The following is a 144,179-nucleotide window of genomic DNA, read 5'->3' on the forward strand; positions in this document are numbered from 1 at the left end:
GGGAGGAGGGGGTCATTCTTCCACTGTATAGAGCACTTGTAAGGCCCCATCTAGAATATGTCGTACAGTTTTGGTCTCCATCACTCAAACAGGACATTATTGTATTCGAAAGAGTACAGAGAAGGGCAACTAAGCTGGTAAAGGTATGGAAAATCTTAGCTATTAGGAAAGACTGGCCAAATTGGGGATGTTCACACTGGAGAAGAGGCGCTTAAGGCATGATAACTATGTATAACTATATAAGGGATTCATATAATAATCTCTCTAATGCTTTATTTACCAGTAGGTCTTTCCAGCTCACACAAGGTCACCCATTCCGATTAGAAGAAGGAGGTTTCGCCTAAATACTCAGAAAGGGGTTTTTACAGTGAGAGCTGTGAAGATGTGGAATTCTCTCCCTGAATCAGTTGTACAGGCTGATACATTAGATAGCTTTAAGAAGGGGTTGGATTGCTTTTTAGCAAATGAAGGAATACAGGGTTATGGGAGATAGCTCATAGTACAAGTTCATCCAGGGACTAGTCAGATTTAGGAAGGAATTTTTTCCCCATCTGAGGCAAATTGGAGAGACTTCAGATGGGTTTTTTGCCTTCCTCTGGATCAACTGGCAGTTAGGCAGATAAAAAAAAAAGACTAAAAGGTTGAACTTGATGGACGTGTGTCTTTTTTCAACCTTACTTACTAAAATTTAATATGTTACTTTTGACGGTAATTGGTTACACCAGGATCTTTTAGGGGCTTCATGGAAAAGGGGGTGAATACATATATGCACATGCCAATTTTCAGTTTTTTACTTTTTAATTCTTTATATATATATATATATATATATATATATATATATATATATATATAATTTTCTCATTTCACTTCACCAACTTAGACTATTTTGTGCAGATCCATCACATAAAATAAACAATAAGATTAAGAAACATATAAACTACAGGTTAGAATGAAATAGGTAAAAAGCCAAGGGGATGAACACTTTTGCAAGGTAGTGTATATACAAATTTTATGAAATAATATAACCAGAAGATATTGTGGATGCTTGGTTTATTAATAATATATTATTACTGAAAAATACAGAGCCTGATGATGATGATGCAACACTAACTATCATGTTTTAATAAGAGCAGTGTGTTATTTTTCATGTAGCACTAGCATTTCTGCTGTGAAGCCATGGCAATGGTGTGTGTTTTTTGTGTCTACAGGTTCTTCATTTGGGCCATTAGTTCATCAAGGCTTTGCTCGGAGTCTTCAACTGTAAAGCCACTTGTAGGTTTCTGCAAGCAGATTTATGACAAGATTAATCATTGTTAGTAGGTTTACTAAAGCTCTGTGGCAAAGGCTCATTTCTGTCTGTAAATAAATGTCATGCACAATTCCAATTCTGTCCATTCTTCAAGAAATCATAAACAGTTATACTCTCTCCTTTTAACACTGACCTGTGGGTTTACCCAAAGAAGGATAACTGTATAGATAGATTACAAGTTTTATGTATGAGGCTAACAGGGGCTTTAAACTGCATAACACTGTATACACTGTGTCCCATAATACTGTATACAGAAATGCTTATTAACATACCGTTATTGGGATTGTATATGCAACCTTTATTCCCTCTGGAAGGTCAGGAACTGGCCCAGATGCAGCCTTTAATTCTTCTTCTGAGACCTCTGAAACAAGCTCGATACCTGGGAATGGGGTGGGGAAAAAACCCCATTATGTAATCACTTTAACAGATCTGCTGTTCATTTTACACAAAACTGCAACTTACTGACTGCAGTTATAAACGAGATTTATTTTAACATTTGTATTTAGCTGCATTGTGATAAGAATCTGAATTATTAACTAATCATCACTGTATGCCAAGTTTTATATTCTATGTTTACTGTATACTGCAAGGCAGCCCCTATGCTTGGGTAATAGACAGCAGCATAGGGCAAATGTTGTCAGCAGAAAATACAGGTATGGGATCGGTTATACAGAAGTTCTGAATTTCAAGAAGATCATCTCTTATAAACTTAATTTTCATAATATAATTCAAAATTTTAAAACATATTTCCTTTTTCTGTAATAAAAAAACCTTACCCTGTACTTGATCCCAACTAAGCTATAATTCATATTTACTGGAGGCAAAACAACCCTATTGGGTTTATTTAAATTTTCATAGATTTTTTAGTAGCCTTAAAGGACACCTGTTGCCAAAAAATATTATCCCCAACTAATAGAGCCTGCATTCCACTTGGGGGTAACTAGTTTTTTTCTTAAAAATTGCCCCCTGCCAGCGCTAGGACACTCGCACCAGGAGGGAGTTGTCGGTGTGAGCGGCCATATCGATGTGTTCACATGTGCATAACGCGCTTCTGATGTCATGTGCATGTGTAAGCATGTTGCGGCATTCATTCATCATGTGCATGCGTGCCCCAAAAATTTTTGCCAACAGGTGCCCCTTTAAGAATCATGGACCCTTTATCCAGAAACCTCCATGTCCTGAGCATTCTGGATAACAGGTCCCATACCTGTACTGTTTTTCAGAAAGAAACAAAAAGCATCATGATCACTTATAACAGACCTGCTACTCTTCTATGTAATGACTGCTCTCATAAATGGGATTCTTACTATTTGCATACTTAAACATTTGTACCATGCTAAATATATATATATATATATATATATATATATATATATATATATATATATATATATATATATATATATATATATATATATATATATATATATATATATATATATATACTAATTTGGTATATAAATGTCAGTAGATGGACTTAAAGGGGATGTAAAGACAAAAAATAAAATCATTTTTTTCCAATTCCCTACCTATAAAGAAACCTATTTTAAAAAATCTGTAGCCTTTTTTTTTTTTTATAAAAAAACGGATTGTTTGCTGATCGGATTCCCCTTCCCTTACTCGCTCGGACTGCTGCAGACACAATTGTCGGTTGCAGGAAAACGAACAGCGCTTCCAGAGTTTTGCATAGCTGGGAAGGAAGCTGCAGGGGTTATTTTGATCTGAGGTTAGCAGAGGTTGGCAGAAGTTAGCCAGGTTAAACAAATAAAACATTGCTGAACAATGCTTCCCTGCCATTCGAAAGTGAAATAATTTCCCTACAGAGTAACTGGCGATCATCTAGAGAACCGTGTCTGCAGCAGTTAGAGCGAGTAAGGGAAGAGGAATCTGAACAGCAAACAATAATGTTTTTATAAAATCACTATAGATTTTTTAATGAAAGTTACTGTAGTCCATGACAGTCTGTTAAATTCTCTAACACTGCCATGTCAAATTTCCTTACCCCAGTCATTATCCTCATGCACAACTTCTTCTTCTTCTACCACCACAGTTTCTTGCTTAGGTTTTGCTGCTTCTTTTAACTAGGGAATAATAGTTTAATATAGTATTAGTTTAAGGTAAAATATTTTACAAGAAGAAGCTGCTCTTCCAAAAACACCTGAGATCGATAATTATTATTCTAAATAATGATTTCTACACTGAGAGGTTCCAGTTAGTAAGTACAGTAGGTACCAAAAAAAAAAAACACTTTGTGTGAAGGTGCATCTATTCAAAGGGAGTGCAATCAGTTCATTTTTAATTTTATTTCATTGTAAGGGATCTTTTATCTGGAATATTAACAAAGATAAAGGTCAGCTTCCATAAAGTCCATTGTAGAAAATAATTCTTTTTTTACAAGAATGTCCTTTTTCTCTGTAATAATAACTTGTACTAGACAGTAACTAAACTGCATAAATGGTGGCAAAATAATCCTGTTGGGTTTATCTAATGTTTTTAGCAGACTTTGTGATCCAAATTATGGAAAGACCCTCTATCCAGAAAAACCAGATCCCTAGCATTCTGGATAAATACCTGTAATTAATTTATATCATTTTGCAGAGATCTGTTTTCATCTTGGCATGAGTCTATTTCTGTTGATCAGTGTAAAAAAACAACAAAATGTAATCAGTTGTGATTCTCTGTTCTACTGCAATAAAATATAAAAATATGAAAACATCCAAGGAGGGTAAACATTTTTTAGAGGCAATGTAACATTCTTTCTGGCTGTTGAGAATCACTGACACAAGGAGATAAACATACAGAGAACTCAAAAGGTAAATATCCTTATTGCAAGATTGTTGATGTGGCTTAGCTGAATAAATATATTTTGTATAGGTAACTGTTTCACCTTGAATTCTTCCTGCTGTTTCCTACAGTACTTGTCGTCACACTGCGGGTTGGGTTTCATTGCCATAGTTGGAAAAAAATCCTGCATTGCATTGTATCCCAGGTAAAAACTAACAGTGCCAAAATTCAAGAGATATCTGAAATAAATCATCAAATGAGTCAATGGCTGTCCTAATGAGGACTGACTTGAAGGGGCATTATAGTTGCCAGTATCACTTTAAAGGTGGAACTTTCACAAAAATGAAAGTTTAATATAAGTTTCAGCACACTGAAATAGGAAGTTTTCTAAATACAATCAGTTAAAAATTCTGTACCGTTTCTGAAATAATCAAGTTTATCTTCACTGTCCCTCTCACAGCATCTGTTTCTCTTCATTCTGTCTTCATACAGGAGTTGGGTGTTAGATATTCATTGACAGTTAGATCCAATATATCCTATTGGGGGCTCTAGAAGATGTATTAAAGCTCGCTATTAAAATCATCAGAAATCCTGTCTCTCTACATGCAGAATTTGTGCAAAAGGCAGTTTTGTGTTAGATTTTGTTTGTACTGGAATCAGTTTTCTTCATCTGCTAGGATGCAGAGCCAACAACCTGTCTCTCAATGTAGACAAAACAAAGGAGATGGTTGTTGACTTTAGGAAGACTAGGAGTGACCACCTGCCACTGTACATCGACGGCTCTAATGTGGAGATCCTCAAAAGTACCAAATTCCTTGGTGTCCACCTGGCGGAGAACCTCACCTGGTCCCACAACACCAGCTTCTTAGCCAAGAAAGCCCAACAGCGCCTCTACTTCCTGCGCAAGCTGAGGAAATTCCTGCACTGTCATGGAGCACAAGACCCTACAGAGGATACTGAAGACAGCAGAGAAGATCATAGGTGTCTCTCTTCCATCCATCACGGACATTTACACCACTCGCTGCATCCGTAAAGCCACCAGCATTGTGGCTGATCCAGCACACCCCTCACACTCACTGTTCACACTCCTGCCATCTGGAAAAAGGTATAAAGCATTAAGGAGTGTGCACTGTCTTTTCCTGTCCCTGCACTATGCTGTCCTGTCTTGCAGGAGTTGCATATTTTTGCACTTGCACTTTTTGTCTGTTGTCGGGTACATCTATGTTGTGTGTAGCACCATGGTCCTAGAGGAACGTTGTTTTGTTTCACTGTGTACTGTACAAAAGTATATGGATGAAATGACAATAAACTCAATCTTGACTCTTGAAAGGAAGCCCCTATAAGATATATTGGATCTAACTGTCAATGAATATCTGACAACCAGCTGCTGCATGAAGACAGAATGAAGAGAAACTGAGACAGGGACAGTGAAGATAAACTTGATTATTTCAGAAACAATGCAGAATATTTAATTGATGGTATTTAGAAAGTTTCTTATTTCAGTATGATGAAGCTTATATTAAATTTCCATTTTTGTGATAGTTCCCCTTTAACACAGAACAGTGTTAGTCACTTACTTAAGAACATTCTGTACCAGTATCCCAGCTACAACTCCCATGGTAGTAGGTAAACTGGCTGCACAGACTCCCTCCCGTTTTAGAGTTTTTTCATCAATGTTTGCTGCAACTACTAGAGGAGGGGCACACTGCAATGAGAAAAGAAAAAGACAACCAAGAAAGCTATTAAAGTCAAGATCCTTGTAATTAGAAGCAACTACAGCAACCTGCTAATTATCCTACTTCAAAACTAAATGTACAGATCCATATGGTCCCATACAGTTTACCCCTGAAAGGAAGTGGTGGAAGAGAGTCAAAGGTGCTGTGGAGATCTGAGCAAATACTTACTTTAGCAGTCAGGCAATTCAAATTTATAAACAATTTTTTTTTTCTAATGGAAGAGCTTTTAAACGGGGCATATCATCAAAAATTTAAATTTAGTTCCCAATCAAATATAAAACTTTGTCTGAGCTGGCTGGCTGCCTGAATTCTAGGGAGCAGAAAAGCATTATCCATCTGATTGTTACAAATCTAGAAGCCCGCAGATGGAATACATGAAAAAAAAAACTGTTGTGCAAAGAGTGCAAAATTAAAGTATATTGGCAAAGTCTTTGGGGAAAATAAATTTCAATGTTTGAGGATGTCACTTTTAACATTGTGGCAAATAAATCTAAGTGTTATCTGATTTCTTTTTTTTTTTTGGGGTGCATGGTAATTTTGTATCCCTTTTATATTTACTTAAAGATATACTAAAAAACTATTAATTATTTTAAGGCCTAATAAATATACAGCTGACTTGTCCCATAGGGAAACACATTTTACAATTATAATGCACTAGTTTTCTTTCAATACATTTTTAATACATTTTGTTTATTATGCAAAGAGAAAATGCCCTTTAATTACCCTAAAAATAAATAAAAACAACCCTGTAACTTAAACAACCTACTGCAAAACAGGCAGTTTCCCCAGGTTTAATGAGCTGAATGTGCCCTGATACAGCATTTTCACTGACTCCAGACTCCATCCAGACTTGGCCAAGTTCATTACAGGCCTTTAAAAGACAAAAAAATACATAAAATACAAAAAATACATATTCAAAGATCCTTTAATAGAAATAATTGTTTTTTATGTTGTATACACATAAAGAGTTTAAAAATAATTCAGGTTACTAATAAGGGATAAAATATTATCAATTTGGAGGGTAACATTAAATGTTTCCTAAATTAATTTTAGATGACATTTTACAATAAATAGTAGGAAATTCTCACAGTGTTAATTGCCATTCGGGCTTCAAAATTGTCCACACAGCTTAGCACCAGGTCAACGGGCGAACCTTCTTTGAGACCACCTTTGCTATAGAAAAAATACATTAATAGTTTTTAATTTGTGCACGAGAGCAACTGATGTCTTATCAATGCTAATATGTAAATTTACTTATGAAAATAAATTCATAAATGGTGCTGAAACACATGTGCCTAATGTGAAAAGCTTTTTAAGATAACCTAAGGTACATAACATATCTATAAAAAATAAATATTGCTACAATCCTTTTGGGAGATGTCTTCTCCCAATAATCCACCTCATGTTGTCTTTGCCAGCAAACAGGTTAAGACTGATATTTGACTTCAGGAATACACACGTTTTGTAGTTCTGCTCTGACCATCAGCCTTTGTGCTCAGAAATCCAGTCAGCTAGCGAATTACTGTATTTGGGATTTCTGTATAGCTTAATTTATGGGTTCATATTTTTTTAATACAAGCCCCCACTGAAGCTGAACCTCTGGTGATTGCCCATCCTTTGGTAAATGCTCAACACATAGTATTTGATCTTCATGCTAAATCTTGCCATATACAAGAAAAGCAAACAGGCATTCTTTCCAAATCTTAATTAACGAGTTTTGGGGCATATGCTATCTTTATAGTAAGAACTGTGCACAGGTCCACTTCAGAATACTGAATATAAATTAGAAACATGCACAGCTTCTTATTTAAAACCTTAGTGCATTTTAACCAAAGCAAAAATTCATATTAATACATTCAACACACCACAGTGCAGTGTCTTTCCCCCCCCGGTCTGCTTACCTTGTGTCCCTCCTGGCGCGTTTCGCGTTATTGGGTGCTTCATCAGAGGTCAATCAGAAGCGCCCAATAGTGCGAAGGCCGAGGGCTGGGTATAGTAGATATCGCAGTACAGCTTATAACACATTAAACATTGTCCTGCCCAGAGGCTGTGTCAAATTCTTCTATCCATGGACCCCAGATGCTCTCAAATATGTCTGGGCATCCTCTACCCAGGTATGTTAACTTGTATAGGGGAAGAGCTTAATTTACTAGCGATTTCCATCGTTTTAAGGAGGGGGCTCTAGGCTGCTTATGCCAAATTATTTAAATTAGCCTAAAAGCCCAAACTGTGCATACAGTCTATAATTGCATATGTGGTGATCTATCTGGATACCTTGCTAATCAAGTGTCCATGCAATGTACAGAAAAGCAGAGGGCACCCACAAAAAATATGCATACTTCTTATTCCATGTTTATTGAGATTAAATCTCTGTGAACATGTAATAAGCAGCACACATGCTTTCGGTGTGGAGTATAAAAATATGAATTTCTGATGATATTCCTGTACCTGCTACACACATCTGTGGTTTGCCGAACCTACAGAAGGCTAAACAAGGCCACCAACTCCCGTATAACGTCTTTAAAAATATTCAGCTAAGAACTAACATACAAAAAAAAAAATCACAGTTAAAATTTTAGTGTAAGATAAAATATTGTCCTCATAAGTACATCTCAGTTCAAGAAATAGGTCCCTGCTGATGTCCAAGATCGGTTCCCTGCAAAGCACAAGGATGGGGCACCATATTTTCAGCTAGAGAGATGTCACTAGAAAGTTACTGGCTAATGGATTCAGAAAGGAGAGAGATCCCTGGGGATATTTGTGCTCCTGGACCTAAAGTAGCTATTACTGCCATTGAAAATGACAAATGGAATCTCCCTAACAATTATTGGAATCTCTTTTTCTAACAAAACATTTTTACCTTAGTGTATAAAAGAGCTACAACATATTTTTTTTTTATCATTACCTTATTCTATCCATGAAATGTTGAAAGTTATCTAGAGTAGTTATATTGTAGTTGTGCACTTCAAACTGGACATCTGGGTTGATATTTCTATTGGAGATAGTGAGAGAGAGTAAGAAAAATAAACAATAATAACAATGCTAAAATATTGGAAGCACTTAAGCAGTTAAGGAGGAACTAATTCTAACAAGGGCACTCGCACACATGGAGATTAGTTGTCTGAGATACATCTCCTCTACTGCGGGATACCAATTTCATAGAACTGCTTTCCTACAGGCAATATTGGAAAACATCGGTGGGAAAACATGTGTTGCTTTGTTTTTCCTCTTGACTTTCTTTTCCCTTTTGTTAGAACGTTCTCATTTCAAAACTGCCAACAGAATACAACAACAGGGCTTATACTGAGTAAAACAAGATGAGTCAGTCTTTATTTAAAATTTGCTTTATTGTAAAATGATTGTAGGGCAAAGAAATCTCTGTACAATATTCCATTATAATTGTTTACAATGGGTAAAATATATTTAGAGAAGAAATATGAATTTGGATTTTTATTATTATTATTTGGATAAAATGGAGTCTATGGGAGACGGCCATTCCGTAATTCAGAGCTTTCTGGATAATGGGTTTCCGGATAATGGATCCCATACCTGTACTACATATAAACAAGCAGATATCTACTGAAATAGTTGCACACAGGCAGTAGGAATGCACCAGTAGGAATGCACCAAATTCCAGATTTGGTTTGGGATTCAGCCAAGATTTGGCCTTTTTCAGCGGGATTCCGACAAATCCGAGTGCCTGGCCAAACCGAATCTTAAAAACTACCTGACTTTAAAAAAAAGAAAAAATTTAGCAGCATGGTAGTGCACGGCTTCTCTTTTCCTATTCCTTGCCATAATTTGAATATGAAAATTAGAATTTGGATCAGGTTCAATACTTAGCCGAATCCCAAAAGAGTGGATTCGGTGCATCCCTACAGAATAGTCATTCTATGTACACACAAACATTAAAATAAATACGTGAATCTGTCAGTTACCGGAGTGTGTGCTCTGCAGCCTCTACTTTGCTCAGACCAGCTTGGTGAGGTTGGAAGAAAAGTCTGTTCATGTTTGCCAGCTCCACTTTGTCATAATCAAACAGAAGCAGCTACAAAGCAAGCAGCCTTCAATATAATACTGTAATATAACAAATACAATACACAAACCTTTCATAAGCAAAATCATATGCTAATCTTAGCTTTTAAAAATACAGAGAGCCTTTACAGGTTTTATGTTGTAAAGTGGTTTTGAGAGATTAAACGCTTAAAATTGAGTCTACTTTGCACCCGTAATATACTTATGCATACCATAATGAAGTTTAATATAAATAAATGGATTTTACCAGATATTTACCAGATCAAAACCAACAATTCAACTTAGCTTGGTTTTGTGCTCTATGAAGGCAATCTTCCACCAGGCAAATTAATTCAAAGTGAAGAGTTTATTGTGTCCACAGCCTTACCCGTTTAGTGATAAACACTTAATCATAGAGCCTATGATTAAGTGTTTATCACGAAACGCGCAAGGCTGTGGACACAATAAACACTTCACTTTGAATGTATTTGCCTGGTGGAAGATTGCCTTCATTGAGTGCCTGCTCCAAAGTTTTTTTGGGTTTGTCCACTCCCTGTGCTGAGGGCTCAGGGTAATGCACCTGGGCATCTTCCCTTGTGTGGTGAGTTATCAATTTCTACTTGCAGAGACTAAACTACAGATTTATTATTGGTTTTGTGCTCTGACCAACATGCCAGATTGCACTGGGAGATCCCTTCCAGTAAAAAAAGAAAACCTAAAAACATAGTGTTTCGTCAAGACATTTTTCTTTAGAAATCTATAAAAGAAACTATTTTAACCAACCTGCTATATTGTGGCCTATAACTTCTAACATAAAAATAGCCATTGAGAAAAATCCATATTACCTTACCAATGCCACATCTCGTCAGCATTTCAGCAGTTACACTGCCAACACCACCAACACCCACAACAGCCACTGTAAATGTGCGAATTTTCTGTATCAGAAAAATAAATAAATTAAAAACACTGAAAATAAAGACGAAGAGGTAAAAGAGGGATCACCCAAGAGGGTAACAGCTTCATGCTTAGAGGTACTTTACCCAAGGCTAAATAAGCTTCTGTTGGCAACCCAGCAAACTTGACTTTCCACCTTTACTCACAAATGTACATGCTTAAGAATATGTAACGATAATGGGGGTCACTTATTCAGACATACTGGTCATTTATAAACACTGGGCAAATTAGCATCTAGGCAGTAACCCATAGCAACCAGTGATTGGCTTTTTTGAGCCAGCTGCAGGGTGAGGTCTGAAAGCAATCATCTGATTGGTTGCCATGGGATACTGCCCAGATGCAAATTTGCCCAGTGTTTATAAATGACCAGTATGTCTGAATACTGCTGGCAGATAAACTATACTACACTATGGGGAGATCCTGGCTGACGTCATAATGCTGGATTTTTGTTAACCGTCAACCCGTGCTGGAGATTTAGTGTGAGCAATACTATACAGTTCCAAAACTGGAAAATACTGTGCCCACAGCAAATCTTCAGCACCTGCCCTCCCTCTTTTGGGGATAAGACTGGTATAGTATGTATATTTAAAATGCATGCCAGTCCACTCCTCTATATGCATGGGGCCCCCTTGTAGACATTAGGTCTGCTTCTCACCTGATTCTGTTAAGTGCCTGTTACAACTCTCTATTTATTCCTATCACTTATTAGCTATGCTGCAAATATACAGCAAGACTGTCTGGCACAATATATTCACAATAAAATCAAACATATAAACATAGCAAATGTAGATTACTTACTTCATAATTTTCAACTATTCCCATTCTTTTCAAAGCCATCAAACGACTGAAAAGAAAAATCAGATACATTTTCAATATTAGAGCTAATATAGTATTGTCTTTTTTCTGTCCGGGTTGTTCCTATTCTAAACAGTCTAACAACAAATTTCAGTGTACCGAAAATGCAAATAGTGGTCAAACACCCTATTTTTATTTTTTATAGGCATGGGTCCCCAACCTTTTTTTACCTGTGAGGCCACATTTAACTGTAAAACTATTTGGGTAGCAACGCATTCAGGAAAAATGTTTCTGGTGATTCCAAATAAGGGCTGTGATTGGCTGTTTGGTAGCCTAGAGGAGGCTCTTGGCAGAACATCCGGTTTTTATGCAACTAAAACTTTACGTCAAGCCAAAAATTAAAAACGAAGCACCTGCTTTGAGGTCACTGGGTGCAACATCCAAGAAGTTGGTGGGTAATATGTTGCTTACGAGCCACTGTTGGGGATCACAGTTTTTTAGTCATTTCTAAATTGTATCCAAGACACTATCTATCTATCTATCTATCTATCTATCTATCTATCTTACTACTCATATTCCAATCACGTATTCAAATCAATGCATGGTTGCTAGGGTAATTGCTAGAGCTGCTGAATAAAAAGCTAAAAGTCAAAAAACACATAATAAAAAATGAAAACCAATTGCAAATTGACTCAGAATATCACTCTCTATATTGTACAAAAATACAATTAAGGTGAGCAACCCCTTTAAATGAAGAAGTGATTTAACACAGTGGGAAACATGACCCTGTCACAACTTTTTTTAAACCTGTTGCTGGCATCATTATCAAACCCAGCATGTATCTAATATATTTATTACATTTATATATTTTAAATGCCATGATTTAGCTACATTGTACTCTGGTGGTATCTAAATAAATAAACAGCCTCCTAAATAAACATAGGATTATGCCACTGTCTGCAAACTTCTAGCACCAAACCCTACTGGATAAATTTCTTTTTTTTTTTTTTCTACAATTTTTATCAACATTGTTGATTAGGGATTTTTGTAATAAGATTTTTTTGTTTACCTGTGAAAGATGTGCAACTAAAGGTACAGCATGGCTAAAAATATCTGAAACACCCTAATCAAGAAGTAACAGGAATCCTGATATCCTGAATCCTGATAGGAAAACAGCTGTCAGGGCCATGGAGAGAGATGGCCTTCCACAATGCTTTATGTTTCTATGTGTTGTGGAATATCCCACACTAGCTCTCCTAACCTCTGTTACTGTGCAGGGCCCAGTGTCCCCCGCATGGAGAAAGACTTGTTTTTGTTTGTAAATGTTCATGGGTTCGACCCCAGCCTGTGGAGCTGTCACTCGCGTGGATGCAATTACCTGTATGGATTGGAGTCCACCACCTCCGCACTCATCTTCTCGATCTTAGTCCTGTGGCCCTCATGTTGTCCGTTCCGCACCCTGTCTAGTTCCTCCTCCAGCTCACGGACACGGCTCCGCAGCTCTTCTATTAGCCCCTCCATTTATTATTAGCCTTTGGGCAGGACAGTAACTAAGCCCCTTCTGCCCGCACCGGCCCGAACTTCCTAGGCTTGAGTGGCAGCTAGTGCGTGGGATATGGGAGTGGGACTAGGCTTTTACTTTCTTCTGCTCAGTGGGTAATACTGACACCGGCAGCCTCTTCCCTTCACCAACCTAGAGACACGTCTGTACTAGGCAAGAAGAGGGAGGGACTCAGAACTACCGTATCTGCCCACAGTTACCCACGAACATGACGCATCCCCAGCTACTTCCTGTCGCACCAGCAAGACCAAGGTAGCGGCTAGTTACTATCCTAGGAAAGGACCTGACGTCACGGTCATGTGATCCTACCATGTGACCGCTCCACTGCAGCTTACCTATTCGTGAGCGGCAAATTCAAACATGGGAAAGTGGTAATGGGTTCTGGTGGCGGCTGCGGACTCTTGCCAGGACCTGCAACTAAATTCCCAGGGTTGCCAACTTGTATTGTAGGTTTAGTACAGGTTGCAACCTCTACCTGAGGTTTTGGGGCAGTTTATTGTGTCGCTGGATGTTTGTAGGGATTGAAGGGATCACTGCCTCTGAATTTCTGTGGGGAGAGGGGGGATCACAGTGAATTAATGTCAGCTAGACTGTATTCAGTATTTAAACACCCAAATACAGCTACAATATTGTTGGAGCTGGGGTTTTTTTACCATTACTCATGCACAATTAGGGTGCAACAATGACAAGATAAAGATGAAAGACAAGACATACTGACACAGCTATAATAATATATTCATTAACCATAAACAGCTTTGCTTATATTCATTAACCATAAACAGCTTTGCTTTTCTGCCATGCACTGAAAGTCTCCCTTAATGGAGAATAATGTAATGGACAACTTGGGAACAATAAATTGTATAGAAACTGTTGTAGAAAATAACAAGAAAGTCTGGAGAGTCTTTGCAAGTGTGTAGTTTTATTATCGCACTACATGTTTTTCGGACCCATCTGGTCCTTCCTCTGGTGCATGTTATAAACAGTGTAAGAAAAAAACAGCTTTTAAGCACTCCATTACCCATAAGCCCCACGTGTATCTACAGCTCCATCTTGTGGCCAGTAGATAGCAATGCAACAGCATATTTTTAACATTTGAATACTATGTTTCCATCTATTCATTTGTAACACCAATAGCACTTCCAGTAGTTTAACGATACAGTTACAATTATGTTTGAAAAAGCGTTTAAATAGCAATAAATTATATCCTCACCATAGTTATTTAGTTATATTGTCCATTGTGTCAGTGCCCTCTTGTTCGAGACAACTGCAAAAAATACATATACAGATTTTCAGTTAGAAATTTAAAGATTTAAAGAAAAGCCATTTGTCTCTACAGCATTTTCAACAATTTCACAAAAAACATTTAAGACTCCAAGCTTCATTAATCCCGAAAGGTTCAATACAGTTTAGTCTTTCCATCCATCTGGCCTCACATTGTAGCAGTATTTTCTTTCTATACCCTCCTCTTAGAGGGCGATCAATTTGTTCAAGTACCATCCACCTAAGGCTTGCCGCATTATGTTTTGCTTCAAAAAAATGTTTCCCAACAGGTGTTTGAGTTTTCTTTTCTGTTGGATTATATGAACTGATGGACCTTTTGTGCTCACCTATCCGTATTTTTATATTTCGTGAGGTTTGTCCCACGTAAACCATACCGCAGGGGCATTTTAATGCATATACAACCCAATCAGTGTTACAAGTGGAATATTGTTTTATAGAAATTTTGTTACCATTATGTGGGTGGGTGATATAGTCCCCTTTTATTATGGAGTTGCAGCAACTGCAATTAAGGCAAGGGAAAGTACCATTTTTTGGGGTGCTCAGGAACCTTGTGTTCTGTTTTTTTACACAAATGTCTTACACTGTTTATAACATGCACCAGAGGAAGGACCAGATGGGTCAGAAACATGTAGTGCGATAATAAAACTACACACTTGCAAAGACTCCCCAGACTTTCTTGTTATTTTATGTTACTGAGGTGGAGATGGCTACTCCATTGGTCTGTGGAAGAGTCTGAATTACTAAACCAATTGGCGGATCACTGAGGAATAATTTCCAGTTTTTATAGAAACTGTTGCCTTGGTGTTTCATGAGCTGACAGAAAATGTGGAGCGCCCAGTCAAGTAATAGAACATGGGATAACGGTCATGAGAGGGACTTCTATTTAAGGAGAGGATCATTGCCCCTAAACCTTTTTAAAGGACCAGTAACACCAAGTTAGCTTAACACTTAATTCCCCCAAACTTCTATATAAGTCAGGCTTACTCTACCCTTTGGTTTTCTTTTTAAATCTTGAGCTTCAATCTGACTTCCAAAGTGCTTCATAACAGAATCTGAAAAGGTGACGGCCGCTTGAATTCCTCTGTGTGCTGAACCAGAAGTTCTTTTTTTTTTAAGCATCTGCAGTTCAAATGTCTGTTTCTTTTCCTTCAGACAGCTTTGGGGGTAATATTGTGAGCATATATATTAAAGGAACAGTTCAGTGTAAAATTAAAACACTGGGTAAATAGATAGACTATGCAAAATAAAAAAATGTTTTCAATATAGTTAGCCAAAAATGTAATGTAAAAAGGCTGGAGAGATTGGATGTTGAACAGAATAGAACAGAACCCAACCTCCTGCTTTTCAGCTCTCCAACTCTGAGTTAAGGTGGCCAAACACGGCCAGATTAAAGCTGCTGAAATGGGTCCTTTAGACTGATTCGGCAGTTTATCTGCCCGTGTGTGGGGACTCCCAACGGGTCCCCCCAATCGATATCAGGCCAAAAACTGGGCAGATATAGATCGAGCAAGTTCGATTTTTTTTCTTTGATCCAGGTTCTCATCGGCTAGTTGATGCGGTCCTGTGACCCGTCGGCGCCCATTCACAGCATTGTAATTTGCTTGTTCGGCCCCAGGGCCAAATGTTCGGATTAACCTGATATTGCCCAGCTATTAGTGGGCATATCGGGTTAAGATTCGCTCGTTTGGCGACCTTTAATAGTGTATGACCACCTTTAGTCAGAGACTCTCTCTGGACATGAGTAACTAAGTGCTTCAGAGAGTGCTTCAGAACAGACCCCTGCAGCTTTCACTGTGAGCAGGAACATAAGTTAAGGGCACAGCCTGCCGCTAGACATGTAAAGTCAAATGTGGTAATAACTAAGCTGGTATGCAAGAATATGATAGAAAAAATGTTATTTCAGATACTGGAGCATACAACTACCAGCATCCTCCCTGAAAATGGTTTTCTGATGGCAGCCCTGACCCCCAATCAAATAACACATGTGGGTGTCAAAGTGCCTAAAATCTCCCCATATGCCATCTCTAATGGAAGTGAGACCATAAAAACTTATAGTTCTAAAGCAATTGGTTTACTTGTTGCATTAGACAATTTTTTCTGCCTCTGCGTAAAACGATCATTTGCCAACTGTCATTTTCCAACGGTCGCACTCATCCTAGCAACAGTCAGTGGCCTCAGCACTAGAGTGGGTGGCAGTTCAGAGAGGTTTTAGTAGAAAGACAAGTAGCACAAATCAGAAGAATAAATGTCTGCCCTTAGGTTTCCTGGCATTATGGGTGCAGGGGCACTGATCAGAACACAGCTGGTTATGGGAAGCAGGCAAATTAGGTACATGCAGGGGGGAAGGGAAACCAATAGGAATATGGAGATGACCCCTGTATTAATATAACCAAGGATTCATAGAGCATGATGGGATCTGTAGTGCTGTTACATGCCCACCCTGATCATGACATTATAAGCAATACAAATGCTACCTACCTCTTATGGTCAACCCTTATAGTGCATCATGGGAGATGATGAAGGCCCTTTCCACATGCCAGTGATAAAAGCCTACATCCTGATTGCACAACATTTTTGTTAGCTAAATAGCACACACTACAGCAGTCAGGCTCCCTCACTTCCAATTACAGCCTAATAGTGAGTTAGTGCATTATGGGATCTGTAGTTTATGGATTGGCATACTATTTTTAATCACAGTGTAGAAGGATAAAGAGCTGACTGCCATTTAGGGCATTTGGGGCTCTAGAAGTGTCAGGGTCCACAGCCCCCCATTATGCTCCTGCTCACAATCTCTTATTATTTCTCCCCAAAAAGTTAAATTTTCCGAATGATTTGCGAGAGAACGATTTGAGAGAGAAAGCGATTATGAGATAGACAGGAAAAGAAGAAGAGAGAGAAGCAAAGAGAAGACAAAGAAGAAAGAAGACCTTGCTTGACCCCCTGCCAGAGATTAATAATATCTTCTCATTTGGGATCCTCTGGACAAAGGTACTGGTCCTGTATTTCCCCCTCTATAATATGCGCTTGCAACAGTATGCTTTTCTATTCCAGGGCACCCCTAACATGGGACCCCCTTGGAAAATTTCCAGGGTGGGGCAAATTATGTATTATGTAATTTAAGGCAGGTGGGCAGCCAATCGGAGCATTTGAATAGTTCCAGTTCAACACGTTCAGTAGAAGCACAAACAAAAGGGGCATAATATCATGGCAGATAAATCATATTAAAAATATAAAGAAAAGAATACCCCGTGGGTAACAACTTAATCAATAACCAGCATACAGGAAGCTCTTAGGATTAAATAAGTCAATTCAATAAATTCAATAAATAAATTAAAGTGCAATTAGTGCCTCCAAATAAATTAATCAATTGTACAGCTATTTAATTTTAGATTAATTAGTAAAATTCTATAAAGTGCCAATTAGTGCATGATATTCGAAGTAATTTAATCAATTATCATTCCCAAAAAAAAAAATTCAAGGTTAGCCTAAAACCAACAGGGCTAAAATAGAAATGATAAAATTCCTTTAGGGTGCAATTAATTGTGTAAAGAATTAAATTAAGTAAAATTATTAGAACCAAAAAAATTATATTGAATTAATCACTAATTTGTATATAATAATTGCTGGAGATTAAATTAATTACGAGATCTCGTTAAGTTAAAAAATGACCAAATTAGGATTAGAAACTAAAACCAAATACTGCGGTCAAATAGAAAAGAAAGAAGATATAATGAAACATAAGATGGTGGAGCTGTCCCAAAACTAACTACCTATTGTTTTCTAAGACTGGGACACCACAAAGTAAAAGTCAGGACAGGGTAACCGAGACTGTGGCCTTTGTATATTAACTTTCCCTGATCTTGTAGAGACTGGGTTAACCCTAATAAACCACAAATCACCGGCCCCTTAGAAAGGAAGGAAGATGGTTAAGATAAAAGAGAACCGCAGCAATAAGGAATCAGATCCAACCCCAAAAAAGTACCAGGAAAAAAATATATAAATATATAATAAAATCACAAGGATTAGGATTTTATTATATATTTATATATTTTTTTCCTGGTACTTTTTTGGGGTTGGATCTGATTCCTTATTGCTGCGGTTCTCTTTTATCTTAACCATCTTCCTTCCTTTCTAAGGGGCCGGTGATTTGTGGTTTATTAGGGTTAACCCAGTCTCTACAAGATCAGGGAAAGTTAATATACAAAGGCCACAGTCTCGGTTACCCTGTCCTGACTTTTACTTTGTGGTGTCCCAGTCTTAGAAAACAATAGGTAGTTAGTTTTGGGACAGCTCCACCATCTTATGTTTCATTATATCTTCTTTCTTTTCTATTTGACCGCAGTATTTGGTTTTAGTTTCTAATCCTAATTTGGTCATTTTTTAACTTAACGAGATCTCGTAATTAATTTAATCTCCAGCAATTATTATATACAAATTAGTGATTAATTCAATATAATTTTTTTGGTTCTAATAATTTTACTTAATTTAATTCTTTACACAATTAATTGCACCCTAAAGGAATTTTATCATTTCTATTTTAGCCCTGTTGGTTTTAGGCTAACCTTGAATTTTTTTTTTTTGGGAATGATAATTGATTAAATTACTTCGAATATCATGCACTAATTGGCACTTTATAGAATTTTACTAATTAATCTAAAATTAAATAGCTGTACAATTGATTAATTTATTTGGAGGCACTAATTGCACTTTAATTTATTTATTGAATTTATTGAATTGACTTATTTAATCCTAAGAGCTTCCTGTATGCTGGTTATTGATTAAGTTGTTACCCACGGGGTATTCTTTTCTTTATATTTTTAAGTACATTTGATTTTCGGACAGTTGTCGGTCCTCGTGTGGAACATTTGAGGTCTCTTTTATTTAGGGAGTGAAGAGTTGTTTCTCTTTTATTTTCAAGATAAATCATATTAGTAAATGTGCTTGTTCCTATGTGCTGTCCCTATACATATGGCACCACTCCACATTATTTCTATCCTTCCTAAATCTCTATTTTATATTGCAGGGGTGTCGGAGATGGGCTTGTGTTCAAGCAACTACCGCCTTTACATAAAAGGCTATCGCCAGGGAATACTAACCCAATTATTAACATTGTGTATCTTTCATGTAAATGTCATTAAATAGAAATATAACAGGGTTTAGTTTAGTGTTTGCCCTGAGCAATACATTTCCCATATTTAGAGTTAGAACTTACTAGTGAGAGTTGCCATGTTATTAATATGATCTGTAGAGATCATATTTACATAGTATACATAGTTACATAGTTAAATCAAGTTCAACCTCTCCAAATGAAAACCCATCATCCATACACACACCCCTCCATACTTTCACATAAATTATATATACCCATATCTATACTAACTATAGAGTTTAGTATCACCATAGCCTTTGATATTATGTCTGTCTAAAACATCATCCAAGCCACTCTTAAAGGCATTAACTGAATCAGCCATCACATCACCCAGCAGTGCATTCCACAACCTCACTGTCCTGACTGTGAAGAACAATTTACGTTGCTTCAAATGAAAGTTCTTTTCTTCTAGTCAAAAGGGGTGGCCTCTAGTACAGTGATCCACTTTATGGGTAAAAAGGTCCCCTGCTATTTGTCTATAATGTCCTCTAATGTACTTGTAAAGTGTAATCATGTCCCCTCACAAGCGCCTTTTTTTTCCAGAGAAAACAACCCCAACCTTGACAGTCTACCCTCATAATTTAAGTCTTCCATCCCTCTAACCAATTTAGTTGCACGTCTCTGCACTCTCTCCAGCTCATTTATATCCCTCTTAATGACTGGAGTCCAAAACTGCACTGCATACTCCAGATGAGGCCTCACCAGGGACCTATAAAGAGGCATAATTATGTTTTCATCCCTTGAGTTATGAATACAACCCTGGGATGAATACCATCTGGGCCCGAACCTTTGTTAATCTTAACATGTTCTAGTCTCTTTTGAATTTCCTCATGTGTGAACCATGCATCATTATTTGTATTACTAAAATTGGGACTATTAAGAAGGAAACCTTCATTAACTGGTTCCTCATTTATGTAGACAGATGAAAAATACGAGTTCAGAATCTGTGAATTTATTTTGTTTTCATCAACCAGCTGACCACCCTCTGATACGAAAGGTCCCGCCCCTTCCTGCTTCATTTTTTACTATTAACATATTTAAAAAATAATTTTGGATTATTTTAAAAAAATATCCTTTTCCATATCAATTTTAGCTTGCCTTATAGCTTCTTTGCATGAGTTATTGGCCTCCTTGTACCTTATAAATGATTCGGCTGTCCCAGCTAACTTGAAAGCCTTAAAAGCATGTATTTTCTTACCCACCTCAACACCAACACTTCTATTGAACCAGAAAGCTTTTGCTTTGCAATGACGATCAATGTAACAGCTCCCCTAGTGGTAATAACTACTGGGGATTAAACACAAACTGCTGGAAACCTTAATGTCTTCTTGTTTCTTACATTTCTCTAGGGCTCACAGTGGATCTACAGGAAGGAGGAGAGGATCTGTAAGATCACTGATTTGGAGAGCATGAGGAAGGACATCATTGGTGAAATAAAATGGACAAGCTATGATTATTGTATAGCTAGAGACAGCCTGGAATTAACGAGGTGGTGGAAAATCAGATTTATGGCTGAGGTCCTGCAGGACAAGATGCATGCCAAAGCCTAACTAAAATCCCTCTACAAACAACTAGAGAAGATAAACTGGGCAATATTCAGGAAGTACATGGAAACATATCCAGGTACAGTATCTAATGAATATATTTGTTGTATTATTACTATTTTGTAGGGTTAGGGCTGATGTATTTAAAGCCATTGCAATGCTGTGATTTTGTGAAAAACAACCACAAAAAGAACATAGAAATCCTGCGCAGCTGAAACCTATTGAGATGCCATAGAAACTAATAGGAAGTGTATCTTCATCATTTTGGCAAGGAATTGGGATCAAATGGCTTGAAAATGCAGAGAAACCTGTAATTTGCAACTTGTCCCATAATCACAGAGTGAAATGGTACATTCGCATTTAGTAATGTTAATTTACATAACTGCCATATATCTGATAAAAATCCCCCAAAATGTTATAGAATTTCTACAGAGATATCACTTGCTTAGGTAAAACCCTTGGGTACAAGTTTAATGTTATTTTGTTTGGTTTTGCAGAGAGCCCACCAGCCACCAGCACCATCGCAGTTTACACGTACCACGTATTGATGCACCTCTGTGTAGGTGATCTTCATGACACAGAGGTGAGTGAGCCATTCTCAATTCCACCAGCGTTGCCTCCACTCCAATACACCATGATTCCACCAGTGGTGCTCCCCCCTTACACCTAAAATATGGTTCCATAGACAGGAGCACCCTTAGGCCACTTGGTAGACCCTGCATTCCTTTTCAATCCATCCCTCAAACTGCAGAAGCTGGGTCTGCAGGCTGCCTGGGGTCCAATGGAATGATGAGGAATGCAGGGTTCACTTTGTAGCTTAATGGTGCTCATGTATATGCAGCCATATTCCCATCTATTTTAGTTCCCTCCACTGCAATTACAACCGCAGTGTCCCTTTCCCCAATTATTTCTACTGTAATTCCACCAGCAGTGCCACTCTTACACCTAAAATATGGTTCCATAGACAGCAGCACCATCAAGCCACTCGGTAGACCCTGCATTCCTTTTCACCCCATCCCTCAGACTGCAGAAGCCGGGGCTGCATGCTGCCTGGGGTCCAATGGGATGGAGAGGAATGCAGTGTTCACCTAGCATCTTAAACGCGCTCCCATGTATAGGTAGCCATATTCCCCTCTGTTTCAATTCCCTCCACCGTAATTTCACCAGCGCTGCCCCTCTTACACCTAAAATATGGGCACCCTTAAGCCACTCGGTAGACCCTGCATTCCTGTCCACTCCATCCCTCAGACTGCAGAAGCTGGGTCTACAGGCTGGCTGGTTCCAATAGAATGGAATGTAGTGTTCACTTTGTAGCTTAAAGGCGCTCATGTGTATGCTGCCATATTCCCGTCTGTTTCCCTCACCCTGCTTCCCTTGATTTAATTTGGCGCATTGATCCTGGGAGCAAATCCGATCGCCGTTAAGGGGTCGGGAAGAAATTTTTCCCTCTAGTAAGCAGATTGTCCCAAGCTTGCCAGAGGTTTTTTGCCTTCCTCTGGATCGAATAGCGCAGTTTATCTAATTATTATCAATAAAACTGTTACTTACACAGATTTAACATCAAGTTGCTTTGTGTGTGTCTTTATTCTGAGGGGTAACATATAGATGGGGTGGGTGGAGTGAGCATGTAACAAATAAGAAACACTAAAAAGTTAAAGAAGAATGAAAGTGAAATCTACTCATGTTCTTGTTTTATAAGAAACCCAATCAGTGGAAACCAAGTGAGCTTCAAATCAGGAAGTAGTTTTCTGTTCTGTTAAACATGCAGTCACTCCAGTCTTTATACATTACATTTTTGGCTAACTAACCATATTAGAAACATGTTTTTTTGCACAGCCTATCTATTTACCCAGTTTCTATTTTTATACTGAACAATTCCTTTAAGCTCAGCATAGCAGAGGAATTCAAGCTGCCGTTACCTTTCTGCTATGGAGCACTTTGGAAGTCAGATTCAAGCTCAAGATTTAGAAAAAAAATTTAGAGTAAACCTGACCTAGTACCTGACCTAGTACCTGACCTAGCTATTTGAGGATGAATTAAGAGTTAAAAAAAAGTTGGTGTTACTGCTCCTTTAAAGATAAGTTCTGTCATCCCAGTGTCTTTACTATAGAGACTTGACAGGGCTGGTAAACACTTGTAGGCTGCAGCTATATTTATATGCAAAATGTATTTCAATAAGTGGGGAGAAGTTATTGTGGAAAGGTTACTACACAGGACAGGATATGGTTAAAACTTAGCTGCACAAGGGAGATGAAAGCAAATTATAGACTAAGAAAACTGAAGGGAAAGGATAAAGTGAATGTATGTGTGCACTTTGTGGAGAACGTGAGATAACATGATATTTTTTTCCCTCCTATATAATGGAACACCAAAGGTTTTGTTGAGAAAAATGTTTGTCAATTCATTCTTATGGGTACAACTTGCAAGTGCTAGCTAATGCAATAATGTATTTACAGGCACAAGCAATTTCTACAGAAATGAGTTGGGTGGGGTTGGCAATTTGAGTGGTTTGGTGTATGTTCACAGCACTGAAAACACTCAAGCGGCAAAATGCTGGGTCCATAAAGAGGGTACACATCAATGACTGTTCCATTAAAAGAGGCTATTATGTGTATAGGATATATTTCATTCTTTAGGCTAATCAAAAGGCTGAAGAATTTGTTGCAATTTCCCATTGACTTAAATTGGAAGCTTGTGGTCTAGGGCACTACCAGAGGTGTTCTTCACACTGCTTACCTAAGAGAGCTGCAAAAATTGGAAAGTGGCTCATCTTTTAGGCCAAACTGCTTGGCAACTTGCTGCATTAGAAACTGATTGGTGGTCAAATTCTTCCCATTCCAACTGAGTTTGAGGGCATTGGAGCTGTAGTATGAAGGGATGTTACAGAGGGTTTACTCAGTCATGAGCAATTAGTCCATGAAAACTATTCTCAGGAAAGAAGGATACTACCTCCAGGTGACGGTCCTCCAAGCTCTGAAATACGTGGAATGCAGAAACGGAGTTTCAGTAAAGTCTCTGACCCTCTCCCCACTCAAGACATAAGCCTTCATGCACATGATTGACACGTTTCCCAGAAAGCACCAGCTGCCCTGTACAAGTGGAGTGTGTGGAGCTCAGGTGGCACCAAGGAAAAGGCTGGTCAAGATAAGACATTTGGCGCTTCACAAGGAAACATGGGCCTTTACTGCATTAGGGCTGCTGTGTATCTGAACTGGTAACATCACCCCTAGCACAAGAAACATTATTTCTATTCCAACACTTTTTCATCCATAATACATAATTTAAAACCTGCTTACCAGGTGCAAGCTTTAAAATGTATCAGTACTGAGATTAACTGGCCACTGCACAGATTACACTTCAAATTCAGATTGTAAAATCCTGCATAGTTCACACCTCTAATCCCCCCTGCACTATTCACACCTGTAACCCCTCTATTATTCACACCCCTAAAGCCCTTTACTGTTCACATCTCAGACTGAAAGTGCCCACAATGTTCACACCTAATGCAAACTGCTGGAGGGGCACCAGCATTGTGTCACTGTATGTAGCACAGTATGAACTGCCAGCGCTGGATTTATAATGCAGGTGCCCCTTGTCCTACTGCCGATCATCATCCCCTCCCCTTCCTTTGTGTACATGTGGAAATTTTCAGCATCGGGTCTGGAGTACTGGTGATTGGTGTACATGGCATTTTAAAAACTATTGTATCTCCTGCAAATTCCCAGTTCTTCCAAACCAATGCGGGCGTGGTTGGGCGGCATGCCGCCCCTCTAATATTCTGCCGCCCTAGGCCCAGGCCTTTCTGTCCTTTCCACAGATCCGGGCCTGTGAACTGCTCATGTTAGAGTGATAGGTTTCTCTGTCTCCAGCTGTAGTCTGCCTTCCCTATGCTCCCTGTATGTGCCATACTCTGCCTTCCCTATGCCTCCTGTGTGTGCAATTCTCTGCTTTCCCTATGCTCCCTGTGTGTGCCATACACTGCCTGCCCTATGCTCCCTGTATGTGCCATACTCTGCCTGCCCTATGCTCCTTGTGTGTGCCCTTCCATATGCTCCCTGTGTGTGCCATACTCTGCCTGCTCTATGCCTCCTGTGTGTGCCATACTCTGCCTGCCCTATGCATGTCGGAGCTGTGTGTCATACTCTTCTTTTAATGTTCCCACCATAAAACCCAACTACAACTGCCACAGATATGGAGAAATGTTTTGTGCAACAAAGTATGCCCTTGTATTTCAAAGTCTTGTAAGTCTAGTGATTGTGAATCCCACTTGGGGTTGTTTGCCTTAAAGGGGTTGTTCACCTTTAAGTTAACTTTTAGTATATTATAGAATATCTTATTCTAAGCAACTTTTCAACTGGCCTTTATTTTTTATAGTTTTTGAATTATTTGCCTTCTTCTTCTGACCCTTTACAGCTTTCAAATTTGGTCACTGACCCCACGTAAAAACAAATGCTCTGCAAGACTACACATTTATACTTATTGCCACTTTTTATTACTCATCTTTCTATTCAGTTCTCACCTATGCATATTCCAGTCTCTTCTCTCCAGAACCTAGGGTTTTCCTGATAATTGATCTTTCTGTAATTTGGATATTCATACCTTAAGTCTACTAGAAAATCATGTAAACATTGAATAAAGACACAAAGACATTGAAGTGAAACTGATACTTGTAACTCTCAATCCCAACCACACACTTCAAAGAAAAGCAGTTCAGTGTAATACATGTACAAAGTATCTACCCGCTCCCACCCTTCCATTTGTGCCCAACCTGTGCAAAAACCTGCCTATATACGTGGGGACAGGGTGGAAGCTACGCTAACCACCGTCCACCTACGCCTCCCAACGCGTTTCACCGATGAAGAAGCCGAGTTAGTCGGTGAAACGCTTTGGGAGGCATAGGTGGATGGTGGTTAGCGTAGCTTCCACCCTGTCCCCACGTAGATAGGTAGGTTTTTGCACACGTTGGGCACAAATGGAAAGGTGGGAGCGGGTAGCTATGCACTAAGGCCTCTCCAGAATTCAACTCCTGGAAAGGTGCTATTTATTTTGACTTTGATTTTGGCACCACCGTTCCACCAAATGCAGTTTTTAATCGATTAAGGAGTATTTATTTTTTAAGGACACGTGTCCAGCACTGCTACAGCAGTGAGTGTATTTTCATCAGCGCTCCTCTTTTAAGTATACTTTATTAAAAGTTAAATCTTAACAGTTAGATACTTTGTACATGTACTGTATTACACTGAACTGGTTTGCTTTGAAGTGTGTGGTTGGGATTGAGAGTTACAAGTATCAGTTTCACTTCAATGTCTTTGTGTCTTTAGTTATGTTTATACAAACTTGCAGTGTATATACATGTTTCGAACCAGCAAATAGCTCCCATCTGTAACATTACAAACATTGAATAAACCCAATAGGCTGGTTTTGCTTCAAATAAGGATTCATTTGGATCAAGTACAAGGTACTTTTTATTATTACAGAGAAAAAGGAAATTATATTTAAAAATGTGGATTATTTGGATAAAATAGAGATAGTCATTCCGAAATTTGGAACTTTCAGAATAATGGGTTCCCGGGTAACGGACCCAATACCTGTACAAGTTTCTGCTATAGGTTGTTTCCCATTACCCAGTATATTTACATCCAATTAGTAGTTAGCCAATGACAGCCCAGCAGTCACACAAGCAAAGACTGGCCTTAGTCCCCTACCAAGTCAGCCCAGCTGCTGATCCCCCAGTATCTGTCTATATTGCACTTGAGTACTTGTAATGTACTTGTAAAGAAGAATTATATCCCCTCGCAAGTGTCTTTCCTCCCCAAGATAAAACCACCACCATAACAGTCTGCCCTCATAATTTAAATCTTCCACCAGTTTAATTACACATCTTTGCATTTTCTACAATTATTTATATCCCCCCTAAAGGGGTGGTTTATCTTTAACTTAACTTTTGGTGTGTTATGAAATGGCTGATTCTAAGCAACTTCTCAATGGGGTTTCATTGTTTTTTTTAACTTATTTGCCTTCTCACAGATTTCAAATATGGGTGACTGACCCCATCTAAAATCAAATGCTCTGTAAGGCTACAAATGTATTGTTATTGCTAGTTTTTATTACGGGTATGGGATCCGTTATCTGGAAACCTATCATCTAGAAAGCTCCAAATTACGAAAAGGCCATCTCCCATAGACTCCATTTTATCCAAATAATCCAAATTTTTAAAATGATTTCCTTTTTCTCTGTAATAATAAAACAGTACCTTGTACTTGACCCAAACTAAGATATAATTAATCCTTATTGGAAACAAGACAGCCTATTGGGTTTATTTAATGTTTACATGATTTTCTAGTAGCCTTAAGGTTTAAAGACCCAAATTGCGGAAAGATCGGTTATCCAGAAAACCCCGGCCCGAGCATTCTGGATAACAGTTCCCATACCTATAGTTTCCTACTGTTAGCATTATTATGGTATATTGATTTACTCATTTTCTTACATTTCGTTTTGTTTAGATTACAACCATTTCTTTTAGCCAACACTGAACTGACTGCAACATCTTACACTGATAACAATTCTTATGTTAACACACTTTTAATCAAAAGGATTGTAACTTAATATGTTGCATAACCAATAAAAATACTGAAAAATATAGTAGCGAGAATAACCCCTTGCTAGCCCATTAGTTGGCATCAGAGATCAGAGAAAATCTTGTAATAAGCCAGCAGAGAAAGTGCCTTCAAGCAAACCTTACGATATATTTTAAATTTCCATTATGCAGAGTGAAATGTATTCAGGTGTGGGATCCATTATCGGGAAACCCATTATCCAGAAAGCACTGACTTACAGCATGGGCATCTCCCATAGACTCCATTTTATTTAAATAATGCAAATTTTAAAAAATAATTTGCTTTTCCTCTGTAGTAATAAAACAGTACCTTGTACTTGATCCAAACTAAGATATAATTAATCCTTATTGGAAGCAAAACCAGCCTATTGGCTTTATTTATTTTTGTTTACATGATTTTCTATTAGACTTAAAGGCATACTGTCATTTTTCAAAATGAATCCGTTAATAGTGCTGCTCCAGCAGAATTCTGCACTGAAATCCATTTCTCAAAAGAGCAAACATTTTTTTATATTCAATTTTGAAATCTGACATGGGGCTAGACATTGTCAATTTCCTAGCTGCCCCAAGTCATGTGACTTGTGCTCTGATAAACTTCAATCACTCTTTACTGCTGTACTGCAAGTTGGAGTGATATCACCCCCCTCCCTTTCCCCCCAGCAGCCAAACAAAAGAACAATGGGAAGGTAACCAGATAGCAGCTCCCTAACACAAGATAACAGCTGCCTGGTAGATCTAAGAGCAACACTCAATAGTAAAAACCAATGTCTCACTGAGACACATTCAGTTACATTGAGAAGGAAAAACAGCAGCCTGCCAGAAAGCATTTCTCTCCTAAAGTGCAGGCACAAGTCACATGACCAGGGGCAGCTGGGAAATTGACAAAATGTCTAGCCCCATGTCAGATTTCAAAATTGAATATAAAAATATCTGTTTGCTCTTTTGAGAAATGGATTTCAGTGCAGAATTCTTCTGGAGTAGCACTATTAGCTGATGCGTTTTGGAAAAAAAACATGTTTTCCGATGACAGGATCCCTTTAAGATATGCAGATCCAAATTACGGAAAGATGTATTATCCAGAAAACCCCAGGTCTTGAGCATTTTGCACAACAGTTCTCATACCTGTTCTGGTTAATAGGTCCCAAGCATTCTGGATAACAGGTCCCATACCCATACTAGATCACAGGTGGATAACAGGTCCATACCTGTACTAGATAACAGGTCCCATACCTGTACATCATTTGGATCTTAATACCTACTAGAAAACCATGTAAACATTAAATAAATCCAACACTGGTCACCAGTACTGAACAGGTACTGAGGCCCAATTTGGTCACATATGTAACTCTCCATTATCATGGCTACTTGTAATATAATCTCTTGGAACATCGGGGCTAAACTCCAAATTTAAGAGAAGCCTTATGCATAATTACATTAAGAAACACGCACCATCTATCCTTTTATTGCAAAAAACGCACCTAACAGGACAAAAGGTCCTTTCTCTGAAACGTCCATGGGTAGGTTGGTCATACCACTCCATGTTCTCCAGTAATTCCTGGGGAGTAACCATATTAGTAAAAAAAAGTACCATATTCTCGCTGACCCAAATAATTACGGATCATTAGGGCCGATACATTATTCTCTATTGTCCCCTTTATAACAAACCTATAATAATAGTTAATATATATTCCGCCACCCTTCTCTGGAACAGTATTAGATCTTGTTAATAACAAACTAGCAACTTTGGCACCAGCCCCAGTATGTATACTAGGAGACTTTAACTACACAATGGACCCCCAAATTGACCGTCTTAATGCACAAGGTACAACTCCCACTAAATTGGCTCAATGGGCAGAAGCACTTCAACTGGTAGACACTTGGAGATGGAAACACCCAGGGCTGAGAGAATACTCCTGCCATTCTACCACACACCAATCTTTCTCAAGGATTGACTTAGCATTAGTATCCACAGATATCCTCCCATACATTGACAAAGTGCAATTTCTGCCACGCATACTTTCTGATCATTCCCCACTTTTACGCTCCCTAAGATGGTCGACTTCAACGACCTAGAGATTGTGGAGACTCAGTCCTCTCACGACCTAGTACAGACAGCCAATAATGAAGGCTACTCTAATTATTGGGCCCTAAATGCAAGCTCAGCCTCCCAGGCTATTCTCTTGGACACCTCTAAGGCGGTTATGTGGGGTACGCCAACAGGAGAATTAACACAAGCCCGCTGACAAGCCAGAGAAACCATAGAACAGGCAGAGGCGGAAGCCTACCAAGCTGAAACTGACCACACCACTAACCCTACACCAGAGACGTACTCAATTCTACTAGAGCGTTAGAACGACATAATAACCTGTTGACAAAAAAGTCCTTCTCTACCAATCACAGAGATACTTTGAGCAGGGCAACTATTAGCATACTTTGCAAAGACACAATGCCCTAATACAGCAGTACCGACCATAAAGTCGGCAGGGGGTGACACAGTTAAGGACCCCAAGCTCATAGTAGAGGAATTTGCAAACTATTACCAAGCGCTGTACAAATCCACAGAGTCCCACTCCAGCAGCACCCACCTCCCCTTCCTAGTCAGCATCTCAATCCCAACCCTACATCCCTATGACAAGGACAACCTAAATCGACCTATTACAATAGAAGACGTAAAAGAAGCCATTGCCTCACTCCTGGCAAATAAAACACCGGGCATAGACGGTCTTCCCTCCAACTGATACAAAGCCCTCACAGAACAGATGGCTCCCCAACTGCTGGCTACCCTTCAAGCTTCCTTTGACCTTGGCTCCCTGCCCCCCTTCATTTAGTGAAGCACTTATAGTTGTGGTCCCAAAATCCGGTAAAGACCCTGACCAGTGCAGTTCATATCGGCCAATCTCCCTTATAAACACTGATGCCAAAATATTGGCCATGAGACTCCAACGCTATATAATAGACCTGATCCATCCTGATCAATTAGGATTTATGCCAGGTAGAGCCACTAATATTAACATTAGGAGATTATATATGTGGGGACAAGAGCGGTAGCCTCCCTAGACTCAGCAAAGGCCTTTGACTCAATAGAATGGTCCTACCTCTGGGAGACACTTCACAGATTTAATCTGGGTGACCAATTCATTAAATGGATACAGATGTTATATCACAGTCCAACTGCACGGGTCAGGGTCAACGGCATAATATCAGATCCATTCCAACTGGCAAGAGGTACGCAACAGGGATTCCCGCTATCCCAATTTCTCTTTGCCCTAGTCATAGAGCCTCTAGCCATAGCCATATGCGAATCTGAACAAAATGTAGGCCTCACAATTGGCCCACTTACTGAAAAAATCTCCCTGTACGCAGATGATCTTTTGATCTACTTGGCAGACACCCAGAACTCACCAGTAACACTACTTAGAGTAGTGGAGCAATTCGGAGTTTTCTCTGGCCTCAAAATAAACTGGGATAAATCCATCCTCTTCTCCATAGATAACCAGGACCGCCCTAACGATCTCCCCCCCAATGCTCCCCTTAAGTGGGTCCAGAAATTTAAATACCTTGGCCTCCACATACAGGCAAATCTATCAAACTACGTACAAGAGAACCTTGATCCTATAATCTCAAAACTTGAATTTGATCTACTGGTTTTGGCTAATCTCCCCCTATCTTTGTGAGGGAGAATAAACCTGATCAAGATGATCTACTTACCAAACTTTCTATACCACCTCCATAATGCCCCTATCTACATTCCAAAATCAGTATTCAATATAATCAACCAATTGATACTTCCCTTTATATGGAACCGCAAAGTACCGAGAATTGCCTGGGAGAAACTGAAAGCAGAGAGGGAGGATGGTGGACTCGCTTTACCCAACTTCTAGTTGTACTACGTAGCGGTCCAAGTGTATTACCTGCACTGGTGGTACCATCTGGACCCATATAACCCCAATATGGCGCTACAGGCAAATATAATAGGGTCACTGGAAGGACTTACAAATCTAGCCCATCTGAAAATTTCGGACGCAGGCAGTCTGCCATCCACCACCTTCACACCTCATAGAGCCTGGACCCAAGTGTTGAAAATATTTAAGAAAGGACCTATTTGTTTTAACCCCCTATTACCATTATGGGGCAACTCCAACCTACCTCACTTCCGAAACCTGGAGGACTTCCTCTATTGGCCAAGGCTGGGCATTAAATACCTGGGTGATCTCTTGCAAAACCATAACTTCCCTTCACATACTAAGCTTCAAGCCAAATGTGCCTCTCAGAACCTCCCACTATATGGATATTTTCAAATTCGGCACACTTTTAAGGTCCAGTTTGGTACACTTTCTCCAGTCCTTGCCACAATGACAATTGAGGAGACCCTCATAGCTGAACAACCGGTAAAGTTAGTGTCTAGGCTCTACAGAAACCTTTTAGCCAGTGTCCCCCCTCCATTCCATACAGCTGGAAAAACAAACATTTCAGAGCTGACCCAGGATGACTGGGATGAGGCAACAGAAACTATGTATAACAGTTTAATAGCAATAAGGGATAGACTGATACAATACAAGATGTTCCACCAACTCTACACCACCCCACTTAAACTAAAGGCAATGGGTAAGAAGGACAACGATACCTGCCCCAGATTTGGGACTCCAGAAGCCAACTTTATACACATGATCTGGACTTGCCCAGTAATAAACGCCTACTGGTCGCAAGTAATGGTTTTGTTAGCAAACACCCTGGAGTTCCCAAATATACTCTCCCCTCTGGGTGTAATGGAGCACCTTGTACCCACTGTCTGTGCAAGATTAAGGTTTAGAGCGTTATTATTCTATGCTAAAAAATGTGTGATTATGCACTGGATGGGACCCACCCCTCCCACAAAGGACTCCTGGATAAACCTAGTTGATTCAACTCTACCCAAAATAAAGCTTACCCATGAAGTGAGAGGCACAGCAGGAAATGGGCCCGGGGCGTGCAACCAAGAAATTATCATGCAACCGGATAATACATCTGTGTTACATTGTACTCGAAATGACTTCCAAGGTTAATTCAACCTCAATTTATGATGCAACCTTTGAAAGCAAATAATCCAGGACCAGTGACACATATTTTAACTGTAAACATGTTTATTGATATATTAATATTATTTTTTTCTTTTTTGTAATGTTTATTAAAGCAAATAAAACATAACCTTTAAAAAAAAAAAAAAAAAACATTAAATGAATCCAATAGGCTGGTATTGTTCCAATAAGGATTGATTATATCTTAGTTTGGATCAAATAAAAGATACTGTTTTATTATTACAGAGAAAAGGGAATCCATTAAAATCTGGATTATTTGAGTCTATGGGAAACGGCCTTTCCGTAATTTGAATCTTTCTGGAGAATAGGTTTCCCATAACTGTACCATAATTATAGCAACTTACAATTCAATGGAGCATGTACATCTTACTATTATCTGTAACTTGATATTATATCTGCAGAAGCAGAAACTCACGAATACCCAGGTATAACCCAAAAGACCACACCTAAACCTACACAAAGTAGAGACCGCGTTACTGTACAACACCAGGCATATGTAGCAAATACATTCCGTTTCACTGTATGGGGATGTCTTTGCTTCATTCGTATTAAAGCATAAGCTTATAGGAACATCAGACATTTCTACCGCAGTTTTCATGGGTTCCAGGTCACCTTGTGCAACAGCAAATTATAGCCACTTTAAATCAGGATGTACAGGTATGGGATCCGTTATCCAGAAACCCATTATTCAGAAAGCTATGAATTACAGAAAGTCTCCCACAGACTCCATTTTATCCAAATTACCCAAAAACTATTTCCTTTTTCTCTGTAATAATAAAACAGTACAGGTATTGGATCCATTATCCGAAAACCCATTATCCAGAAAGCTCCAAATAACAGAGAGGCCATCTACCATAGACTCCATTTTATCCAAATAATCCACATTTTAAAAAGGGAGTTTCTTTTTTTTGTCTGTAATAATAAAACAGTAGCTTGTACTTATCTCAACTAAGATACAATTAATCCTTATTGGAAGCAAAGCCAGTCTATTGAGTTTATTTAATGTTTACATGATTTCCTTCTAGACCTAAGGTATGAAGATCCAAATTAAGAAAAGATCCGTTATCCGGAAAACATCAGGTCTCGACCATTCTGGATAACAGGTCCCATACCTGTACCTTGCACTTGATCCAAACTAAGATATAATTAATCCTTACTGGAAGCAACACCAGCCTACTGGGTTTATTTAATGTTTACGTGATTTTCTAATAGACTTAAGGTACGAAGACCCAAATTAGGGAAAGATCCCTTATCCGGAATACCCCAGGTCCCGACCATTCTGGATAACAGGTCCCATACCTGTACCTTGCACTTAATCCAAACTAAGATATAATTAATTCTTATTGAAATCAAAACCAGCCTACTCAGTTTGTTTAACGTTTACATGATTTTCTAGCAGACTTAAGGTACAATGACCCAAATTGGGAAAGATCCCTTATCCGGAAAACCCCAGGTCCTGAGCATTCTGGATAACAGGTCCCATACCTATACTTTCCCTTTAGAACGCCAACACAATGAATTGTGAAACACTAAATATTGTATGTAGGGGGAACCACTTGCACTGCGGGTATAGTTTTGAAAAAAAATATGCATAGGGCCCGCAGGAATACAGAGGGTTGTACCGGGTATTCTACTTGGGAGCAGCAAGGATACCAGACACACGATGGCTAGTGAAGCGGGGATAACCCCTGCGTGTTTATTGCGTCAAATGTAACGTTTCGGGGGCGTGCCCCTTCGTCAGACATGCAGAACAATTCACACAGTGTGCTTTATAGCGTAAGTAATTAGCATAATTGTGTCCATACAAAATAATTAAACAAAAACATTATCTCAAACATTTTAGAAGAGGAAAAATTTTTTTTAAAAAACATGCGCCGACCGCTCCAACCAACACCGGGCTGTTACTTCAATAGAGAGGTGGGGAAAGAGGATCATTGTGTATTCTACTTGGGAGGCCATATTCATGGTTACAAGGGACAGCTGCTAGTGCCAGTCTGATAAGAGACTCATCAGAAAACTCATATGAAACAGAATATCTATGTTTTACCTTAAGCACAAAGCAGCACTCAGGTGCGGGATTTGTGGTCGTCTTTCAGGCATGAAACTGGCCTATAAAATATGTATTATTTCCTAAATCTATAAACTGGTCACAATAATGTGCTTTAAGGGGCAAATTTATCAAGGGTCGAATTTCGAAGTGTAAAATACTTCGAAATTCGACCATCGAATTAAAATAATTCGAATATCGGTCTTTTTCACCGAATTTGGCCATCAACCGATCAAAGTAAAATCATTCAATCGTAAGATTAAATCGTTCGAATCTTACGATTTGAACAATTTCATCGATCGATCGAAGGATTTTACTTCGACCTCTAAAAATGTTGTAGAAGGTCCCCCGCACTTTGGCAGGTTAAATTTGGCGAAATATTGAAGTCTACATTTTTTTAAAGAGATAGTACTTTTTAGTAGACTGCTAAACCCTGGTATCTAGGAGCAGTCCTATGATGTATGTCAATGGCTCTGTTAGGGAAGGTCCTTAGACAGGATAGAAATTACCTAGAATTACCCTAGTTTCTATCCCTTTACTGGACCTGTCAGGTATTTGCCTAATACAAATGGTTCCTGTACTGTTAGAGAAGGTCCTTAGACAGGATAGGAATTAGCTTGTTCTTATATGAACTGACTCGTTTCTATCCCTTTACTGGACCTGTCAGGTAATTGCCTAATACAGATGGTCCTTGTACTGTTAGAGAAGGTCCTTAGACAGGATAGGAATTAGCTTGTTCTTATATGAACTGACCAGTTTCTATCCCTTTACTGGACCTGTCAGGTATTTGCCTAATACAGATGGTTTCTGTACTGTTAGAGAAGGTCCTTAGACAGGATAGGAATTAGCTTTGTTCTTATATGAATTGACTAGTTCCTATCCCTTTACTGGACCTGTCAGGTAATTTCCCATTACAGATGGTTCCTGTACTGTTAGAGAAGGTCCTTAGACAGGATAGGAATTAGCTTGTTCTTCTATGAACTGTCTAGTTTCCAGTGGCATAACTACCGGTGGTGCAGGGGTGCAATTGCACCAGGGACCACTCCTCCTCGGGGCCCGCCAGAGATCGCGCTGCAGTGCTGTAGTCCCGCCAAAAATTGCGGTGGTAAGTAATCCGCGCATCTAGAGGGATGGGGGAGGGGCCCGGGTGCACATCCTGCGCCCTGGCCCGGAAGACTCTAGTTCCGTTACTGCTAGTTCCTATCCCTTTACTGGACCTGTCAGGTTTTTGCCTAATACAGATGGTCCCTGTAATTTTAGAGAAGGTCCTTAGACAAGATGGGAATTAGCTTGTTCACATATGAGCTGACTAGTTTCTATCCCTTTACTGGACCTAGTGTCAGGTAATTGTCTAATACAGATGGTCCTTGTACTGTTAGAGAAGGTTCTTAGATAGGATAGGAATTAGTTTATTCTTATATGAACTGACTAGTTTCTATCCCTTTACTGGACCTGTCAGGTATTTACCCAATACAGATGGTTCCTGTACTGTTAGAGAAGGTCCTTAGACAGTATAGGAATTAGCTTGTTCTTATATGAACTGACTAGTTTCCATCTCTTTACTGGACCTGTCAGGTATTTGCCTAATACAGATGATCCTTGTACTGTTAGAGAAGGTCCTTAGACAGTATAGGTATTAGCTTGTTCTTATATGAACTGACTAGTTTCCATCTCTTTACTGGACCTGTCAGGTATTTGCCTAATACAGATGGTTCCTGTACTGTTAGAGAAGGTCCTTAGACAGGATAGGAATTAGCTTATTCTGATATAAACTGTCTAGTTTCCAGTGGCATAACTACCGGGGGAGCAAAGGGTGCAATTGCACCAGGGTCTGCTCCCCTCGGGGCCCGCGCTGCATTGCGGTAGTCCCGCCAAAAATCACGGTAGTAAGTAATCTGCGCATCTAGAGGGGTGGGGGAGGGGCCCGGGTACACATCCTGCGCCCTGGCCTGGAAAACTCTAGTTACGTTATTGCTAGTTCCTATCCCTTTACTGGACCTGTCAGGTTTTTTCCTAATACAGATGGTCCCTGTACTGTTAGAGAAGGTCCTTAGACAGGATGGGAATTAGCTTGTTCACATATGAGCTGACTAGTTTCTATCCCTTTACTGGACCTGTCAGGTATTTGCCTAATACAGATGGTCCCTGTACTGTTATAGAAGGTCCATAGACAGGATGGGAATTAGCTTGTATGAACTGACTAGTTTCTATCCCTTTACTGGACCTCATATGAAATAACAGTAAAACAGTCTAACACAGATGATGGATTTCACACATCTTATATATGAATAACTAAGTACTATCTCTAAAAATGGCAGAAATATGTCCTTTAATGAGTTGCAAACAGTTTTCTATCTATTTAACATACCATACGGTTAATATATTGTGAGGGCCTTTATAAGGATGAGAAATAGCTATCTCTATTAGAACAGACTAGAGTCATCTATTTCCTATCCACTAGAGGGACGGTCCTTTCCAGGGATAGGAACTAGTTGCTACCCCAAGCCCAATCAGAGCGGTATACTGTTGTTAGACTATAACTCTCGTCATCCGTTGAACATCGGATGAGACGTTGTAATACACCAACCATGGTGGTATAAAACAGCCTATGATTTGCTACTTATTGACCTCTGTTCTGGATGCAAATTAATAACGACTTACAATTGCATTTGCTATGTTGAGGCACTTGCTCATATGAAAAATGGCGGCGCCAACAAACTCCCCCTGAAGCGCTACTGTCAATTGGTTGCTAAGCTACCTTACCGTCGTGGACCGATTTTTTTTGTCTCACTAAAATCTGGACAATCTGTGTAGTGTAGTGCTTGCCACCTTTGCTGATGGCTGAACCCAAACATGGTGGGGGGGGGGGCAGGGCAGATAGCATTGGGGATGGGGCATTGATGTAGGAACAGGCATGATGACATCAGAGGTGGGCACAATGATGTTGGTGAGTTATGACACGTGGGCAAGGCTATTGCAACCTTTTTTGGCCAGGGGACCAGTGTAGAGCCAAATTTGGTTGGTAAGGGTTGGCATCTAATTCTGGTGCACTGCATTAATTGGTCGCTAGGCTCGGTAGCCCAGTTCAAGACTGGCCATGGCTAGGGTTGCCATCTGGCCGGTATTTTACTGGCCTGGCCAGTAAAAATGATGGTTGATTTGAATGTTATTAATAGGGAAAAAAAAGATAAATATATAGGAAGTCTTTTTTTCCAGAAAAGGTGGCAACCCTAGTCACGGCCTTGCGTTATGGGACCCCTGTCTTAGATGCAACTGGCTGGATTTCTATCCAGTTTTCGCAATGTTTTAAAGTGTTGGTGCCCAGCTCAAAACCACACAGGTGGCAACCCTATCTCTAGCTATATTCTGGGGTTGCCACCCGGCCGGTATTTTACCATCCTAGCCGGTAAAACACCTGCCAAGGCCAGGGCCGGTATTACAAATTTACCGGCAATGTAGTTGCTGGTAATTTAAAGCCCTTGGCCCGCCCCCAATTCTCTCAGAACTTAACTTTTTTCAGTCTTCTAGACATTGCGCAATGTTGCTCTGCCCCCTTTTGCGGCACGATGCACAAAGTTCATGGTTATAATGGTTATTTAAAAATACAACCTGAGCAATAGTGTGTACATCATGTACACAGGATAGGGCCAGACGCAGTTGGAACGTTTGATCCAACGTAGGGGAAAGCAAGTAAGACGCTCATGTGTAAGAGTGGGATGCAGTGAGAGATTTCGGATACTGGCACTTGATAGATTGGGGAGCAGACTGGGAAGTCTGCTGTATAGTAGACCCCCCTCCACCCCCTGGAAACTAGTGGCGGCTGGCAGCCCCAATTAGCCATGGTGGGGGAGTGGGTTGGAGTTGCCTTCAGAGGCACTGTGCATGCTGCCCCCCCAAAAATGTTTTCGGGGGGGGGGGGGGTGGTGGCGCTTTCTAGTCATTCCACTATTACATATAGAATTTGTTTTTCAGGCCTAGCTGAGTTGTTTTAATGAGCACTGATGGATGTGTGTTACGCAAGGTTTCCTAAATCCATAAAAAAAACCAGGGTCCCAGCCTCAGCTCATGGTTCCACCCATAACAGATGTGGATGTCACCAGGTCTTATAGTGAGAGGACCAAGGGGGAGTTTTGGGCAGACAAGAGAACCAAATGTGAACTCGAGTGAATAGGGGAACAAGGAACGTGGTTGAAGGACAGGCCGAGTCAATACCAGGCAGAGCAGTACAGAATCAGGAGTCAAGTACGTAGTCGGGCCATAGGCTGGCTCAGAACCAACAGTATCGCAGTACAGAACAGGATCCAAAGTGAGTGGTCAATATACAGGCAAAAGTACAAGGAATAGTCAGGAACAGACAAGACTATTGAGAATAGACCTACGTTGGGCAATAAGTGGACTGTCAAGGCCCCTTTAAATATGCAATTTCACGCTGCACTCGACGTGCCAGCAGCGGGATTCGCGCATCAAAAACTGGAGGATGTGACAGCTACTGCAGGTGTCCCCAAAGGGAGCATGATGGGCTCCCCAGCCGCACTACTGGACCACCAGGTACCCTTACAGTGTGCTTTTGTGCCACTTAAAGCTCTTGCACTTCCTGTGTCCAGTGGATGAGATGGTATCCCTGTATGGTGATAACCTATTGATCTTCCCTACTGTGAGTGGACCCACGACCTACCCCATTCCTACCACTTGCATCAGGAGAAAATTGTAAAAACTCGTTATTATGTTATATGGTGATTTGATCTTGACCTCTATAATTCCAATTCCCATTATAGACCCTGCTGGTAGCATTATTGAAGACTCCTGCCATACAGAGATCTCGTACATGCCGATTGTACTGACACCCCAGCTGTGCATATCTGGTATGTTGATGATCTAGTCACCACCATCCATGCTAGACACAGATATGAAACTGCTCTATGCAAGGAAACTGCAAATACCTGGATGCACAGGAACCCCAAAATGCTCTGAAAAGCTTTGGAGTGTATTGTGGCCGACATGATTGGAGAAAGTGGTGCACAAGACCATTTTATGCTATAGGGACACCAGCCCAAAGACTCAGGGAAATAGGTCCTCAAGGATATACAACCTTTTATAACTACATGTAAGTGTGAAACCTAAGAATCTCTTGAATTACTCAATAAAATGGAATAATATATACATCGATAGATATTACATGCTATCCATTACTCCTTTTTTGATTTTGTTTGTAATGAAAATACTACAGGTATAGGATCCCTTATCTGGAAACCAGATATCCAGAAAGCTCCGAATTACGGAATGGCTATCTCCCATAGACTCCATTTTATCCAAATTTTTAAAAATGATTTCCTTTTTCTCTGTAATAATAAAACAGTAGCTTGTACTTGATCCTAACTAAGATATAATCAATCCTGGAAGCAAAACCAGCCTATTGGGTTTATTTAATGTTTAAATGACTTTCTAGTAGACTTAAGGCATGAAGACCCAAAGTACAGAAAGATCCATTATCCGGAAAACCCGAGCATTCTGGATAACAGGTCCCATACCTGTATTAAATTTACTGATGTGTATTCCACTGAGAACTCAAGAGTGTTATTCGACTCAGAAATTAGAAGTATGCTTTCAGATTTTAAAAAACAGCTCCAGTTAAATGAATAAACAGATAACCATTTAGTTTCCACTCTATATCTGCAAACTTAACAGATATTGCTATTCTAATGTAATTTTAGTCACATTGATGCTTTTTTAGGTTTGGCATTTTAACAGCTGTCTGTTTGAACCAGGCAACAGTTTGGAAGTTGAATGAATAAGAAAAAAGCCTTTACAGAAAGATAAGCAATACAAAAAAATAAGAATACTAATAAAATGTAAGCCTCTCCATCAAACGCTACAGTTGTGTTCAGAATAATAGCAGTGTGTTTAAAAAAAGTGAATACAGCTGAAAATCCTTATAATAGCTTTTATTTCCATACACACAAATGCATTGGGAACACTCAATATCAAATAAAAACCATGAAGAAAATGTATCAAATGTGTGTTATTCCTTTACAGAAAGTGAAGAAAGGGGAATATTAAAAATAGCAGTGTCTGCATTATTTTTTTTACAAACTAAGATATTCACTGTATAAACTGAAAAATGTTTCAGGATTTTGCTTTCCTTTGAATCACTGAACTAATATTTAGTTGTACAACTACTGTTTCTGAGAATTGCTGCACATCTGTGTTGCATGAAATCAACTTCTGGCACCTATTACATCCTACAATTCTTCTGCATTTCTTGGTTTCAGCATTTTTGATGTCACCCCACAAGCTTTCTATTGGATAAAGGTCCAGGGTTTGGGCAGAACTCTCCATAACGACAATCTTGTTGGTCGTTTACTGGTGTGTTTGGGATCATTGTCTTGTGTTGTCTTGTTGAAACACCCATGGCAAAGGCATTTGCTCTTTGGCATAAGGCAACATGACCTCTTCAAGTATTTTGATGTGTTGAAACTGATCCATGATCCCTGGTATGTGATAAATAGGCCCAACTCCATAGAATTGTGAAGGAAAAGTTATGCAGGCCATGGTTGGCCCCCCTTAGTGGAGTCAACAGTTTCAAAGTGCCCATGGGGTCCTTCTAGAAACTGTTTGAAGTTTATGTGTAGCATCTGCTGAATCGGTTCTTATCAGTATCCTGTATTGAGCGCACGGTTACTCCTTTATTTTCCCAAACAAGTTAATTGGACACGGAGACATACTCATTTTTACTCCCTTTACATAGCTTTGCCATGACGGCTCTTAGCAGAGGGCATATAAGGTCTGGTAAATCCTTTGTTCTGCATTCTGTCTCATTTGAGTACAGGATCCACGTAGCTTGTGTACGTTTATTATATAAATAATAAACTTGGTTAACCCTTTCACCTCAAGTGATTTCTGGTCTTTGGATTTTTCCCCAACAGTATCAGAAACATCCCCATATCATGATGCTTGCACACCATGCTTCACAGTGTACTATGGCTTGAATTCAATTTAGGGGGTCGACTGACAAACAGTCTGTGGCCCCTAGACCGACAAAGTACAATCTTGCTTTCATCTGTTCACAAAATGTTGTGCCATTTAGACCAGTCAATGTGTTCTTTGGCAAATTGTAACTTCTTCAGCATGTCTTTTTTTTTTCTCCCAACAATGGGACTTTGCGGAGGCTTCACACAGGCGTCTTCTAATTGTAACGATACTCACAGGTAACTTTAGACCAGTGATCCCCAACCAGTAGCTCGCGAGCAACATGTTGCTCTCCAACCCCTTGGATGTTGCTCCCAGTGTCCTCAAAGCAGAAGCTTATTTTTGAATTCCAGGCTTGGAAGCAAGTTTTAATTGCATAATTACCAAGTATAGTACCAAGTAGAGCCTCTTGTAGGCTGCCAGTCCACATAGGGGCAACCAAAGAGCCAATCACCGCCCTTATTTGGCACCCCAAGGGACTATTTTATGCTTGTGTTGCTCTCCAACTCTTTTTACATTTGAATGTGGCTCCCCCCCTCACAGGTTGGGGACCCCTGCTTTAGACTTTCTTTGATCTTCCTGGAGCTGATTATTGTCTTTGCCATTTAGGCTATTCTTCTATTCATTCGAATTCATTCATTTTCTTCCACATCTTTCAGGTTTTTGTTGCCATTTTAAAGCATTTGAGATCATTTAGCAGAGCAGCCTATCATTTTCTTCACTTCTATGTTTTATTATATGTTTTCCCCTCTCCAATCAACGTTTTAATCAAAGTACACTGTTCTTCTGAACAATGTCTGGAAGACTCATTTTACTCAGATTTTCAGAGAGAAATGCACTATAACCAGCATGCACAACTTTAATGCCTTCCTTCCTTAAATAAGGGCCATAATTGACACCTGTTTTTTTTCACAGAATTAATGACATCACTAATTGAACCCCACACTGCTATTATTTGTAACAAGCCTCAATTAATAATTCAATTACACAGATTAAGCAGCATACATGTCATGACTGTTGGGTCTGTTTACTTTCTATTACTCTACTACACCTACTAGTAAATTATTTGCCATGTAGAAATATACTGAACACAACTGTACACACACACACTTTTATCCGCTTTTCCTACTTTGCTAATTCAGGCCAACTAACTATTACAGTATATATATTTAGAATATGTACAGGGCTCGTTAGGCTCCTGTTTAGGGATCAGCTATTACTTTGGGGTGCTCAGACAGATCATAGGTAATATTGGGATTCATAAGGGTTTGACTTTCTGTCATTCACCCCAATTTAGCATTTACAAAGACCATTGTGCAAGATCTTTTCAAAAGGACAGTTGCCCCAGAACAAAAATTGCCTACTGCATTATTTCCCATCCACAAAACTCTATGCTACAAGTCGAAGCTATCGGATCTCCATACTGTTTAAGGTTCTGGTGATTGCCGCTGGTGCAGTGTTCCCATTTCCACTGGCATATAGCAGTAAGTACAGAGGTATGGGTCCAAACACATGCTAAGCAAGCAGCACCCATATGTAGAGCAAAACAATAACTGCCCCCAAAAAATGTACAATCCATAAATGTTTTGCTAAAAACAGATGCCATAAAACTGGCATCAGGATTTACATACTGTATTATGTATAAGTTAAAAAAACAGACCTTCATTTTCCAGACCCTGCAATGCTACAAATGTGCCCACATTTCTGACAGTTCAAATCAACACTGAAACATAAATATTAATAGAAAGAATTTATTTGTGATTGTTGCTCAGACACGAACAGTTGAGTTCAATTTTGACAATAATTTTTCTGTTTAAATATAGGTTCTTTCTGAATTTTGCGTCTTAGTTGTAAGTGGCAAAAGCGATATACTGTACAATTGCTGATCAAAAACCTCTTTCTTCTTACCAGTGATATATTTGTATTTAAAATGACTTCTGATTTTTCCTTAAGTCTAAGCATGGAACAGCTTATCTGTTTTACAGATGTAACTGAGAGTTCAAAGATATATGAAAATACACATGCACTTTACAAACAAACAATTTACAACACACAAGTTTCTACAAAGGAAACTAGGAGCAGCTGCCATCTTTATACAGGAAACAGGAAATAGTACTTTGTAAACAGATTCAACGAAGAAAATAAAAACACAGAGGTTTATGAGTTATGGCTTGTTTCAATGCAAAAAGGAGTAAATGCTATACCTCTACTGTCGTTTTACATTATAGGTGTAGAATGTAAAATGACTGCAGTCACTATATACAATTTTTTCCATTTACATGATCTGAGCTTACTAAATGCACCTTTATACTGAATAAGCCATGCCAATGTATTGTACTATAAATCTAAAACAAACTTAAATTGGGCAGGCATTAGTATGTATCTCTTGAAGCTTTACCATGAAGTCATGATACTCTGTGCTGTACCTGATGCACAAAGACACAGTGAAAGTTGAATGTAGCAGTAACTGCAGACCATAAATAAGCTTTACATCCACTTTGCCTGTTCTGTGCATCATGAAAATGCTAAGGATATATAGAACTTTTTCTCTTGACAGATCAATCGCAGTGTTCACATTTTTTTGTTTCTTTGAGGAAAAGATTTTCAATGCGCAGTTTTTCTGCTTCCTAGGAGAAAACAAAGCATATTTTATTTATAGCAGTATATAAAACAGACATAAAATCAGTAGCATTATACCATTTCTAAGATAATTATATTGTACAGCAGTGCTGTCCGGCTGTTTTCATAAAGTGGACCAATAATCCAAAGAGATCAGTGGAGCACTCACCAGTCTGGGGACCATAAAAAATCTTTTAAAGGAGAACCAAACCCTTGCTAATAAAAACCCCTACCCTACATAGACCCCCTCCCTGCTTCCCCCAGCATAGGTTATACCTTTGGTAAATGCCCCTAACTCTTTACTTCAGATTCAGGTTATTGGAGTTCACAGGCGCCATCTTCTTCTCTTCAGTACTCTTCGGGTCTTCTTCCGGCGCTTTGCTAATTTCCGTGACTTTTGGCACATGCGTAGTTGTTGCGAAACAGAAGATTGCTCCAACTGTGCATGCACCGTTACACTGAGCTCTTCCCGAAGATTACCAAAGAGGAGAAGATAGCCCAGTGAACTCCGATGCCCTGAATCTGCACCGAGGGGTAAGTAAAAAGTTAGGGGCATTTACCCAGGCTAGCAGCTAGGATGGGGGGGGGGGCAGGGAGGGGTCTATATAGAGTAGGGGTTTTTATTAGCAAGGGCTTGGTTCTTTTAAAGGGCCACATCTGGTCCACAGGCCTTCAGTTGGACAGCTTTTGTTTTGCAAAATCTAGACCTGCAGATAATTTGCCTGGCAAAACCATATTTGCCACAAAAAGAGTAAATTTTTGTATATACTGTATAATTTGTGCTATTGCATTTCCCCTCCCTCCTAGCATACTGTATATCTAAATCACAGATATAAGCAAACATCATATAATCTATAATGCAGCCATAGTTGTTCACCACAGATTTCACCTTTACTGAGCCTCAGCCTAGACACCTGTAGGTGTACAGCAGGACTAAATCAAACTTCTGTTTCATGCTTTTCATTCAGATATTTATTACATTAAGGTTACATAAGAAAAAGTTGTTTGTTAAAGTGATACTGTTATGGGAAAACATGTTTTATTTTTCAAAACGCATCAGTTCATAGTACTGCTGCAGCAGGATTCTGCACTGAAATCCATTTTTTAAAAGCGCTGCCCCCAGTCATGTGACTTGTGCTCTGATAAACTTTAGTCACCCTTTACTGCTGTACTGCAAGATGCAAGATATCACCCCCTCCCTCCCCCCCCCAGCAGCCTAACAACAGAACAATGGGAAGGTAACCAGATAGCAGCTCCCTAACACAAGATAACAGCTCCCTGGAAGATCTAAGAACAGCACGCAATAGTAAAAGCCAAGTCCCACTGAGACTGATACAGTTACATTAAGAAGAAATAACAGCCTGCCAGAAAGTAGTTCCATCCTAAAGTGCAGGCACAAGTCACATGACTGTGGCAGCTGGGAAACTGACAATATGTCTAGCCCCATGTCAGATTTCAAAATTGAATATAAAAAAAATCTGTTTGCTCTATTGAGAAATGGATTTCAGTTCAGAATTCTGCTGGAACAGCACTATTAACAGATGCGTTTTGGAAAAAACATGTTTTCCCATGACAGTATCCCTTTAAATATAACAATATAAATCATAAATCAATATTTAAGTAAAATTTTCTTTGGAACTAAATGCTAACAATGCTTTTATGGACGTAGATCACTAAAAGTAGACTTTGCATTAGCAAAGTATGGACGCTCCTGTTCTAGAGGAATAAAGTGCATACTTTATTGTAACTTGTATTTAGGCTGTTGTATTTAGATTTGAACAGTCAACTACAAGTTAGAAAAACAAAAGCAAAGCAACATCTCCGATGATCTTTGTCGCCAATGTTAATAAATAGACTAGTCAGAATGAGTTGGAATAGAAATGGCATGTATGCAGAGTGGGCTACTAGCGGAAGTAATGTATGTACCAAGATGGGTGCCTACATTAGTTAATGTTTTGCTTTATCGTCTGCATCTTAGCTTGGGGCTACATTTGCAGCCTCTGTTGTGCATTCAAGACTATGAATGCCCTCTAAATATGATAGAGGAACAACTTGAAGTGGGCCTTCCTGTATTGTCTGCATTTTCTGAATAAGGCCATGCTTTTTTTGCAGTTATATATATATAATCATACCTCCAGAAGTTTGTTATTCTCTTTCTTCAGTTTTACAAGGTACTGGATTTTCTGATTTGGATTCTGGTGACCAAGAATTTTGCCATTTTCTTCAGCAAGGAACGAGACTTGCTTTCTCAACATATCAAGCTCCTACAAAAAGATGACAATATATATATATCTATATATACACATACATATATATATATATATATATACATATACACACACACACATGTACTTTGCATCTTATTTGCTACCTGTGAAAGCTTTTCTGTCTCCTCATATTTCCCTTCTAAGACGGATCTGATCTGTTCTTTCTCGGTGAAGGCCTTAGCTTCTAAGGATCTCGTTCTCTCCATTTCATTGTTTAGCTCATTAAGTGAATGGTCTTTAGCACAAAGAAGGTTCCGGGTCTCTTCCAACCTGTTGGAAAATCTTAGTTACTGTGGATAATTAATGTTATCGTTGTCAATCATTTGAAACCTAAACATGCCCAAAAGCAGGAGGCATTTTGGGCAATCTGATCAATAGTCCTCCCAGTATTATGCAGTTTAACCACATTGAATTGTCCATAACAAATCCACCCACAGAAGTGTAGTCCTGCCTTGTTCCTGGTTGGCTGGTGACAGCATACTAAGGTTGAATCCAGTTTTGTGGATTTTAACAATGACATTACTATGTGACCAACTTAAACAGTAACTATACATTTATTATCTATTTTTCCCTTGCATTCAGTTTGCAGTTTATATATTGCCGCTGTCTCATAACACAGTCCAAGTTTTGCCATCACTAGTTTTTTTCTCTGTATATATTTAGTGACCATAGGCAAGAGCATATGCTGGAGTGATTCATTCCAAAGGAATTTGTTTACATATAACCAAAACTAGTCTTATTCAACAAGAAGAGTAACTCGTTTTATGAGGCACAACTTAAAGCTCTAGCATCTGCCTCCCCAATAACTAAATAAAAAGAAAACTGTTGAATAATATACAAGTACAAGAATCTCTATGCTCCATGCACCCTGGCCAGTTTACTCACATTTAATGTACATTGTTAGCTAGGTCTGAACTAGGGGAAAGCAGAAGAGAAATGTGCCTACAGCCCAACTGTAGTGGGTACTGTGCATTTACCTCTTCTGTCACTTACCCCTACATCAGGCCCTTGTTCCCCCACTGCTCACTGGTCTGGCCGTTCTCCCTGTGAGGAGGCTGCCATTGCTTTTTAGCTCAGGGCATTCCTTTAATTTCTCATTGGCTGTCATATATACACATTATACAACTCCTTTAACTTAGAGGAACAGTAACACCAATATTGTATTATATTAAAAATCCATTCTAAACACTATACACAGAAAATTAAATATTAGAAGTTTCTTTTAATGTAATAATATTGCCATTCATGTATAGGGCACACAAAAAAAAAAAAAAAAAAAAAAAAGGCGACGTGGTGGTTGCTTGATTTCCTGTTTTAACCATTAGTGTGTTTCTTGCATTCTCTATCTCGTTCAGATTTAGCTTGTGAGTGATTAATGATTTTGTATTGGGATGGGTGATGGAGGTCTTCTCTTCTCCTATTTTTGTCCATGATTCTTGGTAAACAGAGCGCACTGATTAGGGAGGGGTGGAGCTGCCCTGCTAGGATGTCACCAGAGTTGGAATAGATCTGTAGACTGAGCACTATGGTAATGATATTTATCAAAAATCCACATTAAATTAATTTTTTTTGCATGCTGTATATACCAATAAAAGTGTTTAAATTCTTAATTTAAAATGTTTGTTTTACTATTCCTTTAAGTTGCAGTACATGAAACACTGACATTTCATATCCTCATCTCACATACCTTTCCCTCTCATTCCTGGGACCCCTTGCTCTAAACCTTGGCCCCACTCCCACTTGATTTTACCATGAGTAGACTTTTACCTCTTCCCTTATGCCCTTCTCAGCAGAATGATACATCCCTTAAGGTTGTATCAGGAAGAATGTAAGGGGATATAAACACAGCTGAAACATATTATCAAGGTTAAGATCCCCTTCATCCTGTGCACCTCACTACATATCACTTGTGTCTTCATACCCTCTAGCAGACTTGTCCATTTCAATCAGAGCCACCATATGTTAAAGGAGTTGTTCACCTTTAAATGAACTTTTAATATGATTTAGAGAATGCTATTCTGTGAGAATTTGTAATTGGACTTCATTTTTTTTTTTTTTTTTTTATAATTTTCTTTTTTGACTCTAGTAGTTTTTTGGCTACTAGAGTCAGTGACCCCCATTTGAGAGCTCAAAAAAGCCAGAAAAGGATGGCAAACAAAAGAATGAAGACCACATGAAAAGATGCTAAGAAGTGGCCATTCTAGAACATAATAAATTTTAGCTTTTAACTTCATCCACTCCCACTAAGCTACTCGCTCTCCTGCTGCTCCTTGCATTTCATACATACATTTTGCTTTAGAGGATCCTCCCTCTATATTTTCTACACTAAACAAGGCCCTACTACATAGATGCAGTTATTTATATTAACATCCTCCATTTTTTAAGCAATCTGCTTAGCTTACAGTTCTCCTATACATGTCAGCTATTGGTCACACCTTTTCTGTAAGTGACAGAACATGTAATAGGCAAGTTAGGAAGTCGGTCTGTGGATCATACTTTCAAATACATTGTGTTAATTGCAAGACTTACTCTGCTTGTAATTTCAGAATGTGCTCTGTTGCTTTACCCTGTAAAAAGTTAGAAGTTTATCAAGTTAAAATCAGTAACATCAATAGTGTCAGCTCTAAAAACTGTAAAATACTAAACAGTTGTATGGCTGGTCATGTGCCAATTGTAGAGGACTTTCTGCTGCTATCTAACAACAACAAAATAAACCTATTTCTGTGGGTTTACAATATGGACTTTCAGCACTAATTAGCCCAAAAATAAATAGATTTTTGTCTTATACAAGTTGCTTGTGCCACACAGTCCTAAAACAAGAATAGAATGGCAAAATATACAGTAATTATGCATACTACAATGCAAAATGCGAAGTATAATAAACACATGCAATAATCATCTCAGTCAGCTAAAAACAAAAGCCAAACATTTTAAAGCCTCTATAGCATAATTTGCAACATATTGCTACATTTGAGCTAGTATATGCACAAATTCTACAAAAACTTGACAGGGAAGAGAGGCAGAATATAGCCAATATTAAAGGCAGAATATAGCCAAGTTTAGTGCTTTGAAGGGGATTATTCACTGTAAAAAGGTATAGGCAATGGCATAGATACAGATATGCAAACTGAACTTACGGTACTTTGGAAGACAAAGGAAAACAATACTGGTACTGCTCACTCACTTTATATCAATCTGTTTATGACATATCATACTCCTTAATCCTTTTCCTGCCAACAACATAGCTGCTACATGCACCGCCAGGCAAACATTCTAACTGCCAAGAGTGCGATAGCTACATTTTTGCACAGAGGTTTCTCTCTGCGCTAGTGATTCTTGCCACTGGAGCAGAGAGTTCAAAAACAAAGATAGCCAAGGCTGGCAGTCATGTTGACCCTGTAACATGATTGTTGCAGGACCAACCTCTAACCAACAGACATGAATGGATGGTGTGCCTGCTGTTTAGCCTGCTCCTTCCTCCTCCCAATGCCACCACTCACTTCCTGCTGCCGGGACTCTGTGATATCAAGATCCTCCATCACTGCCAGCAGCCCTGGCATGACTATTACATCATACACTGCCAGATGAGCTATATTATACAGTTGTGTTCAGAAAATATATAAAGAAGTGCAGAAAATGATAGGCTGGTCAGATAAAATGATCTCAAGGACTTTAAAATGGCAACCAAAACCTGAAATATGTAAAAGAAAACAACCATTCGAAGGGATAGAAGAATAGCCAAAATGGCAAAGACTCAGCCAATGATCAGCTCCAGATAGATCAAAGAAGATCTACAATTTGCCAAAGAACACATTGACTGAACTAAAGAGAAATGGCACAACATGTGGCAAGGTTGTTCTTTCTGCGTCTAGGGGCTGTAGACCGTTTGTCAGACGACCCCAAACACTGAAATGGAAGCATTGAAATCATTATGTTCAATATATACTAAGATAAACTAATGCACACCAGGCATCAAACTGTTCAACAGATCCCTGGTATTAATATTTAGGATGCTATATCTTAGTACCTAATGACATGTGGGAGATAAGCTACAAAGTAGAAGCTTTAAGATGATTTTCAGAAAATTCATGAAAACCAATACCATTTAGGAAAGCTTTGCGATTCAGTACTTTGAAAAAGAAAAACCTAGTTTCCCATTTTGTATTTGAAAAATCTGTACTTTCCAAAATCATGTGGCTTTCTGGGTGAAACTGTTTTTTGTGGCTTTATCCCCTTCTTATGAGCTAAATGGTCCCGTCTGGAGACTAGCTGGTGTGGGATTTGTGCTGAGGGCTTATTTAAGGCTTGAAACAACAGCAGTGAGTGAATATTAGGCCATATTTCACTGACTGTGCTTTTGTTCCAATATGGATGGCTTATAAAATGAGTCTTACAAGCACTGTATACCTCAGGGTCCAGAACATTAATTTGTATGGGGTCACATGATTTCTGATGGTGGTCCAGTCTAGTAGTGTAACTGCTTACTGTGTCAATTGTATTTCCTTTTCCAACCTTTATGCAAATGAACACCAACTTATCTCCTTTCCAAATGGACAGTATGAATATAGACAGAAGCCTCATTTTCATTTCTCAGCTTGGCCACCCAGGTATATAAGTCACCATAGATATGACAAATACATTAATAAAGAAATAATGAAAATTAACACTGCCCTTTCAAAAGTAAAATATTAAAGTCTACTAACATACAGTACATAGAAAAGGGATTGTTATCAGAATGATAAAAAAACAAAAACAAAACAAATTCATATTATAATAATTTCACACCTTTTCCATTCTTTCTGAAACTTCCTTTTCAATTTCCCTCTTTAAATCTTGCATGTCTGAAGGTTTCTGCTCATTGCTATGGTAAACGACAGGGATATGGTTAACAAATAGATACAAGTGATAAAAGATTACATAAGATATTTGCGATACCATTATTTTTGTTAATTGTAGGCTGTTATTGTACAGACAGTTATAACTAAGTGAATATATCTGTTGAGACAGCTAAACTATTTTTTTTTCTGGAAGGAAACAAGTACTTGTATTCTAAACCAATTTGAGGGAATGGTTTGCAAAATCCATAAATATTTAATTATTTTGCAGAACTGAAGATACCTTGAGCTTTACTTTTAGCTATAAATATTACATGCGGTATTCACTGCTTTGCTTTACTACAGGTTTTCTCTGTATTACATTAAAGACAAAAGAAAAAAAGAATTTTGTAAGCATACATAATATATATGTTTACTTATAACCACTGCTTATGGGACATAAACTATTTTTGTACTAGCTTTTTTATTTGAACTCTTCAGGTGACAGGAATGGGGAATGTGTTCACCCTCCCACATCTATTTATTCCACATGTCCTGTTTCCCACTTAATTCAATTTCCTGTTTCTCACTTAATTAGTCCTTATTGGAAGCAAACCATATTGGGTGTATTTAATGTGTAAAATATATTTAGTAAGTTTGAAGATACAAATTACAGAAAGATCTATCATCTGGAAACACAAGGTCCTGAGTATTCTGAATAACAGGTATCATATTTGTAATAAAAAGGACTAGCGATTTACCCGTCTTTCATGCCCTTTTTACAGTTTTCCAATTGGCTTTTCAGCTCTTTGCATATGCCCTGTAAATTCTGTATCTCTAGGTGCATATTCTCCGTTTCACACAACTGCATCTGAAAGATTTAAATGTAAGTTGGTTAGGAAAAAAAAATTCTACATCATCATTTCACTCATTCTTCTTTCTTATTAAATCTTTACAAAATCTCTACCAGTTTATTTTGGTAGTATAGCATGTAGAATTTAATTTGGACAAAAAAAATTGTATAAAATATTAATAAGAGCACAGAATAATGATGCAGCATACAAGACTCACCTCTGAACAAGTCTTAGAACTAAGCTAAGTCAGTTTGTCCTGTAACCCTATTATAAGAGCCTGACAGCAGTTGTTCAATAGCATGACTGCAATGGGATGTCCCCCTCCCTCAAGTCCAACTGTAGTGGAACATTTCAGGCATGAGAGGGAAAGGACCCCAGTGAAAAATGACAACATTGGGTCTATTAATTACATTGCATGGAAATTCTTATTATTGAAACACTTTATCAGTGGCCCAGCAGTACGGAAAATAGCTGAACGCTAACAAACCACTTTCAATAGCAATTCCTTTTACATATAACTCTAAAAATATTCAAATGTGTAATTACAACTGGGCAGGTTGTAATTACTGGACAAGGCGCTTATTGGAAATATTGAATAGTTGTAGTGAAACAATTGGATGTTGTGGTAACACTGCTGTTCATAGTAAACCCAAACAAACAAGTTGTAGTAGATTTACTGAACAGAAAAGTGCATGCTTTTAATATGCAAAATTACAACAATAATTTAAACATAAGCATACTAGCCAGCTTGTTTGACTTCTGTACCTTAAGCTTTATGATTTCTTCATTCTTTAAAGTTCTTTCTTCATTAAGTTCAGATATAAGAACTGCTAAGTTAGTGTTTCTGTTCTGGAGATTTGCAAATTCAGATTCATATGGATTTCCCACTGGTGTTCTGGGGGTCTGTAAAACAGGAATCATGTACCAGAAGATTTCTGCATGGTCTTAAATTAAACTGCAAAAAAATAAAAATTCTAAAATGATCTAAATTGTATTTTCGTGTTTCAATATATCAATATAAATAACACTAAGAGGCAGATGTATCAAGGGTCGAATATCGAGGGTTAATTAACCCTCGATATTCGACTGCCAAATTAAAATCCTTCGAATATCGAAGTCGAAGGATTTTGCGCAATTTGTTCAATCGAAGGAATAATTGTTCGATCGAACGATTAAATCCTTCGAATCAAACGATTTGAAGGATTTTAATCCATCGATCAAAGGATTATCCTTCGATCAGGAAAACCTTGGAAAGCCTATGGGGACCTTCCCCATAGGCTAACATTGGCCTCAGTAGGTTTTAGGTGGCGAACTAGGGGGAACTAGAAAATCGTTTTTTTTCCCCTCTATTCCTTCACTCGAGCTTAGTGAATGGGCCCCCAGGTATTGTACTTTGTCATCCACAGCAAACATATATTTATAGACATTTCAATCAGACTGATCAAAATAGTCAAAATTGGTGGTAAAGCATGCAGTAGCCATGGACACCCCCAGGAACATGTCTAGTGTCGATAGCTAGTGCACCAGTCAGAGTAAGGTAATTTAATTACAGCACCAACATTACCATGCCATGGAATGCCCATGGAATCCCTATGGTGCTCATTATATGCAGTCAGTAAGTTGCAAACACAATTTATTAGTGACTGCAAATAACAGGATTTTTTTACTTACCGTTAAATCTGTTTCTCTGTAGTCGATAAGGGGGACACAGGGAACGATGGGGTTAAGCTCCATCCTCCGGAGGCAGGACACTTGAATTATTTAAATTGAATGGGCGTGCCAGAGCAGGCTTAACCCCTCCCACTGAACACAGTCTTCAGTTTGTTCCAAAGCCGCTAACGGGAACTATATACATAACAAAAAACTGGCAGAACAGATAACCAGGGGAGAATTCAGTTTTGACAAAAGTCATGGTCGACGGCTCGCCGACGGGCGGGAAGCCCTGTGTCCCCCTTATCGACTACAGAGAAACAGATTTAACGGTAAGTAAAAAAATCCTGTTTTCTCTGCCGTCTCAAGGGGGACACAGGGAACGATGGGGACTTAACAAAGCAGTCCCAACACAACAGGGTGGGGCCGAGCCTAGACCAATAATGTAGAATTACTTAATCACTGAGTGTAACACCTGCCGTCCGAGAGAAGCCTCGGCGGAAGAAAAGGTATCAACATGATAAAATTTAGCAAAGGTGTGCGTGGAAGACCAAGTAGCCGCCTTGCAAATCTGCTCTAGGGAGGCAGAGTTTCGCCACGCCCAGGAGGCCCCCACCGCTCTAGTGGAGTGGGCCCGGATACCGTCTGGTGGACTCTTCCCCTTTACTCGATAGGCATGTTTGATTGTCTCTTTAATCCAGCGAGAGATGGTCATCTTAGATGCTGCCTGACCTTTGCGTGGGCCAGAAGGAAGAATGAACAATGACTGGGACTTCCTGAAGGGCTTGGACCGTTCAATGTACCAACGGAGGGCTCTGACCACATCAAGGCTGTGTAACCGACGTTCCTTGCTGTTCTTAGGTGCTGGACATAGGGACGGGACTACTATTTCTTGATTGACGTGGAAAGATGAGACGACCTTGGGCAGAAAGGTCGGGACAGTTCGAAGCACGGCTTTATCTTTGTCAAAGATCAGAAAAGGTGGATTGCAGGAGAGAGCGCCGAGCTCCGAAACTCTTCGAGTGGAGGTAATAGCCATAAGGAACACCACCTTCCAGGTGACCCACGTATCGGAGATCGAGCTCATCGGTTCAAAGGGGGGATCAAGAAGAGCCTCCAAGACTAAGTTGAGATCCCACCCCGCTACGGGTGGTTGGAATGGAGGAGCAATGTGAGCAACACCTTGAAGAAATGTACGTATGGCATCTTCGTTGGCCAACCTATGCTGAAACAACACCGACAGGGCAGATACTTGGACCTTGAGGGAGCTAGTCTTCAGACCCATCTGTAATTCTTGTTGAAGGAAAGACAGGACTCTAGGAATGTTGAGGTGAGTGAAGGGGAGTTCAGCAGCCCTGCACCATGTAGAGTAGGCATTCCACACCCTATAGTAAGACTTGGAAGATGAAGCTTTACGTGCCTTGAGCATGGTAGGAATGACGTCCTCTGTTACACCCCTGCTCCGCCAGATGGATGCCTCAACAGCCACCCCGTCAATGCGAAGAGACCTGGATTGTGATGCACTATTGGGCCTTGCTGTAGAAGGTCTGGTCGGAATTCCAGCCGAATGGGAGGCGCTATTGACATTTCTTGGAGGTCGGAAAACCATGTCCTCCGTGGCCAAAATGGGGCCACAACTATCACTACTGCCTGGGACATCTTTATCTTCTTTAGAACTCGTGGCAGCATAGGCAGAGGAGGGAAGACATATGCTAGCTTGAAGTCCCAGAGCTGAGTCATGGCATCCACCCCCGCGGCTAGAGGATCTCGGTAGCGAGCGAAGAACCTTGGCACTTTTCGATTGAGTCTGGACGCCATTAGATCTATACTTGGACGTCCCCAACTCCTGACAAGTAGGTCGAAGGCCTCCGGGTGCAATTCCCATTCCCCGGAATGCAGCTGGTTCCGGCTGAGAAAATCCGCCTTCGTGTTGGTCACGCCTGGAATGTGTATCGCCGACAACTTCACTGCATTGCTTTCCGCCAATGCAGAACTTGGCTGGCCTCCGTCAGTGCCAACTGACTCCGAGTTCCGCCTTGGCGGTTTATGTATGCCACTGTGGTGACATTGTCGCTCTGTATGCGAACAGATTGCCCTTGAAGTTGACTCGTCCACTGATGAAGTGCTAATTTTACTGCCCTCAATTCGAGGATGTTGATTGGGAGGCAGGCTTCTTGCTGGGACCAAAGTCCCTGTGCTGACTAATTGTCCCAATTCGCCCCCCAGCCCTGAAGGCTGGCATCTGTGGCTATCACCTTCCAATCCGGGGTTGCCCAGGACTGGCCCGTGGCAAGATTCTCGTGGACCAGCCACCAGCGGAGCGCCTCTCGAGTGGTCTGTGTCAACCGAAGTGGTCGTGATAATGCTCCCCCCTTCCAGGTGGAAAGAATGTTGGCTTGCAGGGGACGCAAATGAATCTGTGCAAATGGAACCGCCTCTATGACGGAAACCATCGTTCCCAGAACCTGCATCGCCTTGCGAACTGTAGTGGTTCGGTTGGATAAGAGGGATTGTACTTGACTCTTTACTTTGTTCTGTTTGTCTGTTGGTAGACTGACAATCTGCATCTCTGTGTTGAAGTCTAGTCCCAAGAAGGTCATTTGGCGACTTGGGTAGGGGTTGGATTTCTTCCAATTGATGGTCCACCCGAAATCCTGGAGCAGGAGGACTGCCTTGTTGAGATCCATCTCCGCCTTCTGCGGCGATGCGGCTGTCAGAAGAAGATCGTCTAGGTAAGGTGTCACCGATAATCCCTGGAGTCGTAGGGTCGCTGCAGTGACCGACATAAGCTTGGTGAACACCCTGGGAGCTGACGACAGGCCAAAGGGAAGAGCTACAAATTGGTAATGTCTGTTCTTGAACGCAAAGCGAAGATAGCGGTGGTGAGGAGGCCAAATTGGGAAATGCAAATAGGCGTCCTTGATGTCCAGAGACATCATTAGTTGATTCTGTTCCATTCCCCGTATTACTGACCGAAGTGTCTCCATTTTGAACCGTACATGTCGAATGAATTTGTTGAGACCTTTGAGATCTAACACAGGTCTGACGGTGCCATCCTTCTTCGGAACTGTGAAAAGGTTTGAGTAAAAACCGGAGAATCTCTCCGGCGGAGGAACGGGTACAATGACTCCTGTTTGCGCCATCTTCTCTATGCATTGCAAGAAGGTTCTTGACTTGGCAGGATTCGACGGGACCCTGGACATAAAAAAGGTTCTGGGTGGAACAGATGTTAAATCGAGATGGTATCCCTCCGAAACAATTTCGTTCACCCAAGCATCTGATGAGTGAGAGATCCAGACCTCCCGGAATCGTAGAAGCTTGCCCCCGATTTTTTCTAACGATTCCGGAGGGGGTGCCCCGTCATGATGACGCAGGCTTGTCAACTGATGGCTTGTTGTAGGCCTTGTTGTTGTTCTTCCATGATGGACGACCTTTCTCGTTACCTTTGGAACGGAAGTTGGAGCGTTGAGGGGGGCTATGCCGCCGAGAGAAACGTCCGGTTTGGCCACGAAAAAATTTCCCTCGTCTATGAGTTGTGGACGTGGGCCCTCTGGCTTGGGGGAGAAAGGTACTTTTACCTCCAGTAGCTTGGGAGATAATTTTTTCGAGTTCCTCCCCAAACAGTCGTTGCCCCATGAATGGTAGTGAAGTTAAGGCTTTCTTAGAACTTATATCGGCCGACCAGCTTTTGAGCCATAATGTTCTGCGAGCTGCTATGGATAGTGCCGAGGTGCGCGCGGTGAGTTGCGCGGCATCTAAGGTGGCGTCGCATAAGTAGCTTGATGCCTCTGCAATAGTCTGGGCGAAAGGTAAAAGTTCATCCCGAGGAACACCTTCCTGAATGTCTCTGACAAGGGACTCCGACCATGCCAGGATGGCCCTGGACACCCAGGCTGACGCTAGACAAGGCCTTAGTGTAGATCCAGCTGAGGAAAAAATGGCTCTCAGAAAACCCTCCGACCTTCTGTCTGAAGGATCCTTAAACGCTGCTGCGTCAGTGACAGGCAGTGTGGTGGATTTGGAAAGTCTGGACACTGGTGCATCCACAGTCGGGGGATTAGACCACTTGTCGACCAATTCTTTAGGAAAAGGATAAGACTTGGTGAACTTCTTGGTAGCCTGGAATTTACGTTCAGGGGCATTCCATTCGTTTTGGATAATACTAGTTAGCTGTTCATGGTCAGGGAAACAGGTCGACAACTTGTGTTGTCTTTTGAAAAGTGAAGACGTTTCACCGTGTTTCTTAGGCTTTTGAGATAAGTTAAGTACCTCGAGTACTCCCTTGATAATGTTATCTATGTCGTGTGGGGAATCCTTATCCCTGCCTTCTTCCCTGTCATCTTCCTCAAACTCAGAAGACTCATCTGAAGAGGGAAGTGCACCTTCTGAAGACAATTGCTCCTCGGCTGAATCATCAGAATGGGATTGAGGATTAACTGCTTTAGTTTCCTCGCAGCGTTTTCACTTGGCACCTTTCTTAGGTTGAAGGTGTGCTAGGGCCTTCCCTAATGTATCAGCAATAGCTGGTAAACCCTGCAATGATGCCAGGGATTGGGAAAGCTGGACCGCCCACAGAGGAGGTGGTGGGTCAGCAGAGGGACCAGGTGCCGGGTCTGGAGACAAGTCTGGTGATAAGTCTTCAGCCTGTGGTTCTGAGGGACCCCCAGAAGCAGCAGCTGCCCCCTGCCCCCTAGTGCAGGATAAGCAAAGAGGCTCCTTATGGCTCCCAGGCAACTTAACTTGGCACTTGGTGCAGGCCAGGTATCTCACCTGTGTTGTGGAGGGAGCCCTTCCCCCCGCCCTTGTGAATGGCCCCCCTGTCCTACCTTCTGCCATTATAGTGTCAGTGAGAGGGGTTGAGTCGTGTTCAGTCTCGCCTGCAGTGTGAGAAGCGAACGGCGCGAAGTCTAAAATGGCCGCCGGAACGCATGCGTTTCTGCGCATGCGCGAAAGCGCGAGGGAGACTGCCGCGCCAAAAAGAAATGGCCGCTGGAACGCAGATGCGTTCCACACGGAGCGAACCGCTGCGAGCGACGGAATTAGCCGCTCTCCCCCAAACTGACAATGGCGCTGTAAGTAGCAACAGTCCAAGGACCCTCCCAGGTCACAGAGCTGCAGCAGGCAAGACAGGAGGGCATTACTATAGCCAAGGACAGGCAGGCAGCGGGCCCAGGCGGGGGGAGGGGGGGGCTGGGGTTGGTAAGGGCAAGTGGCAGCAATAGGGTGCCCCCCAAGGCCAGAACCCATAAGTAAATGAGCCACTTACCCCTCACACCGGCCAGACCGTCTGCAATGAAGAAAACAGAGCAGGAAATCGTCTGGGTGGTCGGTTATAGCCTGTGGGCTAGGGAAGTGACCCCGGTGGGTTAAGTCCTCGTAGGGGGTTAACCAATGTAAAGCAGGGAACCCTGATTACGGTATCACCCCGGGTGTCAGCCAAAAGACTGACCGAAGAATTCCATGTCTGAATGTCCTTCCTCCCGGTAGCAGGACACTTAAAAAACTGAAGACTGTGTTCAGTGGGAGGGGTTAAGCCTGCTCTGGCACGCCCATTCAATTTAAATAATTCAAGTGTCCTGCCTCCGAAGGATGGAGCTTAACCCCATCGTTCCCTGTGTCCCCCTTGAGACGGCAGAGAAAAGTATTTATCGTAGACAAAAATCAAGTATATATTTAGAGCATATTTTGGCTCGTATTAACGAAGTGACGGAGATTGTGAAGAGGACCCAAAGAATAACAAAGGGCCGAGGGATGGCGCCCATGAGCTCCGCTGAACTTATTCTAGGCGATTAAAGAATTAGGGACACTTATAGGTGTTATCACCTATGTGGGAGGGGGAGCAGGGAGGGGGGACTGTGAAGGGTTCTGGGTAGGGTTTTTTATTAGTGCGGGTTGAGTTCTCCTTTAAGTTTAGGGCTGCTGTTGTATCAAAAGCCTGTTATTAGCAGTATAAAGCTGCAAATATCCATTTTGACTTCATATTTTAACAGTTGTAACTAAGCAACTGACACATATTGATTTTTTGCAACTACCTGTGCAAGGACTACTGGAGAATTGCTGTGTGAGGGCTTTATTTTCTCTTGCTCAGTCTTTGTGATTTCAAGGTCTGTCATTAGTTTAACCTGAAAGATAAAATGATTATGAAGTCAATTCAAGCAAGAAAAAAGTTGTGGCTGATTGGGCCACTACAGATTTATTTTTTATTTGTCTAATGGAGACTCATTAAAGCATAAGAAAAACTAAAACCACTAGGGATGCAAATACTAGGCACCCCCCAAGGACTATAAAAACTTACCTGATACTTGCACTAATGCTCCTGTTAGCACAGAGATCTGCTTCTTATGGCTGTACCCAAGGCTAGCACATATGCGGTAGAGTGAAAAAGATAGCTTTTTGCTTAAAGTTTGGCTTTTCACTCTACTGCGCATGTGCACCTGCCAAGAAGATGGAAGTAGAAAGACAACTGTTCTCCATGGTGCTTGCATAGAAGTACTGTACCCAAAGCCAGGTAACGTTTTGATGCAGCTAACATTTAGTACCCACCAGTAATGAAAATGTTCCTTTTCCTTTTAGAGGAGTATTTATAATTATGTTCCTCTAGCTTTATATTATCTAGCTTCTATGAAGTGGACTTCATAGTCAACTGACTCTACTTGCAGGTGTAAACTTTGCTTAGTACCACCCTCTCAGAATCAGTAGATACAAACACATATATACAGCATGACAATACCCTTCTCACATATATACAGTATGACAATACCCTTCTCCTGTAATGCTCTAAGTTTGGCATAGGCTGACATGTTCCTGGAATCATACACACAATAGGATGAACACATTAAGTTGGTTCATAGCTTGTATAGAGACTATAAAAACATAAATATAAGCAAAACAAGAAGCAAAATTAAATGTTTGACTATACAGGGCTTAAAGGAATTGTTATATAAAAATGAAAACTAGGTAAATAAATAGGCTGTGCAAAATAATTGTTTTTAAATTAAGTTAGTTAGCCAAAAATGTAACGTAAAAAAGGCTGGAGTGACTGGATGTCTAACAGAACAGAACACTACTTCCTGCTTTTCAGCTCTCTAACTCAATTAATCAGTGACTTGAAGGGGGGCCACATGGGACATAACTGTTCAATGAGTTTGTAATTGATCCTCAGCATTCAGCTCAGATTTAAAAGCAACCGTTATGACCCATGTGGCCCCTTTCAAGCTCAAGCGAGCTGAAAAGCAGGAAGTAGTTTTCTGTTATGTTAGTCACTCTAGCCTTTATACATAAAATTTTTGGCTAACTAACCTTATTAATAATTTTTTTTTATTTTGCACACATGGGTCATATCTGTTGCTTTTGAATCTGAGCTGCATGCTAAGGATCAATTGCAAACTCACTGAACAGTTATGCTCCATGTGGTCCCCCTTCAGAGAGCTGAAAAGCAGGAAGTAGTGTTCTGTTGTTAGACATCCAGTCACTCCAGCCTTTATACATTACATTTTTGGCTAACCAACTCTTTTAGATTTTTTTTTTTTATTTTACCCAGTTTTTATTTTCACGCTGAACTGTTCCATTAAATAACACACAATATGGAAGACTATTTGTGCCGCTTGATTATTTGTGTCATTGATGCTGTTTAGTTGCTTAAAAGCATATAATGCTAATCAGTCCAGATATACAGCTATAGTAATTCTACAAGTTTGCACAATAGGAATGCATCAGATCACAACTGCGCTAATGTCAATAATTTAATTGAGGGCTTAATTACATATATTTTAAGCATAATGTAAAGCTGTCATAATATTGCTGTACCGGACTGCAGGTATATTTGCCTTTTGGCACAAAAGTTACGGCCTGCTAACATGCCCATACAGTGTAATTCAATTTATTCTTCTTTGCCTTTACAAGCCAAACACAAACAAACACAAGGCATGTTTTAACCGGTTAACTCACAGTCTCAAAGTATGGAGATCCCTAGCAAGACTATAACTTTTGTTCCCTAAAGGTTGCTGTGCCAAGAGTAGTTTTACTAGGACTTCTTAAAATGATTGGTATTCGTATGATATGCTTTACTGCTGTTTTCTGATAATATTACCTTGTTGGTTAGTTCTGAGATTAGCTGTTCTTTTTCAACTAATTCTTTTTCGCAAGCATGCAGCATGGTTTCCTGCTTGTTAAAAGCTTCTGTTAGTTTCCCCAGCTCTTCAGTTGCATGAGCCAAATCATCACATAAAAGTTCTTTCTAATATCGGGAAAAAAAAACATTTAAAAAAAAATAAAAATACAATATCCACATACTTAAATGTTGCTGTAATTAGAATATTTTATTAGATAAACGTCTCTTTCACTATATTAGTCTTTGTCATTCAGTCAAAAATCAAATCTCCCAGCCATCAGAATTGCTCAAATGAATATTATCTCAGTCCTGGACAAAAGATCACCAACATAAAAAAGGGCATGTTGATGGAACTGAACTACAGAACTATATCAAGTACTCTTTTGGAGCAACTATAATAGCACAGACAAGTCTGTAGATTTAATTTTGTTTTAGAGCAAATTATTTAAAAGCCGCATATGTCTTGTAACACACTCAAAAATATTAATTATGCACACATTTATATTTGATATATATATATATATATATATATATATATATATATATATATATATATATATATATATATATATATATATATATATATATATATATATATATATATATATATATATATAATAACTGTTTACAGCTTGTCCTACCTCAATGTTATCAGCAGACTGCTTTCTTTCCAGGCTCTCTCTTAGCTCCTCAATTTGCTTCTCTTGCTCTTCATTAACAGTTTTACACTCCTCTTTGGCCAACAAAACAATACTGTATTTGCTCTGGAATAAATATAATGAATAAAGCATGTGGAAGCATAATAAAACATTATTATGCAAAGAACTTAAATAATACAAGAATCATATTTTTGCATATAATAAAACAAATGTGGGACTCATTTGCAGGACTGACCCAAAATAAAATTGATATTAAAAAAAATGTGAATTACCCCCAAGAAATATTTAAACTCTCTGTTCATCGTTGTGTTAGATTGGAGGGGGGGGGGGGCATGTTTTCTTTTACTTTTCCTAGAAGGACAGTAGGATGTGGATGGCAGCTCCTTGTCAGACCTGCCTAATTATGGATTGACTGGCACCCTAATGTTGAAAATAAGAGTGTCGTCAGTTGTCCTTAAGAGTCTAGGGAAGAGTATAGGGAAAGGAGTTACATTTAACCAGGCTAAGAGGAAACGTTACATACATGCCCCTTCTATTCTTAGAGTTGTGTAATAAAAAGATTAATAGTGTGTTACACTATATGTCACCTTTTAAAGGCATTTTAGTTGTTAATTACTTTGCTATCAAAGTATCAGATATGATACCAACATCATGTTTTTATATATTCTACACATGAAACAATGGCAAGCAATTAAATATTGTTTCCCTCATAATATTAAAATTTGCTGTACCAGGTATTCTTGGCAATACATACATTAATATCTTCAAGTTCCCTTGTCAGCAAATCTATAGACTCCGTCTTGTGAATAATAGTTGTTCTGTGCACTTGAATCTGGTTCATAAGATCAACGACAACCTCCTGCAATTAAACACAAGTTTATTAAAAATATTTACAAACTAACTTAAATACTACCTACAGTTATGTTCAGAATTATAGCAGTCGGACATCACTAACATGATCAATCACTGTTTTTGGTACAAATTATATTTCTACACGGCAAATAATTTAATAGTAGTAGTGTAGTAGAGTAATAGAAAACCAACAGACATGACATGCATGCTGCTGATTCTGTGTAATTGAATCATTAATAATAATAGCTTGTTCCAAATAATAGCAGTGTGGAATTTAATTAGCGAGTTCATTCATTCTGTGAAAAAAAACAGGTGTCAATTACGGCCCGTATTTAATGAAGGAAGGCAGCTAATGTCGTGCATGCTGGTTATAGTGCATTTCTCTCTGAAAAACAGTTCAGAAGAACAGCATACTTTGATTAAAAAGTTGATTGGAGAGGAGAAACATATAAAGAAGTGCAGAAAATGATAGGCTGATCAGCTAAAATGATCTCAACTGCTTTAAAATGGTAACCAAAACCTGAAAGATGAGGAAGAAAATTGTAAACTACCATTCGAATGGATAGAAGAAGAGCCAAAATGGTACAGACTCAGCCAATGTTCAGCTCCAGGAGGATCAAAGAAGGTCTAAAGTTACCTGTGAGTACTGTTACAATTAGAAAACGCCTATGTGAAGCCATATTATGGGCAAGAAGCCCCTGCAAAGTCCCATTGTTGAAAAAAAAAAAAAAATATATATATATAAAAAAAGGGTGTGCTGTAGAGGTTACAATTTGCCAAAGAAAACAATGACTGGCCTTTTTTGGCTCTAGGGGCCACAGACAGTTTGTAGACGACCCCTCAAGGATTTTGAACTTTATTTTTTAAACACACTGCTATTTTTCTGAACAAAACTGTACATGTAGTTAGTATTTTTAACACCAGTCTACTTACAATAACATCTGCAGCTTTTATTTACAGACTTTGTGCCATTGACAACACAATAGTCTACAGTACTTAAAGTTTTCAAATAAATATGGTGGCTGCCCTCCCTGTATAAAAAGGGGGTCCCATAGTTGAACTAATCACTCACCTTGTCAGCTGTGTTTTTCTTTTCTAAGTCTGCTATCATTTCTTTAGAAGACGTCAAGCTGTGCTCCAGTCTTTGAAGCTCTGTAACCTGAAGATTGTATGGTGACAACAAAATTGAAAAAACAAAAACAGCTAAAATGTTAGGTTTAGGTGTTCATACACTATGTATGAAAGTCAACAATTATTCAGATATACACAAGAGTATAAGGTGCCACATACAGCAGATCTGTGCGATATATTGCTCGAAAATAAAAAAAACAAATGCATTACCTGATGCTCACACTTTGTAACCAGCTCTGAGCACTGCTTTCTAAGATGCATATTTTCATCGACAACTTGCAACAGCTCTCTAGATGTACAAAATCAACAACACATTTTAGCACCATAATATAATAAAAATGTTGTATTTGGATTTTAGCAAGAACTCGGTATATGTTACTTCTTTTGTTGTGAATGAAAAGACATGATTAGCAATGTATTACTTAGTCTTGCTTTCTTTGTCTTCCTCCAGCTGTGATGTTAGCTTTTGTCGCCTTTCTTTTTCTGTTTCTAGCAGCTCCAATAGATTCTAATACAAAAAAAAAAAAAAAACAATTTATAGCCTTCAAAGCTTTTTGAAAATATTTTGTTTTACTTTAATACTTTACTGAGGGCACAGGTGCTGTTGGACATGTAGCTAAATGTGGGTGAAGGAAGAGGATTCACACCAAATAAACAATGCAACTTGCAAATAAATATGCAAATTGTAGGTAAGGACTCCAGTGCCCATAAGACCTGCACAGATCTCTAGCACAGTACATTTATCTACCTTATATTAGTAGGGGAGAGCAAATACAGTTTAATTTCCTAATATGCTTTTTGTCTCTGATAAAGGTTTCACTAATGACTGCTTTTAAGTATCAGCTTCAATGTAGTCACTGCCTGCCTGACTTTCCATTTTCTTTCATTTCTGGCAATATAGTTTGGGTATACAGTAACAACTTTGAATATTTTGCCAGTTATTGTCCTCGGTTTGTGTTGCTGCTGTTGTAAGCCTAGAGACTATTCTTAGAAGACGTGATGAATTTTCAATGTCTTGCTCCTCTCTAAATCACTTGGCTGGAGGAAGTTCAGATTTTGTATAAATGTAAGCAGGTTTAGGGTGTATAGCAAAAATAGTAGGGATTGCGTTTGGTTTGAGCTGTATTTTAGAACCATTAGAAACGTAGCAGTCTCAAGTAAAATGCCTTGAACATAGTCTGCAATTTGATGTTTTCTTCCCTTCCAAAATTTTTAAAGCCATTGCATCCAAGTCATTGCAAAACTGTCCAGTTTGAGTGAAGCCAATTTTTGATGGTATGTATATTTTTAGGGAATGGATGCAACATAAGATCAGGGAATACAGATTTCTGTCCTATTTTGTAATTACATCCCTTATCTATACAGCTTGGCATCGTTAAATTACCCTGAAGTGACAAATATACACGGATGGTTATAGTTGGTGCAAACACAAAGATAAATAAGAGTATAGAATTGTAGTGGTTTAAAGTGGAATTAATCCCCAAGAAAAATATAGCTGCATTGAGTTAACTATATTAAGATTTGGTTAGTGTGTAACTGCCCATGACCAAGCTCATTAATCCCAGGCTGCTGTTGATAGACTTTTACGTTCATTGTAAAGCATATAGCAAAAAATTGGACTCAGCAGCGAAGAAGATTGGCAGCAACCAGAGACACAGATCTTCATTACTAAAGAGCTGTTGGTGCTTTGTGCTAGTAAGGGCTCATACACATAAGCATTTTGCCCTGCTTTCTCCTCTCGTAGATTTGATCTGCATGGACTTCACCGGAACAGCACAAAGCACAGTCTAGTCTACCACATTGTACTAAAATAGGCGCGTTTAAGTGCCGTAGTGAATCATGTTGCACTTGCATGCTCCTGTGTAAGTATACCAGGATAAGGAAGAGTAGGCTGTGCTTAGTCCTGCACCCCCTCCAGTGAAATCCATGCAGATGAAATCCAGCACAGGATAAAGCAGGACTAAACACACACGTAAGGGGCCTTAAAGGGGTTGTTCACCATTGCGTTAAACTGTAGTATGACGCAGATAATGATATTCCAAGACAATTTGCAATTGGTTTTCATTTGTTATTATTTGTGGTTTTTTAGTTATTTAGCTTTTAATTCAGCAGCTCTGCAGTTTGCAATTTCAACAGTCTGGTTGCTAGTCCACATTACCCTGGCAAAAATGCTTTGAATGAAAGACTGGAATATGTATAGGAAAGGGTCTGAATAGAAAAACTGAGCAATACAAAGTAGCAATAAAAATAAATTTGTAGCCTTACAGGTATTTTAGGAGATGCCAGTGGTCCCCATTGCAAAGTTGAAAAGTTAGAAGAAGGCAAAATTAAAAAACTATGATACAATGAAGGCCAATTAAAAAGCTGCTTCAGTAGCCATTCAATAACATATTAAAAGTTAACTGAAAGGTGAACTACCCCTTTCAGTAGGCTATAATATGAAGTGCTGAATTTTTAGTCAATTGTTGGCTATACTTTAGTTCTCCTTGAAAATCTATTTTGTAAATGTGTGTGAGATGCTTTGTATGTCACAGAATATAATGTTCTTAGCTATTTGGCTTGTGGTTTTCTTCTTGAAACCAAGAGACAGGCTGTGAAAAATGTAAAAACTGTAAGACAGTCACTGAATTCAAAGTTATTATGTTCACAGTGTCTCTACAGATTATAATGCATGTAATAACATGTAACTTCATGCAAATGTATCAAATTTATACCCAAGGACTGATTAAGATTATAATGTAATATTGAAATAACTTTAGTATGGGAAAATGGAAAGGAAAATAAAATGAAAGAATATTTTGATATGATAGTTGATAGAGAAGGAAATATAAAACAAATTATACTTTTATACATCTATTGAAGAGCTGCTGGGTCACTGATGTTGTTTACTTTTAGAGGCACATTTCATTGGCACGGAAAAATAACTAGACTGGGCATGTTGGACATTAAAGGGATACTGTCATGGGAATAAAAATTTTTTTCAGAATGAATCAGTTAATAGTGTTGTTCCAGCAGAATTCTGTGCTGAAATCCATTTCTCAAAAGAGCAAACAGATTTTTTTATATTTAATCTTAAAATCTGACATGGGGCTAGACATTTTGTCAATTTCCCAGCTGCCCCAAGTCATGTGACGTGTGCCTGCACTTCAGGAGAGAAATGCTTTCTGGCAGACTGCTGTGTTTCCATCTCAATGTAACTAAATGTGTCTCAGTGGGACATGGGTTTTTACTATTAAGTGCTGTTCTTAGATCTACCAGACAGCTGTTATCTTGTGTTAGGGAGCTGCTATCTGGTTACCTTCCCATTGTTCTTTTGTTTGGCTGCTGGGGGGAAAAAGGGAGGGGGGTGATATCACTCTAACTTGCAGTACAGCAGTAGAGAGTGATTGAAGTTTATCAGAGCACAGGTCACATGACTTGGGGCAGCTGGGAAATTGACAATATGTCTAGCCCCATGTCAGATTTCAAAACTTAATATAAAAAAATCTGTTTGCTCTTTTGAGAAATGGATTTCAGTGCAGAATTATGCTGGAGCAGCACTATTAACTGATTCATTTTGAAAAAAAATTTTTTCCCATGACAGTATCCCTTTAACCAAGAAGCTTAGTGCGCATGTGCTGGTGTCCCAGACACAACGGGGGGGAAGGAAAGTGAACTCTACATAAACGGAGGTACGGGGTATTTGGAGACAGAGTTTAGGAAAGTGTTTTGAACTCAGCGACATCGGTCATATACAGAATTTTGCTATAGCTTGTTTATTAAAAAAAACTTGTGTCATGCATTTACTTGTCCTTTAAAGTTATTTGTAAAAACAATTGCTATTGATAGCTGCATTAGCTTAACTCCTGGTTGTTACTTTTTAAACAATGTTGCAGAAAAAAAAAGGTATGTTAATCAGCTGGTTTGTCTTACATTGTTTCAACATTCTGAGCTACCAGGACATAAAACAGAAAAGGACAAACACTGCTTTCAATAGCAGTACATATAACTAACAAAGATACAGATATCTGTGCATAACTAATTGTATGTAGCTTTTTTTTTTTGCCTGATCTTGTACTCATCTTTTTGGAATGGTTTACTCATTATTCACATAAAAATTTTAGGGAATGGCAAATACTCACACTAAGTTCAGCTCTCAGGGTTTCATTTTCATGTTTACTGTCAGAGAGCTCCTGTTTTAGTTGATCGGTTTCAAATTTCATAACTTCCTCCAGATTATCGAAGGCATCCTGAAGCGAACGCTTCTCTTCTAGTAGGGTTTCATGCTCTAATCTTTACAAAAGGATGAAGTCATAAAATATTTTTAGATTTAATAATTCGGAAATATAAAACTTATAAAACATACAATTACAGAAATATATCGTAGGTAGCATTAAATGAAAACAACGAAAGATGAAAACTACAAAATGTAATTTTGTTTGTAAAAAAAACATTTACCAAGTATAAATAGTGTACAATTATCAAAACGTCGAATAAGCAAGTCTAAACTATACATTTATAAGCGGTCTGTACATCAGTAGGGCAGGTTAATGTAATACCTGAAATTATCCAGTTGCAGTTGGACAGCCATGTGTCTTGCAGATAACTGGCTCAGTTCCTTCTCTTGTTTTTCTCGGAATAAGCTGTATTCTCCCTTCACAGCGCTCAACTCCCTGTCTGCAGACTGAAGCACCACTCTCAAGTCATGTACCTCACTCTTAAGAACTTAATATAGACAAAACGAAGGTTAATGAGAAAATTAAGTTAAAGTAGGAAAGCATTTTTTTAGTATTAATTAAAAAGCAAGCTCTCTAACAAATAATATCTACATAATAAATTAGCTGTACAGTATGCAAGTTTTCTAAATTGGCAAAAATAACTTTCCAAGACATATACATCTGAAAAGTTTATTAATAGGGTGCAGTGTATGCTATGATGAAGCTCTAGTTCATCTATTTTTAAACATACAGCTATGCCATAGTATAGTCACAGAGTTTCCTTGTATACAATATTTGAATTTTTTCTGTATTCTTCTAGACTAGACACTTGGATCAACCTTTTAAGCTAACTTCATGGTGGGTAATAAGTTTCTCAGGGAGGGATAAAAATAACATGATTAATAATAAATCTACCAGAATCACTTATAAGAATACCAAGCAATGCATTGAATAACTGTACTTTTTCCACTGTGTGTCCTTTGCACCTTAGATCCCTAAACTAAGGGAAATAGTTAGATGCAAACTAATTGAAAGCAAGTTACGTAGCCTTGAAAGTCAACACTAAGGGTCATATTTATTATGTTGTTTAAAACAAAATCACTGGGGGAAAAAAACTGTGTAAAAAGCTGTGTAAAACGATTAGAAAATGTATCACGGTTTGTGAAATTTTACAACATGCGAACACCAGATTTGATGCAGTTATTTTACATTGCTTCCGGTGAAAGTCACTCTAAAGCCGTGCTAAAAAACATATGCCGTTTTTTACACGGCAAAGCCTGGCAATGTGTGGTGTATTACCCCGCTGTTTTTTTAAAAGGAATGCCCCTAAAAGGATACAATTATCACCTAGAATTAACATTTGGAATATTGGTATTCATCTCAATTTTTGGCATGAGACAAATTATTTATAGGCAGAAAAAAGGTGAATGACGGGATTAACAGGAGATTCTCAGCACGGTTTATTTTTTTTACCATCTTCCTGGTTTTTGTTGTCTTGCTGTTGCTTTTCAAGAGACTTAATCTGTGCAATAAAGGCTTGTTGTTCTTTATTCCAGTTGGATCGTTCAGAATTAAACAGCTGCCAAGAAAGTATAGGACAATTATAAAGCAATCATAAAGCAATCGGTATGCCTCTCTGGATCTATAGCAAAACCAACCATTTGTACATAGATCTTAACACCTGTCACCTGTCACCCAGACACAAAAATCTGTATAATAAAAGTCCTTTTCAAATTAAACATAAAATCCAATTTCTATTTTTTATTAAAGCATTCATAGCTGTTGTAAGCTCATTTAAAAGTCTCACGTGTCAATCAAATATTGTCTGCCACTCCTCTAGTTCATTTTACTTGACTAATGTGATAAAATAGGATTTTAAATAATTTTTTTGGGTGACAGGTCCCCTTTAAATGCATGTTAAAAACTTCTGATAAAAAAAATAATTCAGGAGCTTCGATCTCACCTCTTGAATTTGCGTAGAGCACAGTTCAAGCTTATTAACCTGCTGTTCAAGCTTTATATTTTTACTCTCCTCCTCATCAAGTTTAACCTGAAGAGCTGTTACTTGTTCCTAGGGGAGAAAAAAAAACACAAAACATAATTAGATAATCAGACAATCCTTATATGCAAAGCCTGGTAAGCAATGCTAAATGGGCTACATCACACAATTACTCTCATTCTAACACTACTCCCTTCTACCACAAAGTCCCATATCAATGTACTCATACTGTTGTTAAGGTCAAAAAGTTCTAGCTAACCACGTAAAGTCTTATTTATTAACAAAATCGTGATTTCATTTTAATTTTAATCTACCCACAGGGTTTTATTTTAAAACCACTGCAAACAATGAAATGAAAAATATAAAAGTATCCTGCATGGTTTAGAATAAGTGATTTATATTAGTTACTTGTGTGCTTTGCTTTTACTATTCTGGTTTAGTATATCATGTACATTGTAAATTATTGTTTATGGAGAATATAGGGGTAGACATTTAGAAAGTAAGACAATATAGAACACATGATGGAACAATCCCTGTCACTGCACTTCATATACATATCATATTGGTACAATGGCAAATTAAAATTATTGTGCACAAGTACCTGATATCACAGTGCTAATGAAATAACTGTGCATGTCTATGCAGTTACCTTAGTAACTCTACAGAAACATACGTCTCATAAAGGGCTGAAGCTAGAACCGGACAGCAATATCCTTATTGGGTTTTATTAAACTCACCTGCACAATTCTTAGCTCTTCAGCAATAGCTTCATAAGCTTGTTCACTCATCTCTGGAGGTATGGGTTCATTGATGATGTCATCCATAACATCTCCGGATTTGGGTGTATCTGTCAGGCCATTCGATATGCCATCTAGACTGAGACGGGGCACTAGTCTAGATCTCAAATTGTATGCTTTTGTTGGAGTGGTCATATTCTGTTTGGGCAAACATTAGATATTGTGATTTCAGTATGCTCCCAAATATGCTCTATGAGGCAGATTTAATAAAGTTTAATATGTATATTAGAATCATGGATTATTTTAAGAATGGATCCAACTAGCCAATTTATTCCATAACCATCAATATTTGGCACTGTATGAACCTTCGGGATTTATAATGCCAAAACAGGCAAAATAATGGGTGGTCTGGGATGCTGAACTTCATAGAAGACTCTGGGCCTATCCACCTGCCCGTTAATTCAGAAAACATTGATTAAAACATGATATAGTTTCCTTGTCCTAATGGTAGTCATTGCAGAGCAATTTGTATATTAAACAGCATAAATTACTTTTAGAATAGAGGATGCTTATAGGCTGTAGAGTGTATACAGTTACGTTCACCGTCTATAGACACCGGTATTGACTGGTATGAAAAGTAATGAAATGCAAACGTAAGAACCCAAATACCCACCTTATCCATCACAAACCCAAAAACTTTTGTAGATTTACTCCCTTAACCAAAACTGAAAAAACTCAAGGTTTGTGGTACACTGTCATGGTCTGTCTAGAAGACACTGAAGGTGTGCAAGTACCTGAAACCATTGTGGACATCCCGTTAAGGGCTAATCCCTAAAAGATTGATTGTGGTGCCCTTTGACCTTAGCATGAAGGGGATCGGCTGGCTCTTGTCTGAAGGGACTAGAAGACTTCCTCTGGTTTTTCAAAGAAGTGAGCCTGGCCTCCACCTTGTAATCAAGGAAATAATTGTGCACGCACTCCTGCAGCCAAGGCGGTTGAAGTAAAACTTAAAGCTTTAATCGTTCATGTTAAAAGGTGAACGTCCTATAGGACCTTAGGACGTTCACCTTTTAACATGAAGGAATAAAGCTTTAAGTTTTACCTCAACCGCCTTGGCTGCAGGAGCGCGTGCACAATTATTTCCTTGATTACAGATTGCCTAAGCTATGGGTTCGGGGCACAGCACCCGGGCCATCCTGTCAACTGGGTGAGTGCAAGCTCTGCTGACTTATACACAATATAATCACTAAAGTCTATTTGGTTGTTCACTCAAGTGTCGGACCTGGGGTTTGTACACCCAGGTCAACCTTCCTACTCGGTGAGCCATTACCCAGTAGTTATTTTCCGTCACTATTAGCTTTAAGCACAACTATAGTTTGTTGCTTTAGATAATTAGATGAGATTAAATTAGTAAGATTGGAGCCAGCCGTTTTCTTTTCTTATGTGGCCTCCACCTTGCACTTTTTGCGGGAAAGGCATATTAAATTGTTGCAACTTCTTTCTTCCTTCCTTGAATTTAGAGCTTAGTTTGTGCACTTCCATGGAAAAGCCTGGGTATTGTGCCAGGAACGCTCATACTGGAGCGGTGGGGTCCTGGAGTGTGTGCAGAGGAGAGAGGTCTGGCTGAGGCAGTGCCATCTTGGGCTGTGGTGGACAGACCTGCAACACTCTGTGGCTCATTTTTTTCACCCATTTGTGATCCCGTGATAGGAAAGAGGAGGTGAATTGGTGCTGTGGAGGAGCAGTATTGAGGACTGCAGCCTTCAGGGACAGGGTATTTGCAGGTTTAATTATGGCATGGGTACGGAGCAGGGCTAAGGTGTGTGTCTCACTCAGCTCATGGTCAGGCCCTCCTGTAATATACTTTTTGAATAAATATTTTAGATTTAATCCTTTAATACTTAAAATTACATATCAAATGTAAAAAGAAAAGTGAAAACAATATATATTTAGTTGATCTAATTAGTGCTCAAATAATTTATATTAAATATAGATTTTCTGCTTGCACAGGCATATACGTGTATTGCTTGCTACTCATATGCCCATTTAATTTATGGTCCCATGAACATCACCAGAACTATTCCTGGAGTGCATTTTCTCTTATTTCCTTATGTAATCTCCTCTACTGTTTTTATACCTTAGTACCTAGACTTTCAGAAAAGCCTGTCCTTTTTGCAACATTCCTTGCTTTGCGGTCTGTATCTCACTCGCTCTAACTCATTCTGACAAAGTGTGTACAGAATTCCCCATGTTCATGTTTGTCACATTCTTTTTAAACTCGCAAATTTACTAGAAACATTTCATAATGTGTCAGTGTAATGTATGAAAATTAAAGCTATCTCCTTAGACGAAAGTGAGACTAGTGGACCACATTTAAATCAGTGACATGAGTAAAATTTATAGTTGTACAGTCCTTGGTCTAGAAGCAGTCTCAATCTGCTTACGCTACTGGAATTCCAGTGAGAACTGACTGCATGGTTTTACAACAATACAGCCTGGGAAGATAAAGGGATGCAACTAAAATAGCCATTTCCCCTTTTTAAATAAATAGTGCATACACTGTTACATAGTGAAGTTAAATAATATTATTTGAAATTATGAATTGCAATGCCATTGCAATACTTTAAAGTGGACCTGTCACCCAGACATTAAAAGCTATCTACCGTATATACTCGAGTATAAGCCGACCCGAGTATAAGCCGAGGTACCTAATTTTACCTACGAAAACTGGGAAAACTTATGGACTCTAGTATAAGCCTAGACACAACTATAGCCCTGTCTCCCAGCAGCGCACATTCTGCCAAAGCGACCCCCCCAGCGATCAACCGGACTTCTTTGCAAAGTTGATGGTGACAGAGAATTGCCAAACGGATTACTGTGTGCATTGTCCCACTGTCCCACTACCATGTGCAGAGGGCGCTGTGTGATATTGCCATCACTGTTAATCATTCGTATAACCAACAGAGGGCGCTGTGTGATATTGCAGTCACTGTTATTCTTTAATATAACCAACAGAGGGCGCTGTGTGATATTGCAGTCACTGTTAATCTTTCATATAACCAGGAGAGGGCGCTGTGATATTGCAGTCACTGTTATTCTTTCATACAACCAACAGATGGCGCTGTGTGATATTGCAGTCACTGTTATTCTTTCATACAACCAACAGATGGCGCTGTTTGATATTGCAGTCACTGTTATTCTTTCATACAACCAACAGAGGGCGCTGTGTGATATTGCAGTCACTGTTATTCTTTCATACAACCAACAGATGGCGCTGTGTGATATTGCAGTCACTGTTATTCTTTCATACAACCAACAGATGGCGCTGTGTGATATTGCAGTCACTGTTATTCTTTCATATAACCAACAGAGGGTGCACTGTTATACTTTCATATAACCAACAGAGGGCATTGTGGGATATTGCAGTCTCTCCCCAAGTGTACTGTTGATATAGGAATGATTGAAAGTGACTGCAGTCTCAGCTACTCCGGTTGGATACCGCTGACCCGAGTATAAGCCGAGGTAGACTTTTTCAGCACATTTTGGATGCTGAAAAACTCGGCTTATACACGGGTATACGGTAATAAAAGTCCTTTTCAAGTTTAAACAATTAAACCCAGATTCTTATTTTTTTTTTTTTATTAAAACATCTATACACGTTATAAACATGTTTAAAAACTCAGTTGTCAATCATGTATTGCCTGCCCCTTATCTATGCCTTAAGGTGGCCATACAAGGAGAGATCCACTCGTTTGGCAATAACGCCAAACGAGCGAATCTCTCCCCGATATGCCCACCTTGAGGTGGGCAATATCGGACTGATCCGATCGTGGGCCCTAGGGCCCAACGATCGGATCCTAACGATGGCTAACGGGCCATCGTGGGACCGCATCAACGAACAGATGCGGCCGCGATCCAACAGAATTTTTAGTCCCGTCCGATCGACATCTGGCCGATATCGATCGGGGAAGCCCGTCGGAGGGCCCCATACACTCGGTCTGTCGGCAGCTTTTATCGGCCCGTGTATAGCCACCTTTAGGCAAAGACACGGGGCAGACAATTACTTTACCATTCAGCACTTCCTAGATGTCACTGAGCTCCCCCACCCTCCTCACCATCTAATTGAGCAGCCAATACATGGGCTCGGTCATTAGGTCCCATAATCAAGATTTTGGCATGAATAAAATCTTGCCTCAATAACTGTGACCATAAAATAGCACCTGCCATTTTTTCTGTGATTGTGATTTCCAAGATTAAAAAAAAAACAAGATTTAAACAATTTTTATATTGGTTTAATTTGCTTGACTAGCATTTGGAATTATTTCTTAAAAGGCACCTGTTGCCAAAATATACTATCCCCAACCAAAGGTGCAGGCATCAGAAGCGCGTTATGCACGTGCACTCTGAGCTCCTCCCGGTGTGAGTATCCTAGCGCTGGCAGGGGGCAATATAAAAAAAAAAAAAACTTTTGGTTGGGGATAATATATTTTGGCAACAGGTGCCCATTATCGTGACAGGTCCTCTTTAATAGCCTATTGCCGATCTATTATTTACTATATATTGCCTTTTTCAGACAATTTACTTTGAGGATAATGTCTCACTGACTCTGGATATATCGTCCAATTGTTTTTATGTTAGGCCATGCTTAAAATCAAGTAAGCTACAAATTAATCATACCATTTCTAGAACAACATATATATTAAAGAATAGGTACAAGCTCCAATGAGGTTTCTTCCTATTGATGAATAAAATGAGCGATATTCTGAAATGGGGCACTTTTCAGACTTCAGAAAGTCAACAAAGGGTGGGTTATTTTGTGTATAGGTCTAAATAGGCCTTAACTTCTTTAAAGACCTCACTATCTGAAATTAAACATTCAGTTTAAAAGACCAGTTAGGTTAAACAGTTGAACATAATCTTTTTCCTCTGTGTTAACGGTATTGACAAATGTTTTTACTATACTTAATTGGAAGTACCTTTATTGTTTCAGCATGCATTCGATTCAGCTGTGAGACCTCATGCCTCTTGTTTTCTTTGATAGCATCTAGAATATTTTCAAGATGCTGATTGGACTTCATGAGGGACTGAAGCTCTGATTCTTGTTCAACCTGTTTTTTTCTAACGAAATTTACATGTTAAGGATAAAATACTTTGCATGCAAAGGATGGCTTGCAATACTACTAAATCAGGATATTTTACTTTATTTGAATACAAATAATTAAAGAATTTTCACTTTATCTACAAACTGTCAGTACTATACAGTAGTATTTTGATACATCCGCTGCTTTGTTTTTCCGATGTCACCCGAAGTTATCTTGCAAGGAAACTTCGGTTGACTTTGTGACAAGTAGGTTTCACCACCAGCGCATTAAATTATTGGTGGTTGAGAAGCATTTTCAGGAGATTTGTTGGCCACAGTTGCAGTAATTTATCACAGTCCACAAATTTCCCCAAACGCCATTACCTTTAAAGGAATTGTTCATTATATAAATAAAAATTGGGTAAATAGATAGGCTGTGCAAAATTAAAAATGTTTCCAATACAGCTTGTTACCCAAAAATGTAATCTGGAGGCTGGAATGACTGAATGTCTAACATAATATCCAGAACACTACTTCCTGCTTGGTTGGTAACCAGGCAGTAACCAATCAGTGACTTAAGGGGGGCGCATGGGTCATAACTGTTGCTTTTGAATCTGACCTGCATGTGGAGGATCAATTCCAAACTCACTGAACAGTTAAGTCCCATGTGCCCCCCCCCCCCTTAAAGTCACTAACTAACAGAGTTAGAGAGCTGAAAAGCAAGAAGTTGTGTTCTGTTAGATATCCAGTCACTCCAGCCTTTATTGTGTCACACAGGGATAATGGGGTATAGAATCTATCAGTAGAAGGCAGGACACTAGAAGAACAGTGTGACAAGAGGCCCCTTTCCATCCTGCTATAAACCGTTAGCTGTACATGGAAGTCAGTTTTGATTAACAACGAAAAAGATATGCAACATAACTGTCTAACAATAACTAAACAGGATAAGTTACCAAAGCTGTCCTCCAGACCCTAGGGAGGAAGCAACAAAGCCAGGCTGTTAAAGTACTGCAGCCTGTAGCACCTTCCTGCTGAAGTGTGCGTCCAATGTCGCAAATACTTCAAACTTGAAAAATTGTGTGAAGAAATGTAGGGAGGACCAAGTAGTTGCCCTACAAACTTGCCCTTGGTCATGTAAGCGCAATTGCCTCTACTATCCATCTGGAAATCGGGGTTTTGGCGGTTGCCAAACCCTTCTAGCTGCCAGAGTAGAGAACAGAATTTCATAATTCTTTGGAGCGGTATAGGCAGAATGAGTGCTCTAACTGGATCCAGGAAATGAAGGGAGACTTCCCAGAGTGTCCTTGGTTGGGGACAGAAGGATGGAAGCGTGATATCCTGGTTAATGTGAAAGTCTGCATTCACCTTAGGTACGAATGAAGGTGGGGTGTAAAACACTATGTGGTCTGAGCAGAAGACGAGGAAGGATGGCTGACAGGACAAGGCTCCTAGTTCAGAAACTCTGCATGCGGAAGCGATCTTGAGTAGGAATGCTAAAGGAAAAGGTATGGATGCCCATGGTTCGAAGGGAGAACTCTGGTGCTAAGAGCACCAAGCTCAATGAAAAAATGCCCCAATTAGCTGCAACCCCAGATCCATGAGAACAGCTCTGTGAAGACCAGGAAGCGGTCTACTGATTGTGACAAGGAGACTGATTTTCTTTGGCAAGCCTGAAATGCACCCACGCATGTGTGTCTGACCTGGATACAGAAGACAACCAGGAGACTAGCATTTGGCTGGCAAGTGGATTGGATGTTGGATCGCACCCTCAGTTATCAAGCTGTGTTTAGATGGCAAGCAGGAAGAAGCTGTATGGCGCCTGAGAGAGTAACACAGGAGCCAACTGACTGAATGCATCGATGGAGTGAAGTCCCATATGAAGATCGCACAAGATTGGGGAACGAATGGTAAAAATATTTCAAGACGCTGCACTGCTCAGATCTGCGCAAAGAGGAGCTGGGAGGCAGCAGAAGAACAAAAGTGGGCACGGCCAGAGGTGGAGTAAACTCCAGAAAGAGTTCACTGAAGATACTCATGGTGGGGGAGAAGCTATTGTGTGTCGCTAGTCCCTTGCTTTTATGAAAGCAGTTGGCTAGTGCTTGACAGTGTGAAGGTTTTTAGATAATACCCTCGTATTTGTAGTTGGCCTGCTCCCAGGGAGCCTTATCAGCCCCAGCACAGAAATCCGATGTAGGGGGAGCCTAACCGAGGTACTCCTGTAATGGAACCGTCAAGGACAGCCCCTGGTGCCATATAGGGTTGCCACCCAGCTGGTAAAACACCTACTAGGGCCGGTATTACAAATTTACCGGCAATGTTGCCTGTAATTTGTATTACTCTTAAGAAAAAGCCCTTGGCCCGCCGCCAATTCGCTCAGTACTTACCGTCTTTTTCAGGTTTCTGTCCATCGTACGTGTTGCTCCGCCCCCTTTTGCATCACTGAGCGCGATTTCGCCCCTTTTGCGTCATGGTCCGCCCCTTTTTGTTCCCGCCCCCCACTCCACCAGCGGGTAAAATTTTTTAGTAAAGGTGGCAACCCAAGTGCCATAAGGCCGTAGAATTCCAGCATGAGTGGATGCAGGTCTTGTCTCCTTAATGGCTATTAGTATAACGGACTTACTCCTATAGCTAACTGGGAGGGGGTATAGCAGGAGGGGTACAGGATTCTTGTCACTCTGTTCTTCTAGTGTCCTGCCTCCTACTGATAGATGCTATACCCAATTGTCCCACAGACGAATGCCAGAGTAATATAAAAATTCTTTAAAGGGTTGGTTCACCTTTAAGTTAACTTTTAGTGGGTTATAGAACAACCAACTTAATCAACTTTCCAATTGTTCTTCGTTATTTATTTTTTTTATAGTTTTTGAAATATTTGCCTTCTTCTGACTCTTTCCAGCTTTCAAATAGGGGTCACTGACCCCACCTAAAAACAAATGCTGTCTAAGGCTACAGATTTATTGTTATTGCTACTTTTCATTACTCATCTTTCTATTCAGGCCTCTCCTATTCATATTCCAGTCTCCCATTTAAATCAGTGCATGGTTGTCAAGTTAACTTGGATCCTAGCAACAAAATTGCAAACTGGAGAGTTACTGAAAAATAAGCCAAATAACTCGAAAACTACAAACCATAAAAAAATTAAAACCAATTGCAAATTGTCTCAGAATATCACTCTCTGCGTCATACTAAAAGCTCAAAGGTGAACAACCCCTTTAAGTGAATTAGGTGAGCATCAGTATATATTTTGAAATTCATCCACATTTATACTAACTTGGTCAGTTCTTTGAACTCTTCATACTCTTGCTTTGATGTTGCCAGTTCACTCTCAAGTTGTAGCATTCGTTCTCTCATTCTTGCTGCTGACATCAAGGAGCTGTTGTCCAGCTGTATAGGAGTGGAGTGCATTGGTGCAACTAAAGAAATAAAGCATATTCAAGTGTATCTAGTTGCAGACAGAACTATTTAAATTAACATTTTAAAGGAATATTCATCAAAATAAAAAAAAGCATATGCAAGTGTATCTAGTTGCAGACAGAACTATTTAAATTAACATTTTAAAGGAATATTCATCAAAATAAAAAAAATCTTATTATGCCTGAAACCTACTGGCTATTTTTAACAGAGTTATGGAAATAATCTGACTTGCTTTAATTAGACAGTAACAGTTATTGGCACGTGTTAAAAGAATTAGTCACAGGACTATAATTGCAATGAAAAATGTCTTATTCCCATAGTTTGGGTAATTTTGCTGTGGGGCCCAGTAACCTCTAGTAATGCCCCTGAATAGTTGAACATTTGAACTTAATATTTGGCTTGCTACATTTGCAAATGTTATTTTTTTTAGACTAAAAGATAAACTAAGATGAGAAGAATGTTAAGCAAAAGTTTCTTGACAACTTGGTCCAAAATGGGCTGTTTCACGTGACTAAAGAGTATATTACATCAAACAGCAAGTACAGAGCTTAAGAGAGTTGTTTTAGTCAAAACTACTGAAAAACACCTACCCAGTCAAAATAAAGGGTGCAAACTAACAGATCACAGGATTTGCTGGGACAAATATTAAATGAATGGTTACCTTGCCTATCTTTTTCAGATACGGATGCCTCCAAGAAAGCTTTTTCAAGTTCTGCCATCATTTGTGCACTGACTTCTTGTGCACGTTTGACAGACTGAAGGGAGCCAATGCGCTTATTCTCTTCTCTTAAACTGTGATTCTCCAGTGCATACTTAGCAACACGTGGATGGTGTTCAACCTACCAGAAAACATACGTTGAAAGAAAGATAGAAAGAAACAAAAATACACTGGCAATTAATTACCTCCCATGCACTACTTTTAACTAATGCACCTAAACTTCCAGATAGCAAGAGTATATAAATATTATGCGGTTTCATTTAGGAAAAACAAAAAATAAAAGATGAACAAAAACCCTATTAACATTTTCAAATAAATCTCAAATACATTAATTTTATAGAGTGAGACTATCATTAGAATGAACAACATTTTATGGATCACAAGATAACAAATCACTAAGGGAAATGGCACATGGGAATCTAAGTGACAAGAACACACTTCCACAATAAAGCAGTTAATGCTAGAAGCATATCAGTAACAGTGTGTAATCATGCTTCCCGCCACATTATAGTGTGATTATGCGCTTGTACTGACATGATTGTGAAATTACAATGGTTTACTAATATATTACTAATAAAACGCCACGTGCACCATTTCCCTAAGGGAATACACACAGTTTTAAACATTCTAGTACCTGCTCCTTTAAAGTTCTTATTTCCTCCTTAAGTTCTGCTATAAAGTTATCTTGTTCATTGTTGGATAATGAAATCTGTCCTTCTCTATGAGCCTTCTCAAGACGAACAATGTGGTCCTCCCTGAATTTAACAATCATTTTATTGGACTGGATGAACTTTTCTTTCTTATTGCAGAGATCTTCCAACTGAATTACTTTCTGTAGCAGAGCCTGTGTTATACAGAACAACAAAATCATAACTGTGCATAAACTACGTGAATCAAGACTTGCATTCATATATACACATGTTCTCTCCCTGCCTGGCAAGAAAGTTTATACATAGTCTTTAGCATGATTGTATGTGAATAATGTACAATATTGCTGTATAGAAAAATACACACAAGCAATACAAGCATTGTAATAGAATTAAAGAGCACCTACTGAATAATGGTTCCCCAATGGAGACGTGGGCTAATACTCTGGTTGGGGGAAACAATACTAATTGATTTTAAAAATGGCCCTCCACTAGGCTTAGCGTCCCAGTTTGCAGATTATGTGCAAGTGTGTGGCAAATCATGGTCCCTACACCAGGAGCACCCTCCCGGTGCAGATGACAGTGCTGGAGGGGGTATTGTTTCCTCTCACTGGGGTGTAGAACATCTTCAGTGGGGGAAACAATTTTTTTCACCTATAGGTGCCCTTTAATTTCCATGTGAGGAATAAAGTAGGAATGCTCTCCGCACCCCCTCTAGAGAGAAAATGTTTCTAGGTGTAATTGAAATCTAATGTAATGATTCCAAAAAACAAGTTAAAGTTAACAGCAGCTCTTTAGCAATGAAGATCTGTGCCCCAGTAAATTCCCATCGCAGTTTCTGTTGATTCACTAGCTTTAATTTTGAGACTAGAATCCCATTACTAACCAAGGAAAAATAAAACATGTGGAAAGCCTTGTTTAACAATTTTTATTATCTCACTTCTATTTTACTCTATCTTGATGAATTCTAGCTAATCACACAGGTCTCTGGGACTTCATGTATTACCAGAAAGCCTTAGGCTTATATTTGTGCATCCTATGCCTCATTTATTACATAATACATGCTTATAAGTATATACAAACATCAGAATAAATTTACGTTACATGTTCACATTAGAATGCTAATATTACACTGTCCTCTGTTTATTCTATTTTGTTACAACATTTTTTATTCATTTAGATTTTATTAATTTATGTTAAAAGTAAGAAAAGCAAAATCATTTGCAAGTCACTGATCGTACCTTTTTTTCACTATCCGATCTTTCAAGAAGCATCATGGCTTCAATAAAAGTATTCATATAATCCATGTTATCGCCAACAGATGGAGCTAGATATTTAAAAAGACGGTAAGACATAACATTAGACGTTGAACATTAGACTGCATGTGGGCCAGACCAGATCATTAATGACCTACATGCTAACAAAGCTAAATAATAGTGATATATTTATAAAGATGGTATAATACTGTATACAAAAAAAAAAAAAAAAAAGAGTAACGTAGCAACAATATCTTCAGTAATCTCTATGTCCGATGTATAAACAGATCTCTTGTACAGCACTGCAGAAGATGTTGGTGCCTTAAAAACATGCTACCAATAATACAAATATTATCATTAAAAACAGTAAGGCCTGTTGTTTTAGTTACAAGGAGCCCTTAAATCCCTGTTTGCATAGCAAACCTCTATATAGAAAGATTCCCTGGCATTCATTTTCCAGTACAATTACAATACTTTTCAGTGGTTGCAAATATATTTTGGACCCATATGGACACAGAATCAAACAATTCATTACATCTTCAGGTAACTATAGTTAATGTTCTATTTTAGTAACAGTAAACAAGTTGTAGCAGTGTAAAAAAAAGTATAAGTGCAGTTTGAGTAATTACATTAGAAGTAAACTGTCAATTTATAGAAATGACATTTAGAGCTATAACAAATTATTTATATAGTGACAGCTGGAAGCCATCATTATCATGCCATGCACAACATGGCTGGTGAAGGAAGTTAAGCAGGCAACAATATCTTTTTGAATTTTACTCTCACCTCTGGCAACAGATATATCCCCTGGCATCTGTCCGGAAAGGAGCTGAGAAAGCTGTTCCTTCAGCTTCTTCACCTCTGCTTGCAGCTGACTCACATTCCCCTGAGTGTCTTCATTAACAACAGCCTAAAGGTGTGGAAAGCACCAAAAATGAAATCTAAAACATATGTTGATACTGCAATGGGTGAATTTTGTTTGTTACTACAAATAATACAGTAATCACCACTGTATTATTTTAAATAAGAAACCCCAAAATGTGGCCTTAATTTCTAAAAATACATTATAAAATGTAACATCTTATAGACTGCAATATGCAGTACATGAAGAAAATTGGATTTTTTGATACTCACCGTTAAATCCATTTCTCTGTAGTCGAAAGGGGGACACAGGGACCGATGGGGTTAAGCTCCATCCTCCAGGAGGCAGGACACTTGATAATTAATTAAGGGGCGTGGCCTACTTGGCTTAACCCCGCACACTGTGCTCAACAATCAGTTTGTTCCAAATTTAACTATATGTGTAACTGAACATTATAACCGATTAATAACTATGACAGAATGAAAGCCAGGGACTATCCTGGACACGACCATCTGGTCACCGGCTCGTCCGAGGGCGGGAAGCCCTGTGTCCCCCTTTCGACTACAGAGAAATGGATTTAATGGTGAGTATCAAAAAATCCAATTTTCTCTGTCGTCTTAGGGGGACACAGGGACCGATGGGGACTTAACAAAGCAGTCCCAGAACAGCAGGGTGGGACGAGCCAATGAACGTAATTAATGTAGAACAGACTGCAACACCTTGCGACCGAAAGCGGCCTCAGCTGAAGATGTTGTGTCGAGTCTGTAGAATTTAGTAAAAGTATGAGCGGAGGACCAGGTAGCCGCTCTGCAGATCTGATCCAAGGAAGCGGCATTGCGCCATGCCGATGAGGCTCCCATTGCTCTTGTGGAATGAGCTTTGACACCCTGTGGTGGTGTCCTTCCTTTAGACAGGTAAGCTTGTCTGATGGTTAGTTTGATCCACCTGGCAATGGTTGTCTTGGAAGCTGGAAGACCCTTACGAGGACCAACTGGAAGAACAAATAGTGTTTGAGATTTCCTAAAGGGCTTTGACCGTTCAAGGTACCACCGAAGTGCTCTGACAACGTCTAGATTGTGGAGACGTCGTTCTTTGTCATTCTTGGGATCTGGACACAATGATGGGACTATAATTTCCTGATTAATGTGGAAGGATGATACTACCTTGGGTAGAAATGAAGGAACTGTTCGTAAAACTGCCTTGTCCTTGTGGAAGACCAGAAATGACGGATCACAGGATAGAGCACTCAGTTCAGACACCCTTCTGGTAGACGAAATTGCCACTAAAAACACAGTCTTGTACGTGATCCAGGTATCAGAAATTGAATGCATCGGTTCAAACGGTGGATCAAGCAAGGCCTCTAGCACCAGATTGAGATCCCAACCTGCAACAGGCGGATGAAATGGAGGACTTACATGTATCACTCCTTGCAAAAAGGTCCGTATGGTATCATCTGTTGCTAGCCGGTGTTGGAACAGAATAGACAATGCCGATATCTGTACTTTCAGTGAACTGAGTTTGAGGCCTAGTTGTAGGCCTCGCTGTAGAAAGGAAAGTATCCTAGGAATGTTGAGTTCCAGAAAAGTAAGTCCGAGTTCTTCACACCAAGTGAAATAGGAAAACCACACCCTGTGATAGGACTTGGAAGAAGTCGGTTTCCGTGCTCTTAGCATAGTTGATATAACTTCTTCAGTTATCCCCTTTCTACGCCAGATGGATGCCTCAACAGCCATCCCGTCAAAGCGAACAGTCCGGGATTGTGGTGTGTTACTGGGCCCTGGCTGAGCAGGTCTGGTCTGCACTGAAGCCGGATCGGTTGGTCTATCGACAGTTCTTGTAGATCGGAGAACCATGTTCTTCGAGGCCAATAGGGAGCTATCACGATTACGGTGACATCGGATTGTCTGATCTTCTTGAGGACTCGAGGTAGCATCGGAAGCGGAGGGAAGATGTACGCCAGGTTGAATGACCAGGGTTGAGTCATGGCGTCTACCCCTGCCGCTAGTGAGTCTCGGGATCGAGCAAAGAATGTGTGAACCTTTCGATTTGTTCTGGAGGCCATCAGATCTATTTGCGGTTGGCCCCAGAGATTCACTAGCATCATGAAGGCTTCCGGATGAAGTTCCCACTCGCCCGGTTGTACCTGATTGCGGCTGAGGAAATCTGCTTTTGTGTTGGACACACCTGGAATGTGAATGGCCGACAATCGGACTTGGTTGGTCTCGGCCCATCCCAATATCAATTGTGCTTCCTTCAGTGCTGCTTTGCTGCGTGTTCCTCCCTGACGATTTATGTACGCCACTGTGGTGACGTTGTCGCTTTGTATGCGAACTGGTCTTTGGTGAAGACGGTGAGACCAATGTAGTAGTGCTTGCTTTACGGCCCTCAACTCTAGGATGTTGATGGGTAGTTTGGATTCCTCGAGAGACCATTGACCTTGTGCGGATAGGTTGTTCCATGTGGCCCCCCAGCCTTTTAGGCTGGCGTCTGTGGAGATGACATTCCAATTTGGAGTCGCCCAGGATTGGCCGTTGGTCAAATTGTCCGTGATCAACCACCACTGGAGACTCTCCCTTGTTGCCTGAGAGAGACGTATTACTCGAGACAAGAGACCTCCTTTCCAAGCTGAGAGTATGTTCTCTTGTAAGGCTCGTAGGTGAATCTGTGCAAACGGTACCGCCTCGATGGTCGACACCATCAGTCCCAGTACTTTCATCGCCATGTGGACTGTCGGCCTCTGGTGTGAGAGCAGTGATTGTACTTGATCTCTGATCTTGTATTGTTTCTCTAGTGGAAGACATACTATTTGTGTCATTGTGTTGAATTCCAGGCCTAGGAATATCATCTGGAAGCTGGGCTGTAAATTGGACTTTGACCAATTGATGGTCCAGCCGAAGCTCTGCAAAATTCGAATTGCCTTGATTAGATCCTCCTTGGCCTTCTCTTCTGATCTGGCTTTCAGAAGAAGGTCGTCCAGGTATGGTGTCACCGATATTCCTTGTAGTCGTAAGGTTGCTGCCGATACCGCCATGAGTTTGGTGAACACCCTGGGCGCTGAGGACAGTCCAAACGGAAGTGCCGCAAACTGAAAGTGTTGGTTCGCAAAGGCGAATCTTAGATATCTCTGGCGAGGAGCCCAAATCGGAACATGGAGGTATGCATCCTGGATGTCTAACGACATCATGAGCTGTCCGTGCTCCATTCCTCGTATCACTGAACGAAGTGTTTCCATCTTGAAGCGAATGGACCGAATAAACTTGTTCAACTGTTTGAGATCTAAGACCGGCCTGAAGGACCCGTCCTTCTTCGGTACTATAAACAGATTGGAGTAAAACCCCAAGAATCTCTCCTGCTGTGGCACTGGTATAATTACCCCAGTGTTTTCCAGCTTGGTAATTCACTGTAGAAAGGCTTGAGCCTTCTTGGGATGAGATGGTACTCTGGACATAAGGAATTTCCTGGGGGGTAATTTTGTGAAGTCGAGGTGATAGCCTTCTGTGACTATTTCGTTGACCCATGCATCTGAAGAGTGATGGATCCACACCTCCCGGAATCGTAGTAGTTTGCCCCCTATTTGTTCTAGCGATTCCGGAAGAAATGCCCCGTCATGCTGAGGCAGACTTGTCTCCTGTGGGTTTGTTGAAGGTTTTGTTGGCCTTCCATGGAGGACGGCCCTTATCATTGGTTTTGCTCCGAAAGTGTGAACGTTGCGGTGGACTGCTTTTACGTGAGTAACGTCCGCTTTGGCCACGAAAAAATTTTCCACGTCTAGCTGTTCCTGTGGATTTATTCTTCGCCTGAGGGAGAAAGGTGCTTTTCCCTCCTGTTGCTTGTGAAATTATTTTCTCAAGTTCCTCTCCAAACAACCGTTGGCCCTTGAATGGCAGCGAAGTTAGTGATTTCTTGGAACTCAAGTCAGCTGACCAGTTTTTAAGCCATAATGTTCTGCGTGCCGCTATGGACAGGGCTGAAGTTCTAGCAGTGATCTGTGAGGTATCAAGGGTAGTGTCACTGAGATAGGCTGCTGCTTCTGCAATAGTTTGAGCAGAAGACACTAGGTCAGTTCTGGGTACTCCTTCTTGGATGTCCTTGACCAGTGATTCCGCCCATGCTTGAATAGCTCTGGACACCCAGGCTGATGCTAAGCTGGGCCTCAGGGTTGAACCAGAAGACGAGTAGATTGCTCTTAAGAACCCTTCCAGCCGTCTGTCTGATGGATCTTTAAAGGCAGCCGCGTCAGTAACTGGCAGAGTGGTGGATTTTGACAGTCTGGATACTGTAGCATCCACTACTGGTGGATTTGTCCACTTCTCCACTAGTTCTTTGGAAAAGGGATAGGTTTTTGAGAACTTTCTTGTAGCTTGAAACTTTCGTTCTGGATTGTTCCATTCATCTTGTATCATATCCATCAACTGTTCGTGTGATGGAAATACTATTGTGGATTTATGTTGTCTCTTGAATAATCTAGATGTTTCAGTTTGTTTTGGTGCTTGTGAAATATTGAGAATTTCGATCACCCCTTTAATGATTTTATCCACATCATGTTGGGAATCACGGTCTCTGTCACCTTCTTGATTCTCCTCTTCCTCCCCCGAGGACACATCTGAGGGTAGAATTTCGCCTTCTGACTGGGAAGAAAGCTGTTCTACAGACGACTCGTCTGGGGATGCATCCGCTAGGGTATTGCCTTTGGAATCATCAGAACGTTTGCGTTTGGTGCTTGGTCTATGACTGAACTTAGCCAAAGCCTTTCCTAAATTATCTGCAATGGCTGGAAGCCCTTGTAGAGATGCTAGGGATTGTGAAAGCTGAACTGCCCAGAGAGGGGCCGCCATATCTTGCGCCCGGCTGGGCCCTGGCTGGTGTGGGGGAGTTCCTGACTCAGTGTTCTCTTCTTGTGCCCCAGTTGGAACAAGGTTGTCCCCTGAAGCTGCTGAATTAGCTTGTCCCATTGAACAAGGTCTGCACAGCGGTTCACTCTGACCCCCCGCAATTTTTGTCTGACATTTTGTACAAGTAAAATAGGTTACCTGTGCTGTGGTGGGTGCTCTCCCCCCCCGCCCTGGTAAATAGACCCACTGGCCTACCTTCTGCCATGGAATCACCTGAGAGGTGAGACAGTGTGCAGGGCTGAAACAAGTAGTAGCTACTGTAACAGCAGATATCTGTGCTTCAGCAGATATAACAACAGGCCAATATGGTTCCGTTTCCACTTCCCTGCACTTGCTAGCACTCTGGAGTGTATGTGTGCGCTCCTGGTAGCGTGTTCCGCAGCGTTAGTGGAACCAAAATGGCCGCTGGAACGCATTTGCGTTCCACTGCGGACCGGATCCAAAATAGCGCTGAGCGCCAAAACGCCGCGATGCCAGACAGCCTCAGCCCTCCTCCTAACATGCGCCATACACGGAGCCTCTGTTGGAACTCCTCCAGCAAGGTATGCTGCTTAGCTTGCCTATGGGGAACAACTAGAGGATAGAGAGATATATATATATCCTCCCCTAGTGAATCAGGCAAGTGAAGCTGTTAGAAGGGCAGCTGCTAGGTGCGGATAAGGACTGGGAAGGAGGGAGGGGGGGGGGGGTGAGAGACCCCTGTGATAAACGGAGCAACAATAGCATAATGGCCATTGTAGAAACCATTCACCTACTGTACATTCACTGCGGCCAGACCCTCTGTCGACCCAATGGACGCAGGCACTGTCTGGGTGGTCGTTATAGCTATTACGCTAGGAAGTGACCCCGGTGAAATTATCCATGATGGGGGTTAACCTTGAGGATGCAGGCAGCCCTGCTCCAGGTTTCACCCCGGGTGTCAGCGAATCTGACCGTAGAATATTTCCCACTCTAGGGAAGTCCATCCTCCTGGTAGCAGGACACTTGAAAAACTGATTGTTGAGCACAGTGTGCGGGGTTAAGCCAAGTAGGCCACGCCCCTTAATTAATTATCCTGCCTCCTGGAGGATGGAGCTTAACCCCATCGGTCCCTGTGTCCCCCTAAGACGACAGAGAAAATACAACCTTTAAAGAAGATATAGATACATATCCTCTGTTAATGTTACCTAGTCAGTAATCCATGAGTACAAATGCATGCACAAAGCTTTCTGCTTACAATTATATATAAGAAAGGTAGCATATATTATGTGCCTTAGCTATGGCATCCTGCATTGTTTTTCAGATTAAGCTACAGATACAAAAAGTTTAATTACAGCTACCCAGACTAGATCATTCTTATGCATAGTTTTAATTGCACAGCATAATATTACCTTGTTTTTAATTAACTTTGCCCGTTGTGCAAACTGCAAAGTAGATAAAGTTTCCCCAAAGCACTTCGATCCAGGATGAACATTTGCAATGATGAAGGTTTTTGCATTGCCTCCAAGAGAATCCTGTTAAAAATTATTTGTGTAAATACAGAGCATAATCTTCAGGTTTAATTCCTTTGATATCTGTTGAAATCTAGATATTATGTTGAATATTGCTTGTAAAATTCATGTTTTCCATTGCAAGGTTATGGCTGGGTAATTCCAGCAGTGTAGGAAAAAAATTGCAATACATTTGTTGGAAGTTTAAATAAATGTAAACATATCTCTTTTCTCTCTGTTTAGCTCAGCACTTTAAAGCTACAACAGGTTGTTGCTGAAGCCAATCATTTGTATCTAGGCTACGGGTACTGCAGAAGTAAGAGAACATAATGAGGGATGACGTACAGTAAGGGAAAGAGCTTCAATAATTTTTTACCGCAAAAACTGTAAAACGAAATAAAGATAGGTTAGAAATTGCATTTGTATTATGGGTTTGTTGACATCTATCTATATCAAGGCTTTGACAAGCATTCCGAATACAGAAATTCTCAAGTACAGTGAGCTACCTGTGCCTTTAACCCAAGGCTCTGGGTTTATTACAAATGATATCAACATTAGCATATGTTATCAAAATAAAAATGGCACTTAAGGTTTTCCTGCAGACGCATATAGATGCAGGAAAATTCAAGGTTTTCCTGCACACGCATCTAGATGCAGGAAAATAAACACATTTGCAACTAATCTCAATAAGTCACACATTGTCATGACAAAAAATTGCAAAGTGCATTTTTCTACTCATTCATTCCCAAAAAATCCAGAGAAATTGCAACTAGCATAAAACTGATTGAATCTCGAAGATACAGAATCAAGTCAGGTTGCGTAATTTTACTTTTGTTTTTTAAATAAAAAACAAAAGCTAATTTGTTGCAATTGTTAAATATTTTCTTACCACTTCTTGGAAGTCTCACCATCAAACTGTGGAGAACTACATAGACATTTTTCACTATAATCAATGGCAAATGCTTATTTTGCATGCAGATAACTCACCCCATGCTTCATTTAAAGTAGTGCCAGGATAATATGGCCGTTCTAAACGAAACAGTGAACTCTCTCCAAACCTATTGTTTATACATGGACAAACTTCTTTCTAACATGGGGTCATATTTACTAAGATATGAATTTTCTCTTTGTCCAAAGCCTCAAAGGTTCCCATTAATATTTTTAATATATTTTTATGGTAACACTGCACATTTACTGAAAAATGTACTTACGCCAATGCAAATGTAATGTCCCAAAATGTTGCTGGCATAAATTCTCTGCGTAAATATGCTAGTGCATTTTTTTTTTTATACTAGTGCAATAATAGGGAAATTCATTACAGAAAGTATCCCTTAAAAAGATGATGTACAGTATGTGGGATATTAAAACAAAATTGGCTATATCCTCATAATGGTAGTTTGGCAGCATGAACCTGGCAAAACAACAATTTTTCAACAATTTTTTTCTTTTAACGCTCCTGATAAATTGTCACAATGGAGGAATTTCACCTGCCAAAAATATGTGAAGGTTTGCAAGTGGTGAGCACAACTTTCCCTTGTTTGTTATAGTTCTACAGGAGCAGTGACCAGCTCCATGTTGTAGCTCCCACCCTCTCAAACTATAGTCAGGTGATCCCACTGGTGTCTAATAAAAGGGCAGCCAAGTTTGGGAGTTTTACTATGAAAGCAGCTTGTAAGTTGCAGGTAAAACGTATTCGTCCCTTTTATAAAATGTATAATGAAACTATAGAATTCTTAATGAATCAGATGAAAATTGAGCATAGGACTGGCCAGATATGGGATGACTTTGATGTAGTTGGCCAGCTTAAATATATTGCAATATATGGACAATCAATCCCTTTTTTGTTTAAAGGGTAAGGCATTTTTCAGTAGCAGTATGCACAAAATGTCTCCGTCTTAAATATATTGATAATGGGTTGAGTGCAGAGGACTCTTGTAATTGTCTATATGTATTTTGTGGTCACAGCCTCATTGCACCCCCGCCTAATGGTTTTAAAAAATAGTGGTGAGCACAACTTTCCCTTTTTTTATAAATATATATACCGTATATACTCGAGTATAAGCCGACCCGAGTATAAGCCGAGGTACCTAATTTTACCTACGAAAACTGGGAAAACTTATTGATTCTAGTATAAGCCTAGACACAACTACAGCCCTGTCTCCCAGCAGCGCACATTCTGCCAAAGTGACCCCCCCAGCGATCAACCGGACTTCTTTGCAAAGTTGATGGTGACAGAGAATTGCCAAACGGATTACTGTGTGCATTGTCCCACTGTCCCACTACCATGTGCAGAGGGTGCTGTTTGATATTGCCATCACTGTTAATCTTTCATATAACCAACAGAGGGCGCTGTGTGATATTGCAGTCACTGTTATTCTTTCATATAACCAACAGAGGGCGCTGTGTGATATTGCAGTCACTGTTAATCTTTAATATAACCAACAGGGGGCACTGTGTGATATTGCAGTCACTGTTATTCTTCCATATAACCAACAGATGGCGCTGTGTCATATTGCAGTCACTGTTGTTCTTTCATATAACCAACAGATGGCGCTGTGTAATATTGCAGTCACTGTTATTCTTTCATATAACCAACAGAGGGCGCACTGTTATTCTTTCATATAACCAACAGAGGGTGCTGTGTGATATTGCAGTCACTGTTATTCTTTCATATAACCAACAGATGGCGCTGTGTGATATTGCACGCACTGTTATTCTTTCATATAACCAACAGAGGGCATTGTGGGATATTGCAGTCTCTCCCCAAGTGTACTGTTGGTATAGGAATGATTAAAAGTGACTGAAATCTCAGCTACTCGGGTCGGGTACCGCTGACCGAGTATAAGCCGAGGTAGAGTTTTTCAGCATATTTTGGATGCTGAAAAAGTCGGCTTATACTTGAGAAATTTGAACACTTGAAAATCTGGTGTGCTGGTCCATTTTAAGGATATATATATATAGATATATATATATATATATATATATATATATATATATATATATATATATTTATTCCCCAAAGTCTTTACATTAAATTCTAACTATTTTAAACCATCAGCCAAACAAAAAATGATAACCTTGTATGAACGCTGTAGTCTAGAATATTGGGACATGAATCTCTCCAGTCACCTATTAAATGTACGAGGATGCTTCCAATTCCCATTCATCACAAAAGGTGACAAACAGCCCATGTGCCATCACTGTGGCTCATGTTAATCAGTCCTTTTTGTTAATCTTCTTCATACAATTGATAAAAACCCTGCATGTGCCAGTTTTTACCTTATACGTTTACATCACTTGGCACTCAGGTCACAGACTTGGTTTGTGGAGTGCACCCATATGTTTTTGCTTACAAACACATGAACATATACAGTATATAGGTTAATGTGTGTGTATGCACGCTCCCTGCATTCAGCTTCAATTCGGTGCAAGTCACATGGTGGCCACCATCTGTTTACTTCAATGTGAAATTAACAGACAGCACTGACAATGAGAAATCTCTCATTTAAAATGCCTTTATTTGAATATGGGCCCTGACCCAGACACTCAGCAACGTTTCAGATCGCCAACGGTCCTTTATCAAGATTCGGTTTGTGTAGTGCACCTATATAACTGCATGTGTTTTTTGTTTTTGCTTACAAACACATGAACATATATGTAGGCAAATGTGTCTGTATGTTTTTGTGTTTTCTTATAAACACACATACATTTATAGGTGAATGCATACAGCATATAATATACACTTTGTATAAAAGAAAAAAAAAATTAGGATTTTACCCGCAATAGAAATGTAAGTTTGGAGTCTCTGTAGCAAATGTGCCTCTGCCTGCCATTTGCCACATCCACCAAGGCTGTTATAACCTGACCCAGGCAACTTAGTGAACGGTTTATGCTTCCAGCTTCCTATAGGTGAAAAAAGAATTTTACATTTAAAGATGTTGATTTCTAGTACGTTAGCTTCATAGAACTTCTTTTGCACCATATTTAACTTTTGCAACTTAATTTACCAAAAAAATGTATTTAAAACTTGGTCAAAGTGCTGTTACATTACAGGTATTGGATCACACAACCAGAAACAGGTATGGGATCCGCTATCAGGAAACCCGTTATCCAGAAAGCTCTGAATGATGGAAAGGTAGTTTCCCAAAGACTCAAATTATAATCAAATAATCCAATTTTTTTAAATTATTTCTTTTTTCTCTGTAATAATAAAACTTTACCTTGTAATTGATCCAAACTAAGATATAATTAATCCTTATTGGAAGCAAAACCAAAATATTGGGTTTATTTAATGTATACATGATTATCTACTAGACAAGTTATGAAGATCCAAATTACGGAAAGACCTGGTTATCCGGGAAACCTCCAGGTCCTGAGCATTCTGCACATTCTGCACAACAGGTCACATAACTGTAGCCTGAAAGCCATATCAATTAAAACCCATTTAAGTAAACAATCTTATTTTTTATTATTAATACCATTTTTTATGCAAAAATATGACAGTACCTTGTACTTGAGTCTAACTAAACTGCATAACCCCATATTGGTGGCCAAACAATCCTATTGGGTTACTTAAATCTTTAAATGGATGGTGATTTACAGAATAAACCCTATCTGGCAAATCCCACATCACAAGCTTTCCAGACAATGAATCCCAATACATGTACAGGTATATGATCCCTTATCCGGAAACCTGATATCCAGAAAGCTCTGAATTACGGAATGGCTGTCTCCCATAGACTCCATTTTATCCAAATAATCCAAATTTTTAAAAATGATTTCCTTTTTCTCTGTAATAAAACAGTTGCTTGTACTTGATCCCAACTAAGATATAATTAATCCTTATTGGAAGCAAAATCAGCCTATTGGGTTTTTTTAATGTTTAAATGAATTTCTAGTAGACTTAAGGCATGAAGACCCAAATTACGGTAAGATCAGTTATCCGGGAAAACCCCAGGTCCCGAGCACCCTGGATAACAGGCCCCATAGCTGTATAAGAAAAATATTAAGGGGATAAAGCATGAGACAAATTAGTTTATCTTTGTACTGTAGGGGGTCTGGCCAGTCAAGCAGATTCGGGGAGACTAGTCACCCCAGCGACAAATCTCCTCTTTTTTGGGGCGACAATTTCCCCGAACTGCCTTCCCCCTGCCCTCCGCCGGCAAAAATGAAAATCAACTGGGGGAATGCACATGCGGCGCTTCGTTTTCCGAAATCACCTCGCTAGGAAACTTTGGGCGACTTCGGAAAACTAAGCGCTGTGTGAGCATTCCCTAACGATTTTCATTTTAGCCGGCGGAGGGCAGGGGCAAAGGCAGTTCGGGGAGATTGTCACCCCAAAGAAGAGATTTGTCGCTGGGGCGACTAATCTTCCTGAATCTGCTTGTGTGGCCTGACCCTAAAAGTGAATGCACTGTCTATCAGTAGTTCCCAATCAAACTCCACTGACCTTTAGCCTGACTCCTTCAGTCTGAGTGTCCTTTTGTCTTTCTGACCCTGCTAAATCTACCAGGTTGAGCTGTGAGGATCTGATGTTAACTATATCATTGGTCTTTTCCATGGATTCAATGGTGACAGTGAAAACAGCATGAGATCTGGAGGATTCTCTGTTCATTGAAGTAGAAGCCACACGCCTGTTCCGCCAACCCATTGACAGAACCTATTATAACAAAATGTAGTTATTTAAGGTTCGTTAATGTAGACAAGCATGCAATTGTTATGAAATGATAATTTTGCTTCCTGATCAATCATAGCCACCTCTTAATTGGGGGGACCCTTTTGAACAATCTTTTTATATTTGTATACATATTATGGGGGGTGGGGAAGGGTTTGTGTTGGACCCAACAGACATTAAAGGGATACCGTCATGGGAAAAAACATTTTTTTCAAAGTAAATAAGTTAATAGTGCTGCTCCAGCAGAATTCTGCACTGAAATCCATTTCTCAAAAGAGCAAACAGATTTTTTTATATTCAATTTTGAAATCTGACATGGGGCTAGACATATTGTCAATTTCCCAGCTGCCCCAAGTCATGTGACTTGTGCCTGCACTTTAGGAGAGAAATGCTTTCTGGCAGGCTGCTGTTTTTCCTTCTCAATGTAACTGAATATGTCTCAGTGGGACATGGGTTTTTACTATTAAGTGCTGTTCTTAGATCTACCAGGCAGCTGTTATCTTGTGTTAGGGAGCTGCTGTCTGGTTACCTTCCCATTGTTCTTTTGTTTGGCTGCTGGAGGGGGGAAAAGGGAAGGGGTGATATCACTCCAACTTGCAGTACAGCAGTAAAGAGTGATTGAAGTTTATCAGAGCACAAGTCACATGACTTGGGACAGCTGGGAAATTGACAAAATGTCTAGCCCCATGTCAGATTTCAAAATTGAATATAAAAAAATCTGTTTGCTCTTTTGAGAAATGGATTTCAGTGTGGAATTCTGCTGGAGCAGCACTATTAAGTGATTCATTTTGAAAAAACAATTTTTTCCCATGACAGTATCCCTTTAAAAGCAGACATTTTCCGATTGATCTCCACAACATGCTCCTATTGTTACACTAGTACAATGTAATTTTTAAGTAGTCTTAAAGATTTAATAAGATTTTTTAAATTTGTTTTGCTTAGGCATCTCATTGACACATTATTAATGAAATGTTAAAAGTTTCATAACTCAGCTTGTGGGACATTTGGCACTTTATGATATGTTTAGATTATCAAAGGGGATGTTCACCTTTTAGTTTGCTGTAGAGTGGCATTTTTGGACAATTTGAAACTGGTCTTCAATTTTTATTGTTTGTGGGTTTAAAATTATTTGCATTTTGTTCAGCAGCTCTCCAGTTTGAAATTTCAGTATTGCAAATAATTTAAAATGTCTAAAAAAAAAAAAGATCAACTGAAAACTTGCTTTAAATGAGCCATTCGATAACATAGTAAAACTTAACCTGAAGATGAACACCCCTTTAATATATAGAATCTGTATACTGAATAAATTGCTTTGCATTTTACCATTTCATTTTTGCCCTACTATAACATTAGAGGGTCAGGTTTCTATATCTTTATTGTGGGTATTTCAGGTTTGACTGGGATGGTATATTGGTTTTGATAAAGGCTGGGTCATCCAACCAAAACATTGATGTTTTGCATAATACACTACTGATATCAAATCCATAGAGTGTGGATCTCGGAATGGTTTTTAAGCAGTGAACACTGCACCCTAACAAGCAACAAAGTGTTGGAAATAATGTACCCCTGATTTTGTTATAAGCAAGACAAGGGTCCAGTTTAACTTAGCAAAATGGCAGCAGTGTGAATGGGAGACAGGAAATGAAGAGGAGATTGCCGTAAATAAAAAAATAAGCAATAAAAATTATCAATAACAAACTTTTTGCTGCTGTGATATCCCACTTGAAAGCTGGAATGAGGCAGGTTTTTTTTATAGTTCTTTTTTTAATTATGACCAAGCCAAAGTTGCCATGAAAAGGAAAAGCTATAACAGACTAACAATTAAATTAAAGGTGAAATAACCTTTAAAAGCAAACTGGTATCCCAGTTTCCAAGATTTGCCTTGTGCTTGATAGTGTTAATCTTGTGTGTCTGCTCTGCTCATGAAGCCAACCTTGTCTAGCTCCTGCAAATAGTTCTTAAGCCAGCACTTCATTCTGAGATAGCCAGTTTGGAACTTGGGAGTAAGTGTTCTGAGGACAGTACTAGTCAGCCTCTTTCTGTGAGTTTGTATGGCCTACCATGTGACTGAATGGTTGCTCCTAGATGTTTCCGCTTCACTTAACATTCACTGGAACTTTAAAATACAGAAATTTGACAAAGTGGCTTGTTGGGAAGGTGGTATTATATGATGAAGGTACCCTATTTCCTATCCATTCCTGCTGTTTTGATAAATGCAGCAGCTCAAGTTAACCTCATTTGCAACAAATGAACTTATAATGTGAGGAATGCAAATAAGAGTTGATCTTTGTGTACTGTATTGGAGTCTCTTTCTTCCTGGTTTTGCAGTAAATGGAAAAAAAATACCAACACAATGATTCGAGGTGGATTCAGACTACTTTAATGGATTGATTACTCCATTTTTGGAGGAAATTTTACATTTGCTCCTGCATTCTTGGGGCACATGAAAGAAGGAAATCACCCAATGATTATATATTGATGATTTAAAGTGATACTGACACTAAAAAACTACTTTAAATATACATTGAGGGGCCCATTCACTTAGCTCGAGTGAAGGGACTTCGACCATGACTTCGACTCGAACTAAAAATCGTTTGACTATTCGATAGTCTCTTTAAAAAAAAACTTCGACCCCCTAGTTCGCCACCTAAAACCTACCGAAGTCAATGTTAGCCTATGGGAAAGGTCCCCATAGGCTTTGCTAGCTTTTTCAGGTCGAACAAAAATCGTTCGATAGATGGATTTTTCGTGATCGAACGAATTCCGGTGAATCCTTCGACTTTGATATTCGAAGGATTTCAATTCAGCAGTCGAATATCGAGGGCTAATCAACCCTCGATATTCAACCATAAGTAAATTTGCCCCTCAAAGTTACCTGTAGGTCATGTTGTTTTTTGATGAGAGGTTTGTTTTTGTAAGTAATTGTTAGTTGAAATTCCTTAACCTGACTGTTTTGCCAACCTGACTGTCCCATCTCAGCCTGTCAGTTAAAGTTTCTAATGCTAATGGACGCCTGCTGCACAAATATGGCAGCCACCTCATAGGTGATCACAGGGAGTCAGATAGGTAATGTAAAAGCATCTGGCAAATGTATCGGGTAATGTAAAAGCATCAGGCAAAATTATAAGCATGCAAAGTCAATTTTAAGGTACCGGTAGATGTAAAAAAAAGGTTCATTTTCTGGTATCCGCATCTCTTCATGCAGAGTTCTCAAACCAGCGTTAAGAACTAGCCACCAAACATAGCATGCTAAAAGACCTATGATGGAATACACAATTAGGGCGTTTATAATGGGCAACATCACCAAGAATGTCTCAAATGTTAACCAGTGAGATCTTAGCTTTTGTTTTCTAACTTGTAGGTGACCATTCAAATCTAATTGCTGATTGGTTACGTTTGTCTTTAATGTTAATAAATATGACCCTTAATGTGTATTAATTCCTGTAAATAAAATTACATTGTTAACTTTTATACAATTACCTGATATGCTTCAGCAGCAGAAGTTACCACCTGTTCAACAGCTCCTACAACAAACACTCCTTTCTTTATATGTTCTCTTAGGAACAGTCCTGCTGACGCTGAATCTAATAGATCAAATATCTGTTCGTTGTAGATCTCAATAAAAGAACACTTACACAAAAAGCTTTTGCCATCCCCAGCCTGTAAAAAACAGAAAACAGTACCCAAATTTAATTTTGGTACACAACAATAAAAAAAAATCAGATATTAGAAAAAAGTTTGACTAGATCAAAAATGTTTACACTTTTCACTTAATGAAAGACATTTGTCTTTTTGAGCTCAACCCCATTTTTGAAATGCAATCAGAGCCCATCTGCCTTAACTCATAACAAGGTTATAGATATATAAAAAATATTGTGGTATCAGGCATTCAACAATACTATCAAAACTACCTAGCATAAAAAATAATCTGTTCCACAAAATTGATTACTTTGGTCACCCTTAATTGTGGCAGCTACACCACCTGGTTCAATACTATTGCAGTAAACTATCAAATCATGTAATAAAGCATGTCACTTGGCAGTGGTAAAAGTTGTATATTATATATAAACATCAAATCAGAAGGTTTCTGAACCAGACTAGAGAGAAATTTGCACGAGAAAGGACATTATTTGGCATAGAGACCAGCTAGGCTTCTAGAAGAGAGATGTCATTTTATTGATAAAATGTAGCGAATATTAATCAAAATAAGTCAAATAAGGCACCAATCCAAAATGCTGTTAGTTTTTCACATTTAAACAGGACCTGGGGGGGGGAACAAGGCATCACATGGTTGACCAATGTTGTTAGTTTTAAGAGAATCAGCAGCTAAGCTATGACTTTCTAGTGCTTACTCAAGAATTGTCACTTTTTGAAATGGAATAAACACAGGGCAGAAATACAATGTCCTGACAAGGAAAAATGTAGACTTTAAATTGTCATATAGCTTGACTGTATGTATACCTTACCTTTTCTTTTTCACGATTAATTAGGAAAAATAAGTACTCAAAACTCCGGGGAATAACTCCCCTGAGGTTGTGTGTGAAATTATCAGACTCAGAAGGCCCTGCAGAAAAAAGATACATTGATAGCACAATTTAAAACAAAATAGAAAAAAATTCAAAAAACAAAAATAAAAGCTCAGAAAGGCAGGTAACCAAATTCATAAGGAATAAAAGGAAAAAGTTTACAAGATAACCAACTGAATTATGATGACAGTGTTTTCTATACTGAATCCCTGAGTTAACTGAAACTTATGTGAGGAAAGACAACCAGGAATGGAGCTGGGGTGCCTGCCCCAATAGTTCAAAATCAAAAGACGAGCAAAAAAAAAAAAAGCAGCACTCCCATCTTTACTATTTCATACAGCAACTTTCGGACCATCCAGGTCCTTTTTCAAGCTAACAAAGTATCAATTCACATTGCCTGCCCCAATACTCAAATGGTTGAAATATGATAAAGAAGCTATCAGCTTACCTAGCATGGTGAATGTCTTTCCTGAGCCAGTCTGGCCACTGTAATGAAAGAGAATTGTGAAGGAATTAGACTTTAATATAAGCGTAAAAAAACCCTCTAAACCCCAATTCAGAGAAAATGGTGGTAAAATCATTATATTTGGAAAGAGCTGCCATTGAATATAAACCAGGTTTAATAATTACCTACATTTAGATTCACGCATTCTCTAGAACAGACAGTTAATGCAAATATAAATTATTTATATTTATAAAAAAAAATATTACAAAGCATGGAAAACAGGAAATATTTTTCTGATTTTCATTGCCAACTGTAAGACGCACACATTGCAATGCAAAGACAATGGAGGACTGGCAATATTGGCATGGGACAAAGATTTAGGGTAAGGACACACTGGACGATTTGTCGCGAACGTTTTAAAAAAGTAAATTGCGGCGACAAGACGATCGTCTTTTTTGAACAGACGATTCACATCGACTATTGGCACAGAGCGATTTGTATCCCATTACTCTGTGCGGTACGTGCTCCACCCAAACCGGAAACGGTTTGTGCTTCCCGCTGTACCCTGGCGTCTTTACGTTCTTGCGTCATTGCGTTCGCATTGTAATTTGAATACAATTGCTGCTACTTATCTGTATGTGTGTGCGTGTCTAGGAGATTTCAGTGCTTTTCTAAGTACATGCTTTTTCTGATAAATCGCTCGGAAAAGGGTCTCAGTGCGTTTTGGAGCTACAGGCGATTCACAAACGCGCTGTGGGCACAGGAGCTGGCGTCTTTCATTTGGTTTTGTTCAGAGACAAAACGAGCAATATTTCGCCGCAATTTGCTTTTTAGAAACGTTGACGACAAATCGTCCAGTGTGTCCTTACCCTTAAAAGCTATAATGTTTCTAAGCTACTATACTCGGACATGGGTGAAGCCTCATTTTAGCACAAGAATAAAAGCCATTCAAACCATTGTTGTGTAAAACAAACTCCTACATTTTTTCTTCATTATCTAATTAAAAACATTCAGTGATTCAAAAAAGTAATATACACATCAAAAGAGAGGGAACTCTGTTACCCTTATAACAAGATTTTTGTTCATATTAAAGGGATACTGTCATTTTCAAAAAAAATTCAAAATTCATTGGTTAATAGTGTTGCTCCAGCAAATTTCTGTACCGAAATCAGTTTTTCAAAAGAGCAAACATTTTTTTTAAATTTTGAAATCTGACATGGGGTTAGGCATAGTCAGTTTATCAGGTGCCCCCAGTCAATCTTTTCTGCTGCCCAAGCCCAGCAGCAGAACAATGGGAAGGTAACCAGCTCCCTGGTAGATATGAGAACAACACTCAATAGTAAAAATCCATGTCTCACTGAGACACCTTCAGTTACATTAAGTAGGAGAAACAATAGCCTGTCAGAAAGCAGTTCCATAGTGCAATACTGGCTCTTTCTGAAAGCACATGACCAAGCAAAATGACTTGAGATGTCTGCCTACACACCAATATTACAACTAAAAAAAAAAATACATTTGTCAGGGTCAAGAATGAAATTTTACATGGCAGAGTGATTTGCAGTGTAAACAGTAATTTATAAATAAAAACTACACCATAAAATTATTCACAAACAAAAAATGATCAGATTGCTAAACCTTCAGTCTTTCTCCTTCTGCTGGTCTAGATACAATCTTTTCAAATATCATTACAAAATGTCCAAGAAAATCATGACAGAATCCCTTTCAGGTGTACAAAAAGGGCACATGGCAGCATGCTCAATATGCATTCAGTCCCTATACCGACACTTTAAAACTGTATCTTTAATTGTTGGTGGCCAATAACACCCAGCTTGTTTTAATCCTTAATCATATGTTATGGAGACGGTGTGTTATTTGTGTTACTTCCAGAGCACAATGTGTTCCCAGTATACTGGCAATGCAATGGGGACACTTGGGGGCAGATTTACTAAGCTCGGGTGAATGAATAGAGGGAGTTTTTTGTGCTCCTCGACTATCGATTTGGCGTAAATTCACCTGAATAGAATGATTCGAATAGATTGAGCGAAAAAACGATGCGACTATTCGCACATTCGATAGTCGAAGTATTGTCTCTTTTAAAAATCATTCGACTGCCTACTGCACCCGATTAAACCTACCGAATTGCTTTAAAAGCCTATGGGAAAGTCCCATAGGCTTTTTTTCTAAGTTTTTGATGGAATAAAAAGGCATTCGATCGATCATTCGATCGAATGAAAATCCTTAGATTGAATATTCGATCGCTCCGGGCGAATATTCACCCATTCGACTATTCGCCCATTCGACTATTCGCCAGCGCGTAAATTTGCCTGAATTCCCTATTCAATTCTATTCCCCAGTCGAATTTCGAGGGATTTAACCCCTCTAAATTCTACCCTTGATAAACCTGCCCCTTGGAGGTGGAAGGCTCTGGGAGTAATGTACATATGCAGCAGAGCTCTGCATTTGTCAGCTTAGATCCATTTTGTGTTGCAAGATAAAGGACTGACTTAAATGATGTCCAGAGAATCTGTGCACTGCCCGCTGTAAAAAGCAAAGACTTTAAGTCCCAGAATCCACAATTTAGCATGGAACAAGGTGAAGAATTTGTAGAATGACTCTGCTAGGCAAGGTAGGCAAATGGGCCTGCTAAGGCAGCAGGCCAACAAGGTTTCCTTTCAGTCACAAAAAAATACAATTGGAATGGTTATGAACCATTAATACGTAGGCCCTGTTGTATGAGCCTATGTCCAAATTCAAGCACTACTGCACTGCTACCCATAACCAAAACATCAAGTTAAAACAAAATTCTAATCAATGGGGTTAATTTATGAAAATCAGATTAGTGGTCTGGAGAGCAATTGAATGACGTATGCTTTTTTGTAATATTTATTTTAACTTACTAAGCAAAGATGGTGCCATTGTAACCATTCATGCAAGATTCAACAATGTTTTTTGCCACACTTGAAAATACAGATTCCTGAAAAAGAAAAGGAAACAAAAAATATATATATGTATTTAAGTGTTATGAAGCTGCTATTAAATCAATAATTACAATAAATAAAACCATGTCCCCATACAGAATACAAATCTGCATATCTTCATAAGAGAGAACTGTTAAAGATACAACAGCAAAGGAGGCTCTTGTTCAACTATAGGCCCACAAATTCTTCATAGCCAGAATTACTGCCTAGGTCTACACATAGCCTGTATTTCCCAGTACTAAGAATAATTCTAATGCAGATTTTGTCAGTATTGTGGCCCTTTATAATGGCTCTACTTAAATGTGACCTGTCTCCCACACATAAAATGCTGTACAGGTATGGGACCGGTTATCCAGAATGCTTGCGACCTGGGGTTTTCCAGACAACTGATCTTTCTGTTATTTGGATCTTCACACTTTAAAGAGGTAACTTATTAAAGTCGGAATGTCAAAAACTCGAAAAAGGTGAGTTTTTTTTTACTATAATAACCAGATTTTTAGTGAAAAAAAAAACAATTTTTCGTGATTTACCGTATTATACCTAGAAGATGGAAAAAGTCAGAATCCGGCATCTCAGATCTGCCGAGGTTGTTTATAAGTCAATAGGAGAAGCCCCAAAGATATCCTGGTTTGTGCTGGGTTTCGAGCAATAATCCAAAGATTTTGTGGGTTTTTTTAAAAGGAAAATCCGCAAAATTCGTACGATTTGAATTTTCGGACGACTTTTACAGTTTTCTCAAGTTTTTTCCCGAACTGAAATTTTACGGTAAAATGTTGGAGTATATTTCAGAAAATAATGAGATAAATTCAGGTTTTGATAAATAACCCCCTAAGTCTACTACAAAATCATGTAAACATTAAAAAAAATCCAATAGGGTGGTCTTGCTTAAAATAATGATATATTAGTTTGGATCAAGTACAAGGTACTGTTTAATTATTACGGAGGAAAGGGAAATAATTTTTAAAAAACTGCATTATTTTGCTTAAATGGAGTCGATGGGAGATGAACTTCCTGTAATTCTGAGCTTTCTGAATACCGGGTTCCATATACGGATAACGCATCCCATACCTGTATAATTAAATTCCTTTTCAAATTAAACATGAATCCCAAATTTTTGTTTTTGTTAAGTATAAGCAAAGTTGTTTTTGCTTGATTAACATGATAAAATAGGATTTGGAATTAGGTTGACAGGTGTTCATATGCAGGGAGCCCCTCTACATATATATTTTTTTAAAAGGTAAACCTTATTGTTTTGAACATTAAAAACAAAACAACCCATTTATGTTACATGGAGTCAGGCATTAGGTATGAGACGACAAACCGAGAAGTGTAACAGTAAAAGACACAGGGGGGTTAATTTGACACATTAAAGAACAGTCCTCACACATTGAGGTTTAGGGCACAGTTTGCTCCACACTAGGTTGAGGAGGGGCATGACTAGCTTGTGTGGAAATGTATGGGGCTTCCCCAATTCAGATTTCATCAAAGAATGTAGGGATGGGGTCAATATCACGCCAAGGGACAACTTTGTTGACTTGCTGTTTCCAAGTTCTGAGGGAAGGTGGAGAGTTACCCATCCAGTGCATTGCAACTGTTCTTTTTGCATAAATTAGTAATATGGGGATCTTAACCTGGCATATTTGCATTTGCGATTATATCTTCTATGACCCCCAGAAGGCAAATAGTTGTTGTTATTACCCTTGGGAAGTCTAGGTTGTCTGCCAGGTAATTTATGACTTGGGTCCAACAGTTAAGGATTTGTTGTCATACCAACAGCAAGTGAAATAAGTTGGCTGCTGGTTCTTAGCGTCAAGGACAAAAGTCACGAGGAATTTGACCCGTTTACTTAAGTTGGATGGGGGTCCTATAAAGATGGTGTATGGTCTTAAGGATAGGCTAATACAACTCAGATGAGATGAGACAACTAAAAGCCTTTTCTATTGCTGTGTGCCAGTCATCTTGTTCAAGTCCCAGAATCTTGCTAGACCACCACTCTTGCGAAGTTTGGAAGGGTTTGACCAGAAAAAAGGCCACATTGATTGAACACATTGAGTAGAGCAGTATGGACATTGTTAGGGTCGGCCAAATAGATCATCTGCAAAAAGGCAGGTCTTCTCTTGTATAGTGGAGTAAGTTAAGCCTCTGATTTGGGTGGGATTAATTCATTAGAATAGCCAGTGGCTCAATTGTCAAGTCAAAAAGTATGGGGGACAGGGGGCAACCCAGTATCATTCCTCTAGTCAGTGGAAAGGAGAGAGCTATGAAGCCATTGACCTCGATTCGGGCTATGGGATTCTTGTATAGGATTCATGCTAGACATCTTGAAACAAGACCAAAGTTGGTTAGGACTTCCAACTGGTAGTTGGTAGTGTCACTCTGATGAGTCACAGGCCTATGCAGAGTCCAATAAGACCAGTACTCTGGTTCCGGTCTCTACGTGAGTGATTGGAGGTTGGTAAAGTGTCTATGGAGGTGGATATTTGTAGAGTGCCCAGGCATGAAGCCCGATTGGTCAGGGTGTATAAGATCTGGGACTACCTGCTAGAGGTAAGGATCTTGGCGTCTGTGTTGAGAAGGTATATAGGGCAATACAAGTAACAAATGGATGGCCCTTTCCCCGGTATGGGGATGACCACTTTCAATGCTTCTGCATACCAGGGGGGGGGGGGAAGGCGTTGCTATCATACTCACTTTAGAGGGTTTCTAAATATTTAGGGGCAACTATATTCTACATAACTATACATTTATGAATATGTATATCCATCTACACCATTCATAAATACAAGAGGTAGTTACTACTCCAAAGTCCAAACTTTTCAGGCTTCTATGCAGGATAGTATTGCATACTGCAGTATATTTTTTAGACTGAAATGCAATGTATCATGCTACCATTAAAGAAAACAGCATTACCTGAGTTGTATCCACATTTGCAACATGATCAAATGTGAACATTTTTGGCTCAGGTTTGGAATGGAGGCGGATTGTAGTGGAAGACAGAGCTGTGAGACATGAACCCTGTTCCCCATCTACTCCAGTCAGTGTTCCCTCCACAGGAGGGCGGATCCGGACAAAAACTTTAATAGCATCCTCTTCAGCACTGTAGAGGGGAAAAGTATGTACAACAGTTATTTTGTGCTCTAATGAATATAACATGGTTAACAGAATCTCCGCCTGTGGCATGTCAAACTTTTAAAATTAAACTTTATCCATTGGCTATACTGTAACATATACATAGATATAATTTCTATATGCAGACTTTAATTTAACGATTAAAGAATAAAATTTGAGCCATATGGGCATGGCTGTTGAAATGCAGCCCTATTGCTTGTTTTTACCTGGGCAGGCAGGGGAGAGGTTGAGTTACATTAGATGGATCACCTATAAAGCAAAAGATATGTATGTTAAAAAGGATCAGTTTTCAATATACAGAACAAAAAAAGTCAACACTGCATAAATTGCATAAACACAGATTTTATACTGGAAAACTGTTAAGTGCCCAAATCATTATGACAACTAAAGCTCCAAAAAAAACATTTTGTTACACAGGGCTACTGCACATGTCACAGTTACAGTAGTCCAAAGATACTAAAGATCAGGCACAAAATAAATTCTGCCAATATCACTGTTTTCTGAACTGTGGGGCTGGTTCAGAATATCTAAATTGAGGCTGTAATAACCTGCCTGCCTGGAGTTGAACTGGGGACCTGGTGTTTCTGTGCTGTCTACATTGCCGCTGCTCTATGTGAGCAGATAGCCAAGGCCCTGGTTCACTCCTATTAACTTTCCATGTAACTGCAAGTAGGCTTGGCTTGTTTCACCTGTTGTCAATCTGGCCACAGGTGATCTATGTAAGCCGTTTAAGGGGTTGTTCACCTTCCAAATACTTTTTCAGTTGAGTTGTTTCCAGAAATAAAGTCTTTTTTCAATTGCTTTCCAGTTTTAATTTTTTACTGTTTTTCTAAAATCTAAGTTTAAAGGGGAACTCCGGCTTCCAAACCAAAATTTGATAAATAAGCCCACATAACACATAAATCCCTAATATATCCATCACAGTTCCCGGTTTCTTCAAAACGTATGAATAAATGCCATTTTCTTTGCTGAAATCCTGCTGTTTAACAATTCTTCTCTTTCCGCATCATTTGAAATCCTGGCAGGGAAGGAGAGACTAAACACTGATGTTATAAATTGTAACAACTTCTCCACAGTTTACAGACAGCAGTGCTCTCCAACTTCTGTGCTACCGAGGGCCAGAATTTTTCTGGTTTATATAGTGGAAGACCGATAATGGAAGCCAGTGTTAGACACTCCCTGTTTTAGACCACACCCATGTTACCACAAAACCATGTCCACATTAATAGCACACCAAAAAAACAAATGGTTGGTGCTCACAGCAGGGATATCACTTAAACTGTATGTGAAATAAAAGTTAAGTCATATTAAGACATACCCTTAAATCCATATACCTCCTCCCCTTTGGATAACACAGCACCCCCAGAACAAATACCAGGCTTGTGTTTTACAGACAGAGCAGGGCACACACAGGGAGTTTATGGAAGGCAGAGTATGGCACACCCAAGGACAATAGGGCAGACAGAGTATGGCACACATAGGGAAGGCAGATTATGGCACACACAAGGAGCATAGGGCAGGTAGAGCATGGCACACCCAGGGAGCATAGGGCAGGCAGAGCATGGCACACACAGGGAGCATAGGGCAGAACAGAGCAGGAGACAGGGAAACCCATCAGGACTCTAAAATGTACTACATACAGTGACACATTGCTGGTGCCCCATTAGCATTCTGAATAAGGTGTGAACAGGTGAACAATGTGGGCAGTTTCAGTCTGGGTCTCAGTTGTAACCAGTACAGGGATTAAGGATGTGAACAATAGAGGTGTCACAGATGAGAACAAAACTTTCATGTGGAGGGCCACACAAGAGGGGGGGGCAGTTGGAAAGCCGTGGCATGTAGGAACTACATAATCCACAATGCAATGCACTGTGATTTTGGAGGTTGCAGGCTAAGGACAGATGGCTGCTGATACAAAGTAACAGTAGTCAGTTAGCTCAGCAAAGTAGTCAGACAGATAAGCAGGAGAGCAGGGGGCTAGGGAATTCATAATTATAGCATGTACGCAGCAGCCATTTTGTGGACACTGTTATTAATGGGGGACCCAATGTCCATCCCCATGCCCTGGCTACACAATTAAATAGTGAAGAAAACGGGGGAATGTGGGGAGAGCAGTGACATCTGGGACATCTCTCTCTCCGTGGGACTCTCACTCTCTCACTCCGTGGGACAATCTCTCTCTCACTCCGTGGGACAATCTCTCTCTCACTCCGTGGGACAATCTCTCTCTCACTCCGTGGGACAATCTCTCTCTCACTCCGTGGGACAATCTCTCTCTCACTCCGTGGGACTCTCTCTCACTCCGTGGGACTCTCTCTCACTCCGTGGGACTCTCTCTCACTCCGTGGGACTCTCTCTCACTCCGTGGGACTCTCTCTCACTCCGTGGGACTCTCTCTCACTCCGTGGGACTCTCTCTCACTCCGTGGGACTCTCTCTCACTCCGTGGGACTCTCTCTCACTCCGTGGGACTCTCACTCCGTGGGACTCTCACTCCGTGGGGCTCTCACTCCGTGGGACTCTCACTCCGTGGGACTCTCACTCCGTGGGACTCTCTCTCTCACTCCGTGGGACTCTCTCTCTCTCACTCCGTGGGACTTCTCTCTCTCACTCCGTTGGACTCTCTCTCGCTCTCACTCCATGGGACTCTCTCGCTCTCACTCCGTGGGACTCTCTCGCTCTCACTCCGTGGGACTCTCTCGCTCCGTGGGACTCTCTCGCTCTCACTCCGTGGGACTCTCTCGCTCCGTGGGACTCTCTCGCTCTCACTCCGTGGGACTCTCTCGCTCTCACTCCGTGGGACTCTCTCGCTCCGTGGGACTCTCTCGCTCTCACTCCGTGGGACTCTCTCGCTCCGTGGGACTCTCTCGCTCTCACTCCGTTGGACTCTCTCTCGCTCTCACTCCGTGGGACTCTCTCACTCCGTGGGACTCTCTCGCTCTCACTCCGTGGGACTCTCTCGCTCTCACTCCGTGGGACTCTCTCGCTCTCACTCCGTGGGACTCTCTCGCTCTCACTCCGTGGGACTCTCTCGCTCTCACTCCGTGGGACTCTCTCGCTCTCTCTCTGGCACGCTCTCTCTCTCTCTGGCACGCTCACACTCTCAGTGGCACTCTCTCTCAGTGGCACTCTCTCTCAGTGGCACTCTCTCTCAGTGGCACTCTCTCTCAGTGGCACTCTCTCTCAGTGGCACTCTCTCTCAGTGGCACTGTCTCTCAGTGGCACTGTCTCTCAGTGGCACTCTCTCTCAGTGGCACTCTCTCTCAGTGGCACTCTCTCTCAGTGGCACTCTCTCTCAGTGGCACTCTCTCTCAGTGGCACTCTCTCTCAGTGGCACTCTCTCTCAGTGGCACTCTCTCTCAGTGGCACTTACACATTAGACAGAAAGCAGACAAAGCACCACAAAGGACTGTCCAACTCTATAAAGCTCCAGCTATTCTAAGAATAAATCTTACTGCTTGCATCAGTGATATAATCATACCTTTGGTTCCCGGTGGCATCCTGTCTATTTTAGTTCTGCTGGAGCCGTCACCAATTTAAATCTCGATTCCTACAGAAACACTCTCCCTTCAAAATGGAGGAACTTTAAAATTTGGCGCTCCTACAGTAGCAGCAACACAGAAAATCCTGCGGTTGTCATAGGCCACGCCCATTGAAGGCCGAGCCATTTCTATCTTAGCCAATGTTCACAGAGCCCATACATACCTCAGGCGGCCATGATTGTTACTGGCGTATAAGCTTCCGTCGAGCAGGAAAGATTGTCCTTTCTGAGACCTCGTCGAATTCATGTTGTTGTAGGAAGTTCTCGGAAGCAGTGTGCAGCATTGTGGGTATGTGTGAGCTGAAGGTTCATTCTTGATGATTGTGTCAAGCTTTTAATATATCATCGGCATAACGTATCTTAATATGTTAATATTTCTTAGTATATGTTATTACATTAGTAGAAATACATAATCGTTAATAGAATACATGCTGTTAGTCATACTAGATCATATGCTCCTACAACTACAATATTAAAACTGAAGAGAATTTTTGGGAGCTGCATCCTTAGGGATATCGCTCACTGTAAGGTTTAGTAATTAATAAAGCGACAATATTCTACTTTATTTCAATAAGAAACTACCTCCAGATATTTCTGACTTTTTCTAATTTGTTTTTACATTTCTTTTGTGTTTTTCAATCTATTCTAAATCACCATCTTAAAATCGGAAATGCTGTGTGTGTGACCCTGGGCAAGTAGAATGCAGACTAATCCTGAAAATATTGTCGTATTCTTTCCAGACAGATCATCTTCACTTCATCTTCCCTTGCACAATTCAACAACCACCAATCAAGTAAGACCTTAAATAGTTTCAGAAATCAATAACATGAAAAATCCTTTGGATCATTGTGTAGCACTGTAAATGTTGCTACGAGCTCCTTTGTGTCGTTATTTTTGGACTTATTGTTAAAGGGATACTGTCATGGGAAAAACCATTTTTTTCAAAATGAATCAGTTAATAGTGCTGCTACAGCAGAATTCTGCACTGAAATCCATTTCTCAAAAGAGCAAACAGATTTTTTTATATTCAATTTTGAAATCTGACATGGGGCTAGACATTTTGTCAATTTCCCAGCTGCCCCTGGTCATGTGACTTGTGCCTGCACTTTAGGAGAGAAATGCTTTCTGGCAGGCTGCTGTTTTTCCTTCTCAATGTAACTGAATGTGTCTCAGTGGGACATGGGTTTTTACTATTAAGTGCTGTTCTTAGATCTACCAGGCAGCTGTTATCTTGTGTTAGGGAGCTGCTATCTGGTTACCTTCCCATTGTTCTTTTGTTTGGCTGCTGGAAGGGGGAAAGGGAGGGGGTGATATCACTCCAACTTGCAGTACAGCAGTAAAGAGTGATTGAAGTTTATCAGAGCACAAGTCACATGACTTGGGGCAGCTGGGAAATTGACAAAATGTCTAGCTCCATGTCAGATTTCAAAATTGAATATAAAAAAATCTGTTTGCTCCTTTGAGAAATGGATATCAGTGCAGAATTCTGCCGGAGCAGCACTATTAACTGATTCATTTTGAAAAAATTTTCTTTTCCCAAGACAGTATCCCTTTAAGCTTCTGTGCGCAAGTAAATATCGGTTGCCAAATTTGGCTAGCTATGGGCCCAGAATGATAAACGACATGCTTAAATGGCTGATGATGGACTTGTCAGATATTGATTAGGTCAGCTGGAAGAAGCTTTTTCTAATTTATGGCTGTGTATGCCCCTTTCTGTGATTTAGTTATTGCAGGAGGACTAAACCGTTGGATCAGCCCAATTGGTCCAGCAAATTGTATGTAGAAATCAGGCAAAGATCTGGTGGCCTGGTCAAGAGACTGACTCTACTACCTGAGTATGGTTTGCACTACTATAATAAAAAAACATAATTTGTTAGAAGGTAAGGCATCCTTTAAACCCAAATGTCCTTCTGTCTCCGTTTTAGGTAGTCTATTAATATATACAGTTGAAACTGTGATTCTTTTCATTGTGGATAAAATCTGTTATAAATGAACTACTGCATTTTCAGAGTTTGTTTTGGATTATTTTTTGGGAGATACTTTTCAGTAAATCATTCTTTCACTCGGTTTCTTGTAGTCATGAGTAAAAGAAACAATGTGTCCTATGTGAAACCAGCCGAACCCTCCTTCATTTCCAAGTTCAAGAAAGATGTTTGCTACAAAGAGGGCCCAACAGTGGACACAAAGGTTTGTGTTTATACAGATAACATTTTTATATTGTGGTTTCTGTGTTTAGTATGATTAACAAAAATTCTTATTTTCTTTGTCAAAACAAAGGGGCAGATTTTTTTTTTTTCAAATGCTTCAGGTCTCGGGGAAAAACTTTTACCTGCTAAGAATCACTTACTACTCCAGTTGGGTCTTTGTAGCTGATAAATTATGAAGATAAATGATGATTCAGGTCAAGCAACATTTCTCTTTTTACATTTGTTTCATTGACAACCACAGTAACTTTGTCAATTGTCAGTGGGGCTGCAGCAATATGAAATTATTTCCTAATAGCAAACACTTTTTTTGTGATGGTAAAAGCTGTCCTGTAGAAAGCCAGTCTGGTCAAATGAAGTGGTGTGAGCAATTAGTGTTCTACTTTATGGATCCCTGCCATTCTAGTGAATGGATTCTGCAATGTTCTGTACATAATTGCAGCTTAGAGACGCCAATCCGCACAGCTGTCTGCTGTCCCATGTTGTCTTGACACTGTAAATCATTAAATTACAGACAATTAAAATAAATATTGTCTTCTTTAATTGTTATTTAGAGGAAAAGCTTAGCCAAAAGAGTGGATCTTTCACTGATATACCCACCTTGAGGTGGGCAGCATCAGGCTAATGTGATCATTTGGCCCTTGGGACAACGATTGGATCATAATTGGCACTTTGCAGAATGTTATTACAAGGACTGCACAAATAGATGCCTTCCTCAATCTGACAGCAAAGTCAAACCTGCCTGCTCGATATCTTCATGATATTGTTCAGATATTAGTTGATTAGGCCCATTGGACATTAAGGGGGTTATTAATTAAAGTCCATTTTGTTCTAGTGTGACTTTTAAAGGGCAAAAACACAATTTTTTTCGTGGAAAATAAACTCGGATTTTTCTAAATTTATTAAACCCTGATAATGTTAAAAGTCTTAATAAAAAAAGTACTCCAACTCAGACCTGCCAAATTCATGTTAAAGTCAATGACAGATGTCCCGTTGACATTTTGAAAATATCCTGATCTGCGCTGGGTTTCGTTCAATAATCTGATGGTTTAGGGCGTCAAATCACAAAAAGTGGCAGGTTTTGGGCATCAAGTCAGAAAAAGTGTCAGGTTTCAGGCGTCAAGTCTGAAAAAGTCACAGTTTTTTCACGATTCTTTTCAAGTCTTTGCCCTCACAAAAATTTTAGTGAAAATTTATTGATTATTAGGGAGAAAAATCAGTGCGGATTTGGTCTGAGTGGTTTCAGAAAATAGTAAGAACAATTAGAATTTTTGTAAATAACCCCTTCAAAGTCACTAAAAACACTGCAAGATTTTTTCCATGTATTTAGTTTGTTTCCAAGGTTTCCTACTGTGCATGTGAAAAATGATATTAAGTAAAATCAGCCTCCAAATTCACATGGTGAACATTGAGCAGTCTTCTTCCTGTAGGCTGCACAGCTAAATCCCTATTTAAAAGGAAATGCAATGTCATTTATATGAAGGACCTTACCAAATATTACACACCTGGTACCCTGTATATAGTTTTAAACTGTAAACATATACCATCTTTAAAGAAAAGCACCAGATATTTACTTACTTTCTCCATTAGATGACAGAAAAATCAGTTTCTTGGTATCAGGAAATTAGTATTCAATGTATACCATGCTTTCATTAACCATCTCTGTAGGGAGTTGGTATCCTACAGCTGAAATTAACAACTGCTCAGTATAAAATTACAGACACTATATTTTAATATAAAAATATATTTTAATAAACTAGAGAATATTGTCGGTGTAATCATAGTTTTAGATGCCATAGTACGCTCTGATTTGTCAGAATAATGCCTAAGGTTTTCTTATAGCTTGTACAGAGAGATCTGAAGGTATTTACTAAAACTTGACTTTTCCTCACTAGAATAAAAAAAAACATTCAACCAAACTCCCAAATCCCCTAAATTTACCAATTAATCTGAACGAAGTTGGTGCAGAAAAAAATTTGAATTCGAATTAGCGAACAAAAATCTTCCCAAAACCCTCGAAGATCATGAAGGCGAGAAATATCTTCAAATTGGTAAAGGTACCATCTGCCAGTGACTTTAACGTGATTTCAACAGGTCTTAGCCGGATTTTTTTCGGATTCGGGGTTTTAGCAGCTTTGGAGCATAATAAATCTCAAAAAATCTGAGGGTTTTTATTCCTCTAAATATTAGTTTTTCCGCTTTAAAAAATCGACCAGAAAAATTTGAGGTTTAATAAAAAGGCCCCCAAGTCTTTGCCAGCATAGTTTTTTTTTTTTTTTTTTTTTTTGTTCTAGGGACTGTTATGAACAAGCTATTTACAAGCACACTTGAAATGAAATTATGTCATGCCCGCTTGATCATTGCACCACATCCCCATTTGAGTTATTATAAAAAGATTAAAATCACAAGAGGAGACTTTTGAGAGGTGATAAGGAATTGTGATTAGCTGCCAGTGAGACAGTGCTTGCTTAGTCACCGCTATGTACCAGTAATACCTTTACAAAAGCTTGGTGAAATAAAGTTATAGAAAATGAATATACAATCATCTGTTAATTTTTTTCATCAGAAACTCTATAGGGAAAATTAAAAATGATATGCAGTACAAGTGTAGGATCCATTATTCGGAAACACGTTCTCCAGAAAGGTCTGCATTATGGAAAGGCAGTCTACCATAGACTCTCATTTTATCCAATTAATTCAAATAAAAATGATTTCCCTTTTCTCTGTAATAGAAAAACAGTACCTTGTACTTGATCCAAACTAAGATATAATTAATACTTATTGGAAGAAAAACTAGTTGATTGGGTTTATTTAATGTTTACATGATTTTCTGGTAGACTTAAGGTATAAAGATCCACATTACAGAAAGATCTGTTATCCGGAAAACCCCAGGTCCCGAGCATTCTGGATAAGAGGTCCTGTGCCTACCATTTTAAGCAAAGGCAATACACAAACCCAAATTAGGTTTATTTTCAACATGTTTTATGTCCTTGCAAAGTGACAGAATGATGACAACTTATTTAAATGTATTTTTGTCTGAATTTTATTATACCCTGCAGAGACAGGAACTTCCCATACTTTCAGAGGACAGTGATGGAAGTGATAAAGAAGATGAGCAGCCTCAGGTTGTTGTCCTAAGGAAAGGTGACCTCTCCGAAGAGGATGTTATGAAAATTAAACAGCAGATCAAGGAAAACACAAAAGGTCTGTGTATCAGATGTTTATAAATACATAGTTATGATCGTAATGCAAGCTGATAAGAAAAATAATAAAATAGGTTGTGCAAGATAGTGTTATGTACTTAGTTTTATTTGTTGCAATGTTCATTGACAGTTAGATCCAATATATCTTACAGGGGGGTTACTTTTTCCTAGACAATGTATTAGAGCTCACTCTATTAAAATCACCATGTTTCTCTACATGCAGAATTTGTGCAAAATTTTGTTTGTACTGTATCAGTTAGAGTGAGCTCTTACATCTGCTAGAAAAGGAAGCCCCCCTATAAGATATATTGTATCTAACTGTCAATGAATATCTGACACCCAACTGCTGCAAGAAGACAGAATGAAGAGAAACAGATGTGAGATGAGAGAGGCATAGTGAAGATAAACTTGATTATTTCAGAAACTAAGTTATCTTTATTTTATGCAGATGAAGAAGCAGCACCCTCTGATGGTAAGATTTTATTTAAAAAGCCAGTGAAGCGCTTATCTGGTGACACGACTTCTGGCGTAAATGCATGTTCGACCAAGAAAAAGAAGCAGGAAGATACTAAAGAGTCATCAGGAACAAAGAGCAGCCAGAAACAAGTTAAAAATAGCAGCTTACTTTCGTTTGATGATGAAGATTATGATGATTAATTCTTGTATGTCAATTTAATGTGAAATCACCACTACTGGCTACATATGAACTGATATTTGATGCAGCTTGATTGGCATCCACCTGAACTATATTCTATTGATCAGCCTTTGGTGCTATTGCCAGAGGATGTTATTGGCCATCCATCTTGATTGCTACAGTCCAATATCCAAAAACTTTGCCTGTGTATGTCCACCTTACCTAGCATAAGATACGATTGTGAATGCTTTTACAACCGATTCAACTTTATGGGACTGCCGTAAACATGTCAGTTGCTATTGGTTACTAAACCTGGAGGAAAGTTGGGCTTACATAATATAACTCCTTAAATGATCTGCAGTTATGCAGTTCCTAACTGGGTGCTGTGGTTACTAACTCAATGCTGTGTAGTCAGCTTGTAGGTTTATTTTTTATGTATTTGGGAGTTTGTTTTGTTTGTTTTTTTTTTTTTAAGAAATAAAAATTTGCCTAGCAAATCCAACATTTTCAAAAAAGCCTGTTTCAATCATGACCAGTAATGTTGTCTTTTAAAGGGGTGGTTCACCTTTAAGTTACCTTTTAGTATTTTATAGAATGTCCACTTCTAAGCAACGTATAGTTCTTAAATTATTTGCCTTCTTCTTCTGACACTCTCCAGCTTTTCAATGGGCGTCACTAAAAACAAATGTTCTGTAAGGCTACACATTTATTGTTATTGCTACTTTTTATGACTCATAGTTCTATTACACCCTCTACTATTCATATTCCAGTCACTTATTCAAATCTGTTGCTAGGGTAATTTGGACCATACGTAAAACTGAATGAGGTGCTCTATATTATAGAATGGCAATTACCTAAAAATAAAGAAAACCTCGATCGTGTATTAACCTTTAAACACAAAAGGTAAAATGCGCTGAGAACTACTCACATGGAGTTCGTGAAGTGTCAAACAGTTAGAAACCCGTGATCTCTTCAGTATCCTGTCGGAGTCGGTCTCATCTTTTGTGTGTCTAGCGGGGAAAATCTTACAATAGTGCAGAACAGTCGGCTGGCGTACGAGGGAGGACAAAAAGTTTTAAGCTTACTGGACAAAGGTTTTACGTTTTAAGTGGATAAGTGGATCCATATTCTCGGTGCAGCTGTTATTTTCCCCCCCCCCTTCCAGCTAGCACGGACTCCAACCTCCTGTACCTAATTTGGACCATAGTAACCAGATTGCTGAAATTGCAAACTGGAGAACTCCTGAATAAAAAGCTGAACAGCTCAAAAACCACAAATTGGACCACAAACCAATTACAAATTGTCTCAGAATATCACTCTCTAGTCTACATCATACTAAAAGTTATCTCAAAGGCTAACGAACAACCCCTTTAAAATTATTCTCTTTACAATTTTTCATGCTGGGATTCCTGAACCCTATGCCCATGCTGAAGGCTTTTGGCCACAAAACCTGCTGTGAAGCTCTTTTGTATTCAGTCGGTTGTTTTACACTTACACATATACTTCAGCAATGGTGGAATGGAATAACATTTTTGTCATAAAGGACAACCACAGATCACCACTGTAGCTGACAGAATATAGGCTGAGGATAGCTGTTTAATATACTATTTTCTTTATTACTGATTCAGTACTGTATGTCTTTGCCTAGATAATTTATGTAAACTGGTTCCACCCTGAAAACAAAAATTTATACTGACATGCAATATTTTAAAGAGATCTATTAAATACCCTAGCTCTCTCAAGTAGGAATCTCAAGCATAATTACAAATACAATATGATTCTCTAATGAGATAACTACAAAGTCATCTTAATGCTAATATATTGAGATTACAGTGCAGGTTTTAGCGTACAACTACACGGACAATTTCCCCATGATTGTGCGGGATCCGACACTGCTAAAACGCAGGTGTCAAGTCGGATCGACCGGAAAACAAGGTAAGAAATATAAATGTCGGATGGTGTCGCCGACAGTCATGTCGCGTCGAACGAACTATGCAAGACCATCTGACGTTGCTGTTGCTTACCTTGTTTTCCGTCGCATCCGACTTGACGCCTGCATTTTGTCGCAGAGCGTCGGATCCGGAACGATCGAGGGGAAATCATCCATGTAGTTGTACCCTTATTTGTCAATATTATACTGTAATCAAACTTTAGAGGGTTGAAGAGTGCAGTTACGTGTCCCGAACAAGCAAGAAAATATTTAATATTTTTGGGAATAATCAAGTGAAATCAAGAACAGAGACATTGTTTTATCGTGCAGCATAGCTGCTGGACTAGAGCTCTCATTGTCTTTTATACCCTTGATATTCTTGAGATGTTGTCCAACATTTGGGTGGAGCAACACGGCTATGAAAAATACAGTATAGTATGGTGCAGATTTATCAAGGGTCGAATAGTCAATTTGAATTTTTGAGTGTCGAAATTTACACATTTGAATTTTAATCCCTGTATTCTAATGTCAATTTTTATGAGAGATTTATCATACCTCGACCATGGAAACATGTAGCTGCGCATCCCCAGTGCTCCTCAGCAAGTGGCCGGGCGGCATGCCGCCCCTAATAGTCTGCCGCCCTAGGCCTGAGCCTTTGTGGCCTCACCACAAATCTGGACCTGTTAATAGGCTTCCTGACATTCAAGGTTTTTTGGGGGTTTTTTTTCGAGAAAAACTCGATTCGTATAAATTGAATACGATTAAAATTTTCAGTTGGGAACCATTCTATCGAATATTAGCAATTAGATTTTTTTTAGATTTTTATTTTTTCTTAAATAACTTCCCAGTCGAATGGTGAGTATATTCGAATTAAAAAGAATTCACATGACTTCGAAATTCGACCTTTGATAAATGGGCTTCTATATGTCTTCAGTGTTCTCCACAGAAAAAATGATAGGCAAAGATCTGGGGAGAACACTGGTCAAATATTTTATACAGGTCTCTGGCAATGTATATTGACGAGATATATTTTTGTTTTGTTATTGTTTAAGTTTATACCCCTCTTAATTGATGTGAATTTTGTGTGCTGTGTGATATGTCCATCCCTGTTAAATAAAACTCTTTTTTTATAACATTTGGATGGAGAAATGCTTTGTCTGGAATCAACAGGAGAGGTTCAGCAACTGAGATATCAGTCAGGAATAGCAGACTCCCAGTCTTTACCAGCAAGTGCAGAACACTTTGCAAGCAAGCATAGGCACAGGTACTATGAACTCACCATGAACGAATGCACGGATAATATGTCTTTATAAAGCAGAGTGTATCTGATGAGCTTATATGGCAGGTATGTGTCCCCTTTAAGAACTATTTTTATATAGATCTAATGTACAAGTAGCCGAGTATTAGTTAAGATTTTCCATAGAGAATGCTACAGGTAGCTTTTATGGAGAAAGTGTATTATTATTTTCAAAGGGTAGTCCATCTTTATGTTAACTTTGTATTTTATAGAAAGTCTTATTAGTTAGCATCTCTTAATTTGTTTTTTAAAGGAGAACTAAACCCCCAAAAATACAACAGCCCCTTCAACTTTCCTCCATCTGCCCCTCATCTCTCCCTCCCCGCACAATGTTTTACCTAGAATGGCGCTCCTATTTGGAAACCTGAGCTCAAAATGCAGAGCAGCACAGTGCAGTTACCCAGCGCCATCTTCTGACCATTCGTATTCTCTTCGGGTCTGTTCGCCAAAACAGAGCCTGTAGGAGCATGTTCTGTGTCGGCAAACAAACCTGAAGAGAATATGAATGGGCAGACAAGGGCACCAAGGAACTCTGCTCTGTTTTTTGAGCTAAGGTTCCCAACTCGGAGAGACTTTCTATGTTATACACTGTTCGGGAAGGGAGAGGTGAGGGGCAGTTGAGGGGGCTTTTATACCTCTGGGGGGTTTGTTCTTCTTTAATTCTTATTGTTTTTCAATAATTTTATCTTCCAGTATTACCTCTTTCAAATTTTCCATCTTTTCATTGTTCGGGGGGGGGGGTTGGTCATATTGTTTAACTAAAAAATATTCCTCTGCAAGGCTACAATTTTATAATATTGTTGCTTTTTATCATTTATTCTTTCTATTCAAGCTTTCTCCTACTCCTATTCCTGTCTCTCTTGAACTATTGCCTGTTTGCTAGGGTAAATTTGACCCTAGCAACAAGACCGCTTCAAAACGTTTTTAAAAAGGCTGAAATATTACAGTCTACATGATACTAAAAAGCTAAAATAAAATCTACTGCTTTTAAGCAACTCCGAGAATTTGGTCTGCTGTGGACACTAATAAATAAAAGTTGGGAGATAGGACTTGTGGGTAAAAAAAAAAAATACACAACACTTGTGAACAGAAAAAATATTTCAGAGAGTATAGATAACGTGGCTATTGTCCACTCAGTGTCTCAACAATACCTTTGATCAGTGTGAGTGCAGTCCTTTTCATAATGCTCCCTGAGCATTGGTGGGTTGGATGGAGGCAAAATAAAAACATTGACTTGCTGCCCAGTAACTTTTAGTTACACTCCTGAGACCACTACAGACTCCCCTTCACCGTGATGTTGGTGCAGGCAGATGTTTGCTCTGTGGATAACACACCGTTTAGCAGCACAGTAATTGCTGCCTCTACAGATAAAAAACTGTGATAGGAAAACAGCAGGGAGGTGGACTATAAATAATGTAATGTTTTCATTCATGTTTTTTAGCATGCTTGGTAGAAATTAAAAATGATGACCTTTACCCTTCTATACAAGGGATACACGGTAAGCTTTAGACAATAAAGATCTTACAAAGCATACCATAATAACTTTGTTATTCAGTTGTTAATTATATTTTCAAAGTATCTCATTTGAGGATTGAAAGAATATAATTAGAAGGTGAAAATGTAATTCATGCTGAGCAGACACGGGAGTGATTTCTCCTGCAGGTGGCAGTAGTGGACTACTGGAAAATATACAAATTTGCCTGTTTTGTTTGGATCTGAAACAAGAGTTTCTTACCAGAGCGTCACTGCAGCAGGATAAATTTGATTGTCTATATTTGTTTGTAAATGGATTATATCTCATTTTCATTTTGAAAGTTCTTAACATCTGCTATTCAAAGAAAATAATCATTGTAGAATATCGGCTTGGGCGCCAGCTCGCGTATTTCCAGTAAAAAATATCTTGCTATTCCATTTCCTTCTCCCAGCCTCACTCTCTTTGTGACCTTTTATCTCAGCAGGAGGCCTGACAAGAAAGAAGCTTCTGGAACCTCAGTGTGTTTTTCATTAGGTTTTTAAAGCTGTGAGATGCATGGCACATTATTTTTTCTTCCACATATCTGTACCAGCACCTGCTGCTTAGAGTTTATTTAATTTGAAATGCACAAAGCTCCACATGAGAGAGAGAGAGAAATAAATGTACCATATTTTAACTGTTTTTTCTTTACTCATCATAAAGAACTCATCATAATAACTTTAGTGACATGTACTCGTCAGTCTGTCTTAATTTATTTAATAGTAGAGTACTATTAGGTTTAGCAACGCAGAAACCCGTAAAATTTTAATGTTTCTAGATAGGGAAACAGGTTTGCCCCCAAATTGGTCCCTTTTCATTTTAAAACCCTAACCCAGATTTCCACCATCACATTTATTAATTAAGCCCAGCAAATAAACTGACCATGGCATCAAGGATAGAGTATGGCGGGTTTATCTCCATACACTCATCGTACAGAGTACACTCTGGCATACATCGGTTCTCCAAACACTAATTGTGACTAAGAAATGTGTGTTTAATGTGTTATAGTAATAACGGAATGATTTCCACAACTTCAGTATACTTCATTGCCAAAAAATTATTATAATCACCCCAATAAATTATGATCACAAAAAAAAATGGTGATTTGCATCTATTTATGCACATAACACTTGTACCTGTAAATGAGCACAGTAACTAGGTACTCTACATGATACCTCTGCCTCTTAGGGTGCAAGTACCCATTGCCTACTCTACATATAGGGGCAGATATATTAAGGTTCGAATGGTAAATTCAAATTTGCAAATTTCTTTTTGGTCAAACTCACAAATTCGAATTTTAAATCACCAGCTCAAATTTGAATGCGAGATTTATCACACCTCAACCTTGGAAACATTTCTAATTCAAATATTCACCACCTAAAACCTGCAGAGTTAATTTGCAATAAGTTCAATAGCAGAGGTCCATTGAACCATTTGAAGATGTTAATTGCCTTCCTGACATTCACGAGGAAAACTGTATTCGAAATTGGTTCGAATATTCGGGTCGCTCGCATTGAATCGAATATTAGGGGGCCCATTTTGAGTTCGAGTGAAGGAATAGAAGAAAAATAGTTTGAATTTCGAATGTTTTTTTTGGCTATTTCGACCATCGAATGGGCTACTTCGACCTTCAACCTCGAATCGAACGATTCAAACTAAAAATAGTTCGACCATTCGATAGTCGAAGTACTGTCTCTTTAAAAAAAACTTCGACCCCATAGTTCGCCACCTAAAACCTACCGAGGCCAATGTTAGGAAGGTCCCCATAGGCTTCCTAACAATTTTCTGATCGAAGGATAATCCTTCGATTGATGGATTAAAATCCTTCAAACGAATTGCGCTAAATCCTTCGACTTCGAAGACGAAGGATTTCAATTCGGCAGTCGAATATCAAGGGTTAATTAACCCTCGATATTTGACCCTAGGTAAATTTGCCCCTAGATGTTCAAGTTTTTTGATAAATAACCTCCCATTCAAGTTTTGAGTACGTTCATATTTGTTAGAGTTAAAAGAAAGTCACATAACTTCGAAATTTGATCTTTGATAAATCTGCCCCATAATGTACTTTTGGGTGCCAGGGCCCACTTTGACTCATTTACTAACCATGGGCAAATTTGTACTAGTGCAATCAAATCTAATGTTTGCTTCCTGCATCGTCACTAATGGGGAAATGTAATATGTTATGTTAGAGCAAAAACACATGCAAACACGCAAACGAGGTTAGCAACCAATATTTTTGTTTGCATTGTTTTGACTCCCTCACAAAGTTTGCGAATAAATGGCTTTTGCCAACATGCACAGTGCATGTAATAACATTTCGAAAAGCGTTTTTTGTGAAAAAATATTTAGCGAAACTCCAGAGCAGAGGTTGATGCTAACCTATGCTTAGTGATAATAAGAGATAATATTCACCAGCAAATGATTTTACATTGCAAGCAGCACTAAACATTTTTTTTTATCAGTATTGTTATTCACATCATATTGGGTGGTACATTGGTGCGTTATGCACTGTTATACAATCTACTCCTATTGAGTAGTGATCGAAAGTATATACCACTTAGCTTATATTCTCATTTAGAAGCTGTGGACATAAGTCATACATAATATAACAATGTAAAAGAATTTAACTTTAAACCATTTGAGCCCAGGGGAATCTTAAACTTAGCCCTTGTATACTCTTAGAGGGGAGAGAGGGTCTGTTCCCTCACTTTTTTGCCTTGGTTCGAAAGGGGTAGTCGACTTTAAGTGAAAAGGTTCCTAGTTAGATGTAGGATTCAATAAGACCCACTGTGACCATACTTTATCAAAGTTTGAAAGCTGGGAGTGATCTAGTGCTGCTTGGTACTCCATCGTTCTGATATCCTGAATAGCTACTTTCAGCTCATTACCTGTAGGAGGCCCTGGTTTCTTCCAATTATGAGCTATGAGGTGTTTAGCTGCAGTCAATATGAGATTGGCCTGTTTCTGTACATATCTCTTAAGTCTGGGAAATGGTTTCCCTAAGAGGAATGTTTGTGGATCCAAGCGCAGAGATTGCCTCAGCAGGGGTTCTAATAAAGCCATCACCCCTTTCCAATAGTCCTCCAAAAGGGGGCAAGTCCAGAATATGTGGTATAGTGTGCTTTCCTCACCACATTGTCTCCAGCATGATGCTGTAGTAGCTGGGTATATAGAGTGCAGTTTAGTGGGTGTCATATACCAATGTGTAAGGATTTTGTAATTTCTCTTTATTTGTTGAGGCTTTCCTGAGATTTTCCCATATTGTAGCAAAAATGCCTTTTTAAACAACACGTGATATTAATTATATTCACTAATTTGAGCCATCTAGCCTATGTTGTGGAAACTGCCCAGCATAGGTCCACAAGCAAAACTTGTAATAATGGAATTCTGGTACCACCTAAACCTGTCCTGTGGGCCATGGTCTAAAAGTAATTTTTCACTAACATTTGTAGCCCACTGGGCCATATTTAGTAAAACCTATAGGCCCCCATACACAGGCTAATAAAAGCTGCAGACAGACCGAGTCGGCAGTTTATTGGCCCGTGTGTGGGTCCATCCGATGGGCGATTGATATCAGGCCATTCGGGCAGGTTAAAATGTCTATGCAGTCCCGCGATCCGACTGCACGTTTTCGGATCCATTATGATCTGATCGTTGGGCCCGATATTCCCCACTTCTACACTGTTTTCTTCAACTGCTTTTTTTTTTCCTTTAAAGGATTAATGATCCATGAGATTGTACAACCACAGCGATCTACAATAGTAGCGCTCAGGTCCCTCTCCCAACTATAGACGGGAAACTTTCAGGACACATCAGGCCAGCCCACACAGCAATGTGACTCAGAGGCAGGCTGGCTGATGTACTGCCTGTCTGAATATGTGAATGTTGGTGCTGTATTGATAAAGCTTCCAGAGCCTGTGCAGCTGTGTGCAACTTAGAAATACAAAGTTTATTTTAAGTGGCATAAGAGAGCCTGTGACAAAATAAAATTTTGCGACTGGCCTACTTTCAGACTACTTAAGTCAAGGGCAAGTGGATAATAAGATTCAGTACAATACAGTGTTGAGTTCTCAAGGGCCCACTTGGACTGGGGCCCACTTGAAATTTTCCCGGTGGGCCAGTCCGACCCTGACTCTCCGACTGCAACAAACCTTTGATGCTTATATATCCACAAATGTAAACATATAACACCTTATTACATCTGGATTCTACATGCATAACTGTACTGTAACCTTCCAGTGTATTTTGTGCACAATAAAAAAATCTTTAAAGAGGTAATTCACCATCTTTTTACCTTCAGAGATTTTAACAGTAATTTTTGTTTAAAAAAATGGGACCCCTGTGCATAATGGTCCTGCATAGCTAGAGAGTAGGATGTTTACATTTGTATAATGATCTAAAATTGAAAAACATAAAAAAAGATTGGTAGAAGCAAAAAGACAATAAAAAGGCTAAAACAATTTATTTTAGATTTGCTCCTTAAAATAATATGAAAACAAGAAGCTAAAAAACAAAAATAAATTAATAAAACAGGACAAAAAAATGTCCTGAAGGCTTCTTCTGTGTTCATCTGGACCTGACATACTGCATCTCTCTTTGTCAACAGCACAATGCAATTCTCACCAGAATCAACACACTGCAGCTCTCTTTGCTGGAGGAGACCAACACACTGCAGCTCTCTTTGCCGAAACCAACATTTTTTGCCTCAGTACTGTGATACAATGCCGCTCTCTTGGCCGCCTCTTACTTTTCTACCTAGAAAGCAAGAAAGAAAAGATTGTTAGACCATTTATGTTCTGCAGTTCTGATTTGCAATTTACGCTGCTATGAAGGAAGGTGAAGGGCTGAATGGTTGCATGGAAGAATAAGTAGAAAAGTGGTATGAAAATCAACCAATCTGATCTTTAGATCAACGAAACAGAAAGAAGAACATTGTTTGTAAAGTGAATTACCCCTTAAGGGTGTTAAAATGTTGGGAAGGTGACTTTTGCTGCATTCTTCTGGACCTGACACACTGCATCTCTCTTTGCCAACGACACAATGCAACTTTTGCTGGAATCAACACACTGCAGCTCTCTTTGCCAACAACAAAATGCAACTGTTGCTGGAAAGACACACTGCAGCTCCCTTTGTTGGGGGAGACCAACACGCTGCAGCTCTCTTTGCTGATACCAACATTTCTTACCTCAGTGGCCACTCTCTTGGCCAAGTCTCAATTTTCTACCTAGGAAATAAGGGAAAAAGGATCTTTAGAGCATTTATGTTCTGCAGTTCTCCATTTTGGTATTTACACTGTTATACAGTATATTTCCTAGGAAGGAAGGGGAACAGGAGAAGGTCTGAAAAGAAGAATTAGTTAAAAAAAAAGTGGTGTAACAAAGCACACAGAAAGTAGAACGTTGTTTGGAAAGTAACTTACCCCTTAAGGGTTTAAATGTTGTGAATTAATTCTTTAATAGTATCCCATACTCCAAACTTATATATATAATGTACATACTTAGCAAAATAAATTCTCTGTTTTTTACCAGTCACATTCGCAAAAAGGAATTTTTATTTTTTGCCAGATCAGGGATACAGTCACCCAGTTGCAAAATGTGCAAACACAAAAGTGAAGAACAAGTGCAGAAGGGTGCAATTGCCTTTTTTCTTAATACAAAGTCCTGTACTCCTAATCACCAGGCCAAAAGGCAATAAATAAAAAGATTATTTAGACTCCCCTTCACAGAATCTTGAAGATCACCTTTTATCCCCGACCTCCCTGACTAAAAGACCCAGAGGAGACCTCTAATTTTCCTTTAAACCTTGGTATAGCATATGTTATATTGATTGTTGAGGTACATAGTGTAAATAAGATGATTTGTATACTCTGTGCTCACATGCTTTTGTAAAATACAAACTCAATACAAAAAAAAATTATTACATAGTAATTTGTAGAAATTATTCATTATTAAATGGCCCTTTTCCCAGTGGAAGGTCTAAGGTCCCTATCACAATCAAATACCAGACACTAGGGTCAGTTTCATCAGCCAGTTAACCTGCATATACTGTATATATGTGTTTAGAATTATCATGTGCACCAAAACATATTTGAACTTACGTGAGAATCAAACAGATTGATGTGAATTTGTCAGGTCTTAAAAACTGACCTGGTTAAAGAGGGGATAATGTTGATAATCTGCTTTACCGGAGGGCATGGAAATGGGTTTTTCATCTAATACATAAGGACTTCTAGATCCATAAAGACTTGGTAATAAAAAAAAACTATTTAAATTTTACTCTGGATCACAACATGTTTCATCCTAAGGGTGTATACACAGTCATGGATGACATTTAATGACAATCCTCCCCACGTCAGTAGTAAAATGATTGTATTTTAAAAAGCATAGCAGTTATTTCTATGCAAATTGTGTCCCAAAACCCTTTTTGGCTCTTTAGCTCCCCAGCTAAAAATCTGAAGCTAAATAAGAGGTTTAACAGTTGCACAGCACATTATTTGCATTTTTGTATATAGTGATCTTAAAGATGGGTGAATAGACAGTTTTAGTTTCCATTTGTTTTATTCATAAGTGACCTCTACAAAAGTAGTTATAAATTTCTTATAGCTAAATAATAATTTATGTTTAGAGTAAAGTTACCTAGGTAGACAATGTACAGGTAAGGGACCTGTTATCCAGAATGCTCGGAACCTGGGGTTTTCTGGATAAGGGATCTTTCCGTAATTTGGATCATACCTTATGTCTACTAGAAAATTATTTAATCATAAATTGTAGGTGGTTTTGCTTCCAGTAAGGATTAATTATATCTTAGTTTGGCTCAAGTACAAGGTACTGTTTTATTATTAAAGGGAAAAGGAAATCGTTTTTAAAAACTTGGATTATTTGGATAAATGGTGTCTGCAGGAGACGCCCTATCCCGTAATTTGGAGCTTTCTTGATAATGGATTTCTGAACAACGGATCCTATACCTGTATATTGCTATATTTAACAAGCAATTATTGCTTATGTAACCTTAACATAAATATCTGAATGGTAAGACTGAAACAGGGGCAGGGCCGGAATTATGGGTAGGCAGTAGAGGCACTTGTTAAACTTTTTTCCCCTCTCCCCTCTGTCACTCTCCCCTCCGTCACTCTCCTCAATCTCCCTGTCCTACCATCTGCTAAGGCACATGCACACGCACGTTTGCATTCGAGCGTGTGTGCACGGTGGGGGAGTGGGCTGGCCGGCCATGTTGCTTTGGACGCCCGATCGACATGACCCAGCCCTGGAAAGGGGGGTAATTTAGTCAAGCTGTTTGTTGGCATTGCCTTGAGAGCTACTGATCACCAGCTAAAGGTCTACTGGTAGATCCCAATCTAAATTTTGGGCACCCCTGATGTAACTTAAATATGTACTTTTTGTCCCCAAGTATCCAGTGTTTTGATATACAATACATGGATGTATCTATATAAAGTATATATACACTTTTCACAATTTACTTTATATGCTATAACTGTTGTAGAGGAAATAAAATAATGTTTATAATATAATATGGTTAGCATTATGGGACACCTAAGTTGAAGTGCAGATGAAGGGCACAGTTATTTGTAATGTATATACAATTACAAAGTGCACACATTGCAACTAATGGTCATCCACTGCACCTCTTCTAAATGTATCTGCCATAATGAGCCATAATTAATTACCTGAGAAATAGAAACATCATTGTGTCCACTTACCTATGTGTTGGCAGCCAACACAACACATTTGCAACAGTGAAGGAGGTCAGATATAGGGAAAAGCATGAGCTCATAATACAATCTAACACTTGCTCTTAAGCCATTGAAGTTGAATGTGAAAAAATGGATAACGCAATTGGATTTTTTTCTGTTTAAAAAAATGCTATTAAAGATTGCTATTAACATTCTGTAATGTTTTATTCAGTAAATTGCAAATACAAATTAGGATGATTAGAAAAGGAGCCCGAATCTAAATCTTTAAGATACAAAGGAGAGCCCTGAAACAGATAGTAGAAGTTGGGGGGGGGGGTCAGAAATACAATATCAATGGGACTTTACTGTTGGAAAAAATATTGCCATTGAAGTGGAAGTAAAGGGAGTTCTATTTAACTGAATATTCCGCTGGGATAATAAATATTGGTGGAAAACTGTACACAATAATTAGCAATGTGACAACAAAAACATCAGACCCAACAGTTGGCCTCTTAGGGTTCCGGCTTGTGCCCCATTTCAGTATACATGTGAAATAAACATAAATATACAAGCAATTCTATGTGCCATTTGCACTAAATCTGCCTTTCTTTTTACTGAATGAACAGCCCATTTAGAATAAAAACTCCTTTTTTTTGCATTAGTATGCAAAACATCTGGATCCCTAGGAAGAAAATCAAGTTTCCATTACCATAGAATTGAATTTAGGATTTTGCAGCATATGTAAGATAAGGAAACTGATCCACTAAACAGCTTATTTGGAGTCAGGAGACTTTTATCGTTAGGATTTGCATATTTATAGAACGCCTTTTAGGGTTAGCAACTTGCCCTGCAACCATAGACAGGGGAGCTGCTATTCAGGTGGGTTCCAATATCCAATACGGGTGAAACAAGTCTGTAGCTGGGATTTGGTTATAGGCTACCAAGTGTATGTTGGTGGGTAAACTTCAGCCCACAGAGCATTCATGAGAATGGAAGTTGTAGGAGTTCTTTCCTTTTTGCTATTTTTCTAAAGCTGCTCTTCCCATATGTGTTAAACTTCACGGGGAGTGCAATAGAGATGTGAAATACCTTTTAAATACAACATGTTCAAATAGTAACCGTAACAAAGCATAAACATATAATAAGAGAAATAGGCCATTGTTTGCTAAATTAAAAAATTATAAAATACAAGGTAATGCTTATTCTAAAGTGCAGTATAGAGGCACAGAATGCTTAAATCTTCAACAAAATATTAATGCCAAATTAAAGTGGGATCTGATATTAAGGAGAGGAAGGAAGCTAGAAATCCATCCAGTGAAATTAACCCTGACCAGGAAAAATATAACAACCCCCTGAATAAATACAAAAGGCTAGCTTCCAATATGATCTTGCAAGCTTCATTGATTCAAAGCTGCTTTTCACCTCATTGCAGATCAGGCCAGTAGAAGAATCACACTGTGTTTTCTTTCATCCTTATTGAAGTGGTCTCTATATATTTTCATGGTAAGGGATTATCTAACTATGCATTTCTCTACCTCTCTTCCAATATTGAATACCAGATCACATTTTAGCCTGTTATTTAATATCCACTGAAAGGGCTAAACTTTCTTCTTTCTGACTTTTCATAGTATATATATATATATTTTTTTCTGGTTGCAGTTTTAAAGGGGAAAATACCATTTTTTCTAAAGGAAAAAAACCTGAATTTTTTGTGCTTTATTAAATCCCGAGGCTCCTTAAACTCATAATAAAAGAGTATTCCATATCAAACCTGCCGAGTTCATGTAGAAGTCAATGGCAAATGTCCCATTTGCAATTGGAAGATATCAGAATCTGCACTGCGTGCCATACAATAGTCCAAATAAATTGTGGTTTTGGAGTTTTTGGGCATCATATCCAAAAAAATCGCATGGTTCAGATCTTGTCGACTCTTTTCCCTCACCAATTTTTTTCTAGTTAATGCATTGATCAATACAGTAAAAATGTGGATGGGTCTTTGGTCAAAGTGGTTTTTAAGAAAATAGTGAGAAATTTCCTTTACCGTTGCACTATTCTAAATCAAGCTGTTAGAATATTCAAATAAAAAACATGGTATCAGAAAGGTTATATAAATGATACATACATAAAGAGCATGTGCTGCAAAATAATATATTAAGTTACCTATCATACTATGAAGATGTTAATTGTTTGTGTGAATGGCTTTCAGTACTGAGGTTGTAATTGAGAGATCCAGCCTTTCCTATTAGGTTTGCAGATTTTGAAGAAAGGTGTTGAGTGTCAGTACAGACTTACAGAAACAGTAGCATATCAGTAGCATTTTTAAAGAGACAGTACATAATAAATTTAGATATTCCAAATTTTGATATTCTAATTTTTTTCAAATTCAAACCGAATTTGGACTATTCCCTAGTCGAAGGACACAAAAATAGCTCGAAATTAAAAAAAATTTAATTTGAATTTTTACTTCGACCCTTGATAAATCTGCCCCTTAATGAAAGTCCTTTCACAATTTTTAATAAATCTGCTTGGAGGAATAATGTGCAGTATCAAGGACTTCATACTTTTTTTTTTTTTTAACATCATCAATGCAGAACTGAATCTAGTTGTGAAAACATATTTCTTATGTTCTATTCCCTTTTTTGTCTTTTGCAATTTGTGGTCTCAAACTTAGGGGTAGATTTATTAACGGTCAAAGTGAAAATTCGAATTTGAATTTTGTTTTGGTCAAAACTCAAAATTTGAATTGTGAATTATCCAAACTCGATTCCAGTTTTAAGTCGAATTTGAATTTCTAGATTTATCATACCCTGGCCCTTTAAGAACTCGAATTCGACTATTCACCACCTAAAACCTGCAGAATTACTGTATAAGTCAATGGGAGATGTCTAGTGATCAATTTGGTGATGTTCGTAGTTTTTTTGACAGTTGAGTTTTTTTCGTATCGAGTTTTTATAATTCAAATCAAATTTGATTCGAGTTTTCGGGTTGTTTAAATTTGTTAGCGTTTAACAAATTTGGTTTTATTAATAAATTTTGATTAGCCGAATTTCGAATTTATGGGAGTTTAGGGGAGTTTAAAAAATCTCACATGAATTCGAAATTCGACCCTTGATAAATCATATTTATTGCATCACCTCTGTTTAAGCCCATTACCAAACAATACAGACATAACTTCATTTAAGCATGACACTACAGCCTTTTTAGGATAGCCACTGCTCATTATGCCTCCATGGGCAGAGGGGGAATAAGAGGAAGAGACAGATTTTAGTCATGTCTTTAATCTATGCTGTTCTAGGGTTGCCACGTTTTCAACTGGTGGAGACCAGGCAGGGGCTGTGACATGGAGGGGCGGTGCCATGATGGGGCGGTGCTGTGACATCGGGGGTGGGGCTATGACATGGCAATCGGCAAATGGCTGATTGCTATGTCAATCATGGGGAATTCTGTCTGGTTTTCCTTATTTGCAAAACCAGGCAGGAAATTTTGACCTGGGCAACCCTTCAAATACTGGGCTGTCCGGGTCAAAACCAGACAGGTGGCATCGCTATGCTGCTCCTGTTCAAGTATCATTTGTGAATAATGATCACTGTAAATTGTACTAAATTTCAGTGTAAAGCACTGAATATATATAAAAGCTACAGTCTAACCAACCTCAAATATGTTTTTTAAGGGTAACACTCCAATTTATTTTCTTTTTTTTTAATATTTCTTTTTTTCTAAACTGAACCCAAGACTTCAAACAATCAAATATATGGTTGAACCTCAGGTTCAGCAAAATACTGATAACAACAACAAAGTATAATAATGTGAAGATTTTCACCAGTGCCAAAACTGCCTGTCCGTTAAATATTGCCTGTTATTCACACTTTTTTATAGTACACAGTATTTACTACAGAGAACATTTTACACAACAAACTATCGAAGTGCCACGGTCCAAGAAAATTTATACTTGTCTTTGAGTGTTATGTACAAAGTGGGGTTGGTTAATGTATGAATGATGCTGGATGAATATAGTAACTATGATGGATCACCTATTATATTATTCCTGAAGCTGCAGTATGCATGTTTGAATGACAGTTCATACGGTAGATATACATTTATACATGCATATGAACATCAGCGGAATACAATACACCAGATGGGGCTTTCTTTTACACAACAGATAATAGATAGTTAAACAGAGTGGAGATGATAGAAAAATGTTGCAGTAAAAACTTACAAATAAAAAATTTTTCAGGCACAATCTGTGGGGGCCAATGGATCAATTGGGTTTATTTGTCTTAAAGTTGGCCCTCCATAAGCAGAATAACTGTTTTCTGAGAATGGTAGTAATTTATATGTATATATATCACATATGTATATCACATACATACAGGTATGGGACCTGTTATCCAGAATGCTCGGGACCTGGGGTTTTCCCGATAATAGATCTTTCTATAATTTGGATCTTCATACCTTAAATCTAGTAGAAAATCATGTAAACATTAAAAGGGTTATTTATTAAAGTCCGAAAAATTAAAGTTTTTTTTTTACTATGAAATCCAAATTTTTTGTGAAAAAAAACTCAAAGTTTTTAGGATTTATTATACCCCGAGGATGGAAAAAGTCTGAATCCGAAAATCTGGCATCTCAGACCTACCGAGCTTGTATATAAGTCAATGGGAGAGGTCCCGAAGATATTCTGATCTGTGCTAGGCTTCGTGCAAAAATCCGAAGATTTTGTGGTTTTCGGGCAAAAATCCAAAAATGTTTTCGGGGTGGAAAATCTGAAATATTTGTACGATTAGAATTTTCGGACGATTTTCATAATTTTTTAAAGTTTTTTCCCGAACTGGAATTTTTCGGGAAACTGTATTGACAAATATATATATATTTCAGAAAATAATAGGATAAATTTGGATTTTGATAAATAAGCCCCTTGCTTCCAGTAAGAATGAATTATATATTAGTTGAGATCAAGTACAAGGAACTGTTTTATTATTATAGAAAAAAAGGAAAATATGGATTATTTGGATAAAATGGAGTCTATGGGAGACTTTTCGTAATTCAGAGCTTTCTGGATAACGGTTTTCCGGATAATGGATCCTATACCTGTATAACATATATAATTATATGATGGATAAGACAGTTGAAACTACTGGATCTAGGTGATAGATGTCTGCTAATGTAGCAATGCTACAGTATTTTTCCTAAGATTGTGTATGACATTGTTACTACCTGCATGTAGAAATGATGTCAAGATATCCATATTTTATCAAGCATATGACAAGTAAATCAGAAACCTTAATTCAACACCCTTTCATTAAAAAATGTAAAAAAATAACATACTTGACAAGTAACTATAATCTTGTGTGATATGATTATCTCCCAAATTATATCTGTTTCACAAAATGCTATTTTCCGAAAAATATGGCTTCTGTGTTGCAGTAATCATAAATATAATGACATGTTATTACTGGAGAGATTCTCTTACCTACTCACAATATGACTGCTCAGTTTGATCAAAGTGGCCTCCTGGTTTTGTACAGGAGGATGGCATGCACCTACATTGTCTGTAATGACAAGGCATTTGGGTTATATTGTACTTTATATAAAGGTGATAGGATCTGTATGTGCACACTAGTCACTAGAAGCAAAAAGGATCATTTTGCATTAATGCTGAGAATTTGGAGGGCATGTCATTGTTACAGTTGTAACACACATGTAAGTCCATTGACTATAATAACAATAATTAAAATAACATTTCTAAGAAGTTTTGTTTAACACCCATGATAAGTTTGTGAATATGATTGTCATTCAAGAGAAACACAAAAGATATATCAACAAATATAATTCTGACTGCTGATCTTTCTAGGTAATTTTGATAAACATTTGCAAATTTGTATTATTAAAAAATATGTATGGACTTTCCCCCAAGCTTTTATCTGGTTTTGCTTACTACTTCATTTTTTTTCAATCTTCCTCAACCATTCCTATTGTGATCACTCAGTTGGGGGCATTTACCATGTGACTCAGTTCGTCTGTAATACAAATGAAAACTCAGTGTGAGATACTGAACTGATTCCTTCAGTGCCCCAAATGCATATAAATCCTGCATTTAAAGCATGTAGTTTATGGTAAAAAACAGTATTGCTGTGCTCTGATGCTCATTGTTTGGAAAGGAGGCTATGATGCTGTCTGTTAGAGGTACATTTCTCACTATTTTCTACAGTCCACCTACATTTTGGTGCCTTAACTTTGTCATTTTCTAATGTTACTGTCTCCCTTTGAACTATCATTTAAAGGTTTGGCTTTTGCTTTGCTGAGCTGTTAGTGCCAGGCTGCAAGCCTGTAGAAAAATAAGTCGCTTTTTAAATCTGCATGTTCAGATTATAATTATAGTAACAAAGGGTTATTGTTGGATGTTCTTGTTTTATCTGCTTGCATAAATGACTTTAACCTAAACATCTGGAAAGGAAAACAGTATAGTATTGGAAAACTATTTCAAACAATTATGCATAAACTTAGCAACTGCAAAATATTAGCAAGGCAACGACATTTTACTTTTAAAACTAGGACTGATGATGTATTTAAGAAATGTTGTGCCTTGTTTTCCCCAAAAACTTCCCAAAACAATATTCATAAATTATATTCATTTGCATGTAATAGGTTTCCTCACAAGCATTGGCAACCTGTACTATTTAGGTCTATTAAAAGATCTCCCTTAATTTATATTTGATTTTTGTGTGTGCATATTAGCTTCTTCAACTAAAACTTGAATCTTTAGATTACGAAATATATTATTTTCAAATCTTTAGATTAAAGCATATATCATTTTCAAGAAAAGTATTTGTAAATGTTTTTTTTTTTATTTTCATGCAAAAGCAATAGAACAATAATCATTCCACAATCAGTATATTATAAGAAGTACAAGTTTTTATTTTTTACAACCAACGGTAATTAAATTTGCTATTTACACTTATGTGTGTGTCTATATATATAGGCATAAAAAGCTATTCTGACATGATACATCTATTCTGACATAATAATCAAAAAAGGACAAACTACTAAGCATTCCATTTAAAAAACTGACCTTCAATTCACTGAAGCCACCAAAATATTCTTTAATGTCATTGTTAATTTTGAGTACAAGTCGGATAGATCAATGCTTTTTAATTTTTATAAATTTTCTTGCTGTATTATGTTAGAATTGTATATGAACCCCATATAAAGACATAAGCTATATTAAATGTTACTGGGAAAATGTTAAATGGTCTCAGGTTTTTAATTTCATCTTCTCTAGTTTTATAATAATTATGAGAAATTAGTTCTGATACTGTGCATTAAATGACAACATTTTATTTTCTAAACCATTTGTCTATAAACTGTGTAATATAGGCTACTAATGATTCTGTTGGAATGAAATTAATTAAAGTACTTTAAGGTCCAAGAGAGGATTGTTTTGCCCTGTTCAATGTCACAACTTCATCTATTCTGAAATGAAATGGAAACACAGATACTGTATTTGGATAATTGCATGTTTTTTTTCAATTAAAGTGTCATAAACTATTGTTTTAAGTAAAGGCTGTATAAATATAAGTACATAATTGTTAAATTACAGCGTGTCTGTTTAAAGGGCAATAAATTATTATTTGGCTTCATTAAAATAATTTGCTTGTTTTTAGTATTTCCTTTTTTAAGAACCTAAGATGTGAGCATTAAAAAAATATTTCATAACATACCCTTTTTGAAATAAGATAGCAAGATATGCTGTAAAATATTGAGCAAGAATATATGTAAAATAATAAATATCTAAATACAATAGGCAATGAAATAAATCAGTTTCTATCTCGTTATAGGAGTTTTTATACATATGAAACTAATAATATAATTTGCTTAGCAGGAGAGGTAGATCATGCAAGTATATTCTTAATAAGGCATATCATATTAATTAATTATTTGACAATTTTATACAATGGTAGACAATGTTCTGAAACCAAAATGTATTTATATTTAAAGTGTATAGTCTTACATGGATTTGTTAACTATAAATAATATTGGTATTATTCAAACACGCATTAAGGGATTTAAATCACATTCTTCATGACTATGAAAAGCCCTTAAAGTAACTGCAGACCTTGTGGACAATTCAAAGCATAAATACAGCTTTTATCAACACCACAGATGGGTTGACAGTCTGACTTATCAATAGATAATGCATTCCTTCCCTATTTATAATGTGTAAGCCCCATGTCCCTTGCAATCACAATTGCTACTTGCTCATTAAAGCAGCTTTATTCCATTTGAGGAAAGTTCAGTGTAGCAGCATATCTGAATGCGCAGCTTGGAAACTTAAAGCCAGATTTATAAATGTTGGTTATGGATCTATCAATTTAGATAGATCAATAATGATCACTAGTATTTATTAATTCAAATATTGATTCGGAATTGATCACATTTTACTGATCACATTGGAAAGTAAGTTCCTTCTTCACACAAGTCGATGAATTTCAGATGAAAATGATCATTGCCCAAAGTCTTGTATGGAATTTAAATTGCAAAGTAATTGTTCTGAGACGACAAATCCTAAAGGCTTGAAATATATAAATATAGACTTTGATGCATATTTATCAGAACAATCAACCTGATGCAGCATAACGAACTGACTTGGATCGATCCCATGAATGTATGAATGTATGAATTTTAGAAAATTCTGCAGGAAACCAATGAGATTCTCAGACAAATGTTTGATATGCTGCTTGTGTCCACTTGTAATTAATCTTAGGTTTATGAAACTCATAGATGCCTTAAGACTGATCTCCCTCAAAGGGCAATAACAAAATGTTGTGATTGTTTTGCAATTAACTCATAAGACACATTAATTGGCAGTATAATCCTGGTAAAATAGTTAAACCAATATAACAATAACATTCTTTTAAAAAATTCTAGCTTTGTATTGTATAGCTGCTAATTGCAGGTGTGAGTTTGTAATTGTTGGAGTCCAGATAATTTGAGAGCCTAAGGACTTTAGTACACAGCCGCTATTTCACCCCTAGCAAGACCAACATGTGAAACATTGTCTAGATAGGAATTACCTGCTGCGCTGCATAGGGCAATTTAATAATATGTGTAAACCAAGTGCTAAAACTGACCCAACACAATAATGCTCTTGTTAGGGGGTCTGGTGGTGTTTTGTGATATATTTGTCCTCTTGTGTAACTGTCAATCATCTCTAAATGCTGAAAGCAAACACATGCAGGACACAAGATGTAGTGCAATTAGGTATTATGAAGACTTGTTTGCTCTATTAGCAAGCAACCTACACAGATGATTCACTTTTTAACAGTAATATAGCCCACTTCTGCCACTTAGTTCTTATATATATAACAAAACCCATATTGTTTATGTTTACCAAATCTCTCTTCTGGGGAGCAGTTATTTAAATACTTATTTGTAAGCTGCTGCTCTTAGTAAAATATCATGCGCGGTATCTGGCACACGATGGAGTGAAAATATGGTTGAAAAAAATTAATTATAGGATTTATTTATTAACATATAACCTTGAAGCATTCCCAGCTGCTGGAATTATATCATAGCTGTTAACACTTTCCTGAAAGTCTGAACAAGGGTTAAGAAAATGACTCATTTATTAAGGTAGGGTCAGTTTCAACACTGAACTCAACTCTTTCTTGTGGGTTTTACCATTCAGCACTGCCCGCTAAACTCTAACACGATACTTATTTAGGAAGTAGCAGAAAAAGTAAAACAATTGTGTTAAAATTGACTTTTCTGAATGGGTAAAAATACATTTTCGTGTTAATATGAATCTTGTGGAATATGTGTTTTTTTGACAAGTGGTCAATACTGCTCATAAAAAAAGCCATGATAGTTTTAAAAAAAATGTAATTGGCAGGGATCCTAAGTAAAGGACACACATTTATTTGTGGAAAGTGCTGCTGCGGAATATTCTCCTTCAAGGCCTAGTTTAATATATTCATGATGCTATGCAATTTATAAATAAGAAACTGCTGGGCTTCGGACCTTTTCCCATACATTCCCTATATGTTTTAGTATCACATTCACTGGCATCTATTTTGTTAACCTAAACATGAATCCAACTGATTAATAACCTGATTACATTTATATCAGATGAGCTATAACTACATTACGCAAATAGCTTTTGAACGATATGTATTTTATATGAAAAGTGCTAATCTGTAATTTCTTTTAGCCTCTTGTGAAAACAAACCTAAATGAATATGTTCTAGATGTTCAGCAATGTATAAATATAAACAATCGGTTGTGTCCTCAACTGCATCTACTTTATAAAAATCTACAATAATATATCTCAATCTTTTTTTATAAAGATACATAAGGCAGATTAAACAAGATATTCTAGAAATCACCTTCTGTACTGTGCTTTTTTTCTGCAGCCAAGACCCATTTAAGAAATGTACCATGAGTGGCAGAACAATGGTTGCAAATGAAGTCATACCAGATTGATGTTAAAACCTCAAAATGTTTTGGGATTCTTTGCAAGTGTAACTTTTTTTGCAATGAAACTAACCCAAACCCATGTTTGGGTTAGTAATCCAAATGTAGAGGCTTGAAAAGGTAAACAATCAAATATGTTGTGTTTCGTTTAATAAGTTGTTTTAAATTGCCTTCACGGTAGCTTCTGTACTGTGAATGTCTTCATTATCTTGAATGGAGTACCCAATTCAACAGATTAAACCAACAGAAATGTTGTGGGTGGTTAAACCTTTTATTTTGCTTTTACTTCTGTGTTCTGCATCACCTATTAGAACGGAGTCAGTCTTTTATAGCAGAGAGAGGGTTAAAACGAACCAAGCTGATCTTTCGCTTTTATTTTGCTTCATCAGCATAGGCCCTCAATCAATGGCTTCACAGGGAAATTGCAAAATACAACTTTGATAAACCCGCCGGACTTCATTGTTTCGCAGAAGGTAACATAATAAAGGCAAAAAAAAACCCTAATTAAAAAATATCATTTTATTTTTTAATTTTAATATTTTTATTTGATGAAGAGATAATTATCATATTATAAATTTCCCTTGGTACAGAAACAATTCCATATATTTGTGTGTCTCTAAAAAAATAAAAATATTCATCTTTAATGTAATGTATTTAAGTGATGAAATAAAAAAATTGTATACACTAACATTCCATTTAATCCCCTGTATCTAGAGGAATCTTTAGCTCGCTAATATATTTTATTAAAGTCTCATGTTGGTTTAAGAAAAACTTTATATATTCGATAGAATAAACAAACCTTTACTGATTTTTCTTTTAAGTAATCCTTATAACAAATATTTATTTGCAAAGCTTTTAAACCCAGAGTTTTTTTATACCGTTTTTGTGCTTTTAGACTTTCATTGTTCCCATCTTTTGTGTTTTCCTTTCTTTCATTCTTTGTGTCATTTCTTTACAAGTAGTTACTTTTACTTTTTTTCTTGGGCTTCTATCCCACTGTGTTTCGGCAAAGCACAAAGGGTAATCACGCACCCATACTAAATGGGGCTTATCTTCAGTATGGCTATTATCTGATGAGATTTTCCAGCCAAGGATCAGAGACAATAGCCAGGTGCAGGAAAGTTCACACTTTGACTTATCAATTTAATCAATATATATTGCAGGCCCTTTACAAACTGGGGCTCGCCAGCGTCCTCCCTTACAATAGGAAGAAGTCATCTGTACTTTAAATTTTTTTTTCAGAATCTGGAAAATAAATTCTACCTATACTAACTATTTACAGAATGTTTATTTTACTTTTACATTTCTTAAATATATTATATGTATTCATAAATCTATTATGTCGTATACTGTATGTGACTACATCAACATATCACAGACACCAAAAAGATAGAGATCTATAATAAAATTAAATTAGCTGCCAATTGCATATAATTATTTTTAATGGCATTACATATAATATTGATCATATTTAATAAATCATATTTATTGATATTAAATTGTTACATATTACACATCACTAGCATTTCTTTCCCAGTTCTTTGATTTAACATACGTAGATATTTTAAGGCAGTTCATCTTGATTCTCGAGGAACTGGTCATTTTCAGCCATATGTAACTAAAATTATATTTTCATGTTTCATATTTACCTAAATAAATCTGCCTAATGTTAGGATCCCATAGTAGTATCAGTACATAAACAGCAAATGTGGGTTGCAGTGTGTGGAAAGGTAGGAATCAGTAATGCTGAGTCTCTTTAAGCAAATATAATAAATGATTTAACATGACAAGGATATATTGTTTTATTTTTAAATAGTCTTGCTTGTGAATAGAAATTTGAACTGCTTCCTGAAGAAGTTCTGAGAATAAGGCAATTCTTTAAATAATAAACCAATACATACATAAATAATACTATATAATGTTGTTTTTAATATACACTGCACACTGTCGGCAGATAATTTGAAAATAGTTGTACTTATTTTATGTTTATAAAAAAATTGGAGAGAAAGCTTCACAATTTTCTATTTTGTGGGCACCCTGCAGAGTGTGGGGAATCTAAAGAAATTAGGTTTAAGGATAAAACACATTAGTTCGGCATTTGGAGCCTGTGAAGTTTGGCCTATGGATACGGACATGGTTTGTCACTTTTCATCTCCAGTCCTATAGGATAAAAGAAATGCCTACTTTTATTTTCTTCAACAAATCAGTTGAAAATGGCTGATTGAAACTTGACCAACGGAGACTAACATTTTTTCTTTAAGTTTACATTTGTGGTTACTAATTCTTGATAATTGTTCTAATGGTTTTAATTATAAGATTATCGTATTTTCTTCTCACATTACAATCATCTCCCTCTCCACTTTTTCCGTTTTGGTTTCAACATTAATTTTTATTAATGCTTATTTTATAAGGAAGCGCCCAGCTGTCAGAGCATTTCTTCTGATGTTTGGCATGTTGTTAAATTATAAATTAAGGACATACGAGAGGTATGTTATTTATTAGCATTTCCACTGCTACATTGCTGAATCCAAGTTGAGCTTTTATTCCACTTCCACATCTGAAATACGTCCAGTGAACAAATGTGTTTCCAAAAATACAGAACAAGAGTGGACAGCAGACAATGTCACAAAATCTTCATGTTTTACTGGTTCCAAACCCTGAATGTAATAAAGTGTGCGCTCGAAACAGGCCCAACCAGGTCATCAATGTCTTTTTAGTTGGAAAGCAAAACAGATTTAAAAGAAGAGAAAGGGTTAAGGTTTGACAGTGATATCTCCAACACAGTTAATCCGCATAAAGCTCTAGGATTTCTCAGTAGTCATCTCTGTGGTTTTCATTAGCATTTTCTTCTCCTTCTTTTGTGAAATATTTTCTTCTTTCTCTTTACCCTTGCACACTTGCAGAAATTAGCATATTATACCAGGACTAGAAGATGTAAGAAGCCGACCCCCTGCTGTTCAGTGGATTGTGCAATCTGCAGGCGGCATCAATTTTTCAGCAGCTTGCTCATTACAGTCAGAGCACCAAGTGTCTCTCAATCCAGCACTATTTCCCCTGGTTCTGCAGGCGAACATATGGGCTTTGTATAGCTACTGTATATCAGTACTTTCATAAATATGATTGTCTGTACTTGTTTCTCAATTTATCTTTGTACCAGTATAGACTGTATAGAGTTTGGATTTTTGTATCTCACTAATGGTTTCCAATCATATCTTGCAATTATGTCCTGCAAAGCTTCACTGTGTATAATTGACAGCAAATTCGAAACCTTGCTGTTGGCATATTACCCTTTGGTCTCTTGTCTTCTGTTACAGAGTGGAGATGAAGTAGAAGTACCTAAATAACAATAAGCACAATGGGTTTTGCTGTCATTTAAAAATAAGAAAAAAATATGTATTGTAACACACAAATGCTTACTGTATTGTAGATTCTGTGGCTTCCATCGTAACACTCTTTATAGGAAATTGCTCAGATGATGTGCTAGTTAATCTTGCTAAAAAGCTAAAAAGTTTGTAACATCAATGTGTGTTTAAAGTACTTATGTCAAAGCCACACCTTGCAGTTCCATACAGTTGTGATCCAAGCCTCTGAGTCCGTCCTGCCTTCTCTTGAGAATTGCAGATTGTACCAATTGATGCTGGGGAATTGTTCCCAAGACTGTCTGAATGAATAGATGCGCCAAAAACTTGGACATAGATACTATTTTGACATTGAGTGCCAAAAGGATGACATCCCAACACCATATATTTTAAGTGCAACTGTGCAACCACAAAATTAATGCATTGCCCCCAACTGAACCAGGCTAGGTGTAATAAGAGTACAGGTATGGGATATGTTATCCAGAAACCATGTTGTCCAAATTACAGGAAAGGCATCTCCCATAGACTCCATTTTAATCTATTAATTCAATTGTTTTAAATGAAAAAAGATTTTCTTTTCCTCTGTAATATTAAAACAAAATACCTTGTAATTGATCCAAACTAAGATATAATTATCCTTATTGGTAGGAAATCCATTCTGTTTAATTAATGTTTAAATGTTTTTTTAGTAGAGTTAAGTTATGGAGATCTGAATTGAAGAATATCTGGAAAACTCCACATCCCTAGCATTCTGGATAAAAGGTCCCATATCTGTATTATACATGAAACTATACTACCGGGTGATACTAAATTTATCCTGAAAAGTTTTCTGGCAGATATTTTATGTGACGTTGGCAGTGCATTTATCCTGCAATGTTTTCTGGGTATTATACAAAAACTGGGCCTGGGAGACAATTAATAGTCCCAATAACTATCCAAACACAAAAAGTACTCTCTACTTAAGACAAAGTACCAAATGAAATGGACAGCTTTTATTTTTGATATTATTCTTCCATTACTTTGGCATTCTGTAGAGACTTTGTTTACATTTACATTCTCTGCATTTCTATGATGTATCATTGGTAGCCACTTGTTATATAATACCACTGTATTGCTGTAGACCAACCATCTGATATTTGTTGTTTTTAGCAGGACCGATTCGCACAAATGATCAAGAACAGGTGCTCATCCGAATGTGCTTTGAAGTTGGAGAGCTGAACTCGCCCAGCCAGACTAGGGTAGGCATTAGGGAAGGTACATGCCTGGGGCCCCAAGCTTTGTGTTCTATTCATGTGCCTCTTCTGCCTGCCCCTAGTTGTGGCCCTGGTGTTTAGAGATTAAAATAGTCAATTGTCAAAGTTTGTCCTATCACAATAACTATGTATGATGAGCAGAAAAACTCCCTGCACACACACTCCTGTCCCAACCTGTTCAATTCAAAAATGTGTCCAACCTAACCTGAAAGTGTCTAAAAACATTCAGATCCATGATGATATTAGATTCCATGTGATAATGTTTCATTAACTT

The 144,179-nt window shown here is 38.7% G+C and overlaps 3 protein-coding genes across 8 annotated transcripts; 1 reads left to right on the forward strand and 2 right to left on the reverse strand.

The window, feature by feature from the left end:
* Window positions 1-1,033: 1,033 nt before the first annotated feature.
* uba5.S (ubiquitin like modifier activating enzyme 5 S homeolog) lies at window positions 1,034-13,187 on the reverse strand. 2 transcript variants are annotated; one of them, NM_001096259.1, is given in 12 exon segments: window positions 1,034-1,280; window positions 1,582-1,688; window positions 3,312-3,390; window positions 4,197-4,332; window positions 5,671-5,798; window positions 6,596-6,700; window positions 6,918-7,002; window positions 8,735-8,821; window positions 9,768-9,877; window positions 10,689-10,778; window positions 11,596-11,641; window positions 12,971-13,187. In NM_001096259.1, coding segments are annotated over 12 exon segments (1,194 nt in total). In that variant the 5' UTR covers window positions 13,114-13,187; the 3' UTR covers window positions 1,034-1,202.
* Window positions 13,188-43,566: 30,379 nt separating this feature from the next.
* On the reverse strand, window positions 43,567-110,393 carry kif15.S (kinesin family member 15 S homeolog). Its single transcript, NM_001091797.1, is given in 35 exon segments — window positions 43,567-44,458; window positions 46,583-46,714; window positions 46,822-46,987; window positions 49,247-49,284; window positions 51,503-51,578; window positions 52,293-52,402; window positions 53,151-53,288; window positions 60,068-60,157; window positions 62,125-62,271; window positions 62,787-62,909; window positions 63,559-63,663; window positions 64,729-64,815; window positions 64,998-65,076; window positions 65,210-65,295; window positions 68,909-69,059; window positions 69,326-69,491; window positions 70,457-70,562; window positions 70,947-71,054; window positions 71,720-71,917; window positions 76,696-76,837; window positions 80,071-80,212; window positions 80,875-81,052; window positions 81,566-81,775; window positions 82,820-82,905; window positions 83,621-83,744; window positions 89,959-90,081; window positions 93,835-93,960; window positions 95,507-95,716; window positions 99,212-99,391; window positions 100,198-100,295; window positions 100,706-100,743; window positions 103,600-103,676; window positions 106,591-106,777; window positions 107,016-107,058; window positions 110,290-110,393. Coding segments are annotated over 35 exon segments (4,158 nt in total). The 5' UTR covers window positions 110,309-110,393; the 3' UTR covers window positions 43,567-44,389.
* Window positions 110,394-110,499: 106 nt separating this feature from the next.
* On the forward strand, window positions 110,500-119,455 carry kiaa1143.S (KIAA1143 S homeolog). Of its 5 annotated transcripts, none has more exons than XM_018268746.2 (6): window positions 110,500-110,638; window positions 111,090-111,142; window positions 112,074-112,229; window positions 112,427-112,536; window positions 115,613-115,757; window positions 116,205-119,453. In XM_018268746.2, exons 3-6 carry the CDS (start codon window positions 112,187-112,189, stop codon window positions 116,411-116,413), a joined length of 507 nt encoding a protein of 168 aa, XP_018124235.1. In that variant the 5' UTR covers window positions 110,500-110,638; window positions 111,090-111,142; window positions 112,074-112,186; the 3' UTR covers window positions 116,414-119,453.
* The last annotated feature ends 24,724 nt before the right edge of the window (window positions 119,456-144,179 follow it).

Source organism: Xenopus laevis, chromosome 6S (assembly GCF_017654675.1).
Source record: "Xenopus laevis strain J_2021 chromosome 6S, Xenopus_laevis_v10.1, whole genome shotgun sequence".
NCBI lineage: Eukaryota > Metazoa > Chordata > Amphibia > Anura > Pipidae > Xenopus > Xenopus laevis.

Bases quoted from the DNA above. Each gene is read 5' to 3' on its own strand.
- kiaa1143.S (XM_018268746.2), top strand. From the start codon at position 112,187: ATGGTTTGCACTACTATAATAAAAAAACATAATTTGTTAGAAG. The intron at 112,230-112,426 runs GTAAGGCATCCT...GGTTTCTTGTAG, and splicing joins AAAACATAATTTGTTAGAAG to TCATGAGTAAAAGAAACAAT. The intron at 115,758-116,204 runs GTCTGTGTATCA...TATTTTATGCAG, and splicing joins GATCAAGGAAAACACAAAAG to ATGAAGAAGCAGCACCCTCT.
- uba5.S (XM_018268806.2), bottom strand. From the start codon at position 9,838: ATGAACAGACTTTTCTTCCAACCTCACCAAGCTGGTCTGAGCAAAGTA. The intron at 4,333-5,670 runs GTAAGTGACTAA...GATTTATTTCAG, and splicing joins CTGGTACAGAATGTTCTTAA to ATATCTCTTGAATTTTGGCA. The intron at 1,281-1,581 runs GTATGTTAATAA...ATCTGCTTGCAG, and splicing joins CATATACAATCCCAATAACG to AAACCTACAAGTGGCTTTAC.